The sequence below is a fragment of the Lethenteron reissneri genome, chromosome 3 (assembly GCF_015708825.2).
Source record: "Lethenteron reissneri isolate LAM-NWPU_2019-01 chromosome 3, ASM1570882v1, whole genome shotgun sequence".
Classification (NCBI taxonomy): domain Eukaryota; kingdom Metazoa; phylum Chordata; class Hyperoartia; order Petromyzontiformes; family Petromyzontidae; genus Lethenteron; species Lethenteron reissneri.
In genome coordinates this window covers 6,611,584-6,755,762 of record NC_083781.1, presented here as the reverse complement: position 1 = coordinate 6,755,762, position 144,179 = coordinate 6,611,584, and the positions used below count along the sequence as shown (strand labels likewise).

General features: G+C 47.3%; 2 protein-coding genes across 5 annotated transcripts in view; both read left to right on the top strand.

Annotated features, from left to right (window-relative positions):
• The window catches only part of LOC133345537 (centrosomal protein of 112 kDa-like), a 204,157-nt gene extending 156,937 nt beyond the window's left edge, over nt 1–47,220 (top strand). For all 3 annotated transcript variants that reach the window (XM_061556413.1, XM_061556394.1, XM_061556402.1), the window contains 3 exons: nt 16,170–16,271; nt 25,894–25,958; nt 45,659–47,220. In XM_061556413.1, the coding sequence (XP_061412397.1) occupies nt 16,170–16,271; nt 25,894–25,958; nt 45,659–45,662 (171 nt within the window). In that variant the 3' untranslated portion in view covers nt 45,663–47,220. The remainder of the gene's footprint in view (nt 1–16,169; nt 16,272–25,893; nt 25,959–45,658) is intronic.
• Nucleotides 47,221–69,144: 21,924 nt separating this feature from the next.
• Nucleotides 69,145–134,984, top strand: LOC133345529 (axin-1-like). Of its 2 annotated transcripts, XM_061556369.1 has the most exons (11): nt 69,145–69,639; nt 76,729–77,784; nt 84,369–84,515; nt 101,594–101,690; nt 110,525–110,665; nt 114,625–115,199; nt 116,250–116,354; nt 116,713–117,018; nt 118,553–118,666; nt 122,223–122,420; nt 130,069–134,984. In XM_061556369.1, exons 2-11 carry the CDS (start codon nt 76,850–76,852, stop codon nt 130,193–130,195), a joined length of 2,745 nt encoding a protein of 914 aa, XP_061412353.1. In that variant the 5' UTR covers nt 69,145–69,639; nt 76,729–76,849; the 3' UTR covers nt 130,196–134,984. The 2 variants fall into 2 exon arrangements, with proteins under 2 accessions (XP_061412353.1, XP_061412363.1); XM_061556379.1 differs by lacking the exon at nt 69,145–69,639 and having other exon boundaries at nt 76,650–77,784.
• Nucleotides 134,985–144,179: the final 9,195 nt, after the last annotated feature.

The following is a 144,179-nucleotide window of genomic DNA, read 5'->3' as shown; positions in this document are numbered from 1 at the left end:
TGGCGGTTTTTGCTAACGTGTCTGTAGTTTGTTATATTTTAACAACACACGTAAACATGTCGCAAAAGCACTCAACCTTTGTGCATCGTGCAGAAGCCATAAACAGCTCCTAAAGAACTGCATTGTGGTCCTCTTGTCTGAGGTCAACATCCAAATACATTTCAGCAAATGTGACCAACTGACAGACGACAGTGAGACACAGAGGGACAACCGTAGTTCGGTTTCGCCATTACTAGGACTCGTCAGTATGCGGCTATCAGCAATGTGTGTGTCTGTCCTGCCCTGCTTTGTGTGTTATCATGTATTTGTTTAAGTTTTATGTCTTGCCGTTGTACCGCCTTCAGTTGTCCAGACGGTACCCAATTGTAGTCAGTTTGTCATTTATCGAGTTTAGCCTCGTAGAAAATGGAAAATAATTCGTGAATGTGCATCATCATCATCCTATTTAATGAACAATTCACAAAACATTTTACGATGTGCGTGCATGTGCAGGTGTACACACTTTGTACTAGTGATGTGATTTAGAAAAAAAAAAGATTTAATTTAAAAGTGATTGAATTACTTAAATGCATAACAGAAAAACAGGAAATAATATAATGTAAATAATACTACGAGACATGTAAAACAGTAACAAAATATTTTTCTGGGATGTGAGACAGTCAAGAATAGTTATAGCATGTCGACTGACCATATAATAACAACTGTAACTATTACAAATAAAATGTCAGCCTTTTTTAAACCACTGTTTGGATGAAGGGCCTCCCTTACGCCATGTCCAGCATAGGGGATTGTTTGACCATACTTCACCAAACTGGTCAATGGTGGTTGTTGAAAAGGGCGTGGTTTGCCAGGACTGGTTTCAGATATCAGGCACCACCGATGTTGCACTGACCATAAACCTTCAAAAGTAAATAAGTGTTCAGCTTTGTTTTAAAGACTGGCAAGGAACTTGATCTTCACTTCTCAGGAACACGCTTTTTACCTGAAAAACAGAAACACATGTCCTTGCAACGTCGAGCAGTTCGCCAACAACGTCTTAGCACACAGTCCGCTGTGGGACACACAAGACATTTAACGGCATTTCTAAACAAATAAAAAATATTACTTATCTGAATGCTCGTTCACGATTCACTATTAACTGACAACATCTACAACTACGAAGCCTGAGAAAAGAACCGTCTATTTTTTTGTAGTATTGGTTATTGCAGAAGATGCTAGGATGTTTCGGGCAGGACTGGCTTCGTAACTTAGAAGTTCAGAAAAATGAATGCGGCAACAAGGCATTTTGTATTTACAACACTCGTACTATGTTCTCGTGGGATTATTTATTTGGTCATTTTAGATGCAATCGGGAAGAGGAGGTTGTGATGCATGTATGTAGAACTTCTTTTGCACCATATGTAATTGGAGGTGTGGGAGAAAGACAACAAACTAAACAAAAAGAAACGGTTTTCAAGAAATTAGTTTTCAATCTAGATTTACAAATGCATAGCTCCAGTGGCTTCCTAATATTGGAAGGAAGAGCGTTCCAGACGACCGCAGAAGCACATCTGAAAGTGCCTGATGCAGTGTCCGTCTTTGTTCGATGCCGAGCCAAAAAGCCGCCGTGATGGGTGGGACACATATACAGGACAGAGGAGGTCATCAGCCGTTATCGAACGTGAGGATAATCTAAACCCTCTTGGTTGGACACTAAGAGCAGGCCCTGGCGTTCAGTCGTCAATTGTGACAGACCAAAAAATGATAAGAACTACGGGATCTTTTTGCCAGTCTCAAGATATTGAATGGCATAAATACAGGAGGTGTTAAGATGTTCAAATGCCAAATAAACACAGATTACAAGGCATCAAGTTTGCATTACCCATGCATACTTGTGGTAAACAAAAACTTCAAACAATACGCTTTGATAAAGTAAGCATTAAATTTCGATTTAAAGCTTTCGTGACTGCAGGGATTCATCTTCTTGGTTCTTTCGGTAAAGTCACGTAGAATGGAAATAATAAAATAATAAAAATAAAACATATATTATTTTTATTATGTTTTATTTTTATTATTGTAATATTTCCATTCTACGTGACTTTACCGAAAGAACCAAGAAAAAGTAAGCATTGTCCTTGAAACTGATTGGCTTGCACCAGAGGCAGCCTCCTTTATGACTTCGTTTCACCAGTGGCGAGACCAAAGGCCGACAAAAAGGCGAGCAGTACAAGGCCAGTGGTTCTTATATAAGACGAACCTTTTAACCTGTATTCTAAAGAAAAGGTTGGGGGGTTGGGGGGGTGGGGGGCGTGCGTCTCATAATCCGGTAGGTGTGCGCATGTATTTTGTGACCAGATTTTGCGTAACTTTAGTGACGCACAGCATCTTATAATCTCGTGAATATGTTGTGCGTGGAACTTCTTTCATACCGCGCGTAGCCAACCGTGCTAATCGGAGGTGCGTAATACGTATGTGTGTAATGTACGCTAATGGTGTCATTCAAAAGTTAGTGTTTCCGTGCTTGAACGAGTAATGGAACCGTGCTCATCTCTGTCGATTTCCCTGACCCTATGGTGGACATTCCACATTCCTCCATGGCTGTTGTATTTACAGCAATCGCCCGTGAATTTTGACAAAGTGTACGTCATTTTGCTGACTACAAAAGGATGATGGGCTGCATCAAAATTAAGTGATACCTTTTAAAGATTGAAACTCTAGAGGTAATGTCACTTAATCTGTTTTATGTGACCGAACGCATGCCTGTACACCCAGCCTGTTTGTGCCTTCAGGATGATGATAGTCTTGGCCCTGAGATGTAATATGACTCAACTGCCATGAAGCAAGGCTCGAGCTTTGCAATGCAAAAATTTAATTCCTTAACTCTAAATACCTCCACATTTAATTTTATGTGTGTGTGTGTGTGCAAATTCACGGTATAAGCTGTGAGCGTGCGTACAATGTGTGTATTAACGCCAAAGTGCTGCCCTGTAAACCGAGCAAAGGGCATCGCTTATCACCATTATTTATCTTTGAGCCAGTGGTGGAAATTCCACGTTCCTATGGCGCGGCGGGGGGAGGGTTTACGAGATTAGGCAGACAACTAATCCCTCTTATTACTGGGTTCCCATATGGAGAGAGAGCATTAGGGTGGTTTTGAGCACAGCAGGAGCATTTGGCACAGAGCTCCTTGGCTAAGAATACTTCTCTTATCTCTTTACACAGTAAACCCTGCAGGCTCAGAGATCAAACACAACTTGCAAAAAGGATTTCACAAATTGGGACAGTCCGTGACCCAACAGCATTGACAAACTACTGGGTCAGAGGGCATGCTGGATTTATGACGGGGGCACATCTGATCTCGCTTCCAAATGATATCTCCGTAGTAATCACATCACGAGTGAGTCACATTACAAGGATCCGAACAAAGGCATTTGCAAGGCTTCTGTGCCTTCACAGCTCCGAGTAAAGTTGGTTAAAGCTCCTGAAATCCCGCTCGGCTCACAACTTTGTTCACGATTGAGAGCGGAGACTAACGAATGAAGGCTGGTAGACTTCGATTTAAAGCTTTCGTGACTGCAGGGATTCATCTTCTTGGTTCTTTCGGTAAAGTCACGTAGAAAGGAAATAATAAAATAATAAAATTAATATAAAAATATATTTTTTATTCTTTAAAGTCACGTAGAAGGGAAACAATAAAATAATAAAAAATAATAAAAAATATATTTTTCTTATTTTGTTGTTTCCCTTCTACGTGACTTTACCGAAAGAACCAAGAAGAAGGGTGGTAGACTTTGGGGTGCACCGAGTTTGCCATTTTAACCAAGTGGTAATGGGATTTGTGTGTTTTTTACGTTGCAGGAATGTTGCAGTAAGTGCATATAACTGTGTACCTGTATATTATTAGTAATGTATATTTGTAATCATAACGTATTTATTTTCCAATGGTGAGTTTTAATTTGCAATATTTTCCTTGTTGTGGCTCAGTAACCGTAGTCCTGCGGGATGGGGGGGGGGGTGTTGGAGCGGTGAGGTTGGGATGGAGGCAACTTGATCCGTGGACCTGCCCTTGGGTAGAGAATTTAAGAAGAGGGGGAGAAATAAGCAATGGCATTGATTTATTAAAACTAAACCCTTTTTTGGCCATATAAAGCATTCTATTTTTCAGTTATTGCACGAAAAATGGGCACGTTACACAGTATTCAGATATGTGTGTATGTAAGCATGTAAGTTTTTGAATGCCTATTTGTAGGTGCAGTCATCACTTCCTTTTTTCTTCTTCCAGATTCTAAAACTGTCCCACATATACTCTCCGTGGTCAGCTGTTATGGTATCCGACCGTCTGGATCAAGGTCTCCAACCATTGAGTGCCACTCCAATGCCTGTCTCAGTAACCCCATTGTTTTTTTCATGCACTCGCGTATGGATGAAACGCGCCGTACAAATGTAAATAATGATGGCTTTTTATTGACACGTAATAGTGATGCACAAATGCATGTGTAAAACACACTCCATGGCAGACACGCAGAGAGATTCAGAGCACAGCTGAACTTAAACAATGGAACCAGGGCATGAGTGAAGAGGTAGCTGCGTACACGGTGTAGAAGCGACGGCGCACTTATATAAATTTTAAAAAATCAAATGCGTAACAAAAGACACTCGAACGGACTAAGGGCTGGCTTTTAACAAAACAATGAAAGCAGTCAGAGGGCTCTACTACATCAAACGCTTGCATTTACACTGGGAGGGATGGGTGGCAGGGCCTGAATGGGTTCTTGATGGAGGGGGCAGACTCCAGCAGTGAGTCATGAGGTCCTCACCCCGATGATTCAATCAAAGTCTTCGTGTGTACGAGCGAGCCCGAGGCTTTCCCCCAGAACTTCTCACATGAAGACCCATTTTTGTAACCTGTTCGGGGGGGTGGCGTGGAAGGTGTTGCCCACGCCAAACACCGGTACGCTAACGATGATGTTGAGTTCTCGCGTGGGCGTTGAACGAGATGTCCTTCATCATGACGATCGTTAGCAGCATCATCGGCCATCATCCATCCAATCGCGCTGTCGCCCTCCATCACAGTCCTGCGACAGAACAATCCATTTAGCGTCTGCGCACGGGCTGATTTCTTCGCTGCAGCTCTCTGTGGTCGAAGTCTCTTGGCTTGTCACTCTGTCGTTAGACTCGGGCACCGGTCTTATGGGGACAATATTAAGCTCACGTCGTCATCATTATAAGCATCAGCAGCAGCAGGCCTGCAGTTTATTGATTACTGAATTTACACATTAATGACTGGTTAGTGAAATAAAGAGGGCTTTTTCGATTTAAAGCTTTCGTGACTGCAGGGATTCATCTTCTTGGTTCTTTCGGTAAAGTCACGTAAAAGGGAAATAATACAATAATAAAAATTAAACATAATAAAATACAATTCTCACGACGTTTCGGCCACAACGCAAGCAGCCGTCCACAGGTGAAGAACAGGTCTGTCGGAAAGACAGCGTCTGAATGAACACCACCAAGCTTGGCAGCGTATATTTAAGCTGGGTTAGAGGAGGAAGGGAAAGACCTGTTCTTCACCTGAGGACGGCTGCTTGCGTTGTGGCCGAAACGTCGTGAGAATTTTATTTTATTATGTTTTATTTTTATTATTGTATTATTTCCCTTCTACGTGACTTTACCGAAAGAACCAAGATGATAGAGAGGGCTGATTATTGTCATTGAGAGCAAAGGGAGAACTCAACGTTTATGAAGTAATTGAAGTTTGCTTCGCTCGTCGCAATTCCCGGTGTGCTTGGTCAATGTTGTCTCACTACGAAGCCCAATATATCCTGATGGAGGCTGATAGGTCAAGTGCTTCAATTTTTCTCAGATTATAATCTGAGAAAAAATAATGATTAAACTAAAACACTCCTAGAATTTCGTATTATTTGTTTTTATTGAACGTTGAGCCAGCTGGGCCAGGATTGGTGAAATACTTTTCACGCAGGAAAACCAGAGAGCACAGACATAGGTATTTCTTAACTAAAACAACGAAGAAATACGTATTTGTAAGAACGCACGTGTTATTGATATATTAATATTACTCATTATTGCCAGTAATCTCTATTCATCATTGGATGGAGTTCTTGTTGACTTGGGGGTTTAGGATATTGAATGCTTAGGAAAATGAATGACTCGCAATTTGGAAATTAATGTTTGGTACTGAGTAGTTGGTCTGACGTGTATTTATTATTATTTTCGTCATCTGTTTGGCAATGTTTATGCGACTTGTAGTGAAATTTAGTGATAGATTGCAGATTTACACTGAGGCCGGAGCGTTCTTTTTGTTTAAAGTAAAATAAATACAAACGCATGTTAACATTAAGGCATGAATTTGAAAATAATGTTCACAACATGACAAACTTGATTAATGTACTGACACAAAAAGTTGCGTATTTTTTATGGTCACAGTCTGAAAGTGAAAATGATTGAGTGGTAGCACAGTGGTTAGCACGCTGAGATATGTTACCCATCAACTTAAGTTTGATTCCAGGCCACAACCAACGCCAGTGGCGAGCGATATTCAAATTATTCCTGGGCTCCCCTTTACCTACTCACAGACCGGCGTGGTGAAGTATGGTTAAATAATTACAAACCCAATATCGTGTGGGGAAGGCTTCATTTGGCAGTGGATTCGCAAAGGGCTGTACAGTGATCCCTCGTTTATCGCGGTTAATGGGGACCGGAACCCCTCGCGATAGGTGAAAATCCGCAAAGTAGGATTGGCCCCCTAGGAATTTCCGTATATGTGTGTGTGGTACCAGAATGTTTAAAATATGTATATTTATACTTATATATATTTTACTTAAATCTATTTAATTATAAAACCTTAATATTATACATTCACTCTCTCTCATACGATACGTATTATGGTGTTCCACACTCACCAATGACAGTAGTATCTTGGGACTTGACTCCAGTAATGACGACGACGACGATGACAATGACGATGACAATGACGACGATGACAGATCTGTGCAGTTCGATGAATGTAATGATGATGATGATGGTGTTACTGCACAGGTATAATGAGGCCTTTAAATCAGTTCGAAAACTCCGCGATGCACTGAGGCCGCGAAACTTGAACCGCGAAGTGGTGAGGGATTACTGTATTTATATATTTTCTGTAACATAGGCTTTAGTTGTGCATGATTGTGTGGTACTGTGGCAGAAGCTGAACTGAAATCCCAGGCAGGGTTGATAAAAAAAAGTCCCTACTTTAAGGTACGTCAACAATGGTCCTATGAATAGACTGACCCTGCCATAGAAATGTGGAATTTTAAACACTGGCTCGGGGCTAGTAATAGAGATGAGCACCGCTCCACGCTACGTTGAGCGGAGAGACACCTTGACATTTGACTTATTTGCTTGAGGAAGCACCGCAAGTCTCATAGTGTCAATATTTAATTCCTTCCTGTGATTCATACCCTGAGATTAATGGTTTCATGTGGCCAACACAACATTTGCAAACATGTAATCCTGTGCCATTTTGATTAACACTCACAAAGCTGGTTTCATACATGACATTCATCGACTTAATCAGAAGGCTTTATTCCAATGTTGATGACCTTAGTTTTATCCACCTGGATATTGAGAACTCTAGTCTCATGCTCTGCAGCTGGATCTATTGCTTAACTTAGATAGTTTAGAAGATGATTTTCATCACACAAAATCAATACTGGGCTGACACGTTGTGTGCAATCTTACCTGTAAAAGTACATTTCTGTCTGTTCGTCCGTCTGTCTGTGTACGCAACTTGCGACGGATTTATCTCACAAACTGTGGAGTTTACGTTTAAAAAAAGTACCCAGATACCACGTAATAAGCTCCGTGGTGAGCCAGCACTATTCATATTTCACATCCATCAACTTTAAAGTAGTTAAATTAATAATTTAGTACTATTATTATATTACTATGCTGAGCGGCTGACACGTGGTTCCCATCGCAACGCACACACACGATCGGTGGGTGGGAGGGGGGAATTTTTAATTCGCGTTTAAAATGCAAAAAAAATACACAGGACTGTGGTAAAATTTTCACACTGTGATGTCCCCCCCCCCCCACCCCAATGTGTGCACTTACTACTATAGGGTCGGTAGATACTACTATTATATCCCTTATATACTTTACTGTAGAGCGGGCGGGGTAGCAGCCAAGCCCCAGCCTGCCAAGGTGCCACCTCGGCCGGCTGGGCAATCTAGGACAAGGCCCGGGGGCTCTTCACGGGACTAGGCCTCGACGGCACTTTGTATACTTACTAGATACTATTATAAAGTCGATATATACTATTATAGAGTCGGTAGATACTACTGTAGAGTCGGTAGATACTATTGTAAAGTCGGGAGATACTACTGAAGAGTCGGTAGATGCTACTGTATAGTTAGTAGATACTGCTATAGAGTATGTAGAGTACGGCTATAGAGTCAGCAGATACTGATATAGTCAGCAGATACTGCTATAGAGTTAGTTATGACTATAGTCAGTGGATACTACTATAGAGTCAGTAGATACTGCTGTAGAGTTAGTAGTTACTAGTATCGTCAGTGGATACTGCTATCATCAGTAGTTACGACTATAGTTTCGGTAGATGCTACTATAGAGTCGGTAGATGCTACTATAGTTCGGTAGATGCTACTATAGAGTCGGTAGATGCTATTATAGAGTCGGTAGATGCTACTATAGAGTCGGTAGATACTACCGTAGGGTCGGTAGATACGACGAAAGTCAGTAGCTAATACAGTCAGTAGATACCACCATAGTCACGATATACTGCTACAGAGTCGGTAGGTACGATTATAGAGTCAGTAGTTACTACTGTAGAGTTAGTAGTTACTACTATAGTCAGTGGATACTGCTATCGTCAGTAGTTGCTACTATAGAGTTGGTAGATGCTACTATAGAGTCGGTACATACTACCGTAGGGTCAGTAGATACTACTTTCGTCAGTAGATAATACTACAGTCAGTAGATACCACTATAATCAGTATATACTGCTGCAGATGCAGTAGATACGACTATAGAATCAGTAGACACTGCTACAATCAGTAGATACTGCTAGAGTCTGCAGATACTGATATAGAGTCAGCAGATACTACTATGTAGTTAGTAGATACTATTGAGTCAATAGATACTGCTATAGATTCAGTAGGTACTACTATTGAGTCAATAGATACTGCTATAGATTCAGTAGGTACTACTATGGTCATTGGATACTACTGCAGAGTCAGTAGTTACTGTTATAGAGTCGTTAGATGCTACCGTAGAGTCGGTAGATACTACCAGAGGTGGGACAAAGTCATTGTTATGCAAGTCCAAGTCGAGTCTGAAGTCATCAAATTCATGACTCGAGTCTGACTCGAGTCCAAGTCACATGACTCGAGTCCACACCTCAGAGGTGGGACAAAGTCATTGTTATGCAAGTCCAAGTCGAGTCTGAAGTCATCAAATTCATGACTCGAGTCTGACTCGAGTCCAAGTCACATGACTCGAGTCCACACCTGGATACTACTATAGTCAGATTTCACTACAGTCACTATATACTGCTGCAGAGTCAGTAATGATGACTATGGAGTCAGTAGATGCTGCTATAGAGTCAGCAGATACTGCTATAGAGCCGGTAGATGCTACTATAGAGTCAGTAGATACTACTATAGAGTAAATAGATACTAATATAGAGTCAGTAGATACTACTGTAGAGCTAGATACTACTGTAGAGTCAGATACTACTATAGAGTTACTAGATACTATTTTGTATGTAGGGTGTTTAGGTATATATCCCGACACGGGGGTAAAAATATTTTTTGAGAGGGAGGGGTGGGTCGACAATTATCGGAAACCTTTTAGATCAACTATTTACCCCCCAAATCTTGACTTAAAGCTTTCGTGACTGCAGGAATTAATATTCTTTGGGTCTTTTGGTAAAGTCACGTAGATAGTTTCAAAGAAAATAACAAAAAACTACGACGTTTCGATCGCAACACAAGCAGTTGTCATCAGGAAAAGGGGGTTAGTCTATAAAGGCAAGGTGTTTATAAAGGTTTGAAATGGGCGTAGCCCAAGTGTCGGCAGCATGGGCGGGGCAGCTGATGTTGATGTTAATGTAAGTCAGGGGTCCTCAAACTTTTTAAACAGGGGGCCAGTGCTCGCCACCGCAGCCCAATCAGTGCTCACAAGTGCAGCCCAATTAGTGCTCACAAGTGCAGCCCAATTAGTGCTCACAAGTGCAGCCCAATTAGTGACCATGGGCCGGATAAATGTCCTCGGCGGGCCGCATGTGGCCCGCGGGCCGTAGTTTGAGGACCCCTGATGTAAGTGGTGGTACTCGTAGAGGGCAATGACGGCACTGGTGGTGGGTTTCCACCAATAAAGGGCTGCCAGGTCTAAAATGGAAACATTACAGCCAGTTATGACTTAAACTGGTTGATAACGTCCTTCCAGTGATTGCTGAGTTTGTACCCATCTTCTCGGTTGAAATTGTGTCTATGTCTGTATATACGGATCGCTTCATGAACGAATCTTTGTGGATAGCCGGTGGGTTTGCAAAGTACCTTTGTCTTAAAGAAATAAATTTCGTATGAGCCCACCACATTAAAACATTGATCAGCCACGGCCGAGGTATTGGCGCTACCGTGTTTCAGATCTGCCTTAAACCAAAAAGACCTCAACGACTTGATCAGAGATCTTGGTCTCAGCAAGTCCAATGCCGCGCTTTTGATGTCTAGGCTCAAGCAGTGGAACTTGTTGGATGAAAGTGTGCAAGTCGCAGATCGGAGGAAGCGTCACCAACCTTTTTGCAGCTTCTTCACCCGTCAAGATGGGCTCTGCTTCTGCCACAATGTGACCAGTCTGTTCGAGGCAATCGGAATCGCCTGTAACCAGAATGAGTGGCGCCTCTTCATTGACAGCTCATCCAGGAGCCTCAAAGCTGTGCTGCTCCATAATGGTAACAAGTCTCTTCCCTGGCTCACTCGGTGCACCTCAAAGAGGATTACAACAGCATCAAGACCTTGCTGGACGCCTTGAAGTTTGATGATTATGGCTGGGAGGTCATCGGAGACTTGAAAATGGTGGCATTCCTGATGGGTCTCCAAGGCGGTTTTACCAAGTTTCCCTGCTATCTTTGCCTTTGGGACAGCAGAGACACCAAGGCGCACTACCACAGGCTGGACTGGCCACAGCGGACCGAGTTCTCTATGGGGAGGAACAACGTCAAGTGGGAGCCACTGGTGGACCCCCGGAAAATGCTGATGCCACCATTGCACATCAAATTGGGCCTTGTGAAACTATTTGTCAGAGCTCTAGCCTTCAAGTACCTTCAAGACGTCTTCCCTAAGCTGTCTGAGGCAAAGGTCAAAGCCGGTGTCTTCGTCCGACCACAGATAAAGAAGATCCCTGAGTGCAATTAATTTCCCAAGAAGCTCACTAGTAAGGAGAAAGTGGCTTGGGACGGCTTTGTCGCAGTGGTTCGTGGCTTCCTGGGCAATCACAAGGTCGAAAACTACGTGGAGCTGGTTGAGACTTTGGTGAAGAACTACAGCACAATGGGCTGTAGAGTGTCCCTCAAAGTCCATATCCTTGATGCTCATCTTGATAAATTCAAGGAGAACATGGGAGCGTACTCAGAGGAGCAAGGCGAGCGCTTACACCAGGATATACTGGACTTTGAACGCCGCTACCAAGGACAGTATAACGAGAACATGATGGGAGACTACATTTGGGGGCTGATTCGTGAAAGTGATTTACAGTATAATCATAAATCTCGAAAAACTACTCACCTCTACATCTTTTGTAGCCAATTATGTATTATTTCAGTATAAACACATGTTAATTTTGATTTATATGTTGGTTTTTTTCTGATTGTGAATGAAAAGACACAAATTCGCCCGTTTTCTCATTGAGAATAGGTACATTTCTAAATATCACTGTCCTGGTCACAAAAGCAAAGTTTGTGGGGAATAATAGCCATTTTATATACTTTTTAGGCACAACAATTAGGAAATAACACTTATTACCCAGGAGCACAAATTGCGTTACATAGTGTTATCAGGAGGCTCCAGCATTGAGATGTTTGGTCAACATCATTTTGGGTGTTTTGCATGTGGGAGGAAACTGGGTTACCTGCACGAACCCTACGCTTATAAAGCTCCACTCGGATAGATGTTGGAATCTATTGCTCTACTGCCATCTCCTAGCCTCCTCACAGCCCAAGCGTAAAACACCTGGTAGACCCAGGAATTCACCAATCCAAGTACTACTTTCAATCACGCTTAGCATCCAAGATGGAACACATTGAGGGTGATTTGGTCAGAGGCAATCAATTTAAATTTCCTTCTCTGCAGACTCAACTGCTTGCTCAAAAGACAATATGCATCATTGATATCTGCCTTCCATTAAACGTGGCCAGCCTGTCGTGGAAATATCATTTAGTCTCAAAGACTGCCGTCAATCATCGCAATGCCGCATCTCGAATTTCGAACCAACAGATAACAGCCGCAGAACGTGAACCAGCAGGCTGAATTAAATCATCACAGGTCTGCACCTGGGCAACAAAATAAATAAATAGTATTGAACGAGCGCATTAAAAAAGCTGGAAGCAGCCGAAGTTTTTGTGATGCCATGATATTTGATCCCCGGCGATACGGCGTCTCTTGGCCCGCCGATGTGCGCGCGCGTACACAATCTCGTGCTGGCATTGAGACACTCGAGTTACACATAGACACGGTGTTCCGCCGCGACCACACGTACGTGTGTGTGTCGTTAGCGCCAAGCACGTACGCGGCCTCCGTTTGCGTCATTGAAGGGGCACCATAATGTACGGCGGTTTCGCTAAATGGAAATGCTGGTATTTTTTGCATACGTGTTGTTTTATTATAAATAAGGGGCCCACGCCTATTGAAAAAAAAACGTCAAATTGTCTCCCCTTTCAAGTATGTAGAGTGGGTTGTGACAGTTCACCGATGCAGCGAATTGTCGATGGTACGATAAAATGCATCGAATCTGAAGCGTGTTAGTCTTACTGGAGTGAGTCAACTCTGTTTCTCCAGGAGATAGAAAACAATCCATTGATACCACCCAGAAAGGGTGTTCTGGTTTAAATCGTAAGTTCAATTTCGAAATTGTACAGGGAAATAAAACCATCAGTAACATAACTCTGAACAAAAAAGTTGAAAAAAACTAAGGTGAAATTGCGTGTTACATTACATAAGTAAGAACCAATGTTTTTATTCGTACGTGTTGTATGTGATTAACAACATTGACTTGTGGATAACGCGTAGAATTGCGAGGGAGGGACGATTAATTATGCCCATAGTGCAATGCGGCTGTGCTCATTTCCATTTGGTGGTGCTAAACCAGTGGTGTTGTTTCCACATTCGCATGGCGAGGCCTTGGTCAAGTCTTAGGTTAATCACTGGTGACTCTCACAAAGTGCTACTTGTGTTAAAACTCCAAGAGGGATGATGACGGATTGAGTCGACTCCAGGCTGGAATTTGAACTTGCGACTTTTTAAATCCTTTATATTAAGTTTGCTTGCTTGCTTGCGTGCTTGCTTGCTTGCGTGCTTGCTTGCTTGCTTACGACCGTGCAAATCTTTCGGTCGTTTTTTAACCCACTTCCCGTGATCCAATCGAGCTGACATTTTGCACACAGACTCGTTGTGCGAGACAATTAATGTTCGTGAAAATGTTGAAAAATTTTTTTTACACTGTTTAGGGAAAATAAATTAAATATTTAATTACCAATTGCTTAATACTGGCAGACAATCATCTGACCCATAGGTGGCAGCCATCTCAAGCCAGAGGACGAGAGGACTCTCTCCGCCACGCATATAAAGGATTTATAGTGAAAAACTTTGTTTTTACGGGTTATAATTATTTTGTTATTGTGAGGCAAAGCTCTCCAGTCAAAGTGTCAACCTGGCTCGGCACGGGCCCTTGGCGCTCGGTGAGTAGCGGGCGTTGGTCTCCCTTCTCCGCCTCGTTTCTCCAGGCGTGGTGTTCAGGAGATAATCGTGCACGAGGCACTCAACCAGCAGCGTGAGGTGGCCTGTGGAATACAGTACAGCAAGCAGGTTACCGACGTACATATTTGAGTGCGATTGTCCGCATTTGCTTGGAGTTCTCTCCGGGCATTCTTTATTTCTTTTTCATTTGCCAACAATACTCCATGAGGGGAATTGATCATATGGGTCAAGCCTGACCCTTCACGAGGCTCAGCAAATGCTTTAGTGCACGAGTAAAGGTTTCTTGTTTACTACATTGGTGATGGGGCTTCGCTTGAGGCACAGATGTCACCGTGCGTATTGCGTGCACTGGCTCTAGCTGAGAGGTGACCGGGTTAATTGAGAGCACAAATGCTAACTGCCAGTACTTCTGAGATCAAGGGTTCAAATCATAGTATCTTGTATAGGAAAGAAAAAACCTACAGGTACTCATGCTTGATTGGTTGTGTGATTTTACCTCCATGTGTGTACATTCCCATAGCTAGGGAGAGTAAGATCTTCACTCACCCGGATTGACTATAGGACGAGTGTTGTTTGCAAGTTCCTATTAAGTCTACAATATGACTCAGGAGGGTAGGAGGGTATAATGACGAGTATCATGTCTGGTCACCTTTCACCGCGCTAATGCTGTTGTTGTTGTTTGACTTGCATCCCACTGGGATTTTTGCACAGCGTTGGTGTACGGTGCTTTTTTTCTGGATTTTTCTGTTTCCGCATAGTCACTTTAAGATGTTTTCTTGTTCATGTTTTTGTTTGTTGTGTGTTGCGGTTGTACCCGATTCAAGAGCCGAATGGCTCACAGGGCTATACCAAATAAATGAAACTGAAAACTGAAATATCACACCATGTCAGGAAACTATTTTCTCTGCTGCCTCCCTCCTAGAGGAAATTTCCTGCCGTTACAGGCGCTCGCCTCAAATACCCAAACTCAGCATAATCCACCGACTCCCACCTCCAAATTGCTGTCTTTCAACTGTGTGTGTGTGCCACCACAACTGGCAACCACACCTAGAGCCCTTACAACAGTTAGTTCCTTCCCTTGTCTCACAGCTGTGTTTTTCCAGCCGTTTATGGGATTACGCAGGTTTTCGCGGTTGTGCGGTGTCGCTGTCTGATGTGTTTTCTGCTTTGCATTGTTCAGTTTGATGTCTGGCATTATGCTGCACGTGGTGCTGGGAGCTTATTCAGGACCCGGATATATATACACGGCAACGGCGAGGTTCCCGAAGAAGCCTCCGACACGTTGATGAGTGAAATGTAAACGCTTCAGAGAGGCAGAAATCAGAGTCTTAATTTAGACTGCCGGAGGAATTCAATGAGATATGAAGCTCTTTTTCCACAGACGTTCAGTATGGGTGGGTCAGCAAGTTACAAAAGAAAACAATACTAAACAAGGATATGAGTGTTAAATAGAGGCAATGGGAAGCAAGTCACACGCAAAAAGTCTGATTTATGACGCTTGGGCAAGGCAGCAAAACAACAACAAAACCCAGACCACGCCGAGATAAAACCACACAGTAGTCGTCAATCAATAAAATGGGACATTGACATTGAACTATCGATACTCGCGTAAGGATCAAAAGTTACAAATCACATTGGCAAATGTGACTGTATCCAGCACTAATCGTCCGCTTCAGGATATTATTGTTTTGAAGGCATTCGTGGGATTCACAGGCTTTGTGATGCATTGGCCGAATGCATCGCGTCGTTGGCTGCCAGAAGCCGCTCACGGTTCCGCTAATAGTGATATGTCGCGACTCAAAAAACTTGCGGGGTCTGCTTTTGATGTAGTCACGTCTTATTCCCTCACTTATGTAAGATTGTAACCCGGTGGAAATCTGCCGAGACAACGTATCTCACTTTAAAAAGACAACCTACATCCTGAGAATATTTCAGAATGCAATGTTTTGTTGTGGAAGTTTATTTTACCGTCTCGCCATGATTATTCCTTAAAAAAAATAATTCCCAGCTACACGCTTAATTTTCCACTGGGCAATGATAATATTGTGATATCGTAACACTTAGTAATAATGTAATAATTATGATAACGATGATAGTTACGGTTATCGGTGGCGGTAATTGTGCTAATAATACGGCACTACAGAGCACGACAATGTCCGTCCTCTCTCTCTCTTTCTCTCATCCCACCCTGGATCAAAGATGACACATTTGCGTCAGGAGCATGAGGGCAGGATGAAAGGACTCGTGCCCGCCAGCCTCCGGCAGGAACTGGAGGACACCATCACATCTCTCAAGTCGCAGGTGTGTGTCTCAACCCACACACTGACAACAAAAAAAAGACAAAGATCTCCCGTATGGCCTCCATAGACTGTTGGGGGAAGTGCCTTAAGCGAGCACTTGCGAAGACCGACACGGCGTACGAGCTGGTGGTGAAGCCCGCGGCGTGCCTGGCCGTCTTTGTCTCTAGATTTGAAGCTTTCGTGACTGCAAGATTCATATTCTTAGGTTTTTTCGGTAAAGTCACGTAGGTAAAAAATTATTAAAGTAAAATAAAAATAAAATAAAAATCACGACGTTTCGGAGGCAACACAAGCTTCCATCTTCAGGTGGAACCGTCACAGCACGATAGCTGTATCAAGTGAGAGTGACGGTTCCACCTGAAGACGGAAGCTTGTGTTGCCTCCGAAACGTCGTGATTTGTATTTTATTTTTATTTGACTTTTATTAATTTAAATTTTTGACCTACGTGACTTTACCGAAAAAACCTAAGAATACGTCTTTGTCTCCCCAGCGGTGATGTTTACACACCGCCGCACTACCGTGCTCAGCTTGGGGAGGCCCTGGACCAGTGCAGATATTTGTCACTGATGTTGATGGTAAACAATAATCGAACTTGGGTTGCTGCATTTGTAGTGCAATGCACTACTGTTCCCCCCACAGCAACAAAGACAAAGATCCATAGTTTAGCTTTATCAGATTGTTGGGGCAAGTCCCGTTAGCGAAGGCCGGCACGGCACACGAGGCAATCGGTAACCAGCACCATGACAGGCCGCTTTTGTCGCTCCAGTGCTGATGTTTACACAGTGCACCGGATACTTATTTAATGTTTAGTCGTGACCGTGAATCGAATTTGAGACATTGGATTTGCAGCGCAGTGCGCTAACCACTGCACCACCACTCCAAAACACACATGGACAAACGCATATGAACACATGCACTGCATCACTTGTGCTCCCCACTGTGCCAACTCTTGTTGCGTTTCAGCCGCCCAGTGCTTCACTTGTTGTTGTGAGCATCACTCTGCGCCCTATCCTGTTGTTGGGACAGGACCTGACCCTAACTATTCTGTAGCATCCTTCACATGCCTCCTCAACAGAGGCCGATCTTGATACCGCTGATACCAGTCATCTGCATCTTTCCCATAGCGCATCCGCTGATCTTTTCTATAACCCGTGCCATGCACGTTTAGCCCCCTCTATCCTGCCAAACAGAAGCTGCTTGGGCATGCGGTGGCTGGGCATGCGGGCTACATGACCCAGCTAACGCATCCTTGCCTGCTGGAGGAACTGACTGATGGGAATATATTTTGATTTAAAGCTTTCGTGACTGCAGGGATTCATCTTCTTGGTCTTTCGGTAAAGTCACGTAGAAGGGAAGTAATACAATAATAAAAAAGAAAACATATGCAAATTATTTTGTCAAGGCGCCCTTCCCCCCTTCCAACCCAGCTTAAATATACGCTCCAAGCGTGGTGGTGTTTCATTCAGACGCTGTCTCCCCGACAGACCTGGTCTTCACCTGAGGACGGCTGCTTGCGTTGTGGCCGAAACGTGAGAATTATTTTATGTTTTATTTTTATTATTTTATTACTTCCCTTCTACGTGACTTTACCGAAAGAACCAAGCAGATGATGGGAATATGTTCAGACGTATCAAGGATCTGTGAGCTCCTCACACAATCCAGTTTATTTAAACTCTGGGTGGATCGTAGATAGGCCAGCCTGATTATTTCAAACCAGTACAGGTGTTCCTTTAAAGGGGAGCTACGTTTCGTAAGCAAAGAGAACGGCATAACTCTGGACGAGAAGACCCATGGCTTCATACGGAGCGATAGGCCAGTGACCTGAGTCCTAGCCGTGGCAAACATCAGTATCTCAACCGATCATGGGCCTCCCTTCATCCAACCTGCACTGACCAGCATGGAGAAGTATGGTCAAACAACTCTCATGATTCACACGGCAGTGAAGTGGTAAAGAGCTGGAACTTATTAACATTACAGTTAACATGTTACTTGGCCATACTAATTTTAACATACCCACTTCCTGTTACATTGGCATCATACTGAATGTTATTTATCTTGAAGCCATGGTCACTTGCTGAGCAATCAGTGTGACGACACATAATGTAGTCAGTACACATTTGTCCCTGCTGTACGTATGCATCAGTAGGTGCTTCTGCATGTAATTCTAATACAATGTTTTTTTTATATTATTGTACAGTACTAATTCTTTAGTGGGGGTTATATTAAAAATTAGCTGGCGGTACATCAAATTGCATATATTTCATATATACACGTATGTTGAACTTCTTTTGCACTATACATAGCTAACCGTGCTGATCAGAGGTGCGGGGGAAGGACAACAAAAAGCAGTTCGAAATAAATTAGTTTTAAATCTAGATTTAAAAGCATAGCTCCAGCGGCTTCCTAATTTGTGATACACGATTTGAGCAAAGTTTGTGAACCGCTGCTTCAGTGCGTGTGGTTTACGCGTTAATCTTACCGTTAAAAACAGCGGTCACCAACCCCCGAACCATCGCCGCGTATGCAACGAAACGTTTGAGCCCAGCAAGACGTCGCCCAGCACAGTAGCAGATACAAGCTAGCGCGCCGGACTACTTCATCCTTAGGCATTCATTGAAGCGTTTGGCGAAAAGTTCACGCGCGAAGCGTACTTTATTTATTTGAAGCGAGTTTGCACGTCTTCTTGGTTCTTTCGGTTATGTTTTATATTTATTTTTATTATTTGATTGCTTCCCTTCTACGTGACTTTACCGAAAGAACCAAGAAGATGAATCCCTGCAGTCACAAAAGCTTTAAATCGAGTTTGCACGTGCTAATGTTGGATTCCGCCATCTCTAAACTGCCTCGTTGCTCGTGTTGGCGCATCTCAAAGTGGGCGACCTCTGCCCAGCTGTCCAATCCCAGCCGCCACCCTTAACCCCAGAGATGAGTGTCATCAGACGAGGACCAAACACCTCATAGCGCCTCTTACAAAAATTGAGAAGCCCTGTGCTTAATCTGCACTCACACACACATACAAAGATCTCCCGTAAGTGCTATTTGCGGGGATATGAGGGGGTGGGTGGCCAGCACCACGCCCGGCCGCATTTGTCTTCCACATCAAGTATTAATTTAAGGCTTCGTCAGCCTAGGGTAGGCCCTGGAAGAATTTGACTAATTACCACTGTTAATGGACGTGAGCGGGAATGTAATTGGGGTCGCTGAGTTCGTAGCACAGCGTGCTAATCACTGTACCACCACTCCCCACATGTTCACACACATGCACACGCACAAACATGTACATAGCCATCTCCTTGCAGACACAAAAATGTGCAGACACACTGCAGTTTCACACAAATCTAACTCCCTTACAACATTAGCCCACAATCTCCAGGAAATTCGCACAAAAAACTACTCGAAACATAATTTTACCAAGTGAGATCCCGTCGAGATTCATACCATATAATTTTTAAAAAAAGTTTTGCTGGCTGGCTGGTGCACGGGCAGGCAAGTGAGCGGTGATGACGTTACCGCCGCACAGCGTTGCGACGAGTTCGTGCGGCGTGCTGAAGTCTCGCCCCCCACCCACCCTTCACCACCCACCCCCCACCACCCACCCTTCACCCCCCCCACCCACCCTTCACCCCCTTCCACCTACCCTTCACCCCCCCCCACCCACCCTTCACCCCCCCCCACCCACCCTTCACCCCCCTCCCACCCACCCTTCACCCCCCCCCACCCACCCTTCACCCCAGCCGTGGATCTCACGCTAAACCCCGGCTGTGTATCTGCACAAATGCATGGGCCCTGCCAGTGATTAGAGAGAAAAAAAGTGCCATAGCAGGCACGCATGGACTTCTAAAATAAGTGTGGTAGTTCTTTCACGTGTCCAAACATATGAAATGGCTCTCTTGCGTGACAGTCCCGTATTCGAGGAGTAAGTTGCCAGCACTTGAGGTCAGGATTCATGTGAACAATAATCCACAGTCCTTTTTCAATCCACTGCTGGATCGTGGCCTCCCCAAGGCAATCACGGGGGCTTTTTTCACCATACTTCACCACGCCGGTCAGTGTCAATTGGCGACAGGGTGCTCGGGAGCGATGCAACTATAACTTGACACCGATGTTAACCTTTGGCCAGGAATTTAACTCAGGCGAGGGACGGTAAAAATTTGCTGAAAATAAGAAAAAAAATGTGGGATATGCCATTAGTTTTAAATTTTATTCCCACCTTTAGAAACTAATGTTCTAACAGCATTGCCAGTGGTAAAAACATCCCACAGTAGTGCATGTGAAGTTTGCACGTTTCATATTTCATTGTCAAACCTTTTTTTATCGCCTGTCCAGCATTTGGTAAAACCCCCCCTGGCTGTTGCAAAAAAAACAAATAAATCTGGACAGGTAGCTGAAAGGTTGGCAGCCTTCACAAATGGGAGGTGTAACTTTCCCAACATTATTTAATACGCTGGATAAGGAACATATAATTATACCCAATTACACATGGTTGGGAGGTAACTCGCCACAGATCACCGCAACATTTTGCACTTAATTACCAGCGGGCAGGTGACCGTCGCACAGGTGACAACTCGAGCCACCTGCCCAAGAGCATATGGTGATCCCACCGCTATTCCTCGCCTCCCAGCCCTGCTTGCTGCCGACGCACCTGCGCGTGCCCGAGCGAGCGACGGACTGCAGATGCGCGAGCGGCGCCCGCCAAACCCCGCTCCTGGCTTTGACATCTCCCCATGGCCTTCCCCCGCCCCTCTCCATCCATCCATCCACCCACCCACCCACCGCCACCGCTGCCAACAACTGCCGAACCCAACCCAGTGGCCCCGGCGTGAGGTACTACGGGGATGTTGAGCCCCGGCCCACGCGAGCGAGGGAGCGAGAGAGCGAGCGGCGCTGGCAGCAGATGAAAAGCCCCACACGGCGGTCCCCGCCCTCCAGGCGGCACGCGGCGCTTTGTTGGAGTTGCCAAGCGCTGGCAGGGGCTTCTGAAACATTCCTCTCCTGGCAGAGAGCGGTGGATTAATATTAAGCGCGAGCTGCTCGTGTTTTTTTGGCACCGTGCGCGAGGCACAGTTAGGTTATACTTTACGCACCGCGAGCCTGCCGCCGCTGGTGCGTGTGTGCGTTAGGAGGGAGTAGGGGCTGGCGGTAGTGGTGAACGTACTGTGCTGGAAAGCTGGCCACTTTGGTTCGGTTCTTGGCATCGGCTGAAATCGTTGCCAAAAATCATAAACTTGTTCTGTGCCTCCCATAGGTTGATTCCGCCTTATGTGGGTGCCTGGTGCGGTGTGTAATCATCAGTACCGGGCAGACAAAGGTGTACTGTTAGCCACACCGCCCACTTATGTGCTGTTCTGGCCTGAATAGGTGCTCGCTAACAGAACTTGCCCCAACATTTTATGCAGGCTATAGGGGGGGGGGGTCTTTGTTCTAGTTTATTTTTTATAACAAATTGTGAGCCAAGGCTGTTCTGTTTTTTTTTACTCTCTGTCGCCTCTCACTCGCCCTACGCCTGCCGCATACCTCGCTGTTTATGGTGCAAAGGTCAGCTCCAAGGACGGGCAGTGTTAAGTGTCACAGATGTGTTCATCGATCGCCTTCCTGCATTCCAAGACTTTGGTTTCACAACTTTTCTTTAACGGCAAGACGTCATGTTTAACCCATTCATGCCGAAACGACCCACACGTACAGTATACGCGTCGCTGGTTTTTTCCGACCGAGTGGCATTGTTATTGGAGCGATTGACTCGTGATCAAACAGCGACCGAGTTCAAATTCCAGTTGCGGTGAGTCAACAGCAAGTTGAGCTTTGGAGCGACGAGCCCTCGGAACGGGAATGTGGAATTTACCCAACTGGCGTAGGGACACCGACAGAGATGATTGCCGCCCCACGCGCCTGAAACGGAGGGAGACACTCCGTTTTGGCTGTGACAATTATTTATTTGTATCTCTGCCTGCGTGTGCCTCGTCTATTAATGTAGCGTTTGATGACAGTGACGCGTCCTTTCATTTCAAGTGGGTCTTTGTGTGTTGTCCTCTATTTATTTAATTGTTCCACTGCTGATGCACTGCCTGGTTTTTTGGTGTTTAAATATTTTAAGAAGGAATTTCTAAGAAGGGCCGGTTCACGTGTGTGTTGTTTACATTTAACGTGTCTTGGTCTCACTGTGTTGGCACAGCCGTGCCGCAGTGCTAACAGACAACAAGGAACTCCACTGTGCATCCAACACATTTGCTGTGATGCGTAAACTTTAGGCCTCATGGCCAACGGCATATTGCTTGAAAATTTTACGGAACGCATTCCTGCCAAAGTCAAGGAACAAATTTTTTTCTTCTGCCGTTTGAAACTTATCAATGAAGCAGCCCTGAGCCAGTGGTGGCAATTCCACATTCCCAGGGCAGCAGATGTCATTTTTTCCAAAGGACAAACAATCTTGGCTTCCCGCAGAGTGGTACTAATTTCATTAAGCGACCATGATTTGAACTTGCGACCTTGTGATTGTGAGTCAAGTGCTTTAACCGATGAGCCACCTGGTTTGATAGCGGGTTCCTTTGCACTACAGAATTCTCCGAGTAACCCGTTGTGCTTAAGCAGGACTTTACATGACTTAACTGCATTATCTTCTTGGTTCTTTCGGTAAAGTCACGTAGAATGGAAATAATAAAATAATAAAAATAAAACATAATAAAATAATTCTCACGACGTTTCGGCCACAACGCAAGCGGCCGTCCTCAGGTGGAGAGCAGGTCTGTCGAGAAGACACGTCGTGATAAGAATTTTTTAAGAAACATCGTGAGAATTATTTTATTATGTTTTATTTTTATTATTTTATTATTTCCATTCTACGTGACTTTACCGAAAGAACCAAGAAGATGAATCCCTGCAGTCACGAAAGCTTTAAATCGAAATTTAACTGCATTAGAGAGGTTTTTGGAATGCTCAGAAATCATGTTCAACTACTTCATAGAATTAATCAACTGCAAAGTGCTCTGCTTCGAGTATCTCCTCTTCAAGAGAGCTATGTAATTAAAACAATCGGCAATGTACAGCTTACACTCGTTTCCTAGTATCATCTGAAGCTCTACCCTAAAATGTCAGCGATGCGAGGCGCCGGCCTGTAAATGGGGCGGAGCCACGTATTATTTAAAATAAGAGGTCTTCAAATGATGCGCAGGTCCCAGTTCACTGTCAGGACAAACGGAGCTCTGCCCATTTCGCAAATACGTTACTGATGCATCGTAGAAGTTCCCTGTACCAGGTGAAGCGTTACAAAACAAGCGGCATCGTTTAGCGTTTTGGGGATAGCCCCCTCGTCTCAGATTCTCACTTGGAGGTGGAAAGCTTCTGCAGACCGCCACTCTCGTTTGCTCACGTGATTTGTACGTGGGGCATTGCACGCTGGTCTCATATCCGTAGTGCCACTTTGTTTAAGAATGTCTATTAATGATTGTAAATGTGTCTCTCGGTACCTTTGCCAAGGTCTGCTTTTTCAAAATATATACCTAAGTGGTCTCTCGCAATATCGGTTCAATAAATATACAAAACGCACATCAGCTGAACACGCTCGTCATTTACACCACCTCAAAACGGAATAAGTATAACCCGTAAAAACAAAGTTTTTTACTATAAATCCTTTATATGCGTGGCAGCGAACTTAATATAAAGGATTTAAAAATATATTCGCCTGTGGAGGACGCGGGGATCGATCCCACGACCTTTGGCATGGGAAGCGAGGGCGCTACCAACTGCGCTACTCCGCCACGGCCTGTGGAGGGGTTACGCTCTGGGCTCTTATATTGTGACGTTCAGCCAAAGCCAAGAATGAGTTCTTTTGAATATATTTAAAATATTTTTTTTTGCTTAAAAAGTGTAACATTTTGGGAATTTTTTTTCACGAACATTTATTGTCTGGCACAACGAGTCTGTGTGGAAAATGTCAGCTCGATTGGATCACGGGAAGTGGGTTAAAAAACGACCGAAAGATTTGCACGGTCGTAAGCAAGCAAGCACGCAAGCAAGCAAGCAAGCATGCGAACTTAATATAAAGGATTTAAAAAGACGAATGCGGTATTCCCTCGTTATTCACGAACTTACGCGAATCGCATCTGGGACGCTACACGACTGCATCGAGAGAAAGTGATGAGATCAAGTGATGAGATGCAGTGATGGGATAAAGTTATGATGCACAAAATCATCATAATGTAAGGTCGGTTAATTTATGAACTTATTTAAAACGATAATAGTTATTTGTATTTACATTGTTGATTACAACCAATTGTTCGTGTTATGATATTTTTCATGTATTTAACAGCTTAGTTATGTATTTATGTAAGGTTTTAAATTAAATTGGCCAAGATCGTATCCGCAAAATTTGCTCTTCGTGAGCATCTCCGGAACGTATCCCTCGCGAATAACGGAAGGGATAGTTTAACACGTAGGAGGCTTTCGTGACGAACATCATCTATAATAGTTTTTTTTGGGTTAGATCGCGTAAATATATGAATGTGTCGTTAAAACCCGCCACCACCCGGCACAGCCAACTCGTAAGGGTTGTCACGTAAACAGAACGTGGCCAATTCGTCACTGTCACTAGTACGGTTGGTACGGCTATTTTAATACACACAATGGACAGGAAGACAAGATCAAAGGGCTCGCATAATGCACATGCATAATGAACGTTGACTCATTCATCTACCCCCCCCCCCCCCCGTCACTTTGGCAAGCGCGCAGAAGCGTGGTCACCACATTTATGCTTCTATATGAGGAACGAAACAGATGGACTTCTCCACAAAAGTGGCTGTCACCTGATGAAGCTAGTTGTAATTACTGGCGAAACGTCGTACTCTGATTGTAAATGTTGTGGCTTGGCTCTCCAACACACCTGTGTGCTGTACTAGTATACTACACTATACACTCCACTATACACTACACTATACACTACACTACTATACACTACACTATACACTACACTATACACTACACTATACACTACACTACACTCTACACTACCACTATACACTACACTATACACTAGTGCAGTATGACGAATTGGCCACGTTCTGTTTACGTGACAACCCTTACTAGTTGGCTGTGTCGGGCGGTGGCGGGTTTTAACGACACATTTTATATATTTACGCGATCTAACCCAAAATAACCTCTATTATGAACGAGGTTATACTGTGCAGCGGGCCTGACGTGTCGGGTAGTTAACCTTCTACACAGGAGAGAGGGCAGAGAGGTTCTTGTTTGGTTGTCCTAGATTTTAGTTTGATGTCCTTCCGATGATACGTATGGTGCGAACGAAGTTCAACACGCAGACATGCACACAATTAGCTGACTTTGCAGGGCAATTCGGTTTCTCCGTTAAATTTTTTCTCGTCGCGAAGAAACCCGCGTCCCCGCAACCCCCCCCCCACTATCCCCCCCCCCCACTATCCCCCCCCCCACTATCCCCCCCCCCACTATTCCCCCCCCCCCGTCCTTTAATGCGAGCCCCTTCAACCAGATGCACGGCACGCCATCTCCCACGCCGCAGTGCGTCTGCACCCGGGCGAGCGCCTCTGTTGACGTGCGTTTATTGAATATTTTATCGCCACTCGTTGTCTCCATTGTTCCCACTTGTGCCCCGCAGGTGGTCTCCTTGCAGAAGAGAGCAGCTGTTCTGCAGGAGGAGCTGTCATCCTGCCAGCTCAAGAGGTTTGTTGCAACTCCATTTAAAAATAACAACACAACACTGCTTCACCATGAAATCCGTACAGTCAAGTTTTCAGCGCTATGATTGAAAACGCGTTGCCGTTTGGCAGCCCGAGTGGATGAGTGGATGGAACCGTCAATGTCACCACCACCAACATCCATTACAGACGCCGTTATTACCACTGCTCTCAGCATCTCCTTCAGCATAATTCACACAATACAATGTGGATTTATATAGCGGTTGAATGCGACCGCATCTCAAGATGCTGTACAGAAACTGAGAGGGCTTCATAGGCAGAGAGGAAATAAGCAACGTCTTGAACCTGGATTGATTAAGGGCAGAGAGTCAACAGGCACGGATCACTTGTGGGGGGTGGGGGGGGAAGGGAGCTTCCAAATGATGTGGACAGCAAAAGAGAATGAGCAGTCTTCCGCCTGAACGGTATTTGGCTGGGGGCTTCGATAGAAAGCCTTTATTACGGGAGTGGAGGGTGGTGCGTAGAGGGGAGTAGAGCGAGATGAAAGGGAGAGGTGAAATGAGTCGAGTCCAGCGAGGGGTCTTGGTGACGGGGAGTGCAAATTTTAAATTAATCCAGGATGGGATTGGGAGCCAGTGGCGGCATTGGAGAGGGGCCTGTGTTGGGGCGATGTGGGCTCGCTTACGGATGCAGGTGAGAGAGCTGGCAAAACAGAATGTTGGAACATCTGGAGGTTGTAGATGAGGGGTTTAGGGAGGCCGTGGAGGAGTTGCAAGAACTCAAGTCAGGATGTGATGAAGGCGTGAGTGAGCCAAGTCACATTTATATTGTCTCGGTTCGTATTCGTTTTGTCTGGTGAACTCAATCTCGTTTGCTCCATCACCATGAATGTAACACATAGTGACACTATTTTCTCCTGACTTCCTGAAACGGTAGATAATGGATTTTCATACACACGAGCTTGAGAACAATTTTAAATTGCTCAGTCGATGCATTATTAAATGCCTATGTTTACCACCATTGTGGACATGATCACATGACACTGTTTATCTGCCATGGGCCAAATGTTGAAAATTGCCCCACAATTATTGAATTACTCGTAACCCTTGTGATTAGCAGTAAGGGGGAAGTCACTGTGTTTTGGTCCAAACCTCCTTCAGGCAGTGCCTTTGTCTGAAGAAGAATAATAAGAAAACGACGACGACGATGGTAATGATGATATAACACTTAGGGGTTCGGATCAAAGGCTGTCCGCTGGCTGAGAGACACACGGTGTTTTTTTTTTGAACACCGGAATATTTCAGCAAAGTGCATCGCATTCCACGGTTGATTGCAAGCACGTGTGAGGCCTCGGCAAATTCTGCTTCGGGCGCACAGGTGGAGGAAACTGCGTGTGTGTTTCTGTCTCCGTGCCATTTCAGCACCTGGACCCGTGATGTATTTATTGCAGTGTGAAGGTTTAACTGCGCACTTTTTGACATCATCCAAGGGCTGTTGTTCATGACTTTCCGACACGACATTTATAATTTCATCGAAGCCAAGCAATGGCAACTTGCGTATCGGTGCAATATCTTGTATATGCACATACCGCTTTACCAGCATTAACAACATTAATGCGTATCTCTATTGATAAGTTGTGCCTGCTGCTTAGAAAGGTGTTAGGATTTAACATCGCTTCGCAGACATAAATGCCGAGGCTTGCAGAGGCAGACTATGATACCATGAGAATTCCTGAGCCAGATCTAGGGCGCATTTAAGATTCTTAGGGTTTATTGTCAATGCCTGAGGCATAGTAATGGGGAATTACTTATTTGTTTATTATCTGCATAACTCGCTTAACTGCTGTTTTTAGCACAATACAACATACTATGGGTTCACGTAACATATGCAGTATATATTTTCACTCCACAGTAAAGGCATATTCACAGCAGGTGAGCTGTGAATGCTGCGTGCTGCCGAAAAATGCCGTAGCACTATATAACACACGACTGCATCTGCACTAATCATGTGGAGGAGCGCCGCACGTGGCGCAGGAAACTGCGCGCTCAGCTCAAGGGCACAAGGGCATTCCCTAAACCTGGCACCAAGGCCTTGCGGAACTAGTGAACTCGGCCGCATTTCAAGAAGCCAAAGGTCAAAGCATCTTGCAACTCAAACGGGCAATAGGGGCGGCACTCATCTTCCTTGGCGGCCGTGAGCCAGAGCGGCGAATTCGAGGGGGCCCAGTCGATGAACAGGCTGAGCGCTGGCGAGTTCCACCAGAGCGGTGCTTGTGCGTGCGACGATGCGCTGTGGCGACACCCGACCTGCCATTGAATTCACGGCAGTACAACATACACGCACACACATGGCGGCGAGTTTAGCTCTTTTACCGCGGCATCACCCAACCGGGTGATGGGAGTCGACCAGTGTTGCCCCGGTTTATATTTAGCGTGGTATTGAATGTGACGCACGGCCGCTGCGGAGGCAAGTTGTCACCGGATTGACAACGACCTTTTTGATGTGGAGTGTCCTCCCCCCCCCCCCCCGCGCGCTCGCCACGCGCACACTGAGGTGACAACCTCTGCCTCGCTCCCTCCCTCCCTCCCCTGAACTCGCTGTTGGCCCTCCACCGTAAAGACTGATCGGGCGCCAATACCTGCTGCAGAACTAAGTTTCGTAAATAAATAAACCGCACTACTTTTGCACGGCAAGAAACTACCTGCCAGGGCAGCCTTGATGTCACGCTTTGCGTATGGATTTTGGCCCTGGCCTCTCTCGACTGCAATAAAGACGCACAATCATAGATTGCTTAGACGCACAATCATAGATTGTGCATCTTAGCACTACCCCTATAGAGTGTCGTTTTTGGATAGGGTATTGCACTGAGTTGTGAGGGGGTATATGGTAGTTTTCAGAGTTTTTCTTTAGTTTCCCCACTCAGGCCTCCCCCCGCCTCCAGTATTTCCAGCCTCCCGTAGTACTTGGAAACTGCGACTGGCAAGTCTGACCACTGAGCGTTTAACGCGCTCATCACTGAACCAGTTTACACAAAGCTAACGGTCCAATTCTTGGATCCGCCTGATAACTTTCAGCGGGGGATTATCAATTTGCACCGGCTGTCACGCACACGTGACTGCTGCAGAGATGTTTGACATTATTATTGTTAGAGGATGCCACAGTGTGTCAGCGTGCCAGTCCCAATCGTGCCCCCATGACGAACACACGTTTGAATCCTCCATTGTGTTCCTCTGCCTTTGGAAGGTGTTCAGATAGCTGCTTCGTGAGGCCATATGCTTGATTCATTATGGAGTATTAGCATTTATATTGGCTTTCAATATGGCCATGTATCTACAGGCCTTGTTGGTCCTTTGTTGTGTGCATGTACCCACATTCTTTGCCAGATAGTTTAATTGTACATTTTCTGCACGATTTTCCATGGCTTGGACTTCAGAGACATTTGCATGGCATGAATGTGTTATGATTTATGGTCAAAATATTGATGTAGCTGGTATGTTGCGTGATGTTATTAAATATTATTAAATGCCGAGAGTTTCGTGAGGGATTTAAAGCCATACAAATGCGAAATCCTCTCAAGGTGTTTCATAAAAGTCCTAAAGAAACCGAAGCTATTCATTCCCCCAATGTTTCCGCTTGCTAATTTAATTCCACGTTGTGCTGATAAAAGGCAGCGTAATGGAATGAGACACAGTCGAATATTGGCCAACATATCCAGCACATATGTAATGTTAATTTTGCTCGTGGAACATTATGGCTTGTTGAAAAGTAAAGTTATCCACGGGAACAGGTGTTCAGTTCTCTTTACCATCCGCTCGATCGTGGCTTTTTAAAATTGTAACGTTTAAGCGCCGCTAATGTGACGCAGTCCTCAACGCGATATTAAGTTTGTGCCTGACTGTCGAGTATTTCCATGGAACTCGATCCTTGGCGAGTTCAGAGTTTTATTTCATTTTTAAATCAACTACGGCTGCTCTTGTTATTGCCTCACCAAGCCATTGACGGCCTCGCAGTGAAGTGCACTGGCTCATAATTCACATCTCCCCCCCCCCATTGGTGAATGTTTCCACTCGCGTAAAAAGCGGCTGCGAATCGGTCAGTTATTCAGCTCGTGGGTAATTAGTGTGCCACTGGCGTGGCCTGTTCGTTTGTGGCATTTTCGGGTCATCGAGAAGATTCGTGGTGATTGCTTTTGCAAAACGAAGGGCTTACAATCGTTTCAACTTGTAAAACGCCGCACAGTACGTATGTATAATAGAGGGGTTTTTTTTAGGTAGATCGCGTAAATATATAAATGTGTCGTTAAAACCCGCCACCACCCGACACGGCCAACTAGTAAGGGTTGTCACGTAAACAGAACGTGGCCAATTCGTCATTAGTACGGTTGGTACGGCTAATTTTATACACACAATGGACAGGAAGGACAAGATCAAAGGGCTCGGATAATGCACATGCATAATGTACGTTTCCTTCTTTACTCCCCCCCCCACTTTTCGAAAGAGTGCAGAAGTGTTGTCATCACATCTACGCCTCTATATAAGGAACGAAACAGGTGGACTTCTCCACAATACTGGCTGTCGCCTGATGAAGCTAGTTGTAATTACTGGCGAAACGTCGTACTCAGGTTGTAAATGTTGTGGCTTGGCTCTCCAACACACCGGTGTTGCTGTACGAGTGACGAATTGGCCACGTTCTGTTTACGTGACAACCCTTACTCGTCGGCTGTGTCGGGTGGTGGCGGGTTTTAACGACACATTCATATATTTACACGATCTAACCCGAAACAAAAAAACCTTATGGATGATATTGGTCCCGAAAGCGTACGTGTTAAACAGTATGTATGTTGAACTTCTTTCGCACCGTACGTAGCCAACTGTGCTAATCGGAGGTACAGGGAAAGGACAACTAAACGAAAAAATGTATTTTCAAATAAAAAAGTATTAGCTCACCCTCGAAGAGAGATTGACCCGCAGGCACGAAGAACCACAGACAAACGGGAAAGCCGCCAGGCAGCGAGCTGGCACCAACAATTGCCCAAGCTTAGCGTTCCCCTATATACCAAGATGTTTTCAGCCAATTAACGAGTGCTTACTTGTGGGAGGAAACTGAAACACGTGATAAAACCCACGCACGTGAGGTGGTAAAACTCAGTATTCGCATCAGTCACATTCAAGTGTTGTACCCCTTAACACTGGGGCCATAGGACAACTTTCAGCTTTGCTGGTGGCCGTGAGTCAGTGATATAGATACAGCATTCCTATGCCACAAACACGTGTTAGTGTAGAATGCCTGATGGGATGAGTCAACTCTTAATTGTTTTTTTTTAAACGTGCAGTTTAAAAAAAAAAACTAAGAGTTCAATGCTCTCATAACATTTGTCACCAAACCGAATATGATATAATAATACCATCCTGTAATGCTATACACCATATTTAAGTTAATAATGAACAGGCAGGAAGTTTGCCTTTTGGCCTTCCAGACTAATGTTGTACCAGCAGCATTTCTAGACAAACTCTGGACTGATTTCAACTTTCAGGTCTCATCGGCAGAATCAGGCTTATTAACGGGGTCCATGCAGCGCAAGGACAGAACATCTATAGGTTGGATGATCATCGATAATTTATAATCAAACAGGAAGTTCATTACCCAAGATCCTCTACAGCACGCAATACGCTTTACAAAGTTATCATCCTTTATGCGTAAAGTATATTTAATATAGTTATCCCTGCTTTCCCCTTCAATCATCAACAGTTAAACTTGAGGATTATGGATTGCAGATTATGGCTTGGATTAGCGGTTTGTGGGTAGTGATAGAAGTAAAGTTAGAGGTTATGGTTTAGGGGTTCAAATCGTCGCCAAAGGCCAAAGATAAAAGGCGAATTAGCCGACGGTTTACGCAAGTTATCCAATTTTCGAGGTGGCACGAAAGCGGTCGCGATCCAAAATAAACGTTTGACTTTCACGGCACGTGCCCTCACTGAAATGAAAGGCGCAAACTTTTTTTTGGAATTGTCGTGGTGACTTTCTAAATCTGCGTGGAATGACGTTTGACAGTTGGTGACTTGAGGCCCGCGCTGTGTGTTCTTGCCGATCCTTGGTATGCTGTGAGCAGTCCCCCCTTGCATTGCCTGCAACTCAACCTCACTCCCGCACGCAGTGTTGGGGAGTTTTGCATTACTCTAATCAGATTACTGAGCTTGCAATCTCATTCCAACTCCCACTCCACGATTTCCAACTACCCCCCAACCCCACGATGATTAACCCTTTCCCGTTTCGAGACGACCGCAAGTTGCAGGGTGGGGTCCCACCGCTGAATCTCGGGGCGCGCAAGCGACTCGGCATTCATTTGATTTAGAGAGGCATAGCGCCGCTGTTTTTGAAGACGTTGTGCTCACCGCAGAAAACTATAGCGACACGACCGCACTCTTTGATAGCTGGCGCCAAAATATGCCACGCCCTCCCACATGGCCTTATACTTCCGATTCTATTCGGATGACGTACACTTTGACCCAAGAATGGATAAATATTTATTGTCTTTTTTTATTGTATCTCGTTTTTTTTCTCGTTTGTACATTTTTTTAAAATCTCGTTCCATTAGCCTGAATGTAAAGTTATAATATAACTTCAGAATCGGAAGCTTTGTTTAGACAGCAGGAATCTGATGAGCTAGAAAGCTCTTTTTCACAGATGTCCGGTCGGGGTGGGTCAGCATGTTATTTGTTTATAAGATGCCATTTTTTCTGATGTAAGCTTCCGTGCATGTATCGTATGCATAATAATATATTTTAATACTGATAGGAACCACCTGGTTCCACCAGCCCACAGGGGATTATTGTGTCCGTCCGTCGTGCATCCAAAAATGGGAGGGGTGGGGCTGGATGGAGAGGGGAGGGTGGGGAGGGGCTGGGTGGGGGTGGGGCTGGGTGGGGGGGGGGGCTGGGTGGGGAGGGGCTGGTCACCCCGTGGTGCCCTTATAAAACTCAACGTTTAACCTACTCACGCCGGCTTGTGCCCGCCCTCACAGTCGGACATATTTGCGGAATACACCACGCCGCCGTTGACCCTGGCCATTGACCGAGCAACCCAACGTTCCTACCAGCTCCCTCCGCAGGAATGTGTGTTAATCGATACATTGTTAAAATGCCGACATTAACCAGAGCAAGTGCTAGTAATCTCTTGGTTTACTATTGCAGAACTATATTTAGTGTTTAATCGCATTACCATTACTTAACACTTGACAGTTTACGACTGTTTAACAATTACTTATTTTTAGAAAGAAAAAAAACTTTACACATTAACATTGTCTGCTGTCATCTATCCGCTGCTGGATGAAGGCCTCCAGTAGCCGTTGCCCATATCTCACGGTCTCGTGATGCAGCGATCCATCGAGCTCCTGTGACAGCAACACCGATTGCTCCGCTCCGTCTCCGTGGTGTCACGTGCTATCGGGCGCTGGCGTTCTCCCGACTTTGGCTGCCACTTCGTCGGATGATTCCCCGAAATGAAGAAGGGGGCGGGCAGGATGGGGGAGGAAACGATGGTGCTAGCAGCTCTCGTTAATTTGACGACAGCAGCAGCAGCCTAGCTCAATTAAACGAATGTGTTACATTTAATGGTTAACTAATCACGTTACGTTATGATACAAAATATAAAATCGGTCATTACGCGACTGAAAAGTGCTGAGTAACTGAATATATACTCTTAGGTTTTTTCGGTAAAGTCACGTAGGTAAAAATAAAATTTAAAAATTACTGAAAGTAATAATAGAAATAAAATAAAATAATAAATCACGACGTTTCGGAGGCAACACAAGTCTCCGTCAATCTAGAATTAACTGAATATGGGTGGCCCACGTGACTGTTTTGTGCGTTTAGTTTGTTGTCCTTCCCCGCACCTCCGATTAGCACGGCTGGCTACGTACGGTGCGAAAGAAGTTCAACGCATACGCAGGAGGCGATCAGTCTGCGTTGTCAAGGTGTTCCTTTAAAATGCATAGGCACCATTAATCGTGGCTTGGCGCCATAAATCACCACGATGATTTGCAGACGTTTTACCTAAAGGGACGCATGGCGGCTGATGAGCATGGAAGGCATTGTTGTGTCTACGTGTGGCGGGAGCTGAACTCATGTCCCGAGGCTTGCAAGGCTAACACCTCGGTCCCACGAGTCATTGTGCTGAGAAGGGAAAGCACAGCTTTTTTATTATTATTACACGTTTTATTTAACTCTGTTGTCGTATCCTCAAAAAATCTTGTAACTCAATTTTTACCCGCTTCCCAATGTGCTATCGACTGCAAACTTGGTATACTTATGTCATACTGATGACAAGACTATATTCTATCATAAAAAAAATCAATAACATATTTTAAAACATTCTTTTACACGCTTTTGATAAACTCACTCTGTTGTCGTATCCTCAAATATTGTAACTCAATTTTCACCGACTTCCCAATGTCGTATCGACTGCAAACTTGGTATAGGTATGTCATACTGATGACAATACTATATTCTATCATTAAAAATAAAAAAATATAAATTTTAAACGATCTTTTTTATATGTTATGTTTCGGCTTGGGTCTAATTGTCCACGTTCAACTGACGTTGGCTATATATCACCACTGCCCCTTACGTTATGGCAAGCTTCGCGGCAACTTCCTGGAGTCGTGGAGTTCTTCCATTACGAGTAGGGTACATTTCATTAAAGCGTGTTTTTAAAAAAAGTTTTTTTTTTTAATATTACTCATTTTAAGGGCAGGTGAGAAAAGCCTCTTCTGAGACGATGTTTCTTGTGGGGCACCTGGGTGCGTGCCCTGCACCTTTCTCCCCCAGGCGTCCTTTGCCAGCTGCTTTTGAACTGGTAGTTAGGTCGTGAGCAAGTGAGATGCTTTTGAGAATATCGAAGCCGAGAACGGGGCAGCATTATGAATGCCAGAAAATCCAACACGCGTGTTGGATTTTATATGAAATACATGTGCGGTGTGTGTATGCTGTGTGTACAGTAAGTACTGATACGAGTTCAAACCGTGCCCTTCACCATCTTTGTCTAGAATTGTAAAAACAGTACGTGTGTATCTTCTTGGTTTTTTTGGTAAAGTCACGTAGAAGGGAAGTAATAAAATAATAAAAATAAAACATAATAAAATAATTCTCACGACGTTTCGGCTACAACGCAAGCAGCGGTTAAATCGAAATTTAGTACGTGTGTAGTTGCGTGTGCACAGGCATTTATCAATCCACTGCTGGATGAAGGTTTCCACACCCCACAATTATTGTGTTTTCATTTTTCATATTCTTAGGTTTTTTCGGTAAAGTCACGTAGGTAAAACATCAAAATTAATAAAAAATAAAATAAAGATCACGACGTTTCGGAGGCAACACAAGTCTCCGTCATCAGGTGGGACCGTCACAGCCAGATTAGCTGCATCAAGTGAGGCAATGATTCAAGATGTAATCCCTTAAAAGCGAGTTGAGGGGGGAGGAGAGGGGGGGGGAGCTCATCAGAATGTGGTAGCCAATGAATGGAACGTATCGGGAGGGAGGGGGGCGGGGCCAAAAGCTGGTCAGTGTGGGTTGTGGAAGGGGTGGCCCAAGACTGGTTGAGATATCAGAATCAAACTTAGGTGCAATGTGCCAACCAATGTGCCTATCACTCCACGCACAGCTGTATATGTGTGGTGTGTAGTCGTTAGCGCATTGTGCTACAAACCCAACGACCTGGGTTCGATTCACTCTCACGGCCACCACCAGTGACGATTATTTGAACCAGTCCTGGACTTCCCCTAGGTCGACTCAGCCTCAAACGAGTACCTGGTGTGACGTTCAAGCATCGCCACTAGAAAGACAAAGGCGGCCGGTCGTGGTGCTGGCCACCCCCTCCTTGTTTGCTGTGCCGGCCTTCATAGGTGCTCGCTAACAGCACTTGCCCCAACAGTCTGTTCAGGATATAAGGGGGATCTTTGTCTTTATGTGTATACAATATATATATAAACATAAACTAGACTTGTGCCGTCTTTAGGTCAACTTGGTATGAAATGAATATTGGCGAAGTGTGTAAACACTAGGGAGACAAAGATAGCCAGATGTGTGAGGTCCTACCTCATCATCATGTTATACGCTGGCCTTAATAGGTACTCGCAAAGACCTCGCCAAACAGGGGATGACTGGCCAGTTGGCATTGTGGTTGGAGCGATTGACTCGCTATCCTAATGTAATAACAGTCTTGAAGACGACTTCTGGAATCGGTCCTTTTATTGACTTAGGGTTACAATTACTCCCCGCTGCTGATAGGCAACGTGAAGTGGACAGATGGACCGAGAGAGACGCACGGCCACGTGGCAACTCGGAGCCCCGCTCGCGCGTGGCCCCTTCCTTCCTCCGTTCCTCGTCTGACCACGTGTCGTTCTTCTCTACCCCTATTTAATACCCGGGTCACGTGGTACGCTTGAGCCAATCCTCGTTAGCCTGCGTCGAATCTTCTAGGCTCCCTCGTCAACTCCTGGGACCACGCCCCTGACTCATCTCCCCATTGGCTGAGGCCAAAGCCAGCAGAACCAATCTCCCTAGCTGTCACCTCTCCATCACGTCAGGGCCACGCCCCCAGGCTTCCCCCCATTGGCTGTAGACCAGGACCAGCAGAGCCAATCACCATGACGAGTTGTAACACGTCAGTGAGCCGGATATAGGCTCATATTACACTAAGGTTGAGAGTCAAAATGCAATTTGTAGAGGTAACTCAGCCTATCGTCCTTTGAATGTCAAAGAAATGAAAAATGAGCACCACAATAAAATGAGTACCGAACAAAAACGGTGACCGCATCGCGTGCTTTCAGGCGTGCTTCTGCGGCCGTCTAAAACGCTCTTCCTTTCACTCTTCTTCTTGCGTGTGGCATTCATGGGAACTGCGAAAGATTGCAAATTGATGTCGAGATTTGACATCCATTCGACTGCTTCAAGAGTAGCCGCATGGATTTGTTTCAGATCGCCGTTGAATGATCCCATTGGGGCAGTCGTTCACGATGCGTTGCACGTTCTGAGATGTCGCACCATAGTTACGAACTGGACTCTCGTTAATTTTCCGTTCATGTAGAAAGTGTCCACATCTTCCACGGAGACGCGATATTCGGAAGTGACTGGAGATTTGCACTTTTAAATCGAGATTGAACACTCACACTCATTTTTGTGTTTATTTTGTTGTCCTTCCCCCGCACCTACGATTATCACGGTTGCGAAAGAAGTTCAACATACACACATACACTTTGTGAGAAGTCGACATTGCTCAACCTATGGAGGGACTGACCACTGGCTTGGGAATATGGAATTTCACCGCCACTGGATCAGAGTTTGCAACGGAGATGAGCGTCGCTCCACTGCTTGTTTGAGATGGGAGACACCCACGTGGATAGCAGTGTACAGTGTTCGGAAAAAAAATGAATTGTTTAAAAATCTCAATGTTATATATTTAAAATTCAAAGCATTGTTTAAGACTCTTGATCATGTGTCTATCCTCAGATGCGCTGCTCACCTGCCCACAAGTGTAGGCTCTCAATACGGGGCAATTCCTTTTTGGCGGGGGTGTTTGCATCCTTCATTGCGGAGTATTCTATTTGTTATTAGTAGTATTTATTGCATACTTTGCCCGTCCAATGGTCGACATCTGGTAAATGCAGAATTTATGTATCAGCACATCAACTTGTAATTTCTTAAATGCAATCCTTGATCTGAGAATATTTATTTAATATCACTTTTTTGCAAACATTCATTATTTAACGGTCTTATATTTGCATAGTACTCATTACAACGTTGCTCTAAAATACGGCACGTTTTAAGAGCAGTTGCCCTCGAGTTGTATACACACCTTGGCAGTTCATTCATTATAAAAAATGTGTAAAGTGAACAAATTAAACTTAAAAAACGAGGGATGCTCAGAGGAATACGAGAATATATCAAAGTGAGGGAGAGGGAGAAGCCTTCAGTTTCCACCAGAAGGACGACACCGACGACGATATGCGGCGCAGTGAGAGAAGAGGAGGGAGTGAATACCCTCTACCCACGTGATTCTCTTAGTGTTTAAAGGTTTATGAGTAGGCGCTTACAACAACAAAAAATTCCCCATCCAGGTAACGTTACTTTTCCTCCCTCCGTTATCCGGAGGCTCGGAGCCACTGACATAGTGCACTCTCTCCGGCAGCCATCGCTTCAGCTGAATGTACGCCCCACTGTTCGTCAACTTCTTCCCATCGTCGTCTAACCCACGTGGTTGTGGAGGCACTCGAGGAGGAGGAGGATGATGAAGTGGTCTCAGGTGTGAAAAGCAGCAGAAATTTGGAGAACTCGGAGTGCGAGTATGTATGTGTTCTGTAGAACTTCTTTTGCACCCTACGTAGCCAACCGTGCTAATCGAAGGTGTGGGAGTGAGAGGAGTTGGGCGGGGAGGTAGGCCATGAAGGATGAGTTTGGCGAGAAGATTTTATTTTAGGTTGGGGATGATTTTATTGAAGTTGTGTGTCGTGACAGACTGAGGGATGACACGAGTAGGTGGTGGGGATGTCACGAGGACGGGCCGCCAGACACGAGAATGCCATTCGTGATTTGATCAACCTTTTCGTCGGGAGCGCGTTGTCCACACTTGGCAACTGATGGAAAGGTGCAGGAGGCTGGGTTCTCGGGGCCCAGGAGGGACTTCACAGTTATTGACAATGGATTGAGTGAGACTAAAATCTAAAATCCGAACCGTATATCTTCACGTGATTGCCTCGTATGCTCACCATACACTGCTGTCAGTTTCTCATCCAGGTCTCTCAAAAAAAAGAGACCGTACGTCTCAATGGGTTTCCACCTGGTGGAATTAATATGTCGGTAATAGTCACAGTTGCTGCCGTAAAGTCACGTAGAAGGGAAAATATGAAAACAATGTTTATTATATTTCGATTTAAAGCTTTCGTGACTGCAGGGATTCATCTTCTTGGTTTTTTCGGTAAAGTCACGTAGAAGGGAAGTAATAAAAAATAAAACATATTTTTATTATTTTATTATTTCCCTTCTGCGTGACTTTACCGAAAAAAACAAGAAAATGTTTCTTATTTTATTACTTCCCTTCTACGTGACTTTACCGAACGAACCAAGAATATGAATCCCTGCAGTCACGAAAGCTTTAAATCAAAATTTATATCGGTAATAGTCACAGTTCCCGGCTACAAACGCTTTTCCCCGACCTTGAACTGAAACTTCTGCCGAGCGAGGGCATTGGTTGGCAATGGGTCACCGAAGCAAAATCACGAATGGGGTGGAACGAATTGAATATTTAATTGGCATCTTAAACTTAGGACCTACTCAGTTTAACACGTAGGCTTTCGCGACCAATGTTATTCATAATCAACGTTTTTGGGTTTAGATCGCGTTATTTATAAATGTGTCGTAACCCTCCACCACCCGACACGGCCAATCAGTAAAAAAGTGTCACGTTGACAAAAGACAAATAGTTCACTGCTTTAGCCCACTGGTGTGTTGAAGCCACAACATTTACAATTTCAGTACGACGTTTCGCTGATAATTGCATCCAGCATGGCGAATTGCCCGATGATGCTGGATGCAATTACCAGCGAAACGTCGTACTCAAATTGTAAATGTTGTGGCTTCAACACACCGGTGGGCTAAAGCAGTGAACTATTTGTCTTTTGTCAACGTGACACTTTTTTACTGATTGGCCGTGTCGGGTGGTGGAGGGTTACGACACATTTATAAATAACGCCATCTAAACCCAAAAACGTTGATTATGAATTAGGACCTACTGTTTTGAGGATGTGAATAACCCCGTGCTATTCCGTTGCATGGGAATGATGTTGAAGTGGTGGAGGTTGTACAAAGATCCGGACTCGTGCCGAGTAGCCGAGGGAATGTGTGAAGGTTATTAATTGAGAGGGCACAGCATATCCCTTACTCTTTGTTTCTTTCGGTAAAGTCACGTAGGCATAAAATAAAATAAATCACGACGTTTCGGGCGCAACACAAGCGGGCTTTCCCACCTGATGACGGACGCTTGTGTTGCGCCCGAAACGTCGTGATTTATTTTATTTTCTACCCCACGTGACTTTACCGAAAAAACCAAAGAGTATGGATTCCTGCAGTCACGAAAGCTTCAAATCAAGATTGAGCATATACCTCGTAGTTCTCTATCCATAAATTGGGGAGTAGCTCCCCCTCCACGCGTTCTATGTTCCAAGGCGCATCGTTACCAATGTTGGGTTGATTTCTGGGCCCACAAAAAAACACGTTAATGCTCAATAAATGTAACCTCCGGCATTTACCAAACTTTACACTTGCGCAATGACTAAAACACGTCTTCATCTCTCCAGGGCTGAGCATCCATCGATCCAGCAGCATAAAAAAAATGCCTTCGGAGTACATATCAATAAACAACCACACACATTCATAATAAAAGCCGGGTTTTTTTTTCCTTTTTTAAACTAAAGCAAAATGTAATAAGGAAAGAAAGATGATTAATCACTTCGTGCGGTGTAATTGTAAACTTGACGGCGTGGTTAGTTAGCGAGCCAAAGCCGACGGGTTCCAACCCACCCCTCCTCCTCCTCCCGCGCGCGTGCACGTCGCGACACGCTCGTGCACGTTGTGACGATGCGAACGCGGTTTGATGTTGGAGCTGTTTGTCCGACACGCGCTGTCGGCGGAGGGTGCCGTGGGCGTGGGGAACGGTGGGAGGAGGAGGAAGGGGGGGGGGGTGCACGTGGAGGCTGGGTGGGGGTGGTGGTGGTAGGGGAAACCTGGGCCACTTTGCAAGGCATTGTTTCGTCCAGAAAACATTTTTTGCTGGTGAGCCGATGCCGGGACGCTCCCAAATCCTATTACCGGCCACATCAAAGTGGTGGGGGGAGGTGGGGGTGACACGCCTTAACAGCAAAGCTTCGTCAGCAACTAAGTTTTTGTTTACAGTACGCAGCGTAATCCAGTTTTAGTTGGAGGTTTGCTGCATCTGCGGGTCCTGCGGATGCATTTCCTCCGCAAGTGTTGGGGGGGGGGGGGTAAGGGAGCGAGGGAATGAGGAGGTGTAATAAAGAGGATATTGTACATCTTTTTGGTTCTTTCGGTAGTCACGTAGAATGGAAACAATAAAATAATAAAATAAAACAAAATACAAAAATAATATCTTTTATTATTTTTATTGTTTCCATTCTACGTGACTTTACCGAAAGAACCAAGAAGATGAATCCCTGCAGTCGCGAAAGCTTTTCATCCTCTGTGTCGGTTAGATCAAGGAACAATGGTCGGCTCGTGTAAAAGCTTTGCATGCGTCTAAGTGATCCTATATACATTTACGTGGTTAGCAAATCAATATGAACTTAAGAAGAGAAAAAAGGTAACCTCTCGCTCTGCTGAGCCTGTTCGCGTGCGTGTTGCAGCGACCTTGCTTTGAGCATTCGATTATTAAATGGTACGCATGCCGGAGGATGTGTTGGTTGTTTTATTTCTTTGTTTCTCCACAACCAAACCAATATGCCAGCGATTTAAGATCACTTCAAATGCATCAATGTCTTTCATTAACAAGGATTCGGTTTTTTTTACACCACGTATCATCACGCGACGGGGGTTTGATGTGCATTCTATACTCCAGGCACCTAATTACGGCTTATCACTCAATCGTGGAGCTGAATTGGGTTACTCTTTTTTTCAATTACGGCGACTCGTTGGTTTTAAGCACGCCCCAGTCGATTGAGTTTTGCTCATAGCTTCTTTTTAGGCGTAAATATTTCACGTTGCATATTTTATAAATAGGTCTCAATTATTACGCAGCAGAGGAATATCATCTTATTGGTTCTTTCGGTAAAGTCACGTAGAAGGGAAGTAATAAAATAAAACATAATAAAATAATTCTCACGACGTTTCGGCCACAACGCAAGCAGCCGTCCTCAGGTGAAGACCAGTTCTGTCGGGGAGACAGCGTCTGAATGAAACACACAATTCAGACTGTCTCCCCGACAGACCTGTTCTTCACCTGAGGACGGCTGCTTGCGTTGTGGCCGAAACGTCGTGAGAATTATTTTATTATGTTTTATTTTTATTATTTTATTACTTCCCTTCTACGTGACTTTACCGAAAGAACCAAGAAGATGAATCCCTGCAGTCACGAAAGCTTTAAATCGCAGTAGAAGAATACTCAAGAAGGATTTTGTGTTGCGATGCTTGTTTGACGGCGCTGCGTATTTTCTAAGTGTGTGCTAGAAAGAAAAGAAGCGAATTCTGTATTCATGTTTACCCTCCTAGCCATACACCGTCGTCCAATTTGCAGGAGAGTTTTGTTATTTTCGTTGAATAAATAACAGCACAAGCGTCCAGGTTTATGTCCTCTGGGACAGTACTGTGAACAGCACATTTTCCTTTTCAGGCTAAGTCGAACAATTGAAGTGCGCACGTGCAAGTCAGAATTTTGCGTGTGCCAAGAAAATTGTCCGGTTGAATGATTAAACCTCTTAACAATGTTCGATTGATAATTGTCAAGTTAAAGTTTCGTAAGCTCAAAGAACGATGGAACAGCACTCATTAACTAGTGGTGTAAATATCACATCGTCACGTGGGCTATTGTTTATGCAGGATAACTTATAACTGTTGACTTCCCACAAAGTGGTACTCACTTTATCGACTGTAAATGGATGATGGGCTGTCAAACACCACATTTCCGCAAGTGGACTCATCCCGCGATGGCGAGATGTTTACTACCTCGCCTGGTATACAGGAGGTCGTGGGTGCAATCCCGACCCTAACACCTGTGTATTTGGAGTTTGCATGTTCTCCCTGTGGTCAGTTGCCAGATTAAGCTAGTGCGGGGCCTGTAGCATATGTTATAAAGGGGCCCTAAATAAATATAAAAAATATATATTAAAACAAATTTAAATTTCATAGTAAAGTAATTGTATTTTTTCATTTTCTATACAGCCAGATAATACGGAAAAAAAATCGCTAACCTTAAACACCCAGTCGTTCATAAAAGTTGAAAGCGGTATAGTACTATAGTAATAGAGCAAGTGCAGAATCACTGAACCGGAATTGATAGCTTGAAAGTATTTATCGCGGGGCCCGTAGCATATGCTACTTTTGCGACTACGATAATCCGGCACTGCCTGTGGTCGTGTGGATTCTTCTCTGGGTCCTCCGGTTTTTCCCTCCACATTTAGAAACATGAATTTTTCAGCATTTGGCCGCTACAAGTTTACACGTGATAAGCTACTACGCTGAGCTATGATTTGTGACCGGGTCGCTTCTGAAAAAGAGCTCTATAGTAGGCCTTACCTGGTCAAATAAAACACAGTTTAGTTTAATGCACACAGTACATCTGGTAAAAATGCAGCTCTGTGGCCTCAACTAGAGAAGCCCTATCAGAGGGTGTTTTGGCCTACTCTTCCACACTGGCCAGACGTCTTGGAAGGGGTGGGAAGTTACCCACACATTGCCTCACCACGTGTGACCTGCCGATCGACTAACTTGTGGTGCACCCATCTCATACTACTGGGTGACAGACGCACGGGGCGGGATTTAAAATAAGTAATATTTTTTTTTTAAAGTTAAACACGCTTTTATGAAATGTACTCGTAATGGAAGAACTCCACGACTCCAGGAAGTGGCCCCGAAGCTTGCCATAACGTAAGGGAATGTGGCCAATTACAGCCAACGTCAGTTTACCGTGGACAATTAGACCCAAGCCGAAACATAACATGTAAAAAAGAATGTTTAAAGATATATATTTTTAATTTTTATGATAGAATATAATATTGTCATCAGTATGACATAAGTATACCAAGTTTGCAGTCGATACCACATTGGGAAGTGGGTTAAAATTGAGTTACAAGATTTGAGGATACAACGACGACAACAACAACAACAGACAGTGAGTTAAATTAAAGCGTGTAAAATAAAACTTTCACCCATTGTTTCAACTGTCCCGCCGGGAGATGGAATCCAACTGGTGACCTTTCGATCGCAAGTTCAGTGTGTTACCTATTACACCGTGGCGGCATCCTCAATTGCAGTGCCACTGGTGTAATCAGATTGTTTAAATCTGCTGTAGCGCTGAGTGCATGATGAATGTCTCAAGAATTCCCTTTAATCTTGCGTCCATTGGAAAAAGCCTTTGCAACACTAAACATATCCGTGACAGAAATTCCATCTTTAGTAACATGTGTTTTTGTGTCTGTTGTAACTACATTAGTGAGCCATCGGTCTGGAGTGTAATATTGTACACGTGTGGGTCACAGGTCTGTCCGTCTGAAAAGGATCAAGTTAAGGTCATGTATGGCCATACAAAGAGTGCCTTTTCAGGTGACTTAAGAAGAGCAAAGACAAAATACTTCCTGGCTCACGGTACCAGGACTGCACAAAAATCTTGGCCCGTCTCCATAAGTATGTGTATGCTTAAAACATTGAAGGTCACATGTTGACTGGAAGTAGCAGAAGGAAGAAGCGATGGCAAGGTGTGGCTGTGTCGGTGACATTGGTTGTGATGACTCCGGCACCTTGACCTTTTTAGGTTCGTTTGCAGTCTTCCAATTGGATATCCTTTGGGTGAATCGTCGTTGATTTGAGTGGAATGTGCAGGGATGTGGGAGGTTTGCACGAGAAGGTGCTGTCCTTTGTACCCTGCGCACTTTGAAACGGGGCGCTGCGGAGGGCACTTTGCAAACAAACTAATCAATGGATGAACGTTGTTCTGGGTGGGGTGGCGGGCGGTCGGGCGACGCTTGCCGCTTGAATGCACGGCGGCGTCAAACGTGCCGGGCGGACGACGAAAAATGCAACGGGTTGCCTCGTGTGGGCCACCGGCCGCGGTGTGGCCCTGTTTCCGTAAGCGAGCAGCCTGGCACACCCCGCTTCAAATGTCAGCCTGACTTTAAAGTTTTCCGCGCACCAGCCCAAATGACATTATGTTGGCAGCTCGGCAATTACGAGGCGGCCGTGTCTGAAATCGGGCGCGAGCTTCGCCCTCGCGAGCTTGCGCGCACACGCCGAAACATGAGCTCATCAATCTCGCGAAGCCTCGCACGCCCGACAGATCAAACACACTGGACTACTTAACCAACAGGTGAACCATCACAACACTCTTGGCCGTATTGTGCGCGTGCATGTGTGTGTGTGCGCGCGCGCGCGCTCGCGCTCGTGCACGTTTGGCCTGCAACACCTGGTATCGGCAGGTGGTCTCCCATCCAAGTACAGTACTAATCAGGCTCAACCCTGCATGGCTTACGAGTACAGGCGAGCTCCTCGTGCGCCACGCCGGCCTTTATATGTGCTCGTGAAAACAGCTCGCCAACAGCCCGTTAAGGCTGCATAGGGGAACATTGTCTTTGCGTGTGTGGTCATGGCTAACATCGGTGGCGTACATCTCACCCGGTTCCGGGCCTCCCCTAGGAGTCGCCTGAAATAATGACCTGATGTTGGTGCGGGAACATCAGCACTGCGGAGACTAAAGCGGGACGGGCACAGTTCTTTCCACGCCACCCCCTCGTGCTCTTTGTCGGTCTCCGTAGGTGCTCGCTTAACTCAGCCTCAAATGAGTACCTGGTGCGGTGTGTAAAGATCGCCGCTAGGGAGATAAAGGCAGCCGGACGTGTTGGTGGCCACCCACCCCCTTGTGTGTCACGCCGACCTTCATAGGTACTCGCTAACAGCACTTGCTTCTACAGTCTGATAAGGCTATACAGGAGATCTTTGTCCTTGTGTGTTTTAGGTGAAGCCACTCGTCAACACGGAGGATGAAGCCACTGCATCCGCAAGGGAATTGGAGATAATGAAACTTCTGGCCTTTAACTTTACTTACACCTCAACCTCAAGCCATGCATCGTTACTTCTCCTCCTCCTCCTCTCGTCGTCTCCTCTCAGTCAAAGGACCATGCATCCTCGAAACAAGCTGCAAGCCACACCGAACATCGCCAAGGTGATTTCGTCACTTCGGCCTCGGTTCCATCCTCCGACTGCACATTATGATTTGTGTCGTCTTCCCATTGGGATCATCATTACATCCTCACTTTAATGTCGAACGCATTGATGTACAAGTTTTTTTTTTACGTGCAGCATTTCTCAACCCCCGATATTAAAACTAATTTATATAAGAGGCTGTAAGTCATTTAATTTATGTTGAAGGTTTAACATAATAGGGAAGGGTGAAAAACTACGTATTTTCCTTAAGCTATTTCGGTCAGCTGTAAGGCCTTATTGATGGAGATGCTACTCTGGGCCAGGAAGCCAAGTGAGCTACGAGTAGACCTTTACACAAGCGGAGCACACTGAGTTGAAAATGCTGTTCCACATCATTGTGATTCTCTGTGTGCTTTATTGAAATGCATGTTACTCGATGTTGTTAAAAGCAAAGTCCCTGAAGATACGGATATCTCTGAACACTGGCTCAGCAATCCGTTCACAAAGTCACAAAGCGTCCCGCTGCTCAAACGAGCAACGTGGCAGCGATTATCTGCTTTGGTGGCCATGAGCCATTGATGGAAATTCCACATTCTCACAGCAGGCCCCGTTGGTTCGCTCCATGGGACGACTAATGTGGACTTCCCCAAAAGCGATACTCATTCTACCGATCCTGAAGAGATGGCAGGCTTCGCTCACCTTCGACTGGGATTTAAACTCACAAAAAATGTAGGTGCCCAAAGCACAGCACCGCCCGGCCTGATGTAGACAGTGTAGTGAGAGCCTCGAGGTATTGACTGTTGGTAGATTTATTCGCAGCTTTGCCCGATATATACAGATGTATAAAACAGAAGATGGTGCATGTGGTTGGGGACACGTTTATCCTAATAATGTCCTTCGCATAAAGAGGCCATTTTATTCAAATTAACCATAGAATTGGAAATTGTCAATTAAGAAAAATACTGTTAAATTTCTACTATTTTTACAGCAGGAATTGTTTATCTGAAAGTGCAAATCACGAGCTCTCATGCGCTTGACTAATATTTTGTGGTTGCGATGCTCTGTTCCACTAGGCAGCTGAAAATGGGCATTTAGCAGGAAGGCATGCAGTCAATTACACGCCAGCATGCTTGAGCAAGGGGTGGTTTGTTTTAATGGCGGTCCAATGTGCTCAGAGGTGCCGTAGAATTTCCAGTTTTATATTGCCAGCACATCTCATTTTCTATAACACATTCCTGCGGACGGAGCTGGTAGGAACGTTGGGTTGCTCGGTCAATGGCCACGGTCAACGGCGGCGTGGTGTATTCCGCAAATATAGCCGACTGTGAGGGCGGGCACAAGCCGGCGTGAGTAGGTTAAACGTTGAGTTTTATAAGGGCATCACGGGGTGACCAGCCCCTCCCCACCCAGCCCCACCCTTCCCACCCCCCACCCAGCCCCACCCTCCCCACCCAGCCCTTCCCTATCCTCCTCTTCCCACCCAGTCCCTCCCCACCCTCCCCACCCAGCCCCTCCCCACCCTCCCCTTTTCACCCAGCCCCACCCCTCCCATTTTTGGATGCACGACGGACAGACGGACACAATAATCCCCTGTAGGCTGGTTGTAACCAGGAGGTTCCTACCAGTAAAATGCTTGCTCATGACCATAAACATCACAGCAGCAACATTGTAGGTACATTTCAAATGTTTAAGTATCCAGGGGTATTGGGCTCCCACGTGAAAAAGTATCGGATTGTTAAGCGAATGCCTTGTATGTGACATATCTCAGAGTCCAAATTAAGACCTGTCAAAAATGCAATGCTCTGATCTAACACGGTCACATAATTGTGAGCACAGTGTGTGTTACGTTGGAAATGTTTTCGTCTAGCAGCCTGCATAGGCCGTGGTACGTTCAGCTCAACATGAATTTGTAGCTTTGGAGCTTGGACCTACCAAGAAGGGTGATTTCTATGGCATTTTTGGATCTTATCAGAACTCCGGCTGGAATGTTCAAAAATCGTAACCCTACCTGGGGCAGCTTGTGTTTATAAGCTACAGGGTTCATTGGTTGGAGGGTTTTTTTTTCACACATCTATCTTGGAGTTTGGGGAGTGGTGTATTATCATAGGGCACGAGCTATGTGTGTGTGTGTGTGTCATTGTATGTTGGTGATTTGGCAGAGTGCACTACCATCATCACAAGGACCTGGATTTCATTTCTGGTCATGAATATCAATGGGAAGTGGTATGTAAACTTGTCCCCTAAGTCTGCCTTGGTTGACAAAGCCTCAAATGACTGTTTGCACACTGTCAAACACTGTTCAGAAATGAACTATGCAGTCGTTTTTTTATTCTACGGAGTGTATAAACATCACACAATGGCGAGAACAAGAGGGCCAGATGCTGTGCTTGCCACGCCACACCAGCCTTAATAGGTGTTCGCTAATCGCACGTGTTCCTGCAAAGAAGGCAACTGGGGGATTCAGCTGTGCGGAGTATTGGCAGAAAAGCACACATATGCAGAGGGCTTCATCCAGCAATTGATAAGAGAATCTTTCGATTTAAAGGTTTCGTGACTGCAGGGATTCATCTTCTTGGTTCTTTCGGTAATGTCACGTAGAAGGGAAGTAATAAAATAATAAAAATAAAACACAACAAAATAATTCTCACGACGTTTCGGCCACAACGCAAGCAGCCGTCCTCAGGTGAAAACCAGGTCCGTCGAGGCGACAGAGTCTGAATGAAACAGCACACGAGCTTGGAGCATATATATATAAGCTGGGCGCCCAGCTTATATATATGCTCCAAGCTCCAAGCTCGGCTGCTTGCGTTGTGGCGGAAACGTCGTGAGAATAATTTTATTGTGTTTTATTTTTATTATTTTATTACTTCCCTTCTACGTGACTTTACCGAAAGAACCATGAAGATGATAAGATAATCGTTGCTTGTGGATGATGTTATGTGAGGCACACGTATCAACACAATGCTGTCTGTCTGCGTGAAGTATTATATTATATCCGCACAGATGTTGTACAATTTAAACCGATCACAGCGTCGACCGGCTCAAACAAGCAATGGAACAGGGTTTATTGCCGTGGTGTAATCCTGAGCCAGTGGTAGAAATTCCACATTGTCTTGGCCGGTTTGAGTCTCTCCACAGGACACGTGCTGTTCACTTCCCAGAGAGTGATGAATGTTTCTCCAACATTGGATGGGTGAGGGGCTGAGTCGACCCCCGACAGAGATTTGAACTTTTTCACATTCCGGTGGTGAATGAAGCACTGAAACCCAAGTGTCAACCACTGGACGACATTCAAACACTGCATATTAATTCTAGATTTGAAGTTTTCGTGACCGCAAGGATTCATACTCTTTGGGTTTTTTTGTCGGTAAAGTCACATAGGTTATTTAATTTAGTTGTTTTCATTCATTTTATTTTTTTACCTACGGGACTTTACCGAAACAGCCAAAGAGTACTGCATGTTAAACGGCATTGTGACCTCGCGGTTCCGGAGATGTCTAACGAGCGTAGCGTACAGTTATGCCTTCAATCCATCAATCTTTTTCACACTGACATATATATTACACATTTCTGACAAATGTGGAGTTGGCACCTGCCTCTTAGGGATATGATGATGATGATTTAAAACCTCCACCATTTGCCATTGAAGAAAGGTCACGATTCTATTTAAGAATTGTTTGTGTTTGGTTGTGGCGAATGGTAGCGGCCTCCAGTGGCTGTAGGGAACACCACAAATCCATGATCTAAAAAAGATTATTTATCTCAAATATTCTGTGCATGGACTCAAGAAATCGACCAGAATCGATGAATCCAATGCATTGTTACACAAGCCAGAAAGTTTTCATTCTCTCTGTCCAAATTGCAGTGGCAAAGTGAACAACTCACAATGACAGAATGACTGAGTCTAATCTCGGGAAAGAATCGACACAGCCCATTATACTGAAGGGATAATCACCACTGAGAAGTCAGCAGTGGTGCTCCTATGGGTAGACCGGCATTTGTGATCGGAATGTGCAAATGATGCCAGTGACTTAGAACAACCAAGAAAGACGGGGATCGGCCCCATACTCTCCATGCTTAATCGAACAGGAAAGGGAGATTTCTATTTAAAGCTTTCGTGACTGCAGGGATTCATCTTCTTGGTTCTTTCGGTAAAGTCACGTAGAAGGGAAGTAATAAAATGATAAAAATAAAACACAATAAAATAATTCTCACGACGTTTCGGCCACAACGCAAGCAGCCGTCCTCATGGTGAAGAACAGGTCTGTCGGAAAGACAGCGTCTGAATGAACACCACCAAGCTTGGCAGCGTATATTTAAGCTGGGTTAGAGGAGGAGGGCGCCTTGACAAATAAGAGGAAAAGGAGACTTTAATTTTAAAGTGGAAACTCTTGTGCGGTGGTTGCAAGACACGTGCGCACGCGTGTTGAACTTCTTTTGCAACACACGTAGCAAACCTTGCTCATCAATGTGAAGGAAAGCGCACGGCGCGTGAGCCGCCTCGCATGATCCGTAAACCTCCGATGAGCAGTTTGGCTACGTACGGTGCGAAAAAAGTTCAACACACAGACTAAACTGGCGTTGTGTTTTACTCAAAACAGCAATGCATGAGCGACCTGCTAAGCCTATTAGCATCAGAGCGGCGGTGTGTGTAACGGGGCTCCGTGTTATATCGACTCGTGTAAAATCAGCTCCGGCACTGTTAATGCCTCTTGGGATCTCAGGAATGCGTGACATTACGCAAAGGTGACATTAGCAGGTGTACGCCGAGCGCGGGCTGCACGCATGAAGGTCACTCGCTGGCCCAGTGGCAGAAGCCAAGAGCAAAGCGTGGATTTCACTCGTATCTCTCCACCATTGAATCATCATCATCATCATCGTGCAAGCGCACGCATGTTGTCATTTACATTGAACCGTGCATAAATACCACCCCTATCCATGCCTTGCTCCGCTCACGCTCATTAACCAATTCTGTTTATATATTCACTCGGTTGCATTTATTCATTTGAGCACAAAGGGATCATTTGTTGTTGGTTTTAATGGACCTCTTTTCGTGCTACTGTTTTAAAATGTACGATGATTTGTGTGTTTTTTTTCTCATTTATTTTACACGAATGTTTCACAGGACATCACAGCGTGTTTTTGTTTACAGTATTTTTTTAGAAATTTGGTTTGCATTCATTGACTTGTGTAATCGGTGTTAATGGCTGTCTCATTTGCGTGTACGCCTGGTGCTTGTGATCTCCGCCTATAACCTCGTGAGGTTAATAAACCCCCGCCCATATTAAAAAAAATTTGCAAGACGTTGCATTTGGAACATTCCATTCTGCACAGAAGGGGAGTGAAACTTTCATTTCGTGTCAGGGCTCTGATGTCGCATGCCCCGGTGTTCCATCCATGCATCCGTCGTCGTGATGTGGCGTGTGTTATTGTGCAGTTTTATATTATATGCTCGTTTTAAATGTGAAATCAAGAGGTGTGTATTTTCCAAATATGATCATTTTACCTGCGTGAATGCAATGTTCATATTTCTTTGTTGCAGATGTAAGGGATATATCTATTTTTTTGTAATGATTATATATTGTTTTATTTTATTTCGATTAACATTTATTCCCCACGTTGTATAATATTTCATCGTTTGCTTCGCCGTGGCACGATCATTTCCGCTCATTTAAATTAAGAGCTTTGTCAAAAACGAACTGGAAAGTGTAACCATATGTCTGTGTTCGTGCTGTTTTGTGCAATTCTAAAGGCCATTTTTTAAAACATCAGTTGTCTACCTTACACGAATGTCTGAGTATATTAATATATTGCGCACAGTGCATTTGCCAGGTTGTGTGTTTTATTTAATTGTACACCATCAATCATACATTTCTCTAAATTATACATCAAATACACTGCCGTTTATATTTTACATCAGCGGCCAAAAAACTGACACATTACTGGTGTAAAGTGTTAAAAATTAAATCGTCTGCTGGATGAGATGAGCATTGCGTGGTGCTCACCTCCACTGGCAGGCCTGGGTCAGTGGTGGAAATTCCACATTTCCATGGTGGGGGTCAATTCCCACATTGACCAACAGCTGTTGTTGTTGCACCAAGCGACCCTCATATAATCTATCCTCGAGGGACGATAGCCCGAGTCACAACCGCAGCACTAGCCCGAGGAGGGAATGTACAATGTATAATAATAATAATAATCAGCCATTATCAATCCACTGTTGAATGAACGCCTCCCAAGCTGCTGTTTCCACTTATTGTGGCCTTGCAAAGCAACAATCCACCAATCAGCTGAATTAACTGATTTCATCGCTCAATCTCGGCTGTTTGTTCTCTGCTTTTGCTGCCATTTCTTGATTCATCTCAACCATCAGCCACGTAAACTAAGCAATTTATTTTTTATTTTAAACTAAACAATTTTTTTTTATTTTGCCTGGCAAGGTCAACTGAGCTATGTAGCTCGTTTTCAGAAGCGACCTTGTCACAAATAGCTCAACGAAGTGGCTTATCACGTGGACATTTATAGGCACCAAAATACTCGAAACGCGTATTGATCCTAAATTTGGAGGGAAAACCCGGAGGCCCTGAAGAAAAATCCACACGACCACAGAACGTGCAACCTCCAAATAAACAGGCATCAGGCTCGGGATCGAACCCACGACCTCCTGTATACCAGGTGAGGTAGCTAACATCTCGCCACCACTTAATATTTTTAATTTAGCTACCCTTTTCTGGAGTCATTTTTATGTCTCATGTCCTGCAACCCATGTCTTCTCCTGTCTCTGTAATTATAAACACGTAATGCTCCATGATTCTACCCGCACTTGCACGTTTCTATTCCGATTTTTCATTTCACACATTGTCCGCGTATTAAATTAGTTGATCGGCAGGTCACGTGGTGGGGTAAAGTGTGGGTACTCCCACAAGTTGTCTGGCCAGTATGGAAGAGTCGGGGCAAAAATACCTTTGACTGGGGGCCTCCCTGTAGTGCAGGGGTCGGGAACCTTTTTTACTGGCAGAGCCATAAAAGCCAAATATTTCTAAATATATTTCATTGAGAGCCATATAGTATTTTTAACGTATAATAAATTAAATATGTCTTACTTTTAATGCGACTTCTGGTCACGGGACCCGTGACCCGTGAAATTTATCTTCAAAACTAATTTCTGTTTACTTTAAAATGACACAGTATTATTAAGCAATATTACAAGTTTTTTTAAAATCAGTTCCAAACTGATTTTTTCTTTCAACTCAAAATTGTCTGGGAGCCATATGCCGTCACCGGAAGAGCCATATATGGCTCGCGAGCCATAGGTTCCCGACCGCTGCTGTAGTGGAAGCTCTTCTGCCAGCAGTGGCATGACCAAAACAATTGCAGGGCTTTTAGAATCCATGGCAGGGTTAATGCCTTTTGGCCCAGTGGATTCCCCTTCAGCTCAACACTGGGACATCTATTCCCACAGGCATTCAGACAGGGACAATCTTGTAATTTAGTAATTGTAGGTAATTATCCAAATTTGACCATGACTTTGACATATAATGGCCTACTTTTGCAAACAAATGTCATGGAAACATTTATGTCTGTACACGCTAGCAGACTTATTGTGTCTATGGGAAAATTGTTACCCAAATGTTGTTACCCAGATTTCGTGTGAATGCCTCCGTGCTGAATTTGATTACATTATTATAAACGAATATAACTGGGCTAATATCTTCATATGACCACAGGCATCCCTCATTTTACGAACATTGACGAAATTTCGCGTTCACGCGATTGAACAAAATATTATATTTACAAAATCGAATTTCCCCATTCACGAAACTTCACATGGCACGAAATCGTCAAACGAGAAGCACCCAGGAGTCTGCGTCATCCATCCGCGACAGCATCACGGTATCCCTGCAGTGCAATCGTAACGCCTTCACAACATCTTTCCAGCCATTCCAAAGAGCAGACGCGTTGGTGAATTCCCTGAAAATGTTAATTATATTCGTATTTTATTATTATGCAATCGTTTTAATCATTTATGATTGGATTGTAAAAAAGTGATATAGGTGTATTTTTTTAGGTTAGGAGTAGAGTTGCAATCACTGTCCAAAACACATCCCGAATCTTTAGTTTTAAATTAATGGGTAAAGCCATTCCGATTTATGAAATGTCGTCTTGTTTTTTAAAACGCATCCCTTTTGTAAACCGAGGGATACCTGTGTAGTCTCTTCAAACATTCACACCGACACGTTGTAACAAGTCACCTGCTTACACTTTATTCACCTATTCTTGCACCAGTTCTAGGCACACCCATAACTATCTATACGGTCACGTATACTCAACTTATCCTGCACTCAGCAGCTCTGCTCTCAGCGTCTCCGCACACAGCGTCTTCGCACTCAGCGTCTTCGCACACAACGTCTCCGCACTCAGCGACTCCGTACACAGCAACTTCACACTCCGTCTTCGCACACAGCGTCTCCGCACACAGCGTCTCCGCACACAGCGTCTTCGCACACAACGTCTCCCCACTCAGCGACTCCGTACACAGCAACTTCACACTCCGTCTTCGCACACAGCGACTCCGCACTCAGCGACTCCGTACACAGCATCTTCGCACACAGCGACTCCGCACACAGCGTCTTCGCACACAGCGTCTTCGCACACAGCGTCTTCGCACACAGCGACTCCGCACACAGCGTCTTCGCACACAGCGTCTCCGCACTCAGCGTCTCCGCGCACAGCGTCTTCGCATCTCCACCGCTGCCCTCACCTACGCTCCCTCAGACCCGCTCACCCATCTGACCCGGGCGGGGGGATCAGCCATCATCCGCCCGGCGACGTGTGAGGGTTGAGGTCCCGTTGACGGCTGGAGCGGCAGCGGCGAGATGTCTTCACTCTTCGTCCCCGGCAACAACTCCCAACTCTCACACCGACTCCCGCGTATAACCCCCTGCTCATCACGGGCTCTCACGTGCTTCCACACAAGCCGCGCCAGGCCGATGCCAGTTGCCCCATTCATCTCTTGTCATCACCCGTCATCACCCGTCACCTCCCGTCTCCTAGGTGCCAACTGCCGGTCACAGCCTAGCACCTGTTCGACCTCGGTTGCACCCGTTTCTTCCCTTAATTATCATGTCAGAGGTCGCAAACGGGTTTTGATTCCTTACCCGTACCCGGCCGCACCAGGGTCGCAAATGGGTACCCGTACCCGGCCGTACCGTACCCTACCCGTACCGGCCGGGTACGGGTATCGGGTACCTGGTTGCGACCTCTGCGATGGAGCCATGTTGCAGGCGTGGGTGGGTTGATTCTAGGCACTTGAATTGTGAGAAGAGACAAGACGTTGGGAAATGAGTGACAAACAGTTACTCACCAGTGACTCACGGTCTACCCGTACCCGGCCGCACCAGGGTCGCAAACGGCTACCCGTACCCGGCCGGGTACGGGTAGCCGGGTATCGGGTAGGGTACGGGTATCGGGAACCCGATTGCGACCTCTGCCTCATGTTGCCACACGCACCTCTCTGTTCGACCCCTAGTTGCACCGCTTAGCTATACGCACCGCGCATTTCTCCCCGCTACACCTGTACAATGATGATGAAAACCAAACTACAATAGGCCCTCATACAGCAACACTGACATGGTGAAACACTGTTAAAATCATACCGCTGCTTAGCCTTTCGGGTTGCTATACAGCTCCACTCACTGTCATGGTCAGCACAATGTCCGACGTGTGTTCGGAGAGCCACGCCACAACATTTACAATCCGAGTACGACGTTTCGCCAGTAATTACAACTAGCTTCAGGCGACAGCCAAAACAAAACCTCTTATGGATGATATCGGTCGCAAAAGAGTACGGGTTAAACAACAACAACAACAACGTGGCACTAACCCGAACCACACTAGAGAACCGTTGCAATCAATCACACACACTGATGCAGTTCGACAATATTGTTTCCTGTTGAGCACAGAGAAGCGCTTCTCTTTGCTAGACCACAGAGGCTAAATAATGTATCGGCGCTCTTGTGTTTCGTGACTTCTAAATTGGCCCACAACCGCAGCGGCACTGAGCGAGCGAGCGAGCGAACACCGTTCACTGTATTGGCCTCTTCACCGCGATAGAGGCTTACACACACACACAAAAGTATTGGTAATTGCGTTGTTACGCTTCCTCGTGTGTCTTCGGCGGTGGTTGGCGCTATCAACTTTCAAGTTAACAATTTGCATCGCGTTGTTTTTGCCGCAACATTAAACAAACTAAAAGGCTCATCATAGGCGTGGGGGCATTTGCCCGGGGTTCCGTTAATTGGACACGGCCGGTTGATCAAAGCTTTGCGGTTTGGGATGAGGCCGTGGGGTTAGTGGAGGAGAGAGGGGTGGTGGGGTGGGTGGGATGGGAGAGAGGTGTGGGCCAGAGATGAGGGGGCTACAATTTCCAGCTGCCATGGGTCGGATGTTGATTCTCTTGCCTTCCTTTTCAATGAGCAGTTATTGATCGCGGAACAATGCCTTAACAACAGTGTCATAAACGCGCTGCATAATACATCAAAGGACTTTGGGGAATCTGGGCGTAACATCGTTACATTAGCAAATAATAGCGCCAGAAGGGCTGCTTTGCCGAGGCCTCAAAGGAGATTCGACACAATGGGCGTGCGTGTGCGGCATCTGTCCCATCTTTGCAAGAAAAAAAAAGTCAGATGGCTGTGTTGCCTGCACCGAACCCATCCATGTGCCAGCCGGCACACACGGAGAGATGAAAAGTACGGATGATTTGACCGTGTCAGTCACCGCCTGCAGATCAGCCAAGCCCGAGACACTCCGAGGCTGTGATCTTTAAGGCCATAATTGCATAATTGAATTAAATGGATCGCTTGCTTCAGCGTGCGCCCTCCCCCCCCCCTTTTTTTTTTAAACGTGTCACTGACCAGAGCGAGTTGGCTGGCTTCAAAGGCCGGGGAAGTTGGGGGTGGTTTATGTGGCCAGGGGGGGGGCGGGTGCAGCAGGGTAAGTAAGAGCTGGAGTGAGGCTGTGACGCCTTGCGGGAGGTTGTGGTGAGCGTTTGAACTCGGGACGGCGGTGATGATGAGATTGCGGACATTGTGGCTGTCTGCCTCGTGCGTTCGGCTGCGTCCGTTGCCTGCTCGCAGGTGTGCTTGGTTTGAGGTGCGGTGTCAAGCAGTGTGAGCTTACTACGGCTCCTGTACACGGCAGGTGTTCGTGCGCACATTTAGTGAAATGAGATGATGGATTCCCCCAGCCTTAATAGAGGAACTCGTTCATTATCTCGTCTCATCTGTATGTGAGTCGTTTCTCTTTTTGCGTTGGCTAAACCCCTCGCGAGTAAATTGCAAACATTTCCCATTCAGCTTCGATAGATTGTTTTAGATCAGTTGTTGCCCATTAAGGCCTTACTGCATGTCACGCGAAGGGGTGGGTCATCTGTCCGCGTCACCCCGGTGCAAATGTTAAGTGGTACTCATTTTAGGCTGAGTCAACCTAGGGGGAAGGAGGTATCCCATGATTTGATTCCAATTCTGTCTGGTGTTGTACAAAGCCAGGATTGAGTCCAGGTCAACACCACCATCCACACGCGCACACCACAGAACTGAACTCTTTCTTTCTTCTGTTAAGCAGGCGACACATCACACACCCCCCCCCCCCCGACACTCCAGGCCCTCAACCCCCCACGTCTCCTTTGTTCGCTCGCCACCCTCTCGCTCTCACAAACCGCTGCATGCTCACTTATCTGCGCGGCCTTTTATGTCTGTATGCACGTTGAACTTCTTTCGCACCGTACGTAGCCAACCGTGCTAATCGGAGGTGCCAGGACACACACAAACTAAACACAAAGCAGTTCTACAAGTTATATGAACTACAATACTCCTTCTTCTTGGTTCTTTCGGTAAAGTCACGTAGAAGGGAAGTAATAAAATAATAAAAATAAAACATAATAAAATAATAACGTCGTGAGAATTATTTTATTATGTTTTATTTTTATTATTTTATTACTTCCCTTCTACGTGACTTTACCGAAAGAACCAAGAAGATGAATCCCTGCAGTCACGAAAGCTTTAAATCGAAAATACAATACTCCTTCTTCTTGGTTCTTTTGGTAAGTCACGTAGAAGGGAAGTAATAAAATAATAAAATTAAAACATTAAATTATTCTCACGACGTTTCGGCCACAACGCAAGCAGAGTTCAGTTCTACGTGACTTTACCGAAAAAAACAAGAAGATGAATCCCTGCAGTCACGAAAGCTTTAAATCGAAATTAACTACAATACTGTCCCGAACTCCTAACCTGTAAAACCTCAAACCCTAACGCCGCATACACTTTACCCACTACCCTCGATTCATTGTTTTGTTATTCGGGTTTGTTCATTCAGGAAAGCCTCACTGCTTTCAGGAGGGTCCTGCCAAGTTCTCGTACTCGGGGGGGTGGGGGGGGGCGATATTGTTGTGTGTAATCTCAATTTAGTAAATCGTAGGTATTTTTTGTTCTGCATTGCGATGTTTGTGTCTGCCTTCCCGCGAATCCACGATAGCAGTTTTCTGTTGCTGTTAGATCGTGTCAATATAAATGTGTCGTTTCCCTACCACCACCCGACACGGGCAATTAGTAAGGTTTGTCACGTAAACATCATTCCAATTAGTTGCTACTTCAGCGCCCCGGTGTGTTGGAGAATAAATCCACAGCATTTTACAATTCGAGTACAACGTTTCGCTGTTGATTGCAACCAGCTTCATCAGGCCAGAATTGTGAAGCGGTCTTCCTGTTTCGGGTCAAATAGAATAAAGGTGATGTCAACACTGTGAGCCTATCAGGTGCGAAGACCAGAGGGAGGTGAACGTAGTCATTATAAATTACAATGCATTGTGCTAATCTAAGACTCTGCAGGCTGCGAATGTGTGAAAACCAAAACCCCAATTTGCTGATTGGAACGCCGTCACGTGCGTGGCCTGTTTGTCTCCGTCTTTTAAATAGTGCGTACAATATTTCTTTTTTATCTTGTTCACTATTGACTAAGCATACTGTGCGCACTCTAAATTGGTAAACAATTACATATTCACGTTCTCGTCGCGTTGCCAATTACGGCCACTTCAACGTCTTCTTCATAATTACGATCATCATTAGTGCCGTGATTATTGTAAGCACTTTAATTGAAGCCGGCTGGCAGTCAGCATCGCAATATCGTGGTCGGTATTATACCCCCATGTTTGTTACCGCAGCCCCCGATGTATATACAGTATATACAGACACGAGCTTGACCACCCGGCTTCGCCCGGGACTTGGATTCACCACGCCCGGCCGCCTTTGTCTCCCCAGTGGCGATGTTCACACACCACACCAGTTACTCGTTTGAGGCTGAGTCGACCTAGGGGAGGCCCAGTAATCGTCACCGGTGGTTGCCGTGAGCGGGAATCGAACTCGGGTCGCCTGGTTCGTAGCGCGGCGCGCTACCCGCTACACTACAATGCGTGACGCTTCCACGTGCGCGGGTCACGTGACAGATTTGACGTCACAGCTCACTTGCCGTGCAAAAAATCAATGCATTATTGAGCTCCCCACCCCCCCCCCCCCCCCAAAAAAAAGTGTATTTTCATAATTTCTGCATGGTGTACAGTCTGGAAAGTACCCACATGGCAAACTTCAAGTTTGGTGCATGTCGGGAAGTACGCTAAACATTTTGAACAGACACACATATTCACAACTTTGCTTTTTATATATATGGAGATATACACCGGGAATGTATTATCTCCATGATAATCGCTCATTCGTAAACACGATACAGCGGTGCCTGAATGCTCCAGTCGTATTGCATTTCCTTGCGAGTTCGTAGAGCAACTCAAAAGTTATCTGTGCTCACATCTCGTATTAAAACCGCAATATTAGTTTTGGAAGCCGCCTTGAATAGCAACGATTTGCGTCAAGTGGAAACCGATCTGACTTAGACGGGCAAAGGCATATGGCAACATGTGGATGACACATCCATGGGTCGTGCAGTCTATTGGCTTCGCTTAGCAACAAATTTGAAGAATACAGCACTACTATCCCATGGGCCGCAAGAATGGAATTTTTGCCCCTGGGAGATATTCAGGAAGGAATGATTTTGTTTAAGCTCATTGAGCATATGCAGCAAAGTAAGCAAACAAAACCGACACCGCGCACAGACTTCTTACCCTTGGCAGTGATGTCACAGGCTCTCACGGGAAACGCGAACGAATCTGCATCAAAACTTTATATGCACATAACCTACCTTTATATGCGCATACCAAACCAAGTCTATTCGATACATCAACCGAAATGCATTTCTAAAGAAGGAGTTTGCCTGTTTAGTGTCATCCGATGTTGGTCTACCATCGCCAACAATGACGCTAGAAACTATACTCGCTCACGATTAAGCTAGTAACTCCCTCCAAACGGGGCTGTCGTTATACGCTGCAATACATCGACTCGGTTTGCACTGCATCTTTAATTCGATACTCTTTGGGTCTTTCGGTAAAGTCACGTAGATAGAAACATAATAAAATAATTTTTACAAAAATCACGACGTTTCGATCGCAACACAAGCAATCGTCTTCAGGTGAAGAAATACAACAGGCGGACTGCTGAGGCAGGAAGAAATATAGCGTCGTGATCGATTAGTTTATCATATTTCTATCTACGTGGCTTTAATTAGATGTCCATTGTCCGTGACTTTTAGCGGCGCAATCACGAAAACGAATGAATAACGTGTAAGCATTATATGCGATGTGCAAGCGATACTGCGTGCTTTTGGCTACACGAACAGACCCCCTTGGTGACGATTATCTGAAACGGTCCTAGGTCAACTCAGCCTCAAATGAGTACCTGGTGCGATGTGTAAACATCGCCACTTGAGAGACAAAGGCGGCCAGGCGCGGTGTTGGCCACACCACCACCTCGTGTGACGGTGGCGCTAACAGCACTTGCTCTAGTGTGTTAAAGCTGTACGGGGCATCTTTGTTTCTTCGGTGTGGAGGGTTCAGAAGGTCAGAATGTGGACTAGAGAGCCCCCATGAAATATAGCAGCAGCAGCAGCAGGCCGGAGCAGAGGATGAGGATGGGGATGATGAGGCAAGACGGGCTCCCTGGCGAGCGACGCTCCTCGCTAATCTATAGCCGTATCTCTTCGGAGGCGGGCACATGAAAGCGCCGCTCACAATGCGATTATTTATACAGCCTCAGATATGGCCCGCCCGTGGGTCCTTTGTGGCCCCGTGGGGGGCAGAGGGGACGCGTTGGCCACTGAGAGCTGCCGAGACTCGTGAGATTAAAGATGCACCGCTCTCTATCCCCACCTCCACCCCCGTCACTCCAATGTTGCCTGCGGTGCCGTGTTGGATGATTGCCTGCTGCTCTGGAGGAATAGACTCGGGGGGGGGGGGGGGGGGTTAATGCTATTATTGTTGTTGTTTGTTGTTATTATTATTGTGTTATTGTGGGAGCGGATGGATGCGTTTTGGCTTGGCTGAACTTTGGTGAGACGCAAGCAAATATGCTTGGGGCTGGTTTAAATCATGGGAGCTGCTGCAGCACAGATGCTGTGCGGACAGCGGCCACGTGTCCAGGGGGTGGGTTGTGGTTCACAGTGCGAGGCTGAGATGGACAATCGCGAGTCTGTGTTAAGAGTGCACGTGTGCGTGCGTGTTGAACTTCTTTCGCACCGTACGTAGCTAACCGTGCTTATCGGAGGTGCGGGGGAATGACACCAAACTAAACACACCAAAAGGCAGTTCTAAAAGAAATGAGTTTTCAGTCTAGATTTAAAAGTGCATAGCTCCCGTGGCTTTATAATATCGGAAGAGCGTTCCAGATGGCCGCAGAAGCGCATCTGAAAGTGTGTGCGATGCGGTGAGCGTCTTTGTTCGATGGCCAGCCAAAAGCCGCTGTATATAGGAGGGTGTTTGGATATTCTGTGACTTGTGTGTGCGTTTTATTGTACCTTGTATGTATGTTGAACTTCTCTCGCACCGTGGTGCGGGCAAGGACACCAAACTAAACACAAAAAGCAGTCCTAAAATAGTGATTTTGTTAATTATAGGATGTATCTTCTTGGTTCTTTCGGTAAAGTCACGTAGAATGGAAAAAAATAAAATAGTAAAAATAAAACATAATAAAATAATAGGATGTACTTTTGTGTGTATACGGCGCGTTAGTGGTAAGATACACACTTTGAAGGGAGTAGACATTGCAGTGGTTTTCACAATACTAAAAAATACGATAAAATACGATATAATATCAGGGGACCTTATCTAGGAAATGCTGAGGTTCTGTTTACCTGCTGCGTCTCGTACTGTATAAACAATTCATTATGGTTAGGGGCAAATAATAAGGAACAACAGTTGGAAAGTACGTGCATTGATTTGGAGACGCACGCTTGGCATTATACTGAGAGCAAGCGAGGCACACGAGGATTCGAGAATATTTCACAGGTTCGAGACATCGTTTTGACTGTTCAGAAAAATGTTGCGTCCTTGGGCGAGGATACGTATCATCGCGGCTCGATGGGATGATGGCCGGTGATAGAGATTTGGTGATGGGATACAAGCCAAAGAAGGCAAACATTTAATCGGCAATACCGACGAGAAAATGCGAGCACAGACGGACTGCAAACGACAGCCGAGGCAGGCAGTGACATATGAGGCGTGCAGTTGACGAGACAGCACAAACATGGCAGGTTAACTAGTGCAGACACTCCCCAGACACTCGGTACAAGCGAGGCAGTACAGACGACACGGGGAGTACAGGCGCAGAAAACACATGAAACGGTACAGGCGACTAAAAACCCAATCGATTTTTTTTGCCATCGATTGGTGACAATGGGATCTGGGCGTGGAAGCGGCTCGTGGCATTGTCCATTGTTATACGATTGCCTGCTGAGCTCCTCCGAGCGTGTGCTCGTTCGGGACTATAACGGGGCTTGCAAAGTGTATTCAGGTGCGAGGGTCATGTCTTTGTGCGAGCGACTCAAAGGTTACGTAAATACAACCGCAGCCACGTGGCCTCGTGACGCTCACCCTGGCCACGCCACCGCATGTAACTGCTGCCCGAGTTCTGCACGGCCTTTGTGTATAGTTTGCGTGTAAACTCCACGTGAACACAAACAAAAACGAATCGGCTAATGATGACGACACAGCTTTCGAGATGTGGCTGTATCGAAGAATGCTGAAAATCCCATGGACAGCCAAAACCACCAATACACAAGTTATGCAAGATATGGGCACTGACAGGCAACTGCTGAAGACCATCATTAGCAGGAAGTGTTACTACCTAGGCCACATTGTCCGAAACGACCACAAATACCAGCTATTAAAGCAAATCCTGGAAGGAAAAATCGAAGGGAAAAAACGACCAGGACGGCCAAAAACGACATGGCTCAGTAACATCAAAACATGGCTACAATTAACAACAGCACAAACTCTACACGCCGTGCTAGACCGGGACCAATATCATCGTGAAGTCGCACATGCCGTTAGGCAGCACTAAAGAAGAAGAAGATGACGACACGCTCTATCCACCAAGCATGTTGGGATATCGGTTAGATTTCCATGTAACACTGCAAGTCAATCGCCCTAGCCGCAGAGCCATGTTCGTACACTCGTTTCGTGCGGTGTTTATAGTGTCCCGGTGCTTTGCCGTAATGCCTGTGTGCGTGCACGTGTTAAAATAGACGCGCACCGAGGATTTCTATGTAAGCTATTGTCGGATCTTAACTTCCAGTTTGTAACCAGTTTTTCTTTCTCGGTAATACATGGCTGGGTGGGGTTTAAAAGCGTGTCATTATTGCCTCTGATCACACGAGTTTGAAAGAATAACACGTTTAAATTGCGTCTCTTCCGACCTGCGTGGCTCACGCGTTTCATCTTGAGTAAACTTAGACTGTAACCCCATTGTTACTTTCATTTGGCAAGCGACTAACAAGGAACGTGGTTTTTGTGAGTGAACAGACGTGGGTGGACGTGCAATGAATGAGCATTATACTGTGCAACATCCAGCATTTAACACAGAACCCGATCCGGTGGACACGCCAGTTCTGTAGTATTCAATCGATAATTATTAATCGATTTACAATTATAACATACACCCAACCTATGCAAAGCAAGTCGAAGCTAAGCACCTGCAATAGGCAGTATGAAGATCCTCCGTACAGCCTTAACAGGCGGTTGGGAGCAAGTTATGTTGGCGACCAGCTTTGAAGGCCGGCACGGGACACGGATGGAGTGGGTGGCCAACCAACCACGCCCGACCGCCTTTGTCTCCCCAAGTGGTGATGTTTTACGCTCCGCACTCGACGCAACACTCATTTAATTCTGAGTCGACCTGCAACACACTCCGGGCGTGCGCAAGCTGTCTGCGGACACACAGAGAGAGAGAGGATTGAGAGATATGGAAGAAGAAACAAACCCCCCCACCCTCCCACCACCACCACCCACACACACACAGAACGCAACGCAAACGCCCTGTTATTTCGGTTGTATTTAATAAGCGACACGTACGCATACGCCGGTCTGATCAAAGGCTAACAAACCCGGGAGATCGTATCGCGAGCGCCTGCATTTCGCCGACAATGCCCCGTGTTGCAAGCCAGAGAGGACTTTTTTACGGCACTCCGGCGGGGGGTGGGGGGTGGATCCAGACATCTCGCGATGAAAGTTCGACTTACGTGTAACTCTTAAGGTGCTTATTTTTTTATTATTATTTATTCACATTGTAGGGGATAGCAGTGGGTGGGTGGAGGTACAGACTCTTTCTTTCTTTCTTTCCACCAAAGTGGCCCAAAGTATTTGCACATATTTTATACGGCATCGCACAAACAACCCCAGTTTCTCCAGCAAGCGATACACACACACACCCCCTCCCCACTCCCCGCCGTTCCCTTTGATTGAGATTGTCATTTTAATCAGAAAGTGATAAAAGGAAAAGAAGAAGCCACTAACAATGTGTAAATATTGACCCGCGGGTGTGGGAGGGGGGGGTGCGTTTTATAGCCGATGGGTGAATGTAAAATCCACTGCCAACCCGACAGAACTGTAGTTCATTGTTCAGTCCGACAACTTACGTACGCCAACCACACCATACATATCCCAATAAACAGTGAACGTTGTTCCAACCACATGCCAATGTTGCATGTTTACTGAGTATTGTTTCCCCCTCTACACCGGGAAGACACTTCATAGCTCATCGGATATCTCCAAGATCAATACAGATTCCGATTCTGAATACCCTGTGTGTCAACATTGAACACTTTGAACTTCTGTACTTGGTTCAAACGTGTATATCTTATGTTGCAAGCCAGCCATACTGCATCATGCGCCTCCGATCAGTCAAATGTGTGGAAGGAGGCTTCCTGTGCACTTAGGTTAGGTAGTGCAGACACACTTAGTGCAAGAATAGTTACAGCGAAAATAGCGTACTTTGCATACAGTACTTGTCTGTATTTCGTATATACTTGCACCGGTATTGCTATTCGCATGTACGCGCCACTACAGTATTTTGCAAGCGTTGCAATGGCAATGCTGTTGACACTTGCCTGCATTTTCTTTTGCGCATACGCGTATACAATACTTATTGTTCGACCATACTCGTTGTATCCACACGTATCTTGCGCAGATTATCGCTACATCGGTCTGTCTTGCGAGGGGGCAGTGCCTTCGAACAACTACAACTGCAGTGTGCGAAGTGAGGCCCGCACGCAATCAATGCCTACGAATGAATGGGATCACAATTTGATTAAATATAAAGCGTCATTTGCATATGCCTCCGTCTGGCTACAGAACACAGAGGAGGGCTGGCGTGCTCGCATGGGAACCCCAGACTTGCCTTTCAATGGGATTCGCAGCATGTCAGCTCTTGTTCGTGTTACACAAGTCACCACCAACCTCAGGGGTCCGAGGTTTTTTGCCCCCAAAATATCTTTGTGTGGATCACACGAGAGAGTGTGTGTGGGGGGGGAGGGGGGGGGGCGTGTGTTTTACAAGTGGGATTGATTGGCGCTTGGGAGTTGAGACTCATCGGCACTGCCCAGCCGATTCGAACAATTGTCATGCCAAATGTACGTTAGAGAGAAGACACGATGGCCCTGTTTTTCAAAACAGTGCCGTATTGGAGGATCTTAGTAGCATCGCCGCACTTTGGGGACACTATCTCAGAAGCCGGTTTAGATAGGAGCAGCATTGACCCACACGCGCCTTCACCAACACTGTGCATTGACCAGCGTGGTGAAGTATGGTCAAATAATCGACCTGCAACAAAAGGTTGTGCACTATTATTTTAATACTATCCATAATGGAGGTTTTTTGGGGTTAGACCGCGTAAAGGTAAAAAAAAAATGTGTCGTTAAATCCGCCACCACCCGACACAGCCAATCGGTAAGGTTTGTCACGTGAACATTACATGCCAATTCGTGACTCATGCAGTACACCGGTGTGATGGAGAGTAAACCCACATTTTAGTTTACGGGATCTAACTCAAACATCTCTAATACGGATAATATTGGTCGAGAAAGCCTACGTGTTATTGTAATACTGCACTGCGATTTAGAAAAGAAAACATTCGACAATAAGGCCCACATTGTTTGTACTACCAGTTAATTTTAAAATATTTGCAATTTTTGTTATTTCCCTCCACGTCAATTATCCGCGCACAGAAAAGCATGTCCAGACACATGCAGGCCATATCAGAATCAGGGCACATACGCTTGCACACACGTTTACACGTGTCGGAAAATGAACTTACATTCGGTCTTGAACACGTACAGAAACGTGACAACCTGCACAACACGAATACACAACAGCAGCGTGCCTTGTCCAATTATTGTACAATGTCCAACATCACACACAGTCACCCACACGTGCTCACACAATCGTGGACACATCACGTACAATGTGTGTGTCAGGCAACGCGCCATGTACACAAAGAGCATGGGAAGAACACAATCCCTCTAGAATCTACACCCACACACGTGTTCACACCTTTGGGGAACACACAATTCGCAAATCCACACTCACGTTTTCACGTTAATAATAACGGCAGTTTCTGACCTCACCGCGGCGCTTGTGCCAGGTTAGGTGCACCTTTTCAACTTACACACGCAAGCAAAACACATTGTGCGTAAAATAATATACATTTAATATTCTTGGTTCTTTCGGTAAAGTCACGTAGAAGGGAAATAATAAAAATAAAACGTAATAATTGAAAATAAAACATAATAATTATTATGTTTAATTTGTATTATTTTATTACTTCCCTTCTACGTGATTTTACCGAAAGAACCAAGAAGATGAATCCCTGCAGTCACGAAAGCTTTAAATCGAAATTTAATATACATTTGTCTTGGTGTGTGTATATATTGATATATCCACTTGGTATACAAAACAAATGTTGTACAAAATATATTTTGGTGTTGTTTAGAAACATGCGTTTGGAGTATCAGCCTACTAAATAGTTCCACATGAAAAGCCACTTGAGCTATCATTTGTGACCAGGTCGCTTCTGAAAAATGAGCTATATAGCTCAGCGTGCCTTACCTGCTAAAATAAAAAAAATAGCGTTAGCATCAAACAAACACACCACCTTACACAAGCCACTGGATGGAAGGGGGGGTGGGTGCAAATATCATCCATTTGATCTCAAAACTTCACACATGCACGTGTTATCCGCCAGAGGGCGAACATTTTAAAAACACACACACACACAGGCCACACACGCGCACACAAAGGACACACAGACAGACACACAACAAGAAGACGACTGGCAATTGGCTACGCATAGCACAACCTCGACACGGGTTGGGAGATAGCAATGGGGTGGTGGTAGTGGTGGTGGGGTGTTTTGTGGGAAAGGCGGAGCAGAGGACGGGGGACACAGACACACACACGGACAAAACCACAGGAGTGGTGCTGGTGGTGGTTGCTTGGTTAGGGGAGGAGCGGTGGTGGTTGTGGGGGGGGAGGAGGAGGAGGAATCAGTAACACTTGCGTCTATTGGCGCGGCTCGCTCAATGCGGCTTATGCTCTTCCAACTTTGCTGCTGCGAGTGGGAGCGGCGAGGTCTGAAGGCTCCTCTTCAAGCGCCGCCGATGCCGCTGCTGCTGCTGCTGTTGCTTTCTGATCTCCCCACGCCGCTGTTTGCTCGCTCGCTCGCTGTCGTTCTTCTCGTGTCCGCCATCCACACAAAGGAGGAGCGAGGAGAGGGAGGAGAGGGTTCGATTCGAGGCAGCGGTGGGCGCGGGGGGGTGGCTCTTTGAGAGGAGGGAGAGTTCACAGAACGGCGGTGACGTTATTTTTAAACGCGACAAACACGCGCGCCTTGCGCTTTGTAGTTCCCAGTGATGGGCGGCGTGAGTGGCGTTGACTGATTTTATTTGTGGCATTTTTCTTTTTTTTGGGGGTGGTGGGGGTGGGTGGGTCACAAATTTGGGAGCTGTATTGTCAGGTCACTCGTCTCGATTGTGTACCAGCAGACCACGAGGTCGGTTGGGTCTCGTGCGACTTAAGTGGTAAAGGTTTGTGGAAGTGACTTTAACGTGAAGAAAAAATATGAATTCGGTTTAAATATAAATAGCATTTATTTATTTAGACTTTTTTTTCTTCTCGAAAATACCCCCCCTTACCCACAGCCCCCCCTACCCACAGCCCCCCCTCCTTACCCATAGCCCCCCCCCTGGCCCATAGCCCCCCCTGACCCATAGCCCCCCCTGACCCATAGCCCCCCTGACTCATAGCACCCCCCTGACCCATAGCCCCCCCCTGACCCACAGCCCCCCCACCTTACCCACAGCCCCCTCTTACCCATACCTTACCCACAGCCCCCTCTTACCCATAGCCCCCCCCCGACCCATAGCCCCCCCCTGACCCATAGCCCCCCCTGACCCATAGCCCCCCCTGACCCATAGCCCCCCCCTGACTCATAGCCCCCCCCTTACCCATAGCCCCCCCCCTGACCCATAGCCCCCCCTTACCCACAGCCCCCCCCTGACCCATAGCCCCCCCCCCTGACCCATAGCCCCCCCCCCTGACCCATAGTCCCCCCCTGACCCATAGCCCCCCCCTTACCCACAGCCCCCTCTTACCCATAGCCCCTCCCCTTATCCCTAGCCCCACCCCCTCCCCTGAAGCCCGCGCGCGCGCGCCACCCCCTCCCACCGGCTTTTGTGCGCGCGCGCGCATTGGAGCGCCGCCGTTTGCCTTTGATGTTGGGGGCTGTGGCCCCCACCCCACCACCCCCCACTACCCCCACCCACTACCCCCCACTACCCCCCACTACCCCCACCCCGCACGGTCCACACCGACCGAGTGGCGACTGCTGAACGGAGCGAGGCGCAAAGCACGCGGCGGGGGAAGAGACTCTCTCGGTCTCTGTCTCTCTCTGTCTCTCTCTCTCTGTGTCTCTGTGTCTCTGTCTGTGTCTCTCTCACTCTGTCTGTCTGTCTCTCTGTCGATAGACGGGGAACACACGAAGATCGATTTGCGTGTGACTCGTAGCGCATTGCAGACGGGGGGCGTCTGGTAGCGAGTTCAGTGTCCCGTCTGCTGTAGATAGACACAGAGTGGTGGTGGTGCTGGTTGTGGTCGGTGGAACGACGGCTTGCAACAACAACAACAACCACAACGATGAGGACGACAAGCTAAACCAAACAAGTCATCATCGTCGTTGTTGTTGTTTCGTTCCGTGTCCGTCCAACCTCGACCGTCTTCGCCGTGCGGAGGAGCGCGCCAGAGGCGAAGCTGTAGCGGAGAAATGCGGCACAAAAGGAGCTGCTGCTGCTGTGGGGAAGCACGTGAGTTCTGAACACTTGGGTACACGTGTGTCGTCGTGGGTTACACGTGTGTGGGTACACGTGTGTCGTCGTGGGTTACACGTGTGTGGGTACACGTGTGTCGTTGTGGGTTACACGTGTGTGGGTACACGTGTGTCGTTGTGGGTTACACGTGTGTCGTCGTGGGTTACACGTGTGTGTCGTGGGTACACGTGTGTCGTCGTGGGTACACGTGTGTCGTGGATATACGTGTGTCGTTGTGGGTACACGTGTGTCGTTGTGGGTACACGTGTGTGTCGTCGTGGGTACACGTGTGTGTCGTCGTGGGTACACGTGTGTCGTCGTGGGTTACACGTGTGTCGTTGTGGGTACACGTGTGTCAATGTGCGTACACGTTCATCCCTCCGTGTCTCTTGTACTGTTGTGTGTGTTTACACACACAACAGTACACACACACACGCGTGTACACACACACGCGTGTACACACACACGCGTGTACACACACACGTGCACACACACACACACACGTGCACACACACACACGTGTACACACACACACGTGTGCACACACACACACACGTGCACACACACGCGTTTACACACACACACGTGTACACACACACACGCGTGTACACACACACACACGTGTGCACACACAACACACACACACGTGTGTACACACACACGCGTGTACACACACACGTGTACACACACACACGCGTGTACACACACACACACGTGTGCACACACAACACACACACACGTGTGTACACACACACGTGTGTACACACACACGTGTACACACACACACGCGTGTACACACACACACGTGTACACACACACACGTGAATCGTACGTTCGTGTTGATTAGCAGAGATGTTGTTGGAGCCGTTCGGGGCTACTACTTCTGTACCATCACGATTCTCTCATTCTATCATCAGCAGCAGCGGCATTGCCCGGAACGTGATGGTACACGTGGAGTTGCACATTGCTTGCTGGTGCACACACACGTGTGTACACGTGTGTACACACGTGTGTGTTAACTGTGCATTTCATTATTACATTGTATATAACATGCTGCCCTTAAGGGTATCCATGTGTTGAGTTTAGTGGTTACAATAGCCGGGGGCTTGCGTATTTATGTGGGTAATGCATGTGCCGTCTGTGCACCCCATGTGCACCGTGTGTTTTCTATAGGTTATTAGATTCTGTGTGTGTATTCCTACTAATATCATTCATATATCTTAAAAGTATTAGTAAGGATACCAACACTATGCATTGAGGCCACATGGTTGTACAGTGCTTGCTGTGCCGTGCTGAGTATAACATTACTACTACTGCTACAGTATAGACAAACCCTTGGTTGCACGTGTTGTATTAGAGTAATGTTATACAACTAGTAATTATTATAACTGCTTCATAATCCATTGAGGCACAATGCTTACTGCAGTACATACAAAGGTTGTCTGTACAGTGCTCGAATGTGTCCTTGTGTGTGTGCACACGTGGGGGTGCACTGTGTACCACTATTTACGTGATGCTTTGTGTACATGTGTGTTCATCTTGTGTTGTACAAGCTTTTAGTATCATTTTTACACGTGTGTGTGGGTGTCTTTGTGCTATGTAGTCTGTCCCAAACGTGTCTTCTTGACTCTTAACAGTGTGGTACAGACGTATGTCTTTTGCAAATACCTCCGTGCTATTTGAAGTGCACAGTGTCCCCCAAGTATGCACATGTCGTATTGTTCATGGGTATGCCTTGTGATGTGGTTGTTTGACCATACTTCACCACGCTGGTCCATGTCTGCTTGGGGGGGGGGAGTGATTGGCAAAGTGGCTGTACACGACTACAGTATTATATTGTGCTACTGCACTACATCATATCGTGTTCATATGTAAGCAATACACACCATGCAATACTGGGATATATGCCAGAGTACATCGTGCCGGTCGTAGTCTATGACAAGTTGCATGTACATACGGTGCAGTAATGTGCTGTGAGCTTCAACAGTGAACACGTGGATGTGCTGTGCTTTGACACATACCGTGCAATGTGATGCACGTGCATCTATAACCAATGGTGTACACGTGCATGCCATGGTGTGTGTGTGTGTGCATGTATGTACCGGTGTGGGACGACAGTTCCAATAGTTTTTTGCACGAAGATCTACTAACACACACGAGAGCTTTGTTATTCCACGTGTAACTTCACACACGAGTTTAGTGTGCAACTTGATGTGTAGGTGTACACGTTGTGTGTTTATCATGGTGCTTGCTATCATCATCATCGTCGTCGTCGTCCCATGTTTTCTAATGTTGCACATTCAATACACACACCAGGGTATAGTAGCCACAGATCGCACACAATAAGGTGGTGTTGGTGTGTTAGTAGTTACCCTGCTGTTGTATTGCTGCTGCTGATGGATGATGATGATGCCCCCCCCCCCCCCCCTTGTGATCGACTTATCCCATCATCCACACACCCTCATCGATTTCGCACGCCGGGTGAGCTTTGAAAGCCAGATCGATATATGCACGGTGTCGTGTATTTTGTACGCAAGGTATTTATTGTACGACTACGTACGATGTGATATGATTGATCTGAAAGGCACAGTATTGTAAATACAATGTTATGTATTGTGGTAGTTGAGCAATGGACATTGTGCGTCGGCCTTTTCAACAGCATAGCCTAACATACAATGTTATTGTATAATGCTTCTACTATTGTGAATGTTTCAAATAGTAGTGTGTTAATGTTTCAATGAACTGCAGTGATTATGCTTGCCAAAGACTTATAGGGCACTGTACACGTGGTACAGTGCTGCTTAGCACACGCACGTGTGTGTCTGTGTGTTCACACGATGTGTGTACACACAGACACACACACACGATGTACACACAGACACACACGATGTACACACACACGATGCACACACACACACGATGTACACACAGACACACACGATGTACACACACACGATGCACACACACACGATGTACACACAGACACACACGATGTACACACACACGATGTACACACAGACACACACACACGATGTACACACACGATGTACACACACACACACGCACGTGTGTGTGTGTTCACACGATGTGGGTACACACAGACACACACGATGTACACACACACGATGTACACACAGACACACACACGATGTACACACACGATGTACACACAGACACACGCACACGATGTACACACACACACACACGTGTGTGTGTGCTCTATATATGACAAATGCAGACACGTGAAATACACAACATTCACAGATACATGCACATATACACGAGTGGCATAATAGTCCATACAATACACATCCATTCAAACACACGCACAGGTCATAAGCATACAAACACATGTACACATTATGCTCTTGACGCATGCATAAACATTACGCATTTTTACACAGCACATCCAACTAGGATCTTAAGACCGCACACAGACACACACGAACACGTACCTACAACTGCATTCGCATTGTTACACCCCCAACCTCACACAACTCGTCCACACACACAGTTGCTGTACACAACCCAGGCACATCTACACACACACACGATGTGTACACACACACACGATGCACACACGATGTGTACACACACACACGATGTGTACACACACACACGATGCACACACACACACGATGTGTACACACACACACACACGATGTGGACACACACACACACGATGTGTACACACACACACACACGATGCACACACACACACGATGCACACAGACACACACACACGATGTGCACACACAGACACACACACACGATGTGTACACAGACACACACGATGTGTACACAGACACACACGATGTGTACACACACACACACGATGCACACACACACACGATGTGTACACACACACACACACGATGTGTACACACACACACGATGTGGACACACACACACACGATGTGTACACACACACACACGATGCACACACACACACGATGCACACAGACACACACACACGATGTGCACACACAGACACACACACACGATGTGTACACAGACACACACACACAGACACACACACGATGCACACAGACACACACAGACACACACACACGATGTGCACACACATACACACACACACGATGTGTACACAGACACACACACAGACACACACACAGACAGCAGTGCCGTGTCAGCCCTGTCGTGATCTAAGCCTGGCGGAGCCGGGGCCTAGTGAGGCTGCCTGTGATGATGATGAAGATGAAGATAATGTTGTTGTTGTTGTGTGTCCTAGGCAAATGTAGACGTGTAGACACGGGGAGAGATGTCGTGGAGACACGTGGGGGGGGGGGTAGCAAGAAGTCTCCACGTGTCTCCACGTGTGTGTACAGGCATGGGGGGGGGGAGCGGCAGTGTAGTGGTTAGCACGATGTGCTACGAGCCTGGTCGAACCCGAGTTCTATTCCAGCTCACAGCAACCATCACCAGTGACTATTATCTCGAACCTGGTCTGGGTTTCTCCTAGGTCGACTCGGCCTCAAATGAGTAGCCGGTGTGACGTGTCAACATCGCCACTGGGGAGACAAAGGCGGCCGGGCGTGGTGCTGGACACCCACCCCCTCGTGTGCTGTGCCGGCCTTAATAGGTGTTCGCTAACAGCACTTGACCCTACAGTTTGTTAAGGCTATACGGGGGATCTTTGTCGCTGTATGTACAGTGTGGCTATGTGTGTATAAGTGTTTGTTGCTAGATACATTATGCATGCACGTGTGTGTGTGTGTACGTGCTGTCACAGTGTATGTGCGTTGTGTGTGTGTATTATGCGCTGTGTGTGTGTGTGTACGTGCTGTCACAGTGTATGTGCGTTGTGTGTGTGTATTATGCGCTGTGTGTGTGTGTACGTGCTGTCACAGTGTATGTGCGTTGTGTGTGTGTGTTATGCGGTGTGTGTGTGTGTACGTGCTGTCACAGTGTATGTGCGTTGTGTGTGTGTATTATGCGCTGTGTGTGTGTGTACGTGCTGTCACAGTGTATGTGCGTTGTGTGTGTGTATTATGCGGTGTGTGTGTGTGTACGTGCTGTCACAGTGTATGTGCGTTGTGTGTGTGTGTATTATGCGCTGTGTGTGTGTGTACGTGCTGTCACAGTGTATGTGCGTTGTGTGTGTGTATTATGCGCTGTGTGTGTGTGTACGTGCTGTCACAGTGTATGTGCGTTGTGTGTGTGTATTATGCGCTGTGTGTGTGTACGTGCTGTCACAGTGTATGTGCGTTGTGTGTGTGTGTATTATGCGCTGTGTGTGTGTGTACGTGCTGTCACAGTGTATGTGCGTTGTGTGTGTGTTATGCGCTGTGTGTGTGTGTACGTGCTGTCACAGTGTATGTGCGTTGTGTGTGTGTATTATGCGCTGTGTGTGTGTGTACGTGCTGTCACAGTGTATGTGCGTTGTGTGTGTGTATTATGCGGTGTGTGTGTGTGTACGTGCTATCACAGTGTATGTGCGTTGTGTGTGGGTGTTATGCGCTGTGTGTGTGTGTGTGTGCGCATTAGGTCTGTGTTATTGCTGTGTCGACTTGTGGCCTGGTTGTGTGCAGGCATTGTGTTCAGATCTCTGAGTCCAAACACACACACACTCATATCAAGTATACACGTGTGTGTGTGTTCGTATTGTGTTATGTAATACACTGTGATATATTTTGGTGTTTTGTTTAAACTACAAACGCCTTTCCGCGCCTCCCAGCCTTGTGTTATGTATGGCCAGTCCGTACATAGAGGCTCACAAATTACTCCCCAAGCAGTCTTAATAAGAATGTGCTAAATGTGTTATGTACGTGTGTGTGTATTAATGCATAGAGAATATTGTGTTTGTGCAGTGTGTCCTGTGAAACTCAAGTGTCTTTGTCTTTGTAGCTATGTGCTATGTGTGTGTACGGTACTGTCTTTATCATGTGCATTTGTGTACGTTTCTGGGATGAAATTGCACCACACTGTGATTCTATGCTGCTGTAACGTGTGCATGGTTTGTATGACACTTGAGCAGTTGCTGAGAGATTCTCTACACCCTTGAGTGTTTCTGCTAGAGGCGTGAGCATGCCCGAGACCCCACTGTCAGTACTCAATGCGCATATTCCTAGAACTCAAGTTTGTTATTACGTTATTCCTTTATAACAACATTGTTATGTGCTTCAAGTGTGTTATTGTTGGTCCCTGTATGGGCTGCACCGTGGATTGTCTCAAAACTTGAAGGGGTTGCCCCCTAAAAAATAACCTGTTTCCTTGAACTGTAAAGAGGCAAATGCATTGCCTTTTGTGCGCTATGAAAACTAACGCGTGCTTAAACGCACAGCACAAATTACTTATTCTCTTCATATGGTTTCCTTGTGTCGACTTTTCAAAGTAGGAGTGTGTGCGATACACGATTGACCCGCCGTGAAGTTGAGCTTCAAGCCACGTGCATTTGGATGTCTCGGCTGCAGCCTATATGTTCCATCTTGTGAGAAGCCATCGGTGGTTGCCCTATGGAAAGGCGAACTAACCCCTGCCTTAAGTATCACAGAATTTCCACCACTGGCGTGTGGGACTGCCACTGATGTGGTGGATGAGAACAACTCCCATTGCTTTTTGGAGCTGAGAAAATGCTTTGATTTTCTAGATTATACACCAAGGCATTTTTGCACACGGGGCATCACATGATGGCCTAATGAAACGATTTGGGAACAGGTCACTCGGTTCTTGCGGATACTGGAATCTAATTTCTGTGTCAATTTGCTGAATTTGCTTCAACATAAGTGCCGTTTAAGTCGCGCGATGATTGGTACACCGCGTTTGTCAAGGTCAGAAGTGTGCCCATGTACGCAACAGGACCTTGGGATGGTCCTCATCTGTTTCGGTGAGACGCCCCCTCATTCCTGCAACAGGAAGCAATGCGCAGCTTGGAGCTCAAAATAATCCCCACACTAAATTGGTACGAAATTGTTGTTCCAAAGAAAGGCCCCATTTGTATGACCATCAATAGCCAGTTGTTGAGTTAGGTGCTTTGTGTACATTTTTCGAAGTTGCCTTAGTGCTGCTCTTGTCTGTTTTGGTACAATATCTGACAGGCGCTTGTGTCTGCTTTTTTGTTCACAGGCAGAGCGTCCACAACGCTCGTCGTGTAGCCTGAATCTCCCCACCCCCTGCCCGCCTCGCCGCTTTCTAGCCACCTAAATCAAAGACAGAGCTCAGGACGCGCGCCCGCGCGATCCCAGCCATGGATATAAAAGCGAAGAACCTGGATGTTACGACGTACCTCCTGGACGCCGAGGGCAACTTCATGGAGGACACGCCGAGGCCCCCGGTGCCGGGCGAGGAGGACCAAGTGGACGTGAGCAAGGCCGCGGCCCGCGCTGGCCAGAACCAGAGCCCTTACGTGGCCAAGGGGGATGCCTTGAAGGGCGAGGCGACCACCGCCACGCCACGCAGGGCCGACTATGACCTGGGTTACGAGCCCGAGGGCAGCGCGTCGCCCACGCCGCCGTATGTGCGCTGGGGCGAGTCGCTGCATTCGCTTCTGGACGACCGCGACGGCACGCACCTCTTCCGCACCTTCCTGGAGCAGGAGGAGCTGCCCGACATGCTGGACTTCTGGTTCGCATGCAACGGCTTCCGCAACCTGCTCGCCAATAAGATGGGCAAGGCGGCGCGCCTCATCTACAAGCGCTACGTGAGCGACACGGCCGGCGTGGTGGCGGCGCACTTGAAGGCCGCCACGCGTGCGTACGTGCGCGACTGCGTGCTGGCGCGCGGCGTGGCGGACCCCACCGTCTTTGACCAGGCCCAGCTCGAAATCCAGCAGCAGATGGAGGAGAACAGCTACCCGGCATTCCTCAAGTCCGAACTCTACCTGGAGTATGCCCGTGCTGCCGGCTGCTGTGGTGAGGCCAGCCCCGGACAGCAGCTGCAGCAACAGCAGTTGCAGCAGCAGAAGGGCGGCGAGCAGGGTTCCGGCTCGGGCTCCGGGTCGTGCAGCGCGGGCATGCCCGTCGGATACCTTCCCACCCTCAACGAGGATGAAGAGTGGCGGGGCGCCGAGGCCGGGCTGCTCCTGATGGGCGAGCCCTTCGACGCGTTGGCGCTTGCCAGCGAGCTGGGAAACAAGCTACTGATGGCCACCTGGGAGCCCGAGAATGACGCCAAAGAGTACTAGTGAGTGTTCTCCCACACTTGGGCCACTTGTAGCTAAAGTGAATCACGACGTTGTTGCTGTGTGTTGTCGTGTGTTGGGTAAAGTGTACGAGTGGCACGTATGTATGTATGTGGTTATATGGATTTTTTTTCTATCAACACAACGCACCTCATCCATATCCTGCCGTGATGGAATGGTTAGCACATTGGATTTGTAATTCAGAGGATCGCCCTTTCGATCTCCTGGCATAGTAGTTGAAACAATGGGCAAGTTTCTTCAATCTGTGTCCCACCCAGCAATATAATGAGGAATTTCTACCATTAATTTGGGTCCTAAGTGGAAATTAGTCTCATCCCGTGCTAGCTTCAGCATCTTGTGGTGTTAATTTTCTCCTTGTGTGTTGGCCAGGGGCCTGGTCAGGGCTGCTCGCTCAAAGTGTTGACCTTGGTGTCTTAGTAATTTTTTTCCTTCTCATTTATAGCATGGCCAAAATAATACTGATGCTGCAGCCAACTTTCATTAAAGTATTAACATTTTTTCCAGTAATCGCCAGGTAGTGCCAGCCAAGTTTTTGCCTCTCTTTACCGCCCCCTCCACCCCTCTCAACCTTTCTCCTCTAAGCGTGCCTAAAACTTGCACTAACATGCCGCAGTAGCAGAGCTCCCTCGGCTTCAGCGCAAGCATAGCGATGCGGGAACGTATTCCAAAGTGTAAAAAAAAAACCCCCACGGTTTTCCTGCCTCGCAGAAAAGCGCTCGAAAGGATAGTGCCCAACTTGGCTGTTGAACAAAGATTCCCACAAAACCAGAATACAAAGAGAGCCAAGAGAGAAATCGTAATGTTTCAGTCTGCATAGTTCTCCTACGCTCGCCGAGATTGTTTGCAACAGGCCAGCACCATTTGAGAGTAGCACTTATTGCTTGTTTATGGCTGCCTTTTGGGGAATATCAGCTTTCGTCCCCACGTGGGAGCCAGTAATTCTGCGAGCGCTGTAACTCGCTGCTGGTTGATGCTGCACCATACTTTGTTGGAGCAGTGTGAACCAGGAAAGCCAGGGGGGAGTTTGAGACCGAGGTTAGGGAAGTGTAGTGGCATAAAAATAGCTCCTTTTTAAGTTCCAACGTTGTATTCTTGAATTACGCTCCTTTCAACCTGGAATTTGGAGACGTTAAAACAGCGGGGGGCTCCTGGAGTTAATTTTCCTTTTTCAAAAGTGAAAAAAGTAGAATGTGATATGTGGCAGTGCACAGCTCTGCAGCAGTTTTCAGATGTGAGATTAAAATCTCATGCTTTATATTATAGGGGGGTCCAAATATCATCACGGTCCGCTGGCCATAATAGCGGCGCTAGAGTAATTTTTTTGTTTTTGATTAGGATCTGGAGAACTTTGCTATGACGCAATGGAAATGCTCGCCTCTTAACTAATACCGTACAAATTTTAGCGCTACATCTGTTTCTCGTAAGGGAATTGAATTTGCCAACCCTCAAGGGCCCGTTTTTGTCCCTGAAGCCTCAAAACGGGTGTGTGCCTTGGTGTTCTTAAACTCCGTGCATCCACAGAGCATCCCAAAGCAGCATGGCAGCCCCTGACATGCAGAGATGTCATCTTATCACTCTTATCTTTTCTGGCAGCAAGCCTTCCCCCCCCCCACCCCCGTCTGTTTTTTATTCATGATGGTGCCTTTAATTTTGTGAATATTCTAGTCTACCAGCATGGCTCTCGTGAAAGGGAATGCGAGAGTAATTCATTTTTAAAGCCCTGCTTTTACCACGCTCGGGTTGTGTTGCTTTGCATTCACTGCGGCTGCTGTGGGCTGGCTGCGCAATGAAAGGCGGTAAACAAAACTAAAAGGATAAAAAGCACGCACCCATGCGGTCACTTTTTTTTCTGGTGAGGTTCAGGGTCCTTGGGGTGTGGGGTGGCGGCCGTCGTATAAATCGGCGTCGAGAGTTGGGGGAGTCGAAGGAGGTTGGAAAATCACTACCTCATGCAAGATTCAGGCGTGACTACCTTTTGAAAGTAATCATGGCGATAGCCTTTAACCCAGGGAGCCTCGCTTGAGTCTTGAGACCCTTTTTTTGTCTTCGGGAGTCTTGCATTGGGATGTTTGACCCAATTCCTCTCAGTGCGTTTTTTAGTGTAGCCTATGGGATAAAAGCAGAGCAACCAGAGAAAACATGTGTATATGAGGTGATAACACTCAAATGTCCATGTAGAAATGTCAAAAACTCATTTGCTCTAATGCCAAAGCCAAGCCGCCGCTTCGCAGTTTTGCAGCACGCCATCTCTGCATGATCCGTCAATTCTGCCGCCAAAGCGCTGGCTTGCAGGAGCTCTCCACGATAATGCTGTCCACGGTTCACCTTTTTCTTTCTGTGACTCTTCATGAGTGGCTGTTACGGAAAGTGGGCAGCTGAGCTGAGAGGGCCAAACCAAAGGCCATAACGTGGCCCTGGGATGTGGGCGGAAGGGAGGGGGGGAGGCGCCCTTGAGCCAGTAGGGAGTGAGAGGAGCGTGCAAAAGGAGCAGAAATGCCATCACGACATGAAAACCAATAAAAGTGACACTGCCGCGGCAAGGTGGGTCCTTCTCAGCGACGTTCGCTCAGGCTAGGAGGGGGGGGTCCCTTTGTAGATGGGCTTTCCGGGAAAAAAAAACCACAACAACAATGCCTCTGCCTCTCAATGTGGGGCCACAGCAGCTTTGCCTGCAGATGCTGCTGCCGCTGCTGGATCAAGCATAACAAAAAATCAACAATGATCAAACTAGAAATTTGTTTTTCGTGTATGTGTGCCGGTCACTCTGAACTCGTGGTGCTGTGTGTTTTTTTTTCTTCCTATTTTTTTCCCGTTCCCTCCCTTCTCTTCTTTTATTTGTTTCATGGGGAGGAGGTAACCGCGTTGATCTTTGGCTCCGCACGTAGGCAGAAGGGCCCGAACACGACTTGTGCTGGCGTAGAGTGGCTGACACTTGAAAAAAGGGAACGGAGAGAGTCCATTCTCGCTTGATGGTGCTAGTCAATGCTAAGGTGTGCAGATCTTCTTGGTTCTTTCGGTAAAGTCACGTGATTTTACCGAAAGAACCAAGAAGATGAATCCCTGCAGTCACGAAAGCTTTAAATCGAAAGGTGTGCAGAGTTGGATGAGGAGCGGGGTGAGAGTCAGAGAGATGTGCAAGGCACCTGCGAGATGCTTTTATTTTAAATCCAATTAACTCCAGTAGAGTCTCTGTTTGCTCGCATTTACATTTTGGGATTGTATTTGTAAAATAGAATGTCCTGCAGACTCCAAGCCTTTTATCTCTTTGCAAGATCGTCCATTTATTTATTTATAAGTCCATAAGAAAGAAAGTGATGTAACGCCGTTAAAGATAAATATTGCATGTGCCACACAGCCGGCGCTTGAGAATGCAGGCTTTGTACCAGTCGTCGGGGCAGTGAAGGAGACCAGTAATTCATCTTGATTTGAAACATTGTGTGGGATATTATTGATAAAACATTAAGCCGGGGTTTTAATTAGTACCATCATCAACCCCAATGTGGGTTTGTAAAATCAATACCACCTCACAAGACTGCACCATTTGGTGGTAAATCAACAGTTGGGACTCTTTGGCTTTGAAAAATGTATTTGACCTTTTGATTTAAAATAATTAAAATGTTCATCTATTACTGATACTGAGATCTGTTTGTGTGGCTCTGCCCATTTATGCCTGTATCTTACATCTGGACTGCATTGTTTACAATAGGGTCCGGGTTTTCTCAATGACTTCAAAGGGAAACTGTTTATTTAAACAAAAAAAACGGGAGGCTTGGCCAAAATGAAAAACACATTTTTATTTCTATTCTAAACTATACACAACGATTTCATCATGTGCCGTGGAAATGTACCGCAGTGAAGATGCAAAAAACAAAGTCTTCCAAGGGGGCTGGTGATTTGAGCAGTAAATGATATTTTCTATTGACGCTGGTAAAATGTTGTTTTGGAGAGATGCGTGCCAAGATAGCGCGGTCAGTTCCGCCGAAGCACAATGTAAATCTTTGGAGAAAACTTACACGTGGTGGTGCATGTCAGACTTTGTACGTGACGATCCTAAAGGAACACCGCAGAGCGAGGGCAAAACAAAAAGGGCCTTTGTTGTGTGCCCGCACAAACCTGGCCTGCAAGTCGACTGATAACCATCAGATTTATGGCTGTGGCTGCTCTCATCCTCACTCCGCTAAAAGTTACAGCGTAAGCTGATTGCTGGCCTTAAAAAAACTGATCAAAGCCCTGCGGACTCTCTCCCAAGCTTAGTGCGGTTTATGACTTTTAAGAGGGCACCGTTTTAGTTAATTGCCATGTCTTCAAATACCTTACTGTTTCCACCCTCCCCCCTTTTATATTTAAATATATATTCCCTCCCATCACCCCCACCCACCCCCTCACCTTCCAATCCCGTAATGTGGTTACAAATTGACTTTGCAAACAGCAGGGAGCCCTCCTTTAGCCCCCTTCACCCGTGCCCCCCCCATGCCAAAAACGGTTGGTTCTAATTTATTGCGCACATCAAGTGTAGAGAGGGCCGACACTACAAAGGACCCCAGATGGCAAGTGCGGAAGGCTGGTGTGCCCCCGGCGCGCACGCCGTGGCACATGTGGGCTCACGTCCCGTGCGCGAGCGGCGTGGACAGCCCCAAATCCAGCTCCCCCCAAATCCAGCTCCGGTCTTAAAAGGGGGTGGGAGGCTTTTAAGTAGCCATGGAGAGAGCTGCAGAGGGGGAAGGTGGGGAGGGCTAGAGAGAAGACTGCCTTTTGACAACACAGCACACACGATCAGATTTCAAAAGTACAACCTCTTTGGCCTTGCCGTCAATAAAACAGGGGGGTGGGTTATTTTGTTTGATGAAGATTTCGATTTTTGAATAAAAGATTAACACAAAGACAGTTGCAATAACCCCAGCGAAATTAAAGAGCGTGTAGGTTTTGTGTGTGTGTGCAGATTTGTGTGTTTGCAATGTTTATTGGCTTGTCTCATCGCAGGATATTTCTGTTTTGAAACGTGTGAAAGAAGATGTGTTCATTTTTACATCCAAATTTGCACCTTAGGATTAGTAATTTGCACCTTTTAGGGACAGACGGCGCACTTTCCGTTGAAGCGTTCACAGCCTCGCCCTTGCTCATTTGCCGATGCTTCCAATTAGTGAATTTCCTGTGAGAATTGTCCCTGCCCCGTGCCTCATGTCATCATTTGTTCAACATAACTCAATGGAATTTACGTGAAGAAAACAAGTGTTGTGTGTAAATATCTCCATGAAAACTCGGGGTTGTTAAAGTTCCTCCCGCTCTCCTCGCAAATTCAACGAATTTTCATGATTCAGATTGCCAGTGTGATTCCAAATGTTTTTTCTTTTTAACATTCTGGCAATGTGTAGTGACCATTATAGTAACCTCTAATACTTGGGACAGGTTATACTGTCTTCTTGGTTCTTTCGGTAAAGTCACGTAGAAGGGAAGTAATAAAATAATAAAAATAAAACATAATAAAATAATTCTCACGACGTTTCGGCCACAGACGCTGTCTCCCCGACAGACCTGGTCTTCACCTGAGGACAGCTGCTTGCGTTGTGGCCGAAACGTCGTGAGAATTATTTTATTATGTTTTATTTTTATTATTTTATTACTTCCCTTCTACGTGACTTTACCGAAAGAACCAAGAAGATGAATCCCTGCAGTCACGAAAGCTTTAAGTATAGGTTATACTGTGTGTGTATTTTTGGATAATAATACATTGATTCTCACAAATGCAATTTCAGGCATCGTGAGCGTAATAATCAATCTTCATCGAAGCATCGTTTCACCCCCTAATTAAACACATCATATGCACAAGCTTTGGTTTAATTTACAAGTGTATTGTATTGGAAGAGAAAACATTATGGGGGGAATTTTGTTTCCTAGACTTTTCTCTATCAGCAGCTCTCTCTCGCTAAATTTTTCACCTGATGACGATTGCTTGTGGTGCGATCGAAACGTCGTGACATTTTTATTTATTTGTTGTATCTACGTGGCTTTACTGAAAGACCCAAAGAATACGAATATATTGTCTATCCGTTACTATGTTTTTCTTCCATAAACCTGTCTTAATGTGTGCATTTTTAATGTGTGTTAAAGCATGTGCACCTGGCCTGGCACAAGCACCGTGGTGACGTAACCGTCACTTAGTGGTGAATGGCGGGTATTGGTATTGGTTATAACGAATGCACAGTGCTTTTCTGAAGGGTACATGTTGACTGCCTGGCCACACGTATTACAAGTGGAAAATGGTGCAGAAATCTAGCTCGTGCTTCTCCTAAGTTGACTGGGCCAGAAATAAATATCCCGTCTGTCGTCTTGTGCTCTCTTATCAACATTGGAAAAACAAAGTTGGCTGGGCATGCAAATAGTGCTGGTCATGTCACACCCACCATATATTATACCTTTCCGGCTTTAAAAGGTGCTCACTGACATGCATTAACCCCAACTTTTCACGCAACAAAGTGGACACTGTTGCTTAAAATGTTTGTTTGTGTGCCTGTTCGTGCGTGTCTCTGCGTGCTTCCTGTACCCCCCGCCCCTCGTCCTTTCCCAGCCCGACCTTGCAGTCCAAGCCCGTGCCGCCGTACCACGTGAACGCCGGCCACACCTGCGCGCCGGCCACAAGCGCCAACGACAGCGAGCAGAGCATATCGAGCGACGCCATGACGGACGACAGCATGTCCATGACCGACAGTAGCGTGTAAGTGAACCCACGGGACACCTGTCGCGCGTCCGCGCCACCAGCATCGCCGAGCACACCAACGGGGAGAGAGCCCTGACGTGGTTGACGTGGTAACTTGTGTCCAGCTTGGGATGGTGACCTGGCCGAGTGGTGGTGCGTTGGCCACTCGTTGCAGACGTTCACGGTTCGAACCGACGAGCGGCCGCCCGAGTCAACGACGCAGCGGTTGTGTCGACCGTAAATGCCACGCGCCGTTTGCATTGCACGGTGGAAATGTGTCGCCTAATGTCTTAATGGTAAAGTTTGCTCGAGTCAAACTCGTGGGGTCTAAAGTTGAAAACTTTGATATGGGCAACCCTGTTGCGTGTGCGTGTACATTGCACGCACGCTTATTGGCACTTGGCTCCCGCCTCCCTCAGTGCTTGAGTTACGTCCTTTTGAAGATTATATATTGAATACTTTGCCAACATATTTGAACCCACTCTCTAATTAGCTTCAAATTATTTCATCATGGATGATACATGTGCAGACGGCCTGTGTTTTCGGCACTCGCTTTCCCGGTCGTTTTGAGCGCCGCGGTTTTGACCGTGGTGCCACGTTCCTCAAAATAAAAAAAATTTCCACTACGGCAGGCAACAAGCACTTTGTGGATTCCCTAAATACAATTTTTGCCAGACGCGCACAGGTATCAAATCTTTGACTGTGAGGGGGGTGGGGGGTGCAAACATCGCACTTTTATATTTACCGCCACCCCCCCCCTCCCGGTTCAGTGGTCACACGCGAAGGTGGGAAACAGACTGTACCCAATTTGGCTTTCGAAATAAGGCGACGAGTCTTTTTTTTTTTGGTCCCGGCATTTTGCGATGCGTGTGCCCCGTGTCTTCAGAGTGTATTGTGCAGTCTCGTCTTCTGTTTTCTGCGATACAGCCGGCTGTTGGACGCTTTTACCGGAGCCGTAAGCGCGTGGGATTTGGATGAGAGTGTGTGGGGGTTCATGGGCGACGTTAGGTATCACACTGATCTGTAAAACCCGGGGGCCCGCTGTCTTCAAACCGGTCCGCTTTCACTCGCCGCTCAGAAGGCGGCGCAAACGGCACTTCCGCCGCCTTCAGATTTTCCGCAGATCCCCGACGTTTTTGCGGCCCGAAACGGTAAGAAAAAACTTAGCAAATCGACTCGCTTTTGAGGTTTTGGAGGCTGCCGTTGGGGCCCATTTGATCTCGGGCAGACGTGTTGCGCTGGTAACTGTGACGGAGCTGGGGTAGAAAACACGTTGAATGCTGCCAGGTTCTCTTACTTAAAACGCGAAAGAAATAATAAGTGCTCGGCAGAGCCTTTTTATTTTCTTTGACTCAAAGGGCACGGCCTAATGTTAAGCCGTGCCGGTGCAGAGCATTGGAGGCCATTGCCCAGTTAAAATATGAACTGTTTATTTTGACCCCCCCCCCAACTCCCTCCCACTGTCTAAGCACATATTTATTTATTTGTTTTAGTTGGCCCAAGTTGATGAGAATTCACATGGTGTTGAGGGAAAAAAATAAACTTTTGCTTGCATTCAAAAAAGAAAATTTGAAGTTGTGGCCAATACTTTGATGTAAAGCCAGTTGTTTTGGCCTGAGGATCTATAAAAAAAACTTTTAAACTTGGCTGATTTTGTAGTGGGAGCTACGTTGTAAATTTGCCTTTTTTCTCTCTCCTTAAAGCATTTTAGTCGAGGTTTCATCCAAAACTAGAAGCTCACCAAGCCATGTAACATACAAAATAGCTGGTAAAGCCGTCATACTTTTGACTCCACATTTGTTTAGCTTTCCTGCTGCTGTGGCCCCATTGCACTGTCACCAGTAAAAAAAAAACACACGAGGGATGAGAGACCCGCAGAGCAACCGGCAAAAAGATCCAGAAACCAACGGGAGATGAGACACGCGGAATAAACGCCTTGGCGAAGGAGAGAACGAGATATACGTCACATATGGGACTCCTTAATAACGAAAAATCAAACTCCAAAGTGGCGCAAGTGAAGTCGGTGAGCACAACTATTAAGGTGGTAAAAGTTTGGACGTAGCGGGCTTTGTTGTGAAGGGTTGCGGGCGGGGAGAACGACAGCCAGAGGTCACAGGCAGCTGGGTGAAGGGCCGCTATACACAGAGGGCCTCTCCTCGCCGAGAGAAGAATGTAAACAGCGGCAGCAGCAGCAGCCTCGTAGCGCCAACCATTGTGGCCAAAGGGGCCCCGCGCTCGTGTGTGCATGATGCCACGATGGAACGTCGCACACAGCGGCCTAAAGCAATGTGGTGCTTTGGGCAGCGGCGATAGCTTTTGAGTGGTAAAATGCGCGTGAAAAGTGTAAAATCGGCCAAAGTTGCGGCTCGCGTTGTTTTCGCCAGGGGGTTCGTGTTTTAGTCGCGAGCCTCGGGTTTGCTTTGTTGTAAAGATTTTGTTGTGCGGCGCAAGAGCGCGTCCATTTTGCCTTTTGCTTTCATAACGTTCGGTGCTCTCGGGACGCTTAACTTTAGTGCGACCTTTTCAAAGCTGAAAGTTGACCTATTGTGAACTCGGCCATCGTCAGAAGCACAGATCCCACAGATGGTTAAGTATGATTTGGTTATTGGGAGAGTTGAAAAAGACTGCAAGTTGCGAACAGGTGAAAAGACAGGAGGGAGAGGTGATGAGTTCCAGAGTTCAGCAGCTCGTGCATTGAAGGATGAGGCTAAGTTTTTTGAGGTTGACAAGGAAACAATTCGCAGTGCGATATGGAGAAGGGGTATTTAGGTCGACAGATGGCAGGAATGATAGTCTACACAAGTGCACTGACCATAGACCGATCAGGAAACAGCGATGGTGAGATATAGCGACAACAGAGGCGGCAGATGAAGAAAGCACATTTGTATTGCAAGTTGGGACTGGAGCATCAATTCGCTTCTTATTGCATTATATCAAGACATGTTAGTGTTGGCTTGGATACATCATTCTGGAGGTGTACGTCTGTATTATGTTGCACTTCTCTCGCACCATACGTAGCCAACCGTGCTAATCGGAGGTGCGAGGAGTTACCGGTGGGTTGCGGTGTTGGAATTTGCTACCGCTGAACAGATTTCTTACGAAAAAGAAACCCAGATTTCTTTGTGGCGTTCGTGGCAAAACAGACACCGCATATGTTCAGAAGGTGGCTTACGAGAGGAGGTGACACCGATTTAACGACGTTGAACAGCTGTGGATGATGTCCAGTCAAAGTGGTCACGGTCGTGTGCGTGCTTTGCGTGTCGTCAAAAGTGAACGCCACTTCTCGATTGTAGTTCCCGAAGGAGGCGGAGAGAAGGTTTCCTTCTTATCAGGCAGCATCCCACACCACCAGACCACCCAGTCGCTTTGTTTTTTTTTCAGGAAATGTTTGTCAGATTTTATCTTGTCCTCGCAAATTGGCAAAATCGTGATTTGTGTGCGCCGCGGCTGCAAAAACAAAATAGAGGGAGCCTCTTGTTTCACATGTTGAATAATTTGTATCGGTTATCGTGTTCTCTTTCTTATAGTGCTGATTTTTTATTTTATTTCGTTTGGTTGTGTGATGTTTGTCGTAAAAAGAGAGTCTTTGATGTTGTTACGTACTTGAAATTAGTTTCGGCAGCGAATAGCATCTGTTGGTATTTTTTGCTTTTACGCAACCGGGCCTTTCTGTCGATTGAAGAAGATATTGTTTTGAACGCGTAGGGAAGAGGGTGGATCAGCGTGATTTTTACAGCCGCGGTGAATTGGATTTGCGCTGGTGTGCAATGCAAAAGGCAGGGAAAGGGCACGGTAGCGAGCCCAAACTTGCCGATTGTTTTTTAAAAGGACACAGAGTTCAAATTCCAATGCAGTGCCGGTACGTTACCGCATTATGCCCAGCGCGCGGTAATTGCCGCAATAGCGGTGCGTTGTGGCAGATTGCCATCGCTCTTGACTTTTTAGTTTCTTTACAAAGTTGTAGCGAAAGTAGCATCTTTGGGAACACATTCCTGCAGAGGGAGCTGGTAGGAACGTTGGGTTGTTCAGTCAATGGCCAGGGTCAACGGCGGCGTGGTGTATTCCTCAAATATGCCCGACTGTGAGGGCGGGCACAAGCCGGCGTGAGTATGTTAAACGTTGAGTTTTATAAGGGCACCACGGGGTGACTAGCCCCTCCCCACCCAGCCCCTCCCTCTCCACCCAGCCCCTCCCTGCACGACGGACACAATAATCCCCTGTGGGCTGGTGTAACCAGGAGGCTCCTACCAGTATTAGGGGCCCAGTCAGAAGCCTGTTTTCAGACTGGGAGACACTGTTGAAAAATTGGCAAGAGTCGTGCTTTGTTTACTTTTTGAGTCCCTGTGCCTTTTAGTGTTAGAATAATCAAAATTAATGAACGTGAATCCGTACTTTGCATCCCGGAGATTAATTTCATTCATGTTCGTGCATGGATGTAGATCCTCACCCAGTGGTACACGATGCAATGTGTACCACTGGGTGAGCCTGCACTGTGATGAGACCAGTCATTGCCCACTATGGAGACTTGAATCCTGCCATATGAATGTGGAATTTCCTTCACACTGATTTGTCCCCGTGAAATGCGTACACCTTGGTGTGTGTCTATGGACGGACACGTGCTTGTGCATCTCTCGTCAACTCGTCTGCTATTGGACCGTATGTACGTTGAACTTACACTATGGGGACCTCATTTGCCAGTAAAAATATGATAATTGGTTCTTTACCCTTCTATCTGGCAACAAAACTGACACCTTTTTGCAAGGAGTCATGTTTGCATAGACCGCAATACCTGCAGTCATAATACAAACAAAAGAACATAACTCTGATGACGCCAAAAGGCGTGCGCCTTTTGGCGTCATCTGGTCCAACCCATATGAGACTAGGCTCGAAGGAAAGCTGTCTCGGGTGTGGACCAATCAACTTCAAGGACAGTGCACATTATCAGAGTTATGTTCTTTTGTTTGTATTATGACTGCAGGTATTGCGGTCTATGCAAACATGACTCCTTGCAAAAAGGTGTCAGTTTTGTTGCCAGATAGAAGGGTAAAGAACCAATTATCATACGTTGAACTTCTTTCGCACTGTACGTAGCCAACCATGCTCATCGGAGGTGCTGTGATGCAGTGTGTGGGATCGCCTCACATTTGCCCCTTTTTGTGTCGGCTCGCAGCCAGACCGTGCGTCGAGTCCACTCATCCCTTTGAGCAATAACGTCGCAATAGACTCTCACGTTGTCATAGACGACGCTTCAAAGTGGTCCACTATTTCGGACCACCAAAAGTCACAAGCGGTAGCCCCCCCCCCCCCCCCCCGTAGATTTCTCTTTTTTTTTCCGGTTGCCCCAAGCCAAGCTGAGTGGCTGTTTTGTACTGACATAGATCGCTGTCGGCCGCCAGCCCTCTTTAAAACGCGCCAACTCGCGACGATTTTTTTTGGCCTCTGTTAAAATACAGCTCCCCCCCCCCCCCCCCCCCCTGTGCGCCATGTGACAAAAAAAATACTCGAGCAAAGCAACGTACCCCCTTTTTGGCTCCTTGCAGCCCCCTAGCCATCTCCCCCCCCCCCACGGCCGCCCCCCTTTGGGAATAACAAAAAAAAACAGCACTAAGGTTACACCATGTGAGCGCGAATGCATGCACGCTCACGGTTTGTGAGTGGGATGTCTCTCGGTTTAAAAAGAGAGAGAGAAAAAAAAACGTTAAAGAGACCGAGAGGGGCGAGAGAGAGAGAGAGAGACATTGGTGGTGGTGGTGGGGGGGGGGAAACTGCTTGGCTCACAAACAGAGGTAGCTACAGAAGTCTGAACGCTTCCTGGATTTGCCTCTTTGATGTTGCCTTCCCCCATTTCCTGTTTGAGCAGATGTACCGCGTGGTTGCCCCTTATACGGCTTGGCAAACATTGGCTGCATTTTAAGGGCTCGCCAATGTGTGCGTGTATGCGTGGGACAGCGCCGCCGGTGCGTGTGGGTCCCTTGGCTTGTGTGTGCATGTGTTTGTCTTTTTGAGAGAGAGCGAGTACGCGTGTATGTGTGTCGTGAGTTATGCGAGTAGCTGTGTGCCCTTGTGAGTTTGTCTGCCTTTCTGTCTGTGTCTGACCTTGTGAGTGCTTCTTGAGTTTGTGTGTGCGTGTGTACGTATTTTTTTGTGTGTATTGGTCTTTGTGAGCATGAGCGTCGGAGTAAGTCCGCGTATGTGTCTCTGGGAATTCGTCCTCTTGTTTTTGTTTATGTGGCTTCATCTTGTGGTAGTCGGTCTCCGTGCGTTTGTTCGCCACGAGCTCGCCAACGGCACTTATCCCAAAAGTTTGTTAGGGCTACACGTGGGGTCTTTGTCTTCATGTGCATTGGTGGGCATGGGGTGTGCACGTGTTGTCCATGCCAGTGCCTGGTGTCGTGTGGCATAGCATTTTGGAAAGTCTTTGAAAGAAAGTGTTTACATATTGCAAAGAGAGCATCCCGCTGTAATGTTTTTCATCGTCCAATTTTGCGGTCACACGTGTTTATACGTTTCATTTATTTTTACATGGATAATATTGCATGAACACAACCGCACTATAGCAGTTAATTCACATGCTTATAGGTATCAAGTGCGGATGATTAGTATGGCCAGATAACAAAGGGACATGTTGACACATTGATCAATTGATTGGAATCGATTTTCGTGCATTGAATCGTGAAAGAATATCTTATTTTCAAGTCGTATACCGTGGCTGGCTTTAATCGGTGCACATAACCCGCTGTGACGTATATCAAAAACATCGATGTGGGCAAAGCAATTGGGCATAAAGCTGAACGGCGCGTGAATGAGCCGGAGAGGCACGGGCATGCGTGGAATTGCACCGAGAGACGGGAAGAGGGACACGCGAGTTCGAGGCATTCTATTGACTGTTAAGAAAAATAAGTCGGGGCAGGGCACGTCCCTGGAAAGGACGATTGGCTGTGTTCGAGACCATTGACTTGGTGGCAACCAACGGAGGGAACGTGCTTTAAAGTGTATTTTCTCCGCGGAGATGGAGTGATAAAATCAGTTCATGTTCAGGTCCAAGATGGATCGTTTGCACTGAAAGACCATGAGAGATGTTTGGGGGGAGGTCTCCATCCAGCAGTGGAGTTGTCATGGCCGATAATAATAATGACGCATGAGGAAACGTCAATAACCTTTACAGAGTCGGGTCGGGGTTAATGTTGACTGGAAGGACCCGGTGGCCTTATAGTACTGAGGATAAGCGATGTAAAATCTATGGCCTTTGGCCTAGGTCAAAAAAACCATGACCGAAAATGGTCATGCCAGTCACAATGAAAGGTGTGACGCTGCCTGGCGGACAAAGTGCGGTAATAAAACGAAATATAACGAGGCTTCTGGTCACCCATGCTTTTGCAGTTCTATTTTACTACTTTATTTGATGTGAAGAAAAACAACACCCTCTCTGTCCGTCAATCGGACTTCTTCTACCAGCTTGTTTATTTATCGTGGCGTCTTCTCTGCCCAGCCGCCACCACCATGACCCATCTCCACAATGCCACCTGAAGCGACACCAGCCACGTGGGGACCTTGCCCATGGTGTGTGGCTGGAAAACATTGAAGTGTGCGCTCGCTGGCTTATTGTGTCTCTGTCGGCAGCAAAATAATAATAAGATATATATTTTTTTGAAGAATAGAGGGAAAAAAACCTTATTATTTTATTGGCAGAGCTGTGCTGGCTCGTCTTCAAGGATCATGAATATGTGCCAGCATATGCAGCCCATCTATTAAAAAAAAAGTATTACTAAGGCAGGATGTAGCTCAGATGGTGTGGCAGCAGGATTTCCGTTTGTGGGTTTCTGAGTAAAAATTCACCATAGTTATGGCTGCCACCACCATCATCATTGTCATCCTCACCCATTCATTGTCAATCATCATTGCCATCATTGTCCATGATTAGTACCATCGTCATCCTTACCGCCGAGAAGTGGCTGGACACAAGGAAACCTCATTGCGCATACCGACTATAATCACCCAGGAATGTCTCGTGACGTCACTCCACATCGACCAGCCCCCCTAATTAATATTCATGAGCAGGTGACATCCCCCAAATGGACACCCCCCCACCCCTCATTAATAATCATGAACAGATTACGTCACTCCACATGTAGCACCCTCCCCTCTCATTAATAATCATGAACAGGTTACATCACTCCACATCGAACAGCCCCCCTCAATAATAATTAACAGGTGATGTCACTCCATATGGGGGGCCGAGGCGCTTCCTCCCCCCTCCTCGGCGTCAACTGATAACCCTCACCACAAAGGCAGAACACTCACGTCACGTGGTCTCCGTAACGCTGTTGAGACATCAAAGTAAAAAGGACGTCATGATGAACAAGGGATTATATAACCTTAAAATGAAATCGGTCTGTGTCACCGCGCCCTTACAAATTGCACGCGAATTGATGCAATAAATATCACGTCGGGGTCTGCTTTTCGCTTGCACGTTTCAGATTTACTGCAATGCACCCGTCCTTGGACGGGCAAAAGGCCAGTTGATTAATCTTTGACTGTCATGCTCGCAATACACGCATCACCGTGGTGTAAAATGTATCGATCTTTAATCAAATGATTACCATTAACCTCAGGACTCATTGAATCGCCGGTGAATACAAATGTTTAGGGCTTTACTCGGTACTGTCAGCAAAATGAAATTTGCGTCGACGGTGTCGGGACCCCCAGCACAGATGGCCACTGTCCAGTGTTCACCTGAGCATGGCGACACACGTTGGCTTTGGATGTGTCGGCCGGCTGTGTTATGAAGTGGTCAGGTGTGTGGGCACCCACGTGCCCATTGATCCGTAGCAACGTAGAACAAAGTGGCCGGCAAGCATGATTACGCAAAAACAAAATGAAAAAAAAAGCCCACCTTCCCCACTCGTGAATCTTGGCGAACTGATCCTTTCGTAGTGCTCAAAACGTCAAAAGTGTGTCTCCCTGTTCAGTCAAGCATCGGCACAGCGTCCTCTCTCACGGTGGACTTGAAGCTGCTTGTAGTTTAGGGAAGACTGGTCCCTGCCGCGGGAACGTGCCGTTTTCATCACAGGCTTTTTTTAGGGCCTTTGTTGATTACGAGTACCGTTTCAATATTTGTGAGTGAGCAGGCAGTTTGATTGTTTCATTAAATATTCACGCTCTGATGCTTGGTTGGGCCATACAAGATTGGGAGTTTATTAAGAAGTCGATTTTCTGCCACGGTGGACGCGCCGTGGCACATGTCCTGGTTGTCGAGCGCAAATCGGTTCGGTTATTTTAGTTTCGAACATTAAACGTGTGAGGGCCACGAGTGAGGGTATCTATCTTGGTATGGCCTCTTATCATCGTAATTGACATCATTATAATAATCATCGGCGGCCATCATTTACAACCTAATTGTCTTCCTTATCACCCATCACTTTCCTTTATTTATGGAGTTGTGTACACAGCAATTTTGAAATTAAAAATAAGCACTCATACTAAGGAAAATAAATTATTTCAAATTTTACTTTGTTCTTCATGGGTTCAACTTTAAAGGGAGTTAAAGTGCTTATCGCAGCTGTGTATGTGTGTGAATGCGTGCACTGCGATTGTGTGCGTTTGTTCCCTAGCTCTAATTAACTCACATTTGTAAATAAAACCTCGAGTAATGCATCAATAAGGGAATATCGTTTACTTTTCAAAATGCAACGCTCAACTCGGCATTCGTTTTACACTGCAGTCATTCTGGATGTGAAGAGGCATTCGCCTCCAACAGACGCCAAACACACACGCAACTGCGCACGCTCGTGTGCACATGCAAACAGCACGCACGCACGCCGTTCTTTATTTAATTTCATAACCTCCCCGATTAACAGTTCGCCATGGGATTCTTTTGCAAAGCACGGTTATTGCGAGCGGGTTAGATGCGGGGGTGGGGGGGGGGATGCAGTCTATAACGCGCGCACCCACAGAACACACAACGCACGCACACACACAGACACAGTCGTACGTACGAGCACAAGCAAGCACACACGCGGACACACGCATATTTTCCGCTTTCATCTCTTGCAGCCCGTGGGCTCAGCTCTTGACGCTGGGGAGTCAGGCCGGGCAGACGACTTCAAAGCGTAGCGCATTGTGACTGGGCTGCATTTGATGTGGGGGCATTGCAGGACCCCAAGGGAGCACATGGGTGGGTAGCGCTGTGCATGCCGGGCTGTATTCTCTATGGGTGGGGCCTCCTTGCAGCCGCTGGCGCTGGTGATCATGTCTCGTGTCTCCTGTCTACTGTGCATTCTGCGCCGTGTGTCAGTGCTCTGTGTCTTTGTGTTTTCACTTTTTGTGTATTGATCGTGGCAGGTGTCTCCTGTCTTGTACCTTGCATTCTGTGCCTCGTGAATCTTGTGTTCATACTGTGCGAGCGTTGTCGTCGAACCTTGAGACGAGAGTTGAGTCACCGGCCCTGTAGTGCACATTAGCACAAGTGATATTTACTGTTTAAAACTTATGTAGTGTCTCCTGGATGGTGACTTAGTCTCAAATGAGTACTTAGTACAATGTGTGAAGATCAGCAGTGGGAATGGAATGCGGAAGAGGAGGACACAGGGTTGGCCACACCGCCGCTTGGTGTGCTGGTGCCTGCCTTACGAGACACTCCCTAACAACACTGGCTCCAGCACATGGGACATCTTCGCCTTTGTACACGTGTGTGCGTGTACTATCCTCAGTTAAATGAAGTCAAATTGTCTCCTTGCTTGTTTCGGCAACCCATCTTCATTGAAGATGAGCCAATGATTATCCTTAAGACTTAATATCTCAGCCGTATGAATGTGGCATTTTTTACCAGTGACCCCCGTTGCAAAGGAGCACCATCCGTTGCTCGTCTGAGCCTTAAGGTCAGTGCGGGGGTGAGGGGAGACACTGACATTTGTCCCCGCTGCTGCTTGGAGCACGTTTGTTTTTATCCTACATCAAAATGAAGAGCAATTAAGTGGCGTATATATATTATAATTATACGAAGAAATTGCTTTTTTTTTTGCACCGTACATGTGCCAGCGAAAGCGTGGGCTGCCTCGCAAGCGGCAGCAAAATCCCCGTCAGTAATTCAAACCGCGCCGGCCGCTCGCGCGGAAATCCCGATATACGTGAATCGATGAGCACGTGAAAGTTGCAGGAGCCGAGGTGCGAGCGCGAACGTGCGTCAAGCGCAGCAAAAGCGTGCTTTGCAGGCGTCGGCTACCCACGAACCCGCGTGGTGCACGCTCTGCGGCCCGCGCGCATGTGCACGCACACGCACGCGGCCACTTTTCTAGAAATCCACTGCTGGATGAAGGCCTCGTATTCGTGCGGTCGACTCATCCCCTGTCTGTGGGTGCGAGCCCGTTGTTCCTTTTGCTCGGGTCTCTCGGAATGTTATGCACCTTGAACAGCGTTGCTTACGAAGAGCGTTCCTTGGCAATTCAATGGGGCTAGTTGCGTAAAAAAAACATTTAATATTGTATTCAAATTTAAGTCGTCGTGGAAACTGGGTACATTCCAATGCCGTGTTGTCAGCTTGTGTTTTGCACGTTTGACGTTCAAGCAATGTACCTTTTGTGTGCTGTCCGTGTGTATGTATGTATGTGTGAGTGTGTGTATTTGTGCGTGTGTGTTTGGGTGTGCGGTTCGATCGCGTAGTGGTTTGCACACTGCGCTACGAACCCAGAAACCCGAGTTCGATTCGCCCTCATGGCCAACAAATATCTGAATCGGTTTTGGGCCTCCCCTAGGTCCACTGAGCCTTAATTGAGGTCAGGCACGTTGCAAGGCAGCACCACCCCTTTGAGTTCGCTAATAACGCCTGTCCCAACAGTGTTCGAGACTATATGGGGGATCTTTGTGGTGTGGAGTGCTGGTACATGGACTACGTAACAAATGCAATGCATGTCGATAAGATTAATGAACACGGATAAAATCGGTGGCCAAGTGCCTTTTATGAACTTATTCTGGGCCTCCCCAAGGTCTGCTTGGCCCTAAATTAAGGCGTCCTGGTGGACTGCTTCTATCCACTGTCTTCTTAAAATACACACGTTCACTCTTTTTACTGCCCTGAAAACCAAGACTGTTAGTAGTAGTAATGATGTACATCGTTAATGCTTTGCAACCGGTTGATTTCAATGTAACACCTTCGGGGGAAATATAACGTCATTTTAATTGGCCGGTTACAAGTATTGTTTTGCAGGGTTCTACTCTCGTCTTCTGAGTTACTTTGCCGACCACTCAAGGCTACGTTTTAATAAGCCTCCCTTTTCTCTCACCCACAAGTCACGGGGATCTTAAAACGCAACACAAGTGCTTCATCTGTCGAGGATGCAAGTACTGCAGCACTCACATCTAAATGGCGTTGGTAACTGGGAGCAAATTGCTTTAAAACCATTGCGTTTTGTTGCGTTGCTTGTTACATAAACCATACAGAAAGTGAAACGATATTTGATGATTTTCCGCGGTACGGTACAACGTCGCATATCCGGCTCGGTCAGGATCGAGCTATATACACGGCTAATGTGTCAAAAGGTCAGACGTGTGAACTTGAACAGTAAATTACTGTTGCATAGGTTACTGGACGAAAATAAGCGCAAACTACGGTAAACATGCGAAAATGCTTTCACTGCTTTGGAAGTAAGCAGACGCACGTGGGATTGTATGTATGTATATATATTGAACTTCTTTCGCACCGTACGTAGTCAACCAGTGCTCTTCGGGAGATTAAGAATACATTGCTGTGTGTGGAAAGGTCGTATTTATCAAATGTATCGAAATTGACGGCTACACCATCGGCAGTTAATTTGGTCACGGTGGATAGATATGTGACGGCCGGACAGGATACGTTGAACCGGGTTGAACCTTGTTTACCGATCACTCCTGAGTTCAGCAGCCAGTCTTTATTTAATGACTCAATCGTCGTGTTTGGTGGGTGTGTACAGGCTCTTCTCACAACATCCACACCCAGGGCGACATCTTTCACTCAAAGTGGCACGCAAGGCAAGCCCCCCCCCGAATTAATTACGAGCGTTGCGTTGTCGCACGCAAGTGTTTGGCGGCGCTTGGCAATTGCACGCACAGAGAATCAGTCAACACGATTCGCTTTTTTGGCAAGGTCGAGTAACAGCTGATCTATCGAACAGTCATCCTCCCAGATCAACGTATCCCAGTCGCGGTTGTGTATTAAATAGAGAAACCCTCGCTGCTCTGGATTTGACTTCGCCAACATGTTTTATTGGCCATCACACTCGGAGCAGTGTTTTTTTGTTGTCTCCAAATTTACACGTAGAAGGTTACGGCAAAATGGGTCGTTGGTAAAAAGTCCACGAGGGTGGCAGGCTTGCCCTTGGTTTCCATGGCCACTTTGGCCCAGGACTGGTCCAGAACCGACCCAGGTACAGCTCCAATGCATGGGTTCATGTCCCCCCATGTTCCTCGAACCCTTAGGCTTTGTCGGCTCCCCAATCTCCATGGTCGTAAAGTCCACAGCCATCGAAGTCACGGATTGACCCAAATAAAAAAAATACTTTTTACATAGTTTAATATTGTGGTAGGGGTTAGAGTAAGTTGAACTTGTTTGTGTCTTTTTACAATCTTCCACGTTTTTTTTTTTACACCAATACGGATGGGGACGTTGAACCGAGCGAGTGACGCCGGCCTGCACGTGTCAGTTTGCATGTTGACCTCGTGACCTCTCAAATGGTTCCGGAGTCGCCGTTGTTCTTAAGCGTGTCCGGCTTGGGTCGATAATCCATCCTGGGGGCCCAGGTCTGCGATCTTGTTTTTTCTGGGCCAGACCGGGTAACATGGAAAGAAACTTTGACGCCAGTGCCATGCCAGCTTCGTTACAGCTAGCCCAGGGGCGATGAGGCTTAAGAACGTCACCGGTGGGCCGGATTGAGTGGACCCGGCCTGGCAACCGCGGTGCGGTCATTGCGCGCGGGGAGTTAATGACCGTGAGAGCAGTGGAGAGCGTTCGCAGTGGGTCGGCGGGTGGCTGCGAATGAGATGACGGATAAAGCAGGTGCAGTCATCTCCCTGGTGTGAGAAGGGGCATGGGGGAAGTGGGGACCGTAGCAGATGGTGAGTGACTGCGTGTGGAGCGGCGGTTAGCGCGCTGCATTACTAAGCCGGCGACCCGAGTTCAATTCCCGCTCACGGCCAACACCAGTGACGATTATCTTAACCGGTCCTGGGCTTCCTCCTGCTAGGTCGACTCGGCCTCAAATGAGTACCTGGTGCGGTGTGTAAACATCACCACTGGGCAGACAAAGGCGGTCGGGCGTGGTGCTGGCCACCAACCCCCTCGTGGGCTGTGCTGGCCTTCATAGGTGCTCGCTTCACAGCACTTGCCCCAACAGTCTTTTAGGGCTGTACGGGGGATCTTTGTCTTCGGAGCTAGCACGAGTCTCAAAATGCGGGGTGGGGAGAAGAGGCGGGGGTGTTCAGGGAGAACAAATAAATAAATGTGCGGTGTGAGAGAGAGAGAGAGAGATGAAAGACAAATCGATACCCGAATTGAAATATTGTCCTTGAGTGTAAATACTACAAAGAGGGGATAAAGACTGCCGCGTGAAAGGAATATCGAATTGTGCATTTTACGGTTGACGTCGTCTTTCCAGAGAAGAGAGCGAGAGGTGCAGAGCCCGGGATTGCTGCGTGTTGCCTCGTCGCTGTCGTTTTGGGCGGATCGCGTTATTTTGCCTCGCTTGAAGCTGCCGTGTGACCTTCATTTACCACATCGTCTCCTCCCGTGAAACGGCTGTGGAGCGAGCGACGCTTGCCGTGGCGAGATTGTTTTAAATCTCTAACCCGCTCTGGTGATGGCGAAAGTGGATCGTTTCGTGTGTCCCGAGCGCCGGTTTAAAAGTAAAGCGGTGGGAAAAGTGTGCGACGGGGCAGCGATATTTTAAGCCGAGCGATGAAGATGTGAGTGCCAGTTGGAACATCGGCACGCGTTAAAGTTGCCCAAGATTTTTGTTTGACACATATATAAAGGGTATTCCCCCACACTCGCTCGCTTTGGGAACCTTTCTGCCGCGCAGCTGAACTACGTGTTAAATTGAACTAAAACTGCTTCCTGGGCAAAACCTCACGTGGAGTCTGTGCCATTTACAGGGAGAGAGTGGCGAGTTGTTAACTACCTCGCCTAGTATACAGGAGGTCGTGGGTTCAATCCCGACCCTTGACGCCTGCTGTATATTTAGTGTTTGCATGTTCTCCCCTCCTTGGTAGTGTGGATTTTTCTTCGGGTCCTCCCGTTTTTCCCCTCCACATTTTAGAAACATGCACCTAACAGTATTTGTGGCTGCTAGAAATGTCCACGTGGTAAGCCACTTGAGTTATCACTTGCGGCCAGGTCGCTTCTGAGAAGGAGCTATTTCGCTCGGTTGTCCTTCCCTGGTCAAGTAAAAATAGCATGGCTCGTAAATTTTCTTTTAGCGTTGTGCTCATTTTATTTTATATTCGTGGACGATTGAGTCTATTCGGACCATACGGGAAAGCGCAGGAGAGCCGACGACTTTTTGCCGAGAGGGCGTTGTGAAATCTGTGAACACGGAACAATAACGTGGGCTGCAGTGTAACGTCCGGGAGGATGGCGCATACCTATGTTATTTATTTGTACTGTTCTGGAAAATAAATCAGGGGTGTGTGTGTTGGTTGTGGGGGCGTGTTTCAGGGTAGGGCATTGGAACAGGAGAGGATCAGACTTTAGCGCCTCCTTGCCAGACGCAGCCCACCGCACAGGCTTTGTGTACACGCGATAAGTCAAACTTTAAAACCGGTTTCGGGGGGGGAAAAAATGCACGTATGAAAAAATTCCTGTTCCTAGGTGTGTGGGATTGAGTCACACGGAGCAAATGAATGAGCTCCTTTGAGGATGCTGGAAGTAGCCCTCCACAATGTTCCGGTGCCACCAATTCACTGGATTTCTGAGCAAGGCAGACAGGATATCATCGCACGGCGCGTGCTGTTTGTGTGGAGTGCTGGCTCAAAAAAAAAATAGAAGTGAAGAAACTTTATTGATAATCACATTCGTAAGGCCGATACGTTTGAGCTCTTTTGTAGATATTCACAGGTTGGTGTTCTTTTTTTTTCTCTCTTGACAGCTTTAAAGCCCTGAGATGGACATTACTTGGTGACCACGCCTTGAGAAGTCAGGTGGCGCGCGTCCTTTGGAGTGACCAGACCCTGCCCACAGAATGTGGAAGTTTCACCTCTGGACCAGGGGCCATAAATCTAAATAAGAATCGCCCGACACCCGTTTAAGCAACGTGAACAGCTCTGACTGCTCACTTTGATTTATGCATTTATTGCTTTTGAACTTTGCGGCCAGGAATTGATTTTTTTTTATTTTGAAGCCGGCTGCCGTTGAGTGAAGCTCACGCCGGGCTGCGAGCGGTGACGCGAGGGCTGCTCTTGCGTCGTCGTGCGTGACTCGTTGCGCAATGGCATTGAACGCGCCAAGGCGTGCGCGCGCTCGGCGGCTGAGGTCCTTTTTGTTTTGCTGCGCGAACTTCCCTCTGATCTCCCCGACCTCGCCGAGTCGCGCCCAGCGAGCATTAAGAACCGGTTTTAGCCGAAATGTCGCCTTCACTCAATGGCTAGCGTGTGTGCTCGCCCTGTGTGTGTGCGCGCGCACGCTAACAGCACTTGCCCCAAACCGTCTGTGAAGGCTACGTTGGGGGGGATCTTTGCCTTTGTGCGCACGCACGCGTGTGTGTGTGTGCGTGCGGCGACCTGATTTCGATTCCCGCTCTCGGCCAACACCAGTGACGATTAACTGAACCGGTGCTGGGCCTCCCCTAGGTCGACGCGGCCTCAAATTAGTACCTGGTGCGGTGTGTAAACATCGCCACTGGGAAAACCGAGGCGGCCAGGCGTGGTGTTGCCCATCTACGCTCTTGTGTGCTGTCCAGGCCTCTTCATAGATGACCGCTAACGGTGCTTGCCCCAACAGGCTATTACAGGCTGTACGGGGGATCTTTGTCTTTATGTGCACGAGTGGATGTGTGAGTGCGTGGTAGTGAGTGAGTGGGACAAGTGTGACGCGCTGTTAAAATGTTGCCCTGATCCTTCGTGTGCGCGCGCAGAGATGGGATTCCTCCGTACCGCTTCAAGAAGCAGCAGCGGAGGGAGATGCACCGGAGCATCCGGGCGAATGGACGGGTGGCCCTACCACACTTCCCTGTGAGTAGCCCAATGCCAGACCTGCAGCGCCACTCCTCAACATCCTATGGACCTGTTTAACGTGTGACAGGATAAATAAGCAGACGTATCCATATCTGCACATGACAAATAAAAGTATTGCTTACACAACCCATTAGCCGCATGGCCGTTTAGAAGAGCATAATGTTAGCGGCAATGATTTAAAGACGAGAAAACTCTGGTACCGGTTTTGACATGCAAAGTCGGGCTTGCTTGGATCAATGCTTGCTTGTCAACTGCCGATGGTACAGCTGCGGACAGGACCCTATCTTCACGCTATGGGCTCCTAGTTCAAGGCAAAATGACGTAGCCGTAATGCATCACCAAAAATAATCATTCGTGTCATGATGGAAAATATAAATAACAAAACAAATATTTCGGTGATTTTCAACACGAACGATTGTTTTGAGTAGTTTATTTTGTAGCTATTTCTGGTACTATTGTCTCATTGTTCACGCTGCATTGGCGTTGAAGGAGGTGCGCTCTGTTTATTGCAGGTGTTTGTAATGGTTGCAAAAAAATGTCACAATTGATCTGGGTCTTCTATGGTAAGCCCGTGCCGTATGAATGTGGAATTGACACTGCTAAAATTGAGCATCGCACTGCGACCTTGGCTTTTGAGTTATTTTGACTGCTGATGACATTAAAATGGGACTTTTTTTGCCAGTATCAAAGTATTAAAAAATAAGATAACCACCATAAATAATGGTGTAGACCAATAAGTTTAAAAGACAATGCATACATTATCAGAGCATGTTTGTTTGCATGTTCACCACAAGTACTCTGTGTGGTTAATGCAGACTTGATTCCTTGCAAAAGGTTTCTATTTGGTGTTTGAGCATCTTAACACAACTGTTTTATTGCTAGCAAGCGTAAACACCTATTCTTATTTTTTCATGCTCATGGCATTGTTTTGCGTCGGAAAAGTTCACGGGTGGTAAATAATGAAAACCCAGCAGCGGCATGTGGTGGCGTTGGAGAAAAAATGTCGAGTCGGATAAACTCGACGCGGCCAACATCTAGCTGAGCATGACCTTGAAGTGTGCACTTTCTAACTGCCGGGTGCCCTTTGTGGGCTGTAATGTGGCAAGTGTGCGTTTGTTCCTGGCATCACTCAATGTGGTTACAGAAGCACTGACAAGGAGCGTGTGCAAACGACACGCGGGCAAGACGTTGGCTATTGAATGTATGTTTGTTGATCTTCGTCCGCACGCCGCACGTAGCCAACCGTGATCATCTCATTGAAGGCAAGGAACTAGGACGCGGGTTTTTCTGCGCCGCCCTCCATTGCCCACAACGTAGCACCCGCAGCGGCCTACAGCACCCGTTTAATGCGTGGTGGTCGCCCGTCTACGCGCTGTCCAGGCTCAAACCTCTGCTTAGCTGAAGTGGAGATCTGTTGGAATCGGGTGCACTCCAGGTGTTTTTGGGCCACGGTCATCGTGTGTTCATCGAAGGATAATTGCCTGGCGATGGCAGTTGTTTTAGTGCGGTGAGCATAGTGGGCTGCAGCTCGGTCTTGGTTGTGCGTATTACGCAAAATTGGTTGTTTCCAAAACTTGTAAAACACTCGGTGAAAAGCGGCTGGCTGAAATGCACATTGCGACGCTCTCCTGAAAAAGTCACGCTTCCTCGGTGGATTCCACGGATAAAGGACGTCAGTATTATGATCTGAAGGAGGGTTTGAGAAAGAGCAATGTGTTACTTTTGAATAACGTTGACTTCAAAGTGTATTAGAGGGTAAGTGATGTCACTCATCAACAGTTCGTCTTTTTTTTTTGGCAGCTTAAAAGTCAAATGTCTTTTTGCGTTAGGTCCACGGGCAAAAGTCAAATTTCATAAGGACTACTAAAGTCTAGGCTTGTGACTATCAATAGATTGGTTAGAATCATCTTCTTGGTTCTTTCGGTAAAGTCACGTAGAAGGGAAATAATAAAAGAATAAAATAAAACGTAATAAAATATGTTTTTATTTTATTATTAAACATAATACAATGTTTTATTTTTATTATTTTATTATTTCCCTTCTACGTGACTTTACCGAAAGAACCAAGAAGATGAATCCCTGCAGTCACAAAAGCTTTAAATCGAAATGGTTAGAATCAATTTGTGCTTTCAATACTTTGAATTACCTTTGCGGTATGTGATGTTTGTAATGGGTTAATGTGAACCCCTGCAGACACTGGAGCGGAGCTTCGTTCACCAGAATGTTAAAGTGAAAATAAAATCCATTCCGGAATTGAATCGTGACCTTGAATTGTGACACTGCGTCAAGTCCACGATGTTCGTGAGTTGTTTCGTGCCTTGTCAAGACGGATGCATTTTCCCAATTAATAGACGCACACACACACATCTTGAGATGTTACGCTATGACAGTGGTACACCAGTGATACTCTTGCCAATAGTTTCACAGGGTCACTTTAAATTTCGATTTAAAGCTTTCGTGACTGTTTAATTTTTTATTATTTTATTATTTCCATTCTACGTGACTTTACCGAAAGAACCAAGAAGGGTCACTTTAATTCCCCACAAAAGAAATACCCCAGCGCCAGTGGTAATTGAAACCGTGCCAGTAGGTTCAGTGTTGAGAGCGTGTCAATCTCTGTGTTCCTCACCTTCTTGGCTTGAAAATGTTTGCACACCGAGACGTCCATGTGTCCCCAACACACCTTCACTTGCCGTCTTGTTTCATGTTGCCTCGTTTGTGTGGACAACAGCATTGCACACTGTGGCAGTGTTCCTCCAATAGTCCACACGAGCTTCATGGTTGAAGATTAAAATGGCCTTAATTGTACTAACTGCACATTAGTAATCTATTTTTTTGCTTTCCTTTGATATCGTTGTGGTTAATAATAATATGAATGTATAAATAAACAAATGAGCCGTTTACCTCCCCCTCCCACCCTTCATAATCCCTCCAACTAACGGTGTCCACGTGAGCGGGCATAAAACGCCCGGGCCCCATTTCCAATCTCGATTAAACAAAATCGGCTGCGTGCCAGCATTCAAGGTGAATGAGTCTAACTCGATGAAAATCCTCCAGTGAGATGCTCAGCACAACAACTCCCCTCACCGCCTTCACGTGGGCCCGGCTGCCCTTGTGCGCCACTGCGACAGCGGTCCGGTGCGGTTATCGAGGGATCCTTTGTATCGTGTGGGGAGCCTCGTCGCAGCTTTACGCTCTCCGCAGCTGCATTTTCGATGACTCTTAATATTTTGCGTGCTCCCGACTCTCCGGCTTGATGTCCTGTTGAGATTTACCTTTCTGACCAGGCTGCCGACGTGAAATGCCGGGTTGTGGGGGGGGGGTTGCATAGACTCAATGTTACCGACCATCTGAAGTTGTCAACTCGTATCTGAGAAAAAAAAAATCTATCGATGTCTTAAAAGTTGTGAGAAAGAACAGTTTTTAAAATGCTTGATCGCTGTTAAAACTAGATGGCGTGGTGGCAGCTGGTGCGGCTGGTTCGGGGTGGGAGGGGAGGGGTGCAGTGGTCCGGGGGAGAAGCCAGGCTCGTGGTGGGGCGGTTAAAAGAGCTCCGCTCGTTTTTTTTGGGAAATAGCCCCGTCTTCGGGAGGTCGGTGCAGGATGAAGGGAAGGGATTGGGAAGTGAATTTGGGAGGAGAAAATGAATGGAGCAGCTCGGCCACAGTCTGCGCTGAGCTGATAGGCGTGCGCGCGCCCGAGGTGTCTTGAAGCTCTCGGGGCAGATAGCCCCGGCGGGCCATCCCTCCAACTTAAACGGCGGCAATCCTTCCCGTAGACTCAGGGCCCCCCTGCCCCCCATCCCGTGGTGGGCCCACGCGGGGGCCTAATTTCCTCTCCGTTGACCACCCTTCATCAGTTCTGTAAGTAACGTTTTTTACAGATGAGCCCGATTTAGTTTAGAGTTGGTGTGTTTTTAAATAATAGTATATTCTTCTCAGGAGGAGCGTTAATTACCCCCCCCTCCCGATACGTTTTATTCATTGGCTACCACATTCTGATAAGCTCCCCCCCCTCCTTCTCCTCCCCCTTAACTTGTATTTAAGAGCTTGCATCTTGGAATCCCTGCCTCACTTGATGCAGCAAATCTGGCTGTGACGGTCCCACCTGATGACGGAGACTTGTGTTGCCTCCGAAACGTCGTGATTTGATTATTTTATTTTGTTTAATTTAATTTTCTACCTACGTGACTTTACCGAAAGAACTAAGAGTATGAATCCTTGCAGTCACGAAAGCTTCAAATCTAGAGTTGTTGAAGTTCTCCAGCTGATGGGGTGGAGGGGAGGGGGGGCTCACTGGCTTTGGCTTTATGTTACAGCGCACACTTTGCGTATTGCGTTTGTAGCCGGAGCAACTTACGTTTAGAGAAGCCCGAGAGAAGGGAAGTGATGGGCAGAAGTTTAGAAGAAGAAAAAAAAATATTCTGAAGGACATTTTTGACGTTTCATTCCGTCTTTGAAAAGACCAAGAAAAACCCAATCATTACTGCTTTCAGTTTGCTGGCCGCTTATGAAGTTGTGTGGCACACTCTTTAAAAAAAAAAAAATTATTCTGTTCCGAGGCTTTTTATTTCACAGATGTCTTGCTCGTCTGAGTACTGGAATGGCCACTGGCTCTATCTCATGTCCCTTTTATTCCTTTAATGTTGGGTGCGAATGTTGAGACAAGTCTCGCTGTTTGCACACTTGCTGGCCACAACTTGATTTCCTCGCCTTAACCTGCTAAGAGCTGCACTCACAATCACGCCCGTAAGTCGGGCCCAGTTTTTCAATTTTTCGTCTAGATCACAAATATTCGATTCTGCATTTATTACGATGTGGCATCGTTTAATTTATTATTATATTATTTCTTAGCACTTGAGCCTCGGAAGCAACTGCGGACTGAAACGGTAAACACGCTTGTGGTTTTTGGGGAATAAAGCTTTCCCATTGTAAAGCAGACCGTCGCAATGCAGCAACATCTGCCCGCCCGCCACTTGCCCTACGAGCAGCACTGCTTGGGTTAATGTTACTGTAATTAATGGGGGAAGTTTAATTTCAAGGTGGAGGGTGAACAGGCGGGAGAGAGTTGTGGAAAAGAGAAAAGGAATGCTTCTCATCTTGCGTGATATACCCAAACCAGTCGGAGGTCCCAACAGCCTTGGAAATAGAAGAAAATTAATATAGTTTGAAGTCTCTCTTAGAACCATCAAAACAGCAACCAGCTGAGTTTCCCCTATCAGAAGTAGTTGCGGATCGTGCCGAGTTAAAGATTAGTCCACCGATGTAAGCCTCTCTCCCTACAAATCACTTTTATTAAAGGGAATAATTCACAAGCCCGAAAAGATGCTCCGAGTGGGTCTTGTTGTGAGTTTTGAGAAGGGGGAGGGGGGGGTTGAGAGGCGGGGGATGACAACAAAACCACCTTAATCTGGTGTCAGAACTAATTTTTATTCAAAGGCCCCGCGGTTCAAAAAGTGCCTCTGGCTCGCCATTTCGGGGGTATTCCCCCCCCCCTCTTCTTTATGTTTTTTTTGCTGCTGCCGTTCCTGCCGTTTTATCTTAGTCATCTCATGCCTCGCATTGAACCCACTGGGGTGGCTTAGAAGTATAAGGTGCCCTGTGTTAACACAGAAAGCGCCGTACAGCCGCCTGTGATCTGTGGGGGCTCATCCACTGTTCCTCCTTTCCTTTGCTCGCTGCGATGGCTCCCCCTTCATGTAGCCCACGGGGGGGGGGGGGGGGGATTGTAACCTTTTTTTTTCTTTGCCTTATTGGCCACGTACGCCAAACCCCCCCCCCCCCCCCCACCGAGCCCCGACATTAGAACCGCCGCCGAGGTGTATTTGTTCAACGGTGATTAGCGCAATCCGTACGATCGGTCCTCTGCGTAATTTCAAATTAATAGGTGATTAGTTATTCGTAGGAATTATTTTTCCAAAAAAATATACGGGAGTAGGTTTTCCCCTTGTTTCCTGGCAACAAAAACTAAACGGTTCACAGCCCTTTGCCAATCCACCGCTGGGCAAAGGCACCGCCATGCATCGTCGGCCCTGGTGGGTTTGTTTGACCGTACTTCATCACGCTGGTCAATTTGGGCGCCGGAGGGACCGGGACACGTTCACATGTGAGAGTGCCACTGACGTTAGTCCACGACAGGGAACCGAATTCATGTCTCTGGCTTCGTAGTGCAGTGCACTAACCCACTGCAGACAGCTCCTTCATGCCCCCTCCACGCGCACACATTTGTATTGTCTGCTTATAAAGTAGATTTTTTTAAATAATAAATTAATGTACATCGTGGTTTATTGATCCGTTTTATTTGTTGCCCCCCACCCTTGTTCGCTGTGGGGGTTGTTTTCAGTAGTTTTTTTGTTTTATTTGAGCATTTGATTAGAATTATGTTTACGTATTTATCGTTTTTTTTTCTCGGGTTTTGTCATTAGTTCGTCTCGATGCGTTTCGTCTTTTCTGGCTGCTTCGGAGCACTTTTTTGTCGGCGAGAGCACTTGAAAGCGATGCACCATGGAGCAAGCCATCAGAACGTGATACGTTGCACAGATAATTAGGACTAATTAAACGTCATCTGCGGCGAATTAAATGAAATCGGGAGCCCATAAACGTATTGCCATTATTATTCTCCTCGTAATGAGTGGAACAACTTTCTGCCGCTATTATTTTTATGCCCTTCAGCCAGGATTTTTTTTTTCTCGTGGCCTTTTTAGGGTATTGGCTTATACACTTGACGAAAAATTGAAGCAACCCACACACGAAATTGCAGAATTTCACTTGTAGATACATCCTTCAGTCATGTACCCAGGGCCACCCCTCCTCTCAATCGTCTGTCTGTCTCCTTGCACATCAACCCTTAGGTTGGCTCAGCCTCAAATGAGTAGCTGGTGTGTAAACGTCGCCACTGAGGAGACAAAGGCGGTTGGGGGTGGTGCTGGCCACCAACCAACTCGTGTATCATGCCGGCTTTCATAGATGCTCGCAAACAGCACTTGCCCCACAACTCTGTTAAGTCGATGTCTTTGTACGACCTATGGGTGGGCGCAGTGTGTGATACGTGTGCATTTACGAGGGGCAAGTTTGTGTGGGGTATGTTAGTGGCCAGTGTGCGTGGGTACGTGTCCCTGTTTAAGGTTCAGTGTGTGCGTATACCTTTTCGAGTGATAACTCGATTACTCTGTAAAATATCCATGCACTGCATATATACACACACGAGGACACAGACGCGCGCGCATGCAAGCGTGCATCTTTCGCGTTTGTCTCCTTGGGTCTGTTTGATGTTCTCTGTGGTAGCTTTGAAATCGCGGGAGTTCAGAGAGGGTTGTCGTGTCCGGCCGCGTCTGTAAGTAGGAGAGGCTGCGCCCAGCAGAGTCGGTCGGATTCGGCTGGTGCATCATCGGGGGTGGTAGGGGGATGTCGAGTGGGGGGGGGGGGGGGATGTGGGGGTCGGAGAGAGGGTGGGAGGGGGGGGGTCATCCAAGGGTGTCTGCTGTCCATGGGACATCCAGGGAGGATCGTCGTCCGTGCGCTCATCCGCTCGCTCGCTCACAAGCGCAGAGCAACCGAGCGAGCTCGGCGCTGTCCGTTACCCATCGCGTGAATTTTCCAGACGTAGCCTCTCGAGCAACGGGGATTTAGTTCGGATTATTTTTGTGAATTAACATCACGTAGAGCCCAGGTGAGAGCCCGGTGATTTTTTTTTCGGTGATTATTTTGTTTGTTTGTTTTAGTTTTCATGCAGTGGCCTCATCGGCAAGAGCGGTAACTTATGAAATGGGTAAATTCCTTGCGTGGAACCGGGCAGGAACTTTTTTTGCCAGAGGGCACACTTCTGTACGCCGAATATCTTCAGCAGGTAGCATGATAATAACTTAATGAGCAGGGGGTGGGGGAAGAGACAAAAACGAATAAAAACTACTTTCTCATTCATACATATTCGCTTATATTAAAGCGGCAAATTATTTACTGTGCCCAGTGTTTGTTTGTGTTTTTTTTGTAGAAGTAATCATTTTCAAGCACAGTTCATCTAATTCCACCACCAGGAGCGGTGTCTGCGTTTGAAAGGCGGCGCTGTGCCCAGGCAGAGGGCCGGCTCCGCTGGTGGTTCCCTTATTATGGCGGTGCGACTCGCGTGCACTTTTTGTGCGCGTTTGAATGTCCCCCAGGGCCCACGTGGCATGCGGCGTAGTTTACCAATTCCTTTCTACCTTCTCCCTTCGTCTCTCTCGCTAAAGATGAGAGCCAGCGGGGCGGTCGGCTCCCTTTTATTGGTTTGCATTTCCCAAGCAAATGTAGATTCACCTCGGGGAAGCTCGGAAATACTGAGCACAAGAACAGCTTGCCGCGCTGACTTTGGTGCCGGTTACGCTACGCAGTTTTTTGTATTTTATTTATTTAGCCTCTATTAAAAACGCGAACGCTTCACGAGGCGCATCTCAATCTCGCTTCCCCTGGCGAGCGGAGAAGCGTGGCCGCGATCTGCGCCGATTGCAGCACGCCGGTCGCGATTCCTCCTCCTCCTTCTCCTCATTCCCCTGCGGTTGCCCGACAGAACTGGCTTCCTGCCGCCGTCACAGCCACCGCCGCCCCGCGAGCCTTCGCGAACAGCACGTGTCGCTGGAAAGCGAACGCGAGAACACGGATGCTCGCAGGTCGACGATTAGTTCGTCGTTTGGTGCCGCGATTGTATTTTTTTTTTATTCGTGACGATCATTGTTATTTTTCTTCAATTTATAACCCCCTGAGGAAGACGACGACGACGGCTTTGTTTGATGCCGGGGTTTAAAGCGGTCTTTATTTATTTCCTCCCCCCCCCTCCTCCTCCACCCCTTGCACCGGCAGAGGACAAGTCGCCTGCCCAAGGAGATGGGACCCGTGGATCCGAAGAAGTTTGCGGCCGACCTGATCTCGCGCCTCGAGCTGGTGAAACGGGAGCGCGACGCCCAGGAGGGCTTGGAGGAGCGGCTCCAGAGGCTGCGCGAGGTGAGGGTCTGCTGCGCCACGGCGTGTCGCGCGGTGTCGCGCGGTGTCGCGCTCGCAAGCGCGCCGTGTGCACCCACGCGCGCCGTGTGCAAGCACGCGCGCACGCCGTGTGCACGCACGCGCGCCGTGTGCACGCACGCGGCTTCTCCCGGCCGTCACGACGGGACGACTCGTCCCCCGTGCGGTGGCCATGTCCTTCTTCGCGGCTGCGCGAGCCGCGGTGGGAATTGAATGCCAGCCGACTGGCACTTCTTTAATTGGCTGTCGGGAAAGTTGTACTCGTGTTTGGCGCTGACAGTTTTGACAATGTGGAGGGGTTTTATTTTCGTATGCGCATGAGCGTGTGCGCGCAATGTAAACTCTGTTTTCGTCTTTGCAAACGAGCCTGTTATTCGTGGCGAAATGTGCGGATTTTTCTTTGCCGGCTTATGAAGAGCGTTGATAAATACCGCCGTCACTTCCGTCTCGCGTGACAAATCCGATGAGCGCCACGCTCATCCTGGATGCTCACTTTTTTTGTTGTTGTTGCGGCAAAACAGAACGACCGTTGCTTGTGGCGCCCGCTTTATTTACTCCATTCGCCGCGGCACACACCGCTTAAGCCACTGGGGCGGCTAAGCCTCTCCGCCGTATTCCGGGCGCCCGTGATTGCCTTAACGATTGTCCGGGGCAGAGTTTATCTGCGGGGGGGAAGTATCCTCGGCCTTATCTGCCGCCAGGCGGCCGCGTTTTTAACCGGCGGGGTTGTGAGAGCACCTCCTCACCTTGAGTCGCCCCTGCCCCCCTGCCACTCACCTCCCCCCCCCAACTCTCCGTCCATCCCTCTCCCCCTCCGGACGAAAAAGCACTGTGCACACTTTAATGAGTGTTCCCGGAGAGCGGTGGTTTCTTGACACTGATGTCCCATCCACGTCCTAATGGGACGGTGAGTGGACCAGTTGATACTCAGCCGCTGCTGCTGCTGCTGTCACAGTGGGGCTTCCGTCCACGGCCACCCCAGAACTGTCAGGTGCTCGGAAATATCCGGTGGCGGCACTCTCCCTTGCCCACAACCGCCGATGGCCGTCGGGACCGGCAGCACCGCCGCTCGTTGCGAGCTCACGTCTGGCTTAGCGGAGTGCACAGCGCGTTAAGTCGTGATGCTGTAGCTCCTCGGTGTGTTAAGTGTGGGTTAGTTATAGTGTCTCTCTAACGTTACATCGAGCTCTTTTAGGTTAGCGCAACTTGTTTTTGCCGTAAAAATGACGACTTGAGCGTTGAAATGTTAGCGAGCGAGATATACTGTTTTTGCCTCTTGCGATGGACGTGTTGCGAGCCACTTGAGAAGAGTGTACTTGCAGGCCGAACTGAGAGAGAGAGAGAGAGGCACTTGTGTAAACTGTAGGCCAATAAAAGCCACGAGAGCATGAAAGATTTTGAAAGTTTGTCTTGTCCGGAGTACTGTTGTTGTTATCATTTGTACCATTTCTAAGCTGTACTGCAGCGTCATACAATTCTCAGAGCCGTATTCTTTTTAATAAGCGTAATGTGGCGCTTTTTTTTATTAGCTGGGGGGGCGGGGGGTGAGGGAAAAATCTTACATGGCCTTTTAATAATATTAATTTAAAAAATAGCTTTGCTTTGTGCTTCCAGATGGTCTTTTTCCAGTTGGAATCTGACTTAAAGAAAAAAAAAACGAGTGAGAGAAAGAAAAACGGGGAGCCCCTTTTGATATGTCTTCTCAAGCCCAGCGAAGGGTGCTCATTTAAATAGGTTTTTAAAGGGCCCTGGCTGAGAGGGGTGCCGGCGCACTGGCGAAGTCTCGGCCTTACCCCGCTGGCTTATGCAGATTACGGTGCGCCCAGCCGGACTCCCCGAGAGCCTTGAAAGCGAAGCCTTCCCTGCCGCCCACTCCCTCGCAAGCCCCGCTTTGATAGGACCGTCCCCTTCGAGGGACGTGGAGAGCGAGCTGATCCTCGCTCCAGAAACAAACATTCGCTGCATAATTAAAGACGGTCCCGTGGCCTGTCCGAGGGACGCGCACTCGCAGGGCGCGGAGAGAGAGAGAGTAAGAGAGGTGAAAACAACAACAAAAAACACAAAAGGATAAGAGACAAAGAGAAATAGCGGCGTGGTTTCCGCTCTTTGCCGTCCGCCCCGCTGCGTGTGCTTGGCGCTCGTGCCGCGCTTGGCTTGGGAACTCAAAAGCCCTGTCGCTCGGCGTGCACCTGTCAACATGAGTGGGACCCCAGCCCCACGCTGGCCAGGACTGCGTGAATCACCTCCCGTTTTATTTATTCACTGCGAGACGGTGGGGGGGGGCCTTGCTTTTTGTAGATTAATGTATTATGCACATGGCCGATGTGCAGTAAATACCAATGCGAGGATCGCGGCACTTGGTTTATTTGTTCGATGGGCTTATTGTGGTCACATTGGTTAATTGTGTTTGTTGATTGTCATTTTAGCAATGACCAGCTGGGTGAAGCGAGGGCAAGAGTCATCCACTCGCTTCAAATTCGTCAGAAATATGTTTTGATGCTGACAAGGCATAGTCGTCATCGCGCCTTCGTGATAACCTGCGTGCGGAATACCAAACGTACTTTATAATCAGGAGGTTGCGATTTCAAACGCTGGCCAGCGGTTGACTTTGCCCATCATTCCTCCAGGGGTTAATAAAATGTGGTCATCTATTTGTGTCTCCCGTTGCTAGAATAGTAGATTGTGTAGCTGGTGCAGGAATTTCTACTGTTGCCGGAGCTGAGCAGCAGCCTTGCGCTGTGTTCGGAGGGCTGCACGTTGACCGACGTAATGTTGCGCGCAGCGTGTGCGCACAATGTGAGATACCGTCACACTCTGTACAACAAGTCAAAGCATATCGGAGCGCAAATGAGCCATGGCGTATCGCTCGTGACCGGGTCGTGACCCCCTGTGCCAACAGTGGAAATTCCACATTGCCATAGAGGCGGGCAGTGTTGCCATCGGACTGATCACTGGTGACTTGGGGACAGTGGGGGGGGGGCACTCATTTTGTCGACACTGCAGAGATGATGAGCTGAGTCAGTCCCTAACTTCTCATTGAGCTTTCCATCTTTTTAGGAGTGAGCAGTGCATTCTATGCACAGCATCAGCCGTAACATTGTTGTATATACAGGGTGTTCCATAAGTCTGGAATCATAGGAAAAATGATGCACAAAAGGCAATAATAAAGCCTTTATTCACAGAACCTGCTCAATGTGTCCACCATTGTTCCTGATCTTGATTTGAAGCTTTCGTGACTGCAGGAATCCATACTCTTTGGTTCTTTCGGTAAAGTCACGTGGGTAAAACCAACGAGTAATGTTCCTGATGAACAACTCCACGAAGGTCCACTGCGTGGTTGATCTTGTGTGGATCCCGTTTACCTAAACTTTGCAACAAGTTTGCTAACACAGCTCTGTGTTGTTGGCTCTCTGTCTGGATGCAGCCTGTTAAATACAACAGCGACCTCCCTCTGTTTCCGATTGCCTATGATGAGTATTATTACCTGGACTCGTTCTTCCTTACGCGGAGACATCTTGGGCCTGCAGAAACAAAAACTAAATCTGAATTAGTTATTTTTCCCTATGATTCCAGACTCATGGGACACCCTCTATAATCAGTGACACACTTAAGTGCCTGTGTGTGGGTATGCATATGGAAATGTGGGGAGTGATGCAGTGATTTGTGCAATGTGTTACGTAACAACCACGGCAAACATTAGTGTTCCTGGGTCTTAAATTCGTACCTGGTGTCTTGTAAACATCAGCGCTGGGAAGACGCAAGGATCAATGTGCTTCCTGCCACATCACCATTTCATTGACTAAGCCAGCCTGAATAGGTCCTCGCTATATACTAGCACTTGTCCATACAGCTATACTGGGGGGGGATCTTTGTGTATGCAAATGTCCCGTGTAGCGCACTCCCCATTGACACAGACGCGTCCTCTCTCTGTCCGCACGCAGGAGGAGGAGAGCCTGACGGCCGACGTCTCGGCGATGAGTGGCTGCGGCGGTCGCGAGCTGCTGCTTCCGCTCTCGCACCAGCTGCACCCCTTCGCGCTGCTCATGCGCGCCGGTGGCGTCGGCGGCGGCGGCGGCGCGGACGCGGTGGTGGCCGTGACGGCGGTCGCCCCCGAGGACGACCCCGAGTCGATCCTGGACGAGCACGTGTCACGCGTGATGGGCACGCCCGGCCAGCGCTCGCCGCTGCGGGGCCGTTCGCCCGAGCGCCGGCTCGTGCCCCGGCTGCAGTCCGTGTTCGGCACGCCGCTCCTCCCGGCGCTGAACCCGCAGCAGCAGCACCAGCAGCTCGCGCTGCAGGGACAGCTGGCGCCGGCGACGTCTCTTGCGGCGCCGGCCGCGGTCGGGTGTGGACGGCCGGGTCACAAGACCCACGTGCAAGTGCACCATCACCACGTGCACCACCACGGGCCCGAGGGCGACGCGGCCGCCCCCCAGAGGCCTCCGTACGCGTTCGCTGGCGCGGCCGCGGAACCCTACGGTGGCGTGCGGACGAGCGGGCCCGACGCGTACGGCAGGTACGCCGCTTGCGAGGGTTTGCGTGCAAAATGCACGGTTGGCACGCGTCCCGAGGAATCGATGTTTCGCTGACGTCTGGCCCCCGGGTGAGGCTGCTGCGCTTGACTGGTAGTCGGAAGACCGCAAGTTGAAATCCTGGTCTGGGGTTGGCTAAAGCTGTCATCATCCATCATAATCAATTATCGTCACTGTTCTGTGGGTCGGTAAAAGTAGGTACCGCTTTGTGGGAAGTCACCAGGGGTTTGTCCTGTTGATGGACTGGCGTCTTTCAGAGGAAAGCAACTTTGCCACCCCACTGACCATTAAGACCAACAGTTCACGACCCATTTTGATCAGGGGCTGCGGAAATAATCCGGAGCTACTGACACAATGCCTCTCGCATGGCCATTATGAGCCACCTTAGCCACCAGCTACCTTCCACCTTAGGAGGATTTTGTAGATTTCTCGTGTTTGTATTGGCCAGTCTGACTTTGCTCATGCCATTGGCACAAAGGCAATTTGGTGTCTGATGATGACGATGATGATGATGATGACAGTGATGCATCTTGTATTGGATTTGACAGCCATGGCTCCAGAGAGGCTCAACAAATGTATTTGTTGTCTCAATGAATAAGGAATATAAATGCGGTGAAAAGTGCGCTGTTTTCATAATGGATTATCAGAATCCCTGTTGGCACATGGCCGCCTCTTCAATATAAAGCGGGTCCACCCAAAGCAAACTATTGTTTCTGGACTGATTGTAACACAGTTACCACACTTAGAGCATCTGGAACGAAAAGTAGCAATGAATTGCTGATGCACATGACCAGAGACTATTAATCCTATACCGCTTGCAGATAGACACGGTGATAACGACCATGATTATGTTCATAATGGCAATGATGTACAGAAAGGATTAATTAAGCAGCAGGTAGATACAACGATGATGATGATGATGATGGTAACAGTGATGATGATGAGCAGAGACTTAATTCAATAGTAATAGATATACACAGATTTGACGATGACGACGACGACGCTGTTAACGCAATCGCTCGTTCTTGTTGCAGTGGCAAAGGCATTCCGGCGGAAGAGGCTGACCGTGCACGGCTCATCTGGAAGTGGATGATGGAGGGCGAAAGGGAGAGTGGCAAACACCACAAGTCCCCGCACAGGTACACACGCGAGGCCTCCGTGCATCCACGTCAGCCCCACGATAGCACGGCCCGCTTGAGACTCGCACAACTTGCCCTCGATAAAATAAAGACGGTAACTTCGACAGCAACACCAACCTTGCACTTATGATGCCTCGCGTGATGCAACAAACGCGCGCTTTCAGATGCTCTTCTGCGGCCGTCTGGAATGCTCTTCCTTGAGGAGGTCAGAGTCCATGTGGTGGAGAGAGCGGGCTGGGACAAATCGGGGTGGAGAAAATCGCAGTCTACATTCGAACGGTCTTAATTTACTCGTGTTTCTTTCCTTCTCTCGCTGTCCCGGGGTCTCCCGCACGTCCGCCCGTCTTTCTCTGGGCAGTGGCGTCGTGGGGAAGAAGGCCCCTGTGTGCGACACGTCACGGGGGAGCTCGTCTGAGCGCGTGTGGGGTGGCGGTGGCGGAGTTGGCGGCGGCGGCTGCGGTGGCGCCGGCGGCACCGGTGGCGCCGTCGGTCACGGCACTGGCCCCCCCTACGCGCGCCGTGCCGTGCAACCCTCCCACCCGTTCCTGCAGGACCCGGCCATGCCGCCTCTGCCAGCGCCGAACACCACCGTGCAACTCGAGGAGGCCAAGCGGCGCCTGGAAGAGGAGTGGCGCGCTGGGCGCACGCATGCCGGCAAGCAGAGGTGGGCGGCGCATTATCTTCATCATCCGCGGGGGGGGGCAGCCGGGTAAACGTAGAGTGGCTGAAGCTGCCGGTGGAGGGAGTTCCTGTGTTGGTGGTGGTGTTGTGGTGGTGGGGGAGGGGTGGTGAGCGATGGGGGGGAGGGGGGGGGGGTTGGGGAGACGCGGCGTGGCACTAGCGCGTTCCGGCCGACCGAATGCTGGCCCTGCTCGTAATTCAAAGCAAATTAGCCGACTAGACCCCGAGCGCAGTGGTCGGGAACCTGCGTCTATGAAACGACGTGCGGCTCTTTAAGGAACTTCTTCGTAAAGTTATTTATCAAGGACACGCACCGTGTCTCGTATTCACCGCATGCATTGCGGCTCTTGAAATATTGATGTCTTTTTTGGGTTGCTGGAAAGCTGCCCAAGTACTATCCTCTTACCCTAACCCACTTGAGCAGACCAGCCTTTAGTACCGTTCCATCCCAGTAACCAACTTTGCAACCAGCCTGTAGTGCTACCCTTCCCGCTGACACTAACTCTAAACCAATCAGCTAGTGGCACGAGTACTTCCCCTAACCTTAACAACAACCAGTTGGGCGACCAGCCTTTAGCTACAGACCTGCCTCTTAACAAAGCAACCAATTAGCTGCTTAGCCTGCGCACAAAAAATAATACATGTTGTTCAATTAATTCTGCTTGGATCAGCCCTGGAGGCTAAATCTGATTAAAAACTAAATGTTGGAAGACTGCCACGTGGTCAGAAGGAGCCCCGTTGAGTTTGTATTGAATAGACTCCAGGGGTGGTTCTCTGGTATCATCTTTTCGGGACTGTTCTCCGATCATGCTTTGTAATAATATTTCCAGGATGTTGTTTGTTTTCCATCCTGACATTTCTTAAATATTGGCAATAATGCACTTCCGTACACAAACACACACACACGGACATCTGCTGACACCATCGCGGAAGCACTCGGATGCTGTCGCGAACGCAAACCCCCCATCGCACACCCGTACGGAAACACGCCACGCACTTGCGCGCGGCTCTCCGATGTGTTCTTCCGGTTGTACCGCGCATTGTTCGGCGCCACGTCCGCCGTTTCGCGCGGTTGGCCACGTACGGTGTTAAAAGAAGTTCGACACGTGTACACGTGCCTTCTTGAGGAACCGAAACGTCGTCCGTTGCGGCATTACAAACCCGAAACACGTGCCAGGGCTGCTCAGGACGACTGCGTAAAACCCTGCCCACTTGCCTGCTGCCTCCCGGCAAGTTGTAATATACTCGACGATATGTGATTTGTTGCCATTTTTTATCTTTATTTTGTATTTTTTTTTTTCTATTTTTCTTACGACCTGCTACGTACGTTACGTTTGCCAGGGAACCGATGCTGTTGTTGATGAAACCCAAATCGAGAGCTCTTTAGCTCAAAGGGCACTTAAAAATCAACTTAACCGAGTTCAACCCAGTCTCGTGGGTCGTCATCCCCCACTGATGCTGCCGGGCGCTTGCCACTCGCTCCGAGGCTGACGGGTGGCGCACGTGTCGCTCTGCAGGTACGCGCAGGAAGTGATGCAACGCGGCAGGAGCATGGGGCGACCGGGCGCTGTTCCCGTGCCGAGCATGGTGCCTGCCGTCTCGGACATGGACCTCTCGCAGTCCCCGCAAGAGTACGTAGCCATGAGCACACACCGGAGGCACACGTCGACGTCCACGATCGCCGATGTGGCCATTGGCGTCTTCGTGAACGTCACAATCTTTGCTGTGATTTGTCAGTGGGGTTCAAGATATTATCATAATTTGTAAGTAGTTCACGCTTGGTACAAAGCAAAAGTGCTGCGGATCTATTATAATATTTATATAGAGCCTTAATTATGCTAGTCAGTACTGCCTTGTTGAATCCAGAGTAGTTTCTTCATCCTCCAACCACAAGAGTGCCAAGACCTATCAAGTGCTGACAAAGATACACTACTTAAGCAGTAATTAAGAGTGCTTTTTTCCAAAGTTGGCCTGTTACCAACCACTGCTCTGAAGCCAGTGGTTGGTTAGCGCAGCGTAACTTGGAACAGAAATGTGAAGCGAGTGGAGCCACGCGGTTTCACTGTCGGAAAATTTTCGTAGAAGCAAGCGGCCGGTCACAGAGCGAAACTAAAATGTCGTAATACTGCGTCACATTTTTTTTATCTCCTTGATATCCCCCACTTGACATCGCACACGAAGCTAAATCGCGGCTGACATCCTACGTGAGTAAGCGTGATGCTGCCTCTTACGTACTTGACCCCGAGGTGAAGCTGTTAGGATAGGTGTGATGTTCTCGTGACCTCACGCAACGTTTGCTTGGTTATAAGTGATCGGGCTACGACTTGTCGCCGTCATTTCGACGTCCGATTTTGCAGTCAAATGTTCGCGCAGACGTTGCTTCAGGCACACACACACACGCGTCGGCAGAGCGAAAATCATCAGTTCCCAACTAAGCTCCCAGCACGTGGAGCGATACGGCAGACGTGCCGAAACGGAGCGCGGTACGACCCGAAAACACATGAAAAGCGGAAATGCGCTACCTCGGCAGTGGGAGGAACCTAGTGTTTTTTTTTATTTTGCCGCGGAAGTTCTTACGGCGACCCGCGTCGCCGAGTTTTGCTTGAAGACGATATTTCCCGTCGCCCGCTGAAAACGCCGCCGCCGCCGCCCCCACGGCGCGAGTGTGCGCGCCGCTCTCTCTCTCTCGCGCGTAAAAGCAACCGCCGTGTTTGTTTACACAGAGACGTCCCCCTTAATGCAGCTGCTGCCCCGGTGGTGGCCTTGACGGGCAGGGGTTGTGGATCAACCTCGTCGCGAGGTCAAAAATAAAAACGCGTCCAAAGCTTGCGTCTCGGTGCTCGAACGAGCGTGGGACGACGGGCCGCGCTCGTGCTGAACGCCGGGCCAGAGATGGAAATCTTTCCACCTTCTGACGACGAGGTGTCTTCGTAGGACAGGCCGCTGTTGACTTCCCACTAAGTGGAGGGCGGCTTTATCGACCGTGAACGTGTGATGGGCCTAGTCGACACACGAAGTTTAGAGCCTGGTGTCGAGTCCCGTTGTTCCGTCACGGTGCTGCCCAGCCGCAAATCTTGAATTGTAATTTTTTTCGTCAATTTTTTTCATTGTTCAGACAACTTAGGGTCAACCCTGTTTGAGTTTGTGGCCCTCTTTTCTTTTTTACACGTCCAAATAAGTCCTTGATCTTGATCCACTCATTTTTCTCCATTGGTGTGTTGGAGTTCTGCATCCCATCTCTTGCCTCTGAGGTCCCTGTAAAAAAACACACAATAAAAAGATTCGTCTGCCCTCTGCCACCTTTTGATGTTCATGCCATCCTTTAAAGCCTACAAAGAAAGGCATGTGATATCCTGACTATTTAAAATAATGTGATATATATACACAATGCGTTTTATCTTGGCCTTAGATGTGCTCAAGAGGTATGGGGCTTTAAAACAAAATAAAAAATCATCTCACTTGTCCTTCAAAATTTTGGCCCTTCCTGTCCTGCCACGCTGGCAAGTGAATATTCTCAAAGAAAATGTGGTAAGTAAAAAAAAAAAGTCAGTTTCTTTTTACTTTAATCATCAAAGTGCTTTCAAAAATAAAATATTTCCAAAGGAAAAGAATGCGTGTTGTTCCTGGTGACAACATTTATGCTCCAAATCCTAGGGCCAACAAATAATCCTTGCCATTACAATTACGATTCATTGCTCCCATTTCCAAGGTTTATTTTCGACAAGCCAGGTCATTAAGATTCCATTCAAAGGAGCTGCGACAGCGAGGGAGATGTCTTATCCGCCGCTCCACTTTGGCAAAGCGGTCAATGCAGACATCAGTCGACAGTCGGACGAGTGATTGAACGCGTCGTTTTTTGATGCGAGCGTTTGATGCCCTGCTGGGACCCCGCGGTAATTGGCTGTACATTATACCCACGGTCGTGGTCCTTTGAAGGGTTCGCAGGTCGCGCCGAAAGCGCTTTGTAGGTTCACGATCTTATATCGCTTGTTCTCTCTTCACCCCGCATATAGAGACTGGCCGCTCGATGTGTGCGCGCACACACACACACACACAGACACGTGCACGCACACAAAAAGACACTTAGTCTCCGCCCGAAAATGAAATGATTTGGTGGTGAAAGGATACCCTTTGGAACCACGTTTGAAGTGTGACTCGTTTAATTCAGTGATTCAGTCCACACGCACTTTTTGCACCCTTTTTAATCTGCCAGCCTTCCTTTCAAGTTTTGTTTAATATCCTGCCTTTCATTGTGCACTGCGGGCTCGCTGTTGACATTTCGGAGAGCCTTTGAAAGGCAAGGGGTCCTGTTTACGCATAAACAGCCGACAAACAATGCTGCTTTTGTTAAGTGCCTTGACCTTCATTGCACCCCTTGCAGATTAAACGCGGTGCATTTAGCTGTGTCATGTCTGCACCTAATATTACCGTGTTTACTCCCACAGGTGTGCTCTCCCGGGTGCAATCCATGTTTATTTGGATAATATGTTTCTGTTGTTAATATTTGACATTTTGCAGTGAGTGTTTTTGCACAATCCCAGCGGGTTTTGGTTTCATGCCACGTATGTGAACGTAATCTTTCCCTTTTGTGAATTGTTTATTTGTGTTGTGGCATCATACGCATAATCTCGCGTTTGCAAATTTCCCGCCACTAAATTGAAAACGGTTACGCCTCGTTCTTCAAAGCATCGATGGTGCGGTCCTTAGCGCACTACGCCACGAATCCATTGACCTGAGTCTGTTTGCTGTCCAACATTTAGTCGGCAGCACTGAAACCCCCAGAGAGATGATGCGCACCCTATGTTTACTTGAGCACCATTATGCTCACAGGCCAATGAAATGACGTCCCTTAAACCACCCACGTGGCCCTGCTGCCACTGCTGTCCTCGGTCATACTGCCGGGCAGGTCGCGCGTAGCGGAATAGAGTGTGGGCATTTCCTACGTTTCTTCCACGATGTCTGGCCAACATGGAAGAGTAGGCCAAGATGCCCCCTGGAGAGGCTGTCTCTCGAGAGCTTCTTCTAGTAGAGGCCCTTTCCGCCAACAGCAGCACGTGAGCCAACAATTGCACTCTTACAGCAGCTGATTACACTCCGACCCAACGATGTTACAGATGTGCGTGTAACTGCGAGGCAGAGAGTTAACATCTCCTTCTCGGTTGTCCGTTCCCTCTCTGTGCGCCACAGCCGCAAGCCGGTGAAGAAGGCCGCGGGGTCGGCGTGCACGGCGCCGGAGGGTGGCGGCGGCGGTGGCACCAGCGGCAGCAGCATCGTGGTGGCGTACTACTTCTGCGGAGAGCCCATCCCCTACCGCACGACGGTGAAGGGGCGCGTTCTCTCGCTCGGCCAGTTCAAGGAGCTCCTCACCAAGAAGGGCAACTACAGGTGGGCGTCGAGGCGGACGGTGGGCCCAGCGTGGGGCCACACGGGGCACCACGCACGCACCACGGGGGGGGGGGGGGGGGGGGGGGGGGTGGCAGAGAGGAGTGTGTGCCCGGGTGCCAGTAGAGACTGTTGGGGCGATTGTTTGTTAGCGAGCGCCTATCAGGCAATAGAGACTGTTGGGGAAGCTGTTAGTGAGCGCCTATCGGCCACAATAACAAACAAAAAAAACTCGACGCATTCATCAATAACACTGCCTTGAAAGAAAAAAAGTATACAATAGAAAACGTTTCATGGAATGGCCCTTCGTAGCACATGATGCTATTGACGGATGTGAGTTTTTTTGTGTGTGTAATTGTGCTTGTGCACCACTGCCATCGGAGCATCACCAAATTAGTTAATTCGCCAATACAGACTGTTGTGGCAATTGCTGTGTCTACATGGGTGTGTCTCCGTGCTTGTGTGTATGGGCGTGTGACCGTGTGTCTGTGTGGCGAGCGGTTCGCGTCCTGCGCTACGAACCCAGCGGCCCGGGTTTGATTCCCGCCAACACCAGTGATGATTATCTGAACCGGTCCTAAAATTTCCACCCCCCTCGTGTGCCGTGCTGTGACCTTCATTGGGCTCGCTAACAACACTTGCCCCAAAAGCCTGTTAAGGCTAACGGGGAGGTCTTTGTCTTTGTGATGGGTGTCTTTGTATATGTATGTCTCTGTGTGCTTGTTTGAGTGTGCCTTTGTGTGTTTTTCTCGACTTGGGATAGGTGCTTTATTGGCTTGTCCAATGGCCTTCGATCATGGCTATCACTATCATGAGTTTTGATCATCTGAACTGGGCCTGGGCATCCCCCCCAAGTAGCTAAAGCTTTTAAACGAATACTTGGTCTAATGTTTAAACACTAGTGCTAGGGAGACGAAGACAGCTTGGCGCGGTGCTGTTCATACCACGTCCTCATGTGTTGTGCTTAAGAGGTACTCGCAAACAGCAATTGCCCCCGACAGTTTATACTTCCTCCATGAGATGTCTGTCTGTTTCTTTGCTGTGTGTGTGTGTGTCCATCAGTAATAGGAAGGTTATTCAGAAGCACTGGTTAGGGGAACAACTTACGAGGTGGTACAGAGACAGCGTCTTGTTGATTTTATTCTTACCGCCGCATCATTTACAGAAATCATGCAGCAGCAGCAGCATGTAGTAGTGGCTGTTTGCACAGGGCTTATGCAAAACACGGCTTTCTGCGGGCGCCGATGCACCTGGCGGGCGAGATGCGGAGGCAGATTGAGGCTACGGTGCGCACGGCGTAAGTAGCAGGTGAAAGGTTGGGATGAAAGGTGTCTCAAGCGGAAGGGGGTTTTCTCATGGCTGCTGCGTGCCACGTAAACAGGCCTCGAAACACGGCGGCGGCGTTTTTGTCGGATGTTGCGTTTCGTTTGCTTTCCGTCGTGGTTATTGGGCGGGCTTGGCTGCCTGTCCCGGTGTTTGGCGCGCTCTCACCGTCGAAACGCTTGGCAGTCGCCGGATTCGTTTGCCGCAGCCGCTTGGGAATTTCATCGTGAGAGTAGTTGTCCTCCCGTCTGCCTTCTGCCTGGGTGGCGCTGTGGGTTCACGTTTAAATCCCAGGTTGGGGGATCGACTCGGCTCGTCATCTCCCCCAGAGGCGATAACGAGCGTCGTTTTGCGGGAAGTCCACAGCGTTTGTTTTCCTGTAATGAGATTTCCTCCTGCCATAGTAACGTGCAATTTCCACTGCTTGCTCAGGGCTGCCAATGGAGGTGTGAGTGCTTGCGTGATGCTCCATTGAGTAGAACATAATTTTACTTGGAAATTATGAATATAGACTGTCCCCATGTGACGGAAGGTACCTAGCGAGGGAAAACATTAATGAAAACGACGTGAGTGCTTGAAATTCTGTCGATGTATGATTTTGCACTGGAACCTGCACCGGCCATGCTTGGTGAAGTCTCGTCAAATAACCTCCCCCCACCCCCACTCACTCTCCAGTGGTGGATTAACGCACAGTCTGTACGTGAAATGCACTTGGTGGAAACAGCTGCTGAAGTGTGGAGTGTGCAACCCCCCCCCCCCCCCCCCAGCCCTGTAGTCGGAAGCATAAGTCGAGAGCCTGGGTTCTTGCATTTTTGAACTATACGCGACTCTCATTCAAAACTCCGGTGCCCTTTTTGTATTTGGCCAGCTGCATCCCACACGTTTCCACGCAACGCTGTCCCCTTGACGTCCATCTGTCCCGTGCCTCTTGTCACCGCCGTCATTTTGCTTTGGAGGCCTTTGCAGGCAATTGGGCCCACGCGATGCCACGCCTCTGTGATGGTTGGAATATCGCAGGCCGTGCTTTTTTGGGTGCATTCGCTTTGGGTTTCCTGCAGGATTGTGCGGCAGATTCCTTATCAGTGGTCGAGTTTTGTATTTTTTTTAAAGAGGCAGAAGGGTGGAGGGGGATATCAATTACTATCTACTCAACTATTTTTATTTTACCTGGTAAGGCCCACTGAGCTATACAGCTCTTTTTCAGAAGTGACCCTTGCCACACATGATAGCTCAACGAAGTGGCTTATATGGACATTTACAGCAGGCAAATACTCTTAATGTGGGGGGGAAAACTGGAGGACCTGGAGAAAAATATACTTGACTACGGAGAGAGACATGCAAATTCCAAATTTCCAAGCGTCGGGGTCGGGATCAAACCCCCCACGACCTCCTGTATACTTGGCGAGGTAGTCAACATCTCACCACCATCGCGCTGTAATGCAGAATGACTTGTTAGTAAGTAAAGTTTCTTCTTTTTTTTTTTACAACTACGACGTGTAATTAATTCGTAAGCGCGTAACTTTGGCGTTGTCTCGGTTGTACGCTCGACGTTGCGGAGTCTCGCTGCATTACATAAACTTAACTCTAGATAAAGCCGCAGATAAGCGCGAGCTTAAACTTTGTTAAGCAGGGGCGCGTGGAATTTTTTTTTGTGGGTCCCCGCTCCCTTTTCTTTTCTGCCTCTCTTTGTGTACGCTGCCTTGTGCTGCTTTATCTCTTGTTTTAAAAGATTCATAACTCGCACTGTTGTGTCTACGCTCTTTGATTTGTGCTTGTGACCTTGGTGCTCTCACAACAAGAGGCCTCATTGTGCACGTCCCCGTGTAAACGGGTTTGCTATACCAGCAGATAATCCGGCATTTTACAGATTTTTTTCCTTCTTTCAGTTTTTTTTCTCTCTCTCTCTCTCTCTTTAAGCCCGGTCTTCTTTTATCCTCCAAGCCCCTACTTCTTACCAGCCCACCCCCCCCTACCCCTAGTCGATTGTGCATTTTTAAACAATTGTTTTGTAGATGTATAACTAGAATTTGCCAGGCACGTACACACCTAAATGCGCTCGTTGACACACACGCGCGCACACGTACACACACATACAACTCGTACACCCAGAAATGTTTGGAATCCGGGCAGTTGCGACGTTTGATCTTTGTTCAGCACCTGGAAATACATCCGCCACAGTCTCTTCTTTGCCTCACTTCCTATTCTTACACACCTGTCGTTTCATCTCGACTACATGGTGACCTTTGCAAGTGAACTTTTTTTCTTTCTCCTACGTACGCCTGCTTCGTGGTTTGTTTATTTATTTTAGGCAGCAAACACGCGGCGGAAGCACCCGCGCTCTCGCACACTCGCGACTCGGTAGCAGCTGAAGCGCATTAGGCGGAATTTTACGATTGCGAGGGACACCGCAATGTCTATTAAATAGAACATTACGGTATTCCCTCGTTATTCGCAAGGGAAACGTGCCGGAGATGCTCACGAATAGCAAATTTCGCGAATGATGATATTGGCCGACGAAAACTTGTTTTTTTTACGAATTAACTTGAATAAATACATAAATCAGCTATTTAATACATGGAAATGATCATAACACAAAAAAATTGGTTATGATAAATTAAAAGTAAATACAAATTAATCTGAAAGTATTAAATAATAGTTTGTAAATTAACTTATGAAATATTATGATACTGTGCATCATCACTTTAGTTCATCACTTTATTTAGTTCCTTTCTCGCATCACAATCTCTCTCGTCATTTTATCTCATCGCTCTCTCGGTGCAGCCGTGGAGAATTCCAAATGCGATTCGCGTTGAGCCAAAATTGAGGATAGCAAGTTGATGAACAACGAGGGAGGAATACTGCGCTCAAGTCAGAAGTAATCTCCGTGTCCAAGTGAGCGATGGGACGGCACCTATCTCATTTGGCAGTCCTTAGCCAGTGGTGGAAATTCCTTGTTGCCCATGATGAGAGCCAGGCAAGCCCATAGGACGATCCACAAAGTGGTACTCGTATCAACGGAATCAGCGCGGGAGGCATGATGGGCTGAGTCTGCTTCTGACCAAAACTTGTATTGAGATGAGGACTTGTGATTCAGTGCTTCCCGACATTTGTGTGATCATCATCATCATCATCACGATCCATGGGCAGATAGCACGTATGTGTCCACTGCACATTTCGTCATTTTGCTTTACACTTTCTTCCGTCTTGCGCCAATTTTCTCAAGTAGTGCACGACTTTTGGGCACAAATCTCTTACCGGGGCGACATCGCCTGTAAGAAGAGGTGGGTGCGTGCAAAGCTGTCCTTGGTTAAAATTCCAAAACAAAAAACATGGATCATATCCTTAGGTTTTTTCGGTAAAGTCACGTAGGTAAAAAATTAAAATTAATAAAAGTAAAATAAAAATAAAATAAAAATCACGACGTTTCGGAGGCAACACAAGCTGCCTCCGAAACGTCGTGATTTTTATTTTATTTTTATTTTACTTTTATTAATTTTAATTTTTTACCTACGTGACTTTACCGAAAAAACCTAAGAATATGAATCCTTGCAGTCACGAAAGCTTCAAATCTAGAATTAATGGATCATATCCTTGGATCGATGTGCACAATTTGTCTTGTTCCCTTAATCGGACAGCGTCATTTGGCAAATATTCCTTGGTAGAGGTAGCAAGAGAGGCCAGCTTTGACACACGAGAGGTGGTGGTGAGGCCAGCACCACCATGTCTTGCCTTTCCACCGCTGGTGTTGGCACGCCGCTCCAGACACTTGGGTAAGGCTGTACAAGCCTAGAGGGGAGGCCTTGGATAACCTTCACATACCACTCGCCACACAGACAGAATCGGACCGGGCCAAGGTCGCGGAAAGCTCGGAGTGCAGTGCGCCAACCTCTGGGAACACGCACGCACGCACTCACAGAAATCGCAGCAATCTACGTTGCTTCCACCGCCGGCGGTAGGTGTGTGTGACGCATCGCCACCGAGCGGCGCAGGTCGCTGGTTTAATTTGTGTTTTGCTGCGCATTTGGTCGCTCGCGCAGCCGAACCCTCGCTCCGTCGCCAGAAAATTACAGATCCTCCGCCACGGGCACGCACCATCAAAAGCATCTCTTTCATTTCCTGGCATCTCCCCACCCACCCTCCATCCACTCCCTCCTTTCCTCACCGCCGCCCCCCACCCACCCCGTCATGCCGAAGGCAGGGGAGAGAGTTTTGGGCGGGCGAGTGGGCGAGACGCGCCGAGAATTTACAGCCAGTGTTGGGCGGGTCCCGCGATTTGGCCGTGGAAAGGGGGTTAGTCGGCACTCGCTGTGCCATTAAATGTACGACGCGTTGCACAAAAGGAGGCGGAGGGAGGGGGGGATTGAGAACCGTCGGCAGGTGTTGAGCCCTGGCCAAAGCTGCGACAGCCTGCGTCTGCATGCCGCAGCCTCCGCTAGCCTCCCGCTGAAGTGTCGCAGTGTGTGTACCGCTCGATTGTTTGCCGTCCATTGATACCGAGCGAGCCCGGTTCATTATTCATGAGGTTTGCCGCTTTTGATCGCCGTTAATTCTCCCCCAAGATGCGTTTGTCCACGCGGGGACAGGGCCCCGCTTGTTGTCGCCGGAGTGTTTTGTTTTCTCTCTCTTTAAAAAAAAAGAAAATTGTATCCCGCCTCCTCGAGAAGGGGATGCGGCCGGGAACTTTGGGAGGATTTGGCACTCGGCGAAAAAGAGAGCCCACAGACAGTGAAATGTCTAGGGGCATTGATGAAAAGTGCTCGCCCTTCCGATATTAGGAAGCCACTGGAGCTATGCCCTTTGCAATGAAGATGGAAAACTAATTTCTTTAGAACTGCTTTTTGTGTTTGTCCTTCCCCCACACCTCCGATTGGTACGGTCAGCTACGTACGTTGCGAAAGAAGTTCATCGTATGTACAAAACGAGCGCATTTACACATCGGCTTCTTATAAACTCTCGTTTCTCCTTTCCGCTCCCCTTCGACGAGCATGCTTTTCGCTTTCAAATAGAGAACCTGTGAAGTTGGGTGCCATATTTGCTCATTGCACTCGCAGGATCTCACAGGGATGAAAGGCGTGTGTGGAATAAGCAGGTTGCACAACGGTGGAATGTGCAGCGTTGCTTACCTTGAAGCAGCGTCATCGCGTTTTAGCCGGTTTGCATAGCGGACATTAAACTTGGCGCGCAGGAACAGATTTGTAACCGAAGGGGCACTGGGCACTGGAGAAGGCAAATTGACAAGAAATGTGTGACTGGGCTCTAACCGTTTGATGTCTGTCCCCTTTGAACATTTCCATTCGAGTTATCGTGAGTGGCATTCGTTGAGTTTTGCGTTTAATAGGTGCATATGTGATTACTTTAAATTATGATAAGCTACAGATAAGCCCATTCTGGAATGGTAAAATTGAGCTACAATGGAAATCAAGTTGAGGTACTCTCATTGATTTAAAATGTGGCGCTAGGTAGCACAGAGGGCTTTGTTATAATAAGCCTTAAAAGTTGGTGAACTCCATGCCTTCTCATGCAAAAATATGTATTCTTTGAAGGTCTCAAGTACACCCAAACAATGTCATTGTTCCGTAAAAAAAACACTCATTCTCGTTCAATATTTGCCAGTTTCTACGAGTGGAAATCTGCACACCGACCTTAATTTCACAAACTTTAAGAAACGGATCGTGTCCATCCTACGTCCGGCGGAGTGGCTGGGCGGTAGAAGGGCTTGAAACTCGTTCTTAAGTTGAAACCCTTGTCAGGTTATTTAAGTGGCCTCTCATCCCTCCGAGGTAGATAAAAACGAGTTCCACTTTGATAATTGTTTTTTTACCCTTTTATCTGGCAACAAAACTTTTTACAAGGAGTCATGTTTGCATAGACCACAATACCTGCAGTCATAATGCAAACAAAAACATAAGTCTGATAATGTATGCACTGCATACATTATCACAGTTATAACTCAGTTTTGTTGCCAGATAAAAGGGTAAAAAACCAATTATCATATTTTTTCTTCTGGCAAATGAGGTTCCAAATTGAGTTCCACTTTGTTGGAGGTCAGCAGGTTGGGAAGTTGGCATCCCTCGGAGATGAGATTGTGGAATTTGCGCCACTGGCTCCTCAGGGCCATGTGGATGAGCACCGCTCGGTTTGCCTGTTTGAATTGCTATTTCTGTAGCCACTGCTGAAACTTCGGTCTGATGCTCAGTGCTTATTGTTGCTGTCCGCCGTCAATGGCTCCCGACCTCTTAATGCAGCTGCAGAAACAGCTGCGGTCGAGTGCGCCTGTAAGAGGAGAAGTTCACCTTCTTAATCTGGCCTCTTCCTCTCTGTCCGGCAGGTATTACTTCAAAAAAGCAAGCGACGAGTTCGAGTGCGGAGTCGTCTTCGAGGAGGTGCGGGAGGACAGCGCCGTTCTTCCCGTCTTCGAGGAGAAGATCATCGGCAAGGTGGAGAAGGTCGACTAGAGAAAAAAAAAAAGCGCCCCCGGCGGCACGGAGCCCCCCCGCGGGGGGTGGGGGTGGTGGGAGGAGTGGCAGGCCCATGACCGCGGGTCCATCCGTCCCACACCAGCGTCCGTCCGGCCGAGAGGAACGAACGTGGACGCGATACAGTTTGCCCCTTCTCCCCCTCCTCGTCCGTGCCCGTGTGCACCCCCACGCCCCCCCTGAGAGACGACCGGCGGTTTTCTCCGCTCGCGGTCGCGTTGATGGGTGGGCGGCGGCGGCGGCGACGGCGACGGCGACGACGTCGTAGGCGAGGAGACTTCTCTCGTAGAGGTTCCGTCTCAAGTTTCCGCTGTTTGCTGCTCAAGACGAAAGCGAGAGGCGCCGGAACGCTGGAAGACGGCGGTACATTTTGTTTTCGAGAAAGACGTTTGCGGAACGGAACATCTGTGACTTGGGAGGAGGGGGTGGGGGGTGTGGAGAAGGAAGAAGATGTAAAAATAAAATGCTCCCTCTGCTGCTAAATACGACTGGGATGACCGAGGAAGATTAACGTGTTTTTGAAACTAATGTCCACCACACTGCAAAGGGCACATTGGCCAACGGGCCGTGGAGGACAAACAAAGGTTGAGCTTAATTTAATGACATTCTCAAGAAGAGAGGCAATACGGTGCTTGTTTTAAGGCTTCCTTTTCAGTATCTGCCGTTGCATCGGTGCGTAAAGTTTGAGACTGTTATGCAAAAATGGATCAAAACTGTATGAGACATTGTGCGTGCGCGCGCGTGTGTGTGTGGCGCGTGTGGGAGAAAATGTTTAAACACGATGTTTTGTTTTTTTAAGCATGTGAAATGAGAAACTGTTTACATAAGCTGTGTAAGCTTTTATCGGATGATAATATGGGGTTAAACCGAACACTGACTAACAGGGTTTGATTCAACTAAACCTGTACAGGCTTGATGTTTATTGTTATATTTTTTATTATTTTTCTTTCATGTGTGTGACTGCCAGATTCGTTGTTTTTATTTGTTTGTCATAGATGTGAAAGTCAGTGTGGTGTTCCTAGAGTAAAAATATACTTTATCCGGCCCTCTGTACATTTAGTCTTCGAATTTTTAAGCCGTTAAATGCCGATTATGTTTTAATTACACTGGATTGTGTGCGGCTTTGCCTGCTTTAGGCATTGCCGTAAACTGGCTATTTAACCGGGGTAATCTCTGGTCATTCAGTTGCACGTGAAATAATTTTCATTTTTTTTTGTGGCAGCCGCGTCTCGTAGGACCCCTTCCTCTGGCCATTTGTAAGCAAGCTCTTTAAACGGAAACAAATTTGAGATTCGCCGCATAATTGGTAAATACGTGTGCGTGAAGAGTTAAATTAATTAATTGGGCGGGGCCCCGGGGGAGCGAGGGGGGGGCCGGGGGGTAATATTTAACTCTGAAGCTGGTTCATGTTGCAGCCGATTGGCCACCGAGAGGGCCGAGTCGGGAACTGCATCGTTCTGAGCGGCATTTAAAACCTTTGCGGTGTCGTGCCCGTAGCCGCGCCAGGCAGCAGCGGTAGCCTCGGAAGGCTGCATGCGTCTCGAGCCACAAGATTGATTTCAAAGAGAGCAGTGAAAGCACCACCCCCCCACTCTCCCGTCTGCCTGCATCTTCTCTCTTGCTTGTTCTCGCTGGGTCCATCACGGCTGTTTGTGTGTCTGCAAATGGCTGACCCCACTGACACATGTACTGTGTGGTTCCGGCGAGTACCTCGTTGTGTCCATCGCCTTCGTGAGCCGAGGGCTTCTTTGAGTTGACGCGCCCGCCGCCTGCCGCGCCTTTTATTTTTCAAGTTGGCCAGTTTCCGCGTTTGCGATGCAACGCGAACCCACAAGCCCATCGTAAGTGGCTCGCCACACAAATTCCTGTAATGGCACAACTGTCACCACCCAATAGCCATGATCATTCCACTGCTGAATGAAGGTTACCCCACGCGGTTGCCATTCTTCATGATCTTGCGATGCCATTCTTCATGATCTTGCGATGCCATTGTCTATCTCACTTCTGAGCATTGGCTCGTATCATTGCTCCCATCTTTTTGTCAATGTCCCAAGTTGATCCATGTCAGAGCAGGAAATATGCATATATTGAAAACTTTCCTCTGAAGATGAATCGGAATGTTGCTACTCATCGTCGGGTTTACACAAAGCACTCCAGCCTGCTGTTGCTTGCCATTTTATTCCATCAAATTAATTCAATACTATAGAAGGGTAAAAAACCAATTATCATAATTTTTACTGGCAAATGAGGTTCCCATAGTGTAGATGCTTGCCCCGAGCTCTCATACTCTGATGGTGCATTGTCTTTGAGTTGTGCGCCTTTTGGCGTCATCTGGTCCAACCCATGTGAGACTAGGCTCTAAGGAAAGCTGTCTCGGGTGTGGACCAATCAACTTCAATGACAGTGCACATTATCAGAGTTATGTCTTTTGTTTGTATTATGACTGCAGGCATTGCGGTCTATGCAAACATGACTCCTTGTAAAAAGGTGTCAGTTTTGTTGCCAGATAGAAGGGTAAAAAAACAATTGTCATATTTTTACTGGCAAATGAGGTTCCCATAGTACTATACTCAAATCAAATTCCAATATGCCCAGCTTTTCTACACAACGGGAATGCATTTGTTTCATAATTTTTTTTTAAAGTTTGAATCAAAATGTGCAACGCTTGAACAGGCTGCTCGGGGCGAGACGGCGTGGAATACGCAGAAGCATGAAGCAAGAGAGATGTGGTCTCGCAGAGGGGGCCCGCACACGACAACAACGGACGATACTTTCCCAAAAGTGGATCGGAAAAATAAATTGACAAACCCAGAATTTGCTGACCACACGGCCACGATACACACCCAGTGCAAATCAATTACAGGAAGCAGTTGAACAACTTTCAGACACAACCGTGTAATCCATTTGGAAGAATCGGTCCGTTCCCTACACACGAGTAGGGTTCGACAGACGTAATGACCGTACTAGAGCCCTGTGCTTGACTTGTCACAGTGCCCGAAAATATTGAACGCTGACCATGTTAGCGCCGAAAAGCGAATTCGCAATGATTTTAAGCTCTTGTTTGTACAAAGTCTACGCTTGCGTGTGTGCGTGCGTACGTGTGTGTGTGTGTACATCATTTTAAACGGCCACGTACTTTCTGCAAAGTAAAATGACGCTGAAGCAGCAGCCAGGAATACTGTCGTGTGAGCTAAGTTATTTTTGTTGTGTATATCCAATGTACAGCGCCGCCATTTCACACGCATTGTACAGAATGTGTTGAGGCAGCTATAGCTACTTTTTGGACTGCGTGTTGTTTGCAACATGGCAGTGTTTCCATTATGTATTGTTTTGCTAGGATTTTTCAGCCACTACTTAAGACGATAGAAAAAAATCGCAAATTGCCCTCTGCCACCCCTTATTGTACATGTGTGTATAGATGACTTGTAATTTAAGACGCTATGTGGAATCGATGCATTGTGTAAATGATTTTTTTGTATCACTGAAAAGTGCAACTCCCCCCACTCCACCCCCACCTCTCTCTCTCACCAGTAATGTAAATGCAGTATTTCTTGCTCATACTCATGATTCAATAAATTATTAAACGGTTTTAAACTAATTTAAGGCGCCACCGGTAGCGATTGGCAAAGCTAAGTTTTAAAACTGCGTTGCCACGAATGGACTTATTTCGTGAAGCCGGTGTAACTGCTCCTACTTAATGCGGATTCTGGATCTTTATCTTTCTCTCACAATTACGCCCCGGAGTGAATTGCCCCAATAATGTTTCATTAACAGCCACAGCACATGTGTTTGAAATTGGGTTAATCGAGTAAATTAATAATGCATCGTCGTCATCATCGGAAAAATTAGGCCCAGTTAAATTGCGTCCATGGTGATATGGGTGCTAAAAATTTGCCTCGCATTTTTTTCCGGTAACAATGGGACGTAAAGTTGCTTCTACTCCATTGCTTCGCCTGATGTTGACATTCAGTGTGACGCAACTGGCAATCGAAGCTCGCCGTCTCGTGAATGAATTTCATAATTGGCAATTCGGTGAGCATTTGCGCCACGTTAAGATGCTGCTGCTGCTCGCATGCTGAACAAACGGTGGGAGAGGAGGGGGGTGCAGTTCACGTGGTCACCTCGCTGAGCGTGACATTGGTGGTGAAAGGGGTCTTATACTCATGGAGTGAATTACGGTAAACGGTAGACCCGATTCCAATACATTAACATTGACCAAAACAACGGTCATTAAGACCCTTTTAAAAAAAACAACAGCAACACATTGACATTTATTGGACGTACAAAAAATGTTATCCACTTAATAAAAGAAAACGCTGCGATGCAGTGCAGTTGGAATCGTTAACAAAATCGAGGGCTCGTGTAAAACGTTACATTGGCGGCGCAAAGCAGGATGTCTTGTTCAAAGGTTCGCTGTGTATTCGTTGACATTCTGTACACGGGTGGCCCAAGTGCGTAACGTTGGGCATTTAAAGCCCTCTCTTGAAGTCCCCTCTGTGCGTTTGAAGAACGCCGCCTTTCGCTTGTTCGGGGGTGGGGGGGGGGCAGAACATCAGACTGGGTTTGAGACCACATTTTTGTTTGGTTTCAGACCCTAAAGTTGTACCTTTTATTTCGGTATATTTGGATCATGTACATTTATTAATATTGTTCATTTCACCATTTGACTCCCCCCTGCCCCCTGCCCCCAATGTGTAAGGTACAGTAAAGCTGTATGTGTAAAGATGTAGCATTCTATAAAATAAATATTATTTTTCCGAGTAAATGACGCGACTTTGTGCACTAGTTTTCTGTGGCTGTGCGTGCTCTCGAGTATCTTTTGTCACGGATGGCTACTTGCGGTGCCGAACGAAGTTCAACGTACATAACGTGTACATTTCATCACACATGTCAAACCCCAAAGTGTTCCAGTCCTTGAGAACCTGACTGCAGACCCCCCAAAGAAACGGAGGCGCACAGAACCATTGAACGCTCAGGCATGCACGGTCGATTACACTTCTTGCTGAAGATAGGGGGCTTCATCGAGTGAGTTCATCTTCTTGGTTCTTTCGGTAAGTCACGTAGAAGGGAAGTAATAAAATAATAAAAATAAAACATAATCAAATAATTCTCACGACGTTTCGGCCTACAACGCAAGCAGCCGTCCTCATGTGAATGTACGTGACTTTACCGAAAAAACCTAAGAAGATGAATCCCTGCAGTCACGAAAGCTTTACATCGAGTGAGTTTGCTTAGCACCAATTGGCTAACCGCTAATGTCAACCACTTCATGAATAACTCCCCCGCCGCCGCTCCCCAATAGTAAACGAAACCGTAATAATAATTTGCGTGAGTTATTAGATGCCAAATTGTTTTTTTCTCTCGTAAGACAAAACAAACACGTTCCTTCGGAGTGGGCAGGTAGGAACTTGGTTGGACAGCGCTGCGTTCGGTGGGGGGGGGGCAGTTGGATGAGTGGGCGTGTTTACCTTCCCCCCACCCTCCCCGACATCCTCAGCCCCCTTAACCTCCCCTTACCCCCCTCCCTCAGGCCCCTCCGCTGACCCCCCCTCCCTTAGGCCCCTCCCCTGACCCCCCCCCCATATCCTTAGGCCCCTCCCCTGACCCCCCTTCCCTTAGGCCCCTCCCCTCTCCGTACCCGGCAGTAGGTCTCCACCAATCAAAAGAGCTGTTTGTATTATATATTTATTTATGCACGACAGACAGACAAAAAATCCTTGGTGGGCAGTGTGGAACATTGTTCCTACCTGTAAAACACAAGACCTGAAACCATCGGGAAAGAGCTGCTTGTCAGGAGACCGCCTTGAACAGGGCCGAGTGAAATTACACTTCACAGGTAAACATCGAGACGCCAGGGCCGTGAGTCAACAACAACTACAACGACGACAACAACAACAGCAACAATGGATGCGCACGTGTGGGGCTTCATTTCTGACGATGTTTTCCGGAAGCCTGCCAGGCTGGCTTTTGGAGTACGGACTATCGGCGTAAGGAACTACCACGAGAGTACATGGTTACGCCTACCCCATCGTACTACATTACTATATCATATAGTCCTTTGATCGTACGAATAGAGGGCACATAATTGGGTGATAATGGATGTTGGCTTGCCAAAATAATTCCCGCAACAGGGGTAATCCTTCAGTCTTGACGTGTATTCTGCACTTTTAATACATTGAGTTGCTGCATATATACAGGGCGGGCCGTAAGTAACAACCTGATTTGAAATAGCGATATTTTGTGTGAAATAATTTTGTTTAAAACACATTTTTTGTAGAAACAAAGTAGAAGTATGTTTTTTGTTTGCATTTTGACTGCAAGTATTGTGGTTAATGCGGACATGAATCCTTGTAAAAAGGTTTCAGTTTTGTTGCCAGAAACAAGGGGAAAAACACTTATTATTATTAGAAGCCTGGGAGTTTATGATCAACCGTTATACACCTGAGCAGCGCGCGATAATAGTTGACATTTATCTCGGAAACAATTGTCAACAAAAAAAATGTAAACACCGAGAGAACATCGCCGATATTTCAAGACCCGAACTGGTCCCAAATCCGCACCGTATTCGGACGTTGATTTCCCGATTTAGGAACCCGTACCCGTCCGGGTACGGGTATCGGGTACCTGATTGCGACCTCTGGGATGAAGCCATGTTGCAGGCGCGAGTGGGTTGATTCTAAGAACTTGAATTGTGAGAAGAGACAAGACGTTGGGAAATGATTGACAAACAGTTACTCACCAGTGACTCACGACCTACCCGTACCCGTACCCGGCCGCACCAGGGTCGCAAACGGCTACCCGTACCCGGCCGGGTACGGGTAGCCGGGTATCGGGTAGGGTACGGATATCGGGTACCCGGTTGCGACCTCTGGCGTCGATGACAACGCCGACACCTCGACGGGAAGGACACGCTCTGTCGCCGCTGACTTGGTCATACACTGGCAGTGTCCTGCTGCCAGCTGTGGCTGCAGGGTTGGTCGTACGTGCTGTGTATCGTTTATTGTAAAATTTTAAATCACAGTTCCTATGATTACTGTTGTTACGTTGTTTTTATAGCTTTATTTTGGTGATTCGAAAACATGGTTAATCTAAATTGTCTTATGGTTGTTGTCGTTGTTGGCTTGCACCACTGATTTTTGCACACAGCGTTTTAATACTTTTTTTTTAATCCTTTATATTAATTCACTTGCTTGCTTGCTTGCGCGCTTATGACCGTGCAAATATTTCGGTCGTTTTTTAACCCACTTCCCGTGATCCAATCGAGCTGACAATTTGCACACAGACTCGTTGTGCGTGACAATTTATTTTCGTGAAAATTTTTTTCCAAAATTTTACACTTTTTAGGAAAAAATAAATTATATTTCATTACCAATATGCTTAATGGTGGCAGGCAATCATCTGACCCATAGGTGGCAGCCATCTCAAGCCAGAGGACGAGAGGACTCTAGCCGCCACGCATATAAAGGATTTATAGTGAAAAACTTTGTTTTTACGGGTTAATTTTTTGTAATATTTGCTGGTTTATTCCAGGATGTTTCTGTTGGGCGTCGTCGCTTTAAGATGTTCTGTGTTCACATTTTGTTTGTTGCGGTTGCACCCGACTCAAGAGCCACATGGCTCACAGGGTTATAACTAATAAATGAAACTTGAATAAATGAAACTAAATGAGAACTTGGTGATCACAGGACAGTCGCTGCGGTGAATCTTGGTAGAGGACTTGTACCTTCTCCTCCCCCCCCCAACGTAAGATTCAGCCGGTGCAAGAATTGCAGCCCCAGAGACCGTCAAAGCCGCCTCGAGCGTTCGCGTGCTCTCATTGAACTTGCAGACCAAGACGATGCTTTGATTACAAATGTAACGTCGCATTTTCACCTTAGCGGCTTTGTCAACGAACGCAATTGCGTGTTCTGGGCGTTCGTGCATAATTACATCGAAGCTCCGTGAACTAAAGCATGTTGTACCATTCAGAGTTTGTGTTCTTATTTCATTTTTCGAAAGTTCTCGGCAAAACAAGTCAGGTCGTTACCTATGACCCGCTCTGCATCACCCATGCACGGCGGTGCATACCATCGCATTCAACATGAATTCCTGCATACGCCGCCCCCCCCCCCCCCACGTTAATTTCAACAATCACGGCCCAGTAGTTGTGGTAATCTGCGCCCTCTAATTAAGAACCAGATCTGCCGGCACTGATGATGGGATCCCAAATGCCACTTTCCACTGCGGCTCCACGTGCAGAGGGGCCTTCCCATCGGAGGGGAAATGTTGTAGATGTTGAAATTCGGTATTGTTTTTTTTACTGTAATCATTGGTGCTCTGTATAAACACATTCCTGCCGAGGGAGCTGGTAGGAACGTTGGGTTGCTCGGTCAATGGCCAGGGTCAACGGCCGCGTGGTGTATTCCGCAAATATGCCCGACTGTGACGGCGGGCACAAGCCGGCGTGAGTAGGTTAAACGTTGAGTTTTATAAGGGCACCACGGGGTGACCAGTCCCTCCCGACTCAGCCCCACCCCTCCCACCCAGCCCCTCCCCACCCAGCCCCTCCCCACCCTCCCCACCCCACCCAGCCCCACCCTCCCCACCCCACCCTCCCCACCCAGCCCCTCCCCACCCTCCCCACCCCACCCAGCCCCACCCTCCCCACCCCAACCTCCCCACCCAGCCCCTCCCTGCACGACGGACGGACACAATAATCCCCTGTGGGCTGGTGTAACCAGGAGGTTCCTACCAGTAATGAACCGATACACAAGTAAGGCTTCAACTTCTGACGGTGTTTTCCGAAACGCTGCTCGGCTGGCATGGAGTTGGGATTTTCGGCGTAAGGAACTACCACGAGAGTAATCCTTAATTAGTATACCATCTAGTCCTATACTCATACAAACAGAGGGCACATACAAATTGAGGACAATTAGGTGAGATGGAGGCGGTTTGTCAAAAACACGTTCCTTCGGAGTGGGCAGGTAGGAACTTGGTTGGACATCGCATTCGTGCACGGCAGAAAGATCGCAGTCACGTGACGCACTTCAACCAATCCGGGAGCGTACATGTTTGGGAGGGGCTATGCACGGCAGACAAATAATCCCTGGTGGGCAGTGTGGAACTGTTGTTCCTACCTGGATAATTTAGCGTTTAGGACTGTTATGGCTGAAATTGAGCCCTGTGTATCAGACATTGCGGCAATACAAGCCACACGTTTAATAAATGGGCCTCTGAGCTTTGTAAGCGTGCAGTGGAGTATGGGCAGTCGAGATAGGTTGGTATGTATAACTTATTTTAAACCGTACCTAGCCAACCGTGCGTATCGGGGGTTGTGGGGGAAGGACAACAAACTAAACACAAGCAGTTGTACATAAATGAGTTTTCAAACTCGATGTAAAGTGCCATAGCTCCCGTGGCTTCCTAATGCCGGAAGGAAGAGCGTTCCAGACGGCAACAGAAGCGCATCTGAAAGCGCGCGATGCGGTGACCATCTTTGTTCGACGGCTGAGCCATCGTTATCGTACAAGCAGAGCGCGTCTATCAGAATCATTATTTTAGACTGGAGGAATCCGATGAGCTATGAAGCTCTTTTTCACAGATGTCCAGTTGGAGCGTGTCAGCAAGTTACAACACCTACCCAGAGAATAGTCGACATGCAATCCTCGGTGAGTGTCTTCTTAACGTTCATCCCAAAGCCCTTAAACTTAAACTTAATTTGGAGCTTTTGTGACTGCAGGAATTACTCTTTGGTTCTTTCGGTAAAGTCACGTATAAAGAGAAAATAAATTAAATACTAGCATACGACGTTTCGATTGCAACACGAGCAATCATCATCAGGTATAAATGAAATAGGAACACAAATCTAGTATACTTAGAAATGTAATGTAATACAACAGAGAGTCGGATAACATAACAGTCAACACCCTACCTGGTTGATTACGTTTTTCCTGAGAATGCTAAATTTGAGAGAGAGATCAAACACAGAACCAGAGACATAGACAGACATATAAGTAGAGACAGATATCACAGACTGTTATGTTATCCGACTCTCTGTTGTATTACATTACATTTCTAAGTATACTAGATTTGTGTTTCTATTTCATTTATACCTGATGATGATTGCTTGTGTTGCAATCGAAACGTCGTATGCTAGTATTTAATTTATTATTTTCTCTTTATACGTGACTTTACCCTTCAAATTAAACAAAGCCATCCGAATAAAGCCCTGCCTTGCAGTCTGCAAAAGAATATTCATTCAAAAAAATATTTTCAGTTAAAAAAGAAAATATGAAACTAAAACAATGCAAGTGCACTATCAGATAAATACCCTAAAATAGTGCAAATAGGAAACCCAACACCGCCAATGCCCCGCTGTTTAGAGATTCATCAGCGAGTTTGTATGTCAGGTGCGTGCGGGTCAAAACAAATTCTTGGCAGATGTCAGCCACATGGCCCTGGAAGGTGCTGTGGGCACATGACAAGTTCTTGCACAGCGCGGTGATGCCAGTGATGCTGGGGGTGGTGGAACGATAATCAAACAACATGTGTACCTTCTGTACGAACAATCATTATTAAATCCTTTATATCAAGTTCACTTGCTTTCTTGCTTGCGCGCTTACGACCGTGCAAATTTTTCGGTCGTTTTTTAACCCACTTCCCGTGATCCAATCGAGCTGACATTTTGCACACAGACTCGTTGTGCGTGACAATTTATTTTCGTGAAAATTTATTTCCTAAATTTTCCACTTTTTAGGAAAAAAATAATTTAATATTTAATTTAAAATACCAATGTGATAAAAATGAAACTCTTACTCAAGAAAAACAGAAATTAATAATAAAATAAAACCGATGCCACGCATATAAAGGATTTATAGTGAAAAACTTTGTTTTTACGGGTTAATTTTTTTTATTTCAAAATCTGCGAAGGCGCCGCGCGCCCGTTATTGAGGAGTGCCATGTGACCGGCGTGAGTGGAGACGGAGATTCATCGATCCAATTCGCTTTTCGGGGGGAGGGAGGAGGGGGGTGTGGGGACACCGGATCAAACGGAGCCGTCTCTCTCGTGGGCCCACTGGCCATGTGACGCTGTTTGCTCTGCCGCCACCGCCGTCCGCTTACGACGATGCCAGCACTCGCCCGCTGCGCCCGATTACCGCGGGCGCGCTAACCGCCGCACCACCGCTCCCCCCCACCCCCCGTGTGGAGGAGCGGTGGTACGGCGGTTAGCGCGCTGCCCTACGAACCTGGCGAACCCGGGTTCGATACCCGCTCACGGCCGACACCCAGTGATGATTTTCTGAACCGGTCCCGGGCCTCCCCTAGGTCGACTCGGCCTCAAATGAATGTATGGTGCGATGTGTAGACATCGCCACTGGGGAGACAAAGGCGGTCGGGTGTGGTGTTGGCCACCCACCCCCCTCGTGTGCCGTGCCGGCCTTTATAGGTGCTCGCTAACAGCACTCGCCCGGACAATCTTTCAAGGGTGTACGGGGGATCTTCGTCTTTTTTTACGTGAGCGAGTGAGCGGCAGTGTACGGGAGGTGATGGTGGAGCGGTGAGCGCGCTGCGCTACGAACCTGGCAACGCGAGTTCGATTCCTGCCCACGGCCAACACCGGTGACGAATATCTGAACCACTAGTGGGCCTCCCCCCCGAGATCGACTCAGCCTCAAATGAGTACCTGGTGCGGTGTATAAACATCGCCACTGGGGAGCCAAAGGCGACCGTTCGTGGTGCTGGCCACCCACCCCCTCGTGTACCGTTCTGGCCTTGATAGGTACTCGCAAACAGCACTTGCCCCAACAGCCTGTGTAGGCTATACGGGGTTGGGGATCTTTGCCTTTGAGGTTATTTGCTCAAGCAAGGCTCAGAGGGAATGCCAGCTTGGAGCGTTGCTGGGTGGCTTCCATCGGAATGAGGAGGGTTTTATTGAAAACATAAAAAAGTGAGTCTCTAAGCCATCTGTTGAGGCCGACAGACAGACTTTCAGCTGCCGTTTGTAGTTCCATGTACACGGTACGACACGAAGTTCTGTTGGGGTTTTTTTCTACAAAACTGCTCGCATTAATAACAATGTTAATTCAACAGAATAATTAGTTTGCTGTATAGGTAAATATCAAAACAAAACGCTCAATGATTTTAGAAGTATATTTATCGCAATGGGTAGCACGCCGATATGAGTCTGGTGACTTGAGCGCGAATCCCGGCCACGGATAACATCAGTGGCGAGTGACGTCTGAACCGGTCCTCGACGACTCCTTCATCAACCCGCACCTGACTAGCGTGGTGAAGTATGGTCGAACAACCTCCACGGCTGCTGACATGGTGTGGGGTGAGGCCCTCATTCAGCAGTGGGTTCACAAAGAGAGCTGAAATGTATGCTTCTCGTGGATGCAAGTGTAGACTGCTGGCATTTCATTATCCACTCGACAGTCATTTGGACTCCCCCTTAACTTGTATTTAAGAGCTTGCATCTTGAATCCCTGCCTCACTTGATGCAGCAAATCTGGCTGTGACGGTCCCACCTGATGACGGAGAATTGTGTTGCCTCCGAAACGTCGTGATTTTTATTATTTTATTTTATTAATTTTAATTTAATTTTTTAACTACGTGACTTTACCGAAAGAACTAAGAGTATATAGACATATGGACATCAGTTATGATTTATGTTTCAATTTTAATGCCATTATGGCACAGGCGTTATATCTCAAAATGAAGATTTTTTTTTCATAACCTGTACTCACGTGGAATGGTGATGCAACCTCAGGAGGTTGTTCAGCAGTGACTAACATATTTTATTATTTTTACCAGGTAAGGCCCACTGATTTCTACACAACTGATAGCTCAACGAAGCGGCTTATCACGTGGAAATGTAAAGCAGCCAAATTTTTTAAACGCACGTTTCTAAATGTGAAAGGGGAAAAGCCGGAGGACCCGGAGAAAAATCCACGCGACCACGGGGAGAGAGAGCACATACAGCGGGGGCGTCAGGGTCGGGATCGATCCCACGACCTCCTGTATACCAGGCGAGGTAGTTAGCATCTCGCCACCGTGGCGCAAAATATGTCCACGACGTCTTGCCTTGACAAGTTAATGTCGCGCGCAAAGGGCCGAGTGAGGGTTAAATGGGCGTCTGGAAGAGGCTGGCTTTGTGTACATTCCGTAACCAAGGCTCCTGGACTCTACTGCCTCGGGATGGTGGCAACGCAACTCGGCGAAGATGATTTATGGAGAGCAAAAGATAGCGGTGCATGACAGAACTTCTGTTTAAGTTTGCACTGGAGACGCCGTGGAATTCCCATCGCCCGCCGATATGCCCTCGTGCTAGCGCGATTTTGTGTTTATCAGCCAGGATAGTAGCGTGGGGTGGCAGAGTAAGGTGGTGGCAGGGCTCGTTGCAGAGTTCCGAGGTCAATTTTTTTTTGGTCCGGTGTGTCCCCTGTAACACACCATGCATTCCTGACCACATAGTGAGTTCAACGGAGTTTCCCCCATCCCCTCTCTCCCAGCACTCATTAGGGTTGTACATTGTCTCCCGATGTGTCGTCGTCAAAGTGAATCCCAGCTTTAATGAGCCCTTGGGCGATGTTTTATCTCTGCGAGGGCTGCTCAGTGAGTCGTGGCGATTCTACATTTTTAAGGTAGGTGCCAGTCTTCCCGTAGGACAACTTTTCTATTGACTTTTTTCCCCGTTCATGGGCTACGATAATTTAAAGATGCCACAAGTACAATTTTTTTAAACTTTTTTTTCTCCAACAGGAAGAATTTGTTGGGTGCGGCTCGGTTACAAATGACTTAATGTTGTTGATATCTAACTCAATGGATGTTGTTGACATATTACTTGACCAACAACGTTATTATGACAATTATACAAGTTTCCCTCGCTTCATGCCTTAGATGCGTTCCAAAAATAGGGGCGCATAAAGCAAAAGTGCCTGCCGAGTAGCGCGAACTGTCGACCCAAACAATGTTGTCCCAATGT

Coding starts and splice junctions, on each gene's coding strand:
- LOC133345529 (XM_061556369.1), top strand. CDS start 76,850: ATGGATATAAAAGCGAAGAACCTGGATGTTACGACGTACCTCCTGGAC. Junction 116,355..116,712: donor CACCACAAGTCCCCGCACAG/GTACACACGCGA, acceptor TTCTCTGGGCAG/TGGCGTCGTGGGGAAGAAGG. Junction 118,667..122,222: donor CTCTCGCAGTCCCCGCAAGA/GTACGTAGCCAT, acceptor TGTGCGCCACAG/CCGCAAGCCGGTGAAGAAGG.